This window comes from Hylobates moloch, unplaced genomic scaffold, assembly GCF_009828535.3.
Source record: "Hylobates moloch isolate HMO894 unplaced genomic scaffold, HMol_V3 SCAFFOLD_3, whole genome shotgun sequence".
NCBI classification, from domain to species: Eukaryota; Metazoa; Chordata; class Mammalia; order Primates; family Hylobatidae; genus Hylobates; species Hylobates moloch.
The window spans coordinates 99,831,228-99,969,557 of NW_026652278.1; the positions used below are offsets into that span (position 1 = coordinate 99,831,228).

Below are 138,330 nucleotides of genomic sequence, written 5' to 3' on the forward strand. Positions count from 1 at the left end.
GCTGGGATTACAGGCGTGAGCCACCACGCCCGGCCTGAGGAGAATATTTAAGGCTTTTAATCTAAAGCCTTAAAAAGGATGAAGTTTTTGCTTTTCTTGTCTGATTATCTTGTTCCCTCATCAGACACCAGTTGGAGACAATTTAGCCTCATCGTCCCTTGCCAAAGGATGCAATGATTCTTAAGGTCAGTTCTTCTACTTTGATGTATCAAGTTGGATTTTTTTAAAAGCAGTCTTTGATGTATTAAGTTGGATTTTTTTTCCCCTCCCTTCTATTTTCTCTCTCTCATGTTCTCTCTCGCTCTCACCCCACACTAATTTCTCTTTTGGAACTCAGTAAATAAAAATCCTTTTACACAAGACAAGTATATCCAGGTCCATTTTAAAACCATGCTTGCCATAGTAGTCGGTCCTTATGGCCCCCTAGCATCACTCAGACTCACTAAAACACATCCAGCCTCCTTGTCTCTGGGTGTTTTTATCTACTCCGAAAGACAATCTATATGGTGATTTGAGAATCCCTAATGGGTAAGGAAATTAAATGCATATTTGCTTACAAGCATATAACATGACTTATCTCCTTTCACAGCTGATGTTTAGAAGATGAACCTATGTCAATAAGCATTTCTTTCCTCCACACTTAAACTCAGAATTATCATCTACCAGAAAGAATCAGAGGTGATATAAATGCAGTAGACAATGAAGTCTGTGTCTAAACAGCACTAACATCAATGCTCTTTAAGTGGTTGAAAATAGAGTCAATATTCCATCAACCTCATTCATACTAGGGGGGCAGGAAGGTGGAGGCATTATTTTGGCTAATATGACACTAAATAGTTTACAATGGATTATGTATGTGAGTGACAGCTACACATTCTCATGGTCATGATAATTGACAAGACTCAGGTTTCTGGAGATACTGCTTTCTTTATCTCTGTAACTCAAGTTGATTTTTGATTCTCAGTGTCTAATTCTACTCTTGGTGTAAAATGTAACTTAGTCACTTCTGAGATTTTTCTTCTATCTAGTCCAACAATTTCTCGGTCAATCTATCTCTACATCCTATTTTGTTCTCTATTTTACATTCCAGTCAAGGTCTAATTCCACAATTCTCAAATTCAGTCAAGTGAAGACTGTCCCTTCTTGACTTTTTGGAAAGCATCCCCTAGGGTTCAGGGGGAATTTATCTGTTAGTGCCCAGGAACTATCCACAGTCACGTGTCTTTCACAAGAGATGGTAATTTCTTTGGCTAAGATTCTGCCCTAACTTTACCTCTGAGACTTTGGGAAACCCAAGGCTGTCAGCCTCGCAGCAGACACGCACACACACACACACACGCACATGCACATGCACACACACTGCCCTATCACCCCTCACCAACATTTCTGTGAAATGGCAACTACCAGAGAACATATCAAACAAGCACTAATCCTCATTAGTTTTCTCAACTTGTTGAGCAGTTTCCTTCCTGTCTTCTGTCTCCACCACAATTTGAGAATGATGGGTGGAATAAATACATTTTTTTCTTCCAAAATATCTCCCTCCTTTGTTTCAGGTTTTATTGACTCATGCCCAAGATATCTCCTTACAACCAAAGAGTATGGACCAGTCGTTACAATCATGGGTGTTCCTTGGTTTAGCTGCCAGTGGGAAGATGTCATGTACCAGGCAGGCAGGAAAGAGCACATGGACGTCAGAATATGTGGGATTGGTTGTTAATACATGCTGTTAAGGATTAAAAGTGAAGTGGCGTCACTGTCTGGGGTAATACTGGAGGTCTGTCATCTCACAACAAGGAAATCAAGTTAGTGAACACAAGAAGTGGGTTTAGGAGCAGAGGTGTAATAGGCAAAAGAAAGAGAAAGGAGAGTAGCTCTTTGTCTTGCAAGAGAGAGGGGTGCTCAAATGGGACTTCTGGCTTGTGGTGGAGTGCACCGGATTTTATAGACATGCTTGAGGAGGCGGTGTCTGATTTGCACAGAGCCCAAAGATTGGTTGGACCAGGTGCGATGTTTACATAACACTCAGGGAAGCTGGCCACTCCACCCTAATCTTATTATGCAAATAGGGTATTGCCTGGTGGGGGCCATGTTGCCTGCCCCTTAACTGTACATGTGACTGGCAAAGAGAAGAGAAGATGGAGCCACCATTTTGAACATGCCTAGTCCAAGGTAGCCTTTTCCTATTGGCATAGCTGCCGGCATTCACCTATGCAGGCTTCTAGCCTGCCTTTCTGTCTTCAGCTCAATTTTACTGGCTGCTCTTTGTTAGAAAAGAACATGATTTGGGGCTGCTTTTCTTTAAAAGGAAAACCTTACTGAGGCCTTCTTTACCCTCACTATCTGCCTAAATAATTTCTTCTTCTATTTCAAAAGCATGAGGACACACATTACCATAAAATCCATTAATATGTATTCTAGGTAATAAGATATACTTCATAATCTAAATTCAAAAAACAGAATTAAAAATATAAGGACAATGATAAAATCAGGCAGCTCTGTTTAGAAATGCAATTTAAAGGTAATATAAACATTTAAATTTGTGTAGAGTTATAATGTAAAGGAAGCATAGGAGTCAGGGCATATCTTTGAACAGAGTGCATGTATGGTTTTTGGAAGACAGTCAGCCTGTTGAGGATTACTATCAGATATGGTACATGCAGAAACCCACCATGTTACAGCCACAGGAAAGGAGAGGTACAGAAAGTGCAGGCCTGATGCAGTCTTGTGTAGAGGGCACTGTTAGACAAATACCCTGCAGCAGAGGGGACCCTGGAAAGGGCCAGGTAGGGATGTAAATGAAGGTTTCTCTGGTCCTGAGTAAACATTTAAGTCCAAGCTCGATGTTTGAGAACTTTAGGGATTGTCACTTTCGGGCTAACTCCGGTTGGGCTGGTGATGGCAATAAAGCCTGTTGCTAAAGAATCTCCCCTGGAAAAAGGCACAGGCTCCTTTTCCTGGACATTGATAACCCAGCTGGGATTGGATCCATCAGATCAGACTGAGGTGCAGATCATTCTCCTTGCTCTTTCTGACACAGGAATAATACAGGGTGGTCACAGGAGAATAAAAAAATCGAGGCAGCAGTTTCACATGACTAGAGGCTATGGGCTGATAAGACTCTGAAACACCAGAGTGTGGACCAAGCTGGCTAAGACTGACTGGACCCAACATGGCATTGGATTTGACCTAGGTTTCACCTAGGACCTCATTATATGCTCATTAACATACTAATCACACATCCACCAGCGCTATGACGGTCCTGAGACCACCTATATTTAGTGTAAAAATGGGTGGCACCACAATTCTGAGAAATTGCCATCTTTTTTGGGGGGGAATTTTCATGAATATTCCACCCTTGGTTTAAAAAACCCATAAAGGTAGCAGCCCCAAACACCACTGCGTGACTCTCTCTTGAGTCCACCCACACTCGCACTTGAGTGTGCACTATTTTCTTGAGTGTGCACTATTTTCCGACTCATCCTTGAATTCCTTCTCTCAACAGTATCAAGAGCCTGGTCACCAGCTGGGGTCAAGGTCCCACCAGCATTTGGGGACCTCCCCTAGCCCACCAGTATCATTTTCACAGCCCCGGAGTTGGAATTGGGAAGGAGAACAGGGGATTGATATTTGCGTGATGTTCTGTAGAACAAATATCTTAGTGTCAATTCTTTCCCTTTTGATGTCCCTTGAGATCCTTTTCTAAAATTCCAAATTCGTAGGAACACAGAAAAGGATTCTCAATAAATACCCATTGTCCTAGTCAACCCTGGCTGGTTATAACAAATTATCAAGGAGTGGGAGGCTTAAACAACAGACATCTATTTCACACAGTGCTGGAGGCTGGAAGTCACGATCAAGGTGCTGGCAAATTTGGCTCTGTGGAGGGCCTGCTTCCTGGTTTGCTGTTGTCCTCACGTGGAAGAGACAGAACAAGCTTTCTGGGTTCTTTTTATAAGGGCACTAATCCCATGATGAGGGCTTCAGTCCCCTGGCCTAGCCATTTCCCAAAGGTCCCACCTATTTTCATCATGTCAGAGGTGTATGAACCACAGCAACTCCATCTTGAATAGGGGCTGGGTAAAATGAAGCTGAGACCTACTGGGTTGCATTCCCAGAGAGTTAAGGCATTCTAAGTCACAGGATGAGATAGGAAGTCCACCTAAGTCCGCGTAAGACCCAGGTCATAAAGACCTTGTTGATAAAACAGGTTGCAGTAAAGAGGCCAGCCAAAATCCACCAAAACCAAGACGGTGATGAGAGTGACCTCCAGTTGTCCTCACTGTTACACTCCCACCAGCGCCATGACAGTTTACAAATGCCGTGGTAACGTCAGGAAGTTACTCTATATGGTCTAAAAAGGGGAGGCATGAATAATCCACCCCTTGTTCAGCATATCATCAAGAAATAACCATAAAAATGGGCAACCAGTAGCCCTTGGGGCTGCTCTGTCTATGAAGTAGCCATTCTTTTCTCCATTACTTTCCTAATAAACTTGCTTTCACTTTACTGTGTGGACCCACACTGAATTCTTTCTTGCACAAGATCGAAGAACCCTCTCTTGGAGTCTGTATAGGGACCCCTTTCCTGTAACAATTACGTTGGGAGTTAGGACTTCAGCATAGGAATTTGGAGGCTGCATAAACACACATTGGCTGACTGGCTGAGCAAACATGTAAATAAATTTGCTGCTCAAACTTTGCGTCTCTACCCTCAAGTCTTTCTCACTATCCCTTTTGCTGTTCTTCTCTTTGCCTCTTGAATTTCAACATTGTAGCCTGGTCTGATTAGCTAAAGCTGCAGATTCAAACCCTTGAGGCATCTGTTGGTTTTTACAGTCAAGCCTCCATCTGTAATTTCAGCTAGCACTTTCTCGATTGTTTTCACACAAAGGGTATCAGCGATACCTGTATGTCAAAACAATAATAATTATCAGGTGAGTGTAGTTAGTTGCCTCCTTTCTCTTATAGCTTCATTAATTTCATAAGTTAAATCTGTTCCCATTTAAAAACTGCAGCTTGCTGTCAGCATTCATTTAATTTTACATAAACGCGCTCTTTGAAGCTGAAGCAAATATGACTGATTTTCAATGTGAAAATAAAATATAAAAACTGTTCTTGGAGTTATTTCTAAACAGAACTAACATCAGAATCATCTGAATCATTAGAATCGTCTATTTTGGAAAAATCAGATTCATCAAATGAATCTTCAGCCAACTGTTAGAGAATGGTGTTAACATCATGTGTAGGAACGCTACATTTTCTAGGATTTGACATTTTCAGTGGTTGAGAATTACTATGTTTTGTAAATGGAAATACTACTACTAAAAACAGAATGCTATAAATACAATGATGTCTTTTGTTTCTCAAGCCGATATGCCAGAGTGATGCAAAAATAATAATAAAAGTGAGATATTTTGTGGCAAAGTTATCTCGGGGTAAACACTGCAGCTGAAAGCCCGCCGGCAAGTATTCCCAGAGCAAACAGGAAAAGGGTTAATTTAGTTTAATAACTGATTTTCCCTCTATGTTCCTACCAAGTTCAAAATCTGTCTTACAGTCAGGCCTATTGCTGATTGCACTTGCTAACCCTACATGCCGAACCTAGCCGTCTCTCATATAGCTAAGCAATGACAAGAGTGTCGGGCAGCAGAAGTGAGGACAGATCACTGCTGAGTCTTCATGTTGAGAGCAGTGGGGCAGTTGTTAGCTGGAGCTGGCTTGCACTGATGAGTGAGAGCAGATTTTGTATACTTCTTCCCTATGCTGAGTTCAGTATGAGCTGATACATTGGTAGGAAGAAATTTACCATGGTGAAAGTATTTACACCATGGAAATTAGCAAATGCTATTTATCAGGCCTTTTTTTCCTCTCCTAGATCTATTATTAAATATTTTCCAGCATACCACTAGATGTGCAGAAGCACAAACTACCCAACAGGCTTTTTGTGATTCGGCCTTAAATGTTAAATCCCCAGAATATAAATAGGGAGATCTTGTTGGTTGGAAGTAGGTGGAAAAGTATGAAAGGTAATGCAAGGTCGAATTCAGATGCACTCATATGTGAATGCCCATTATTAGCCTGTCCTCAATCAATTCCCAAGGCCAAGCCTTGGGAAATTGAGCATTAGTGAAAGGAAAATGTCTGCTTTGGTCAACTGAGAATAATCTCAAAGACTAAACAATTTAAAAGTTAGCTGCCTTATGAAAGCTTTCATAATGGTGAGATTTATATCTGGACAGATGACAGCAGGAGAGATATTAAAGCCAATAAATAAATGTTTATTAAAGATTTCTACTAGAGACTTCGAAAATACAAGGACATACAAGCTATAATGCCTTATCTCAACAATCTCACATGCAGGGGTATATTAGTCTGTTCTCATGCTGCTAATAAAGACATACCTGAGACTGGGTAATTTATAAAGGAATGAGTTTTAATTGACTCAGAGTTCCACATGGCTGGGGAGGCCTCACAATCATGGCGGAAAGCAAAGGAGGAGCAAAGGCACATCTTTACACGGCGGCAGGCAAGAGAATGTGTGTAGAGGAACTCCCCTTTATAAAAACATCAGATCTTGTGAGACTTATTCACTATCAGGAGACTCGCCCCCATTATTCAATTATCTCCCACTGGGTCCCTCCCTCAGCATGGGAATTATGGGATCTACAATTCAAGATGAGATTTGGGTAGAGAGACAGCCAAACCATATAGAAGGGTAATAATATTATGTGGTGGAAACACATCAGTTGGGAGTCAACGGGTTCCTTTATTGGCTTTGCGCTAACTGGCTCGTTGGTCATGTCCTTTACTGCCTATGGACTTCACTTTCCTCATCTGTAAAGTAGAGATTTATGTTCTTTGAGATTATACTCTGAGATGTTATTTTGTTTAGCTATGAAAAGAATGAGATTCCAGGCCCAAAAGAAACCAGTGTGATTGCAATTATTTGCAGATGTGTGCATGTCTGTATGTTCATTTCTCCTAGACTGAACTTTTTAAAAACATAGGCAATGTGTTATTCATCCTTATATTCCCAGTACTGGACACATATTGGATATTCAGTGCATGTTGAATGAACAAATAAAGAATAAATACCTCTATTATTAATCAGGGAATAGGTATAACAGAAATTAGGTTGTGGACCTGTGAAGAAACTGGTATATCCTATTGTACTTTTCCATTTGGTTTTCATAGGAACCCTATTGGTACAAAAATATATGCAATTTCTTCAGATTCTGGTGAGAGGCAGAGACAGGGCCAAGTTGCTAAAAAAAAAAAAAGTGTCTTCTATGAGTTTTTTTGTACCATTAAAAAAATTATTTTGGAAATACCTAAGTCTATTTTGTTTTATCAGATAATTGGCACACTAGTTTTATTATAACTGGTAAGAATCTTGCAGTACCTAGAGGCAAAGATTCTGAACATTGATAGATTATCTAAGCATATATTTGTAGTGATGTAATTGTAGCTATAGGAGACTGGATAACATCTGTGCAGGACATAGGACGTTTTAAAAAGTTGCTTAACCAAATGAACCTCTGCTATCAACTTGCTGTGCTACTACGTTTACCTTTCTTCTCTTTAGTGCTGTAGGGCAAAAAATCTGGCTAATGGAAAATTTTAATTCACTGTTTTGTTGAACTCACTTAATTGATTGCAATTACTGAGGTAGTATTTAAACAACCAGAGCAGTAACTATGCTTTTTCACATCATAAATGCATGCTAAATTTATCTTCCTTTATAACGTAGCTTGTAGGTTTGCTCCATTTTGCTGTGTGAGTAAATGGTTAAACGTCTTACAGTTTGTATTGCCCCCCAGGGTCAGAGAGAAAACAAGTCATTTATCCTCAAGAGCTCGCCTGAGACCTGCAGAAGAGTGTGCTGCTTTTAAATAGATTTCTGTAGCAAAGTGTACAGTCATTTTAAAGCTACTGACGTATTTGGAGACTTATTCATTTCCTATCTGTCAGCCCTTACCTTTGGATTTCATATTTCCTTGTAGTTCACAACAGGGGAAGTGCAGACTGACTCAATGCTGCCCCCAAGTGTTATCTCGAAACATAGGCTCAGGAGGACAAAAGCAAGACAAAGAGCCACTAATCACAAGAAAAGAAATTCATTATCAAAATCTACAGTTTATTTTGAATTGTGCTTCTGGTTGCTATTTAAAGAGAACACATTATGAAATGAAATCAACTCAACAAACATTTTTGGAAAACCTGTGCTATGTGTAAGAGGATACAAAGGAACAAAACACGATCCAAGCTTTAAAGGCTTTTAAACAAGTCAGAGAGACAAGAGTGGTTGAAAGGCTAAATAAAAAACAACTAATAGATGTCACAAGAATGAATTAGACGAACTGTTAAAATAATGGTAAAGTAATCTAATTTGTATAGCTGACATTTTAAAAATATGACCTAATACACATTTTTAAGGCATGTGCTAAATCCTTTGTATTCATTATCTCAATGTGCACAATAACCCTATGAAGAAAGAAAGAGTGTAATGTCTCCTTTTTTCTTGAATGAAACAGAGGCTTTCAGTTTGGTGCAAAAGTAATTGCAGTTCTCGCCATTAAAAGTAATGGCACCAACCTAATAGCTAAGAGCTAGGTCACCTACCTATGACATGACAGAGCTGGGACTCACCTCAAGTCTTCCTGGCCAGAAAGCCTGTGCTCTTACCTGAAATGCTTTGTAACCACAAGATGCTCGAGAAGACAACCATCATGAGAGTAGAGGTGATCCCATGGGGTTTTCCAAGGATGTGTGGTTTCAGGATGTTCACACTGACAAAAAAGTTAGAAAGTTTTTTTGTTTGTTTGTTTTGTTTTTGAGAAGGAGTCTTGCTGTGTCACCGGGCTGGAGTGCAGTGGCTCTGTCTCGGCTCACTGCAACCTCTGCCTCTCAGGCTCAAGCAGTTCTCCTGCCTTAGCCTCCCGAGTAACTGGGATTACAGATGCCTGTCACCACGCCTGGATAATTTTGTATTTTTAGTAGAGACGGGGTTTTACCATGTTGGCCAGGCTAGTCTCGAACTCCTTACCTGAAGTGATCAGCCCGCCTTGGACCCCCAAAGTACTGTGATTATAGGTGTGAGCCACTGCACCCAGCCGAAAAGCTTTCAAAGTGAAGCAATCAGCATTGCTTGGTTTGGTAAGAGGAGCAAGATTTTTTCTTTTCTTCTCTGTTTTTTTTTTTGAGACAGAGTGTCACTCAGTCACTCAGGCTGGCGTGCAGTGGCACCATCTCGGCTCACTGCAACCTCTGCCTCGTGCCTCAGCCTCCCTAGTAGCTGGGACTACAGGTGCCCACCACCATGCCCGGCTAATTTTTTTTTGTATTTTTGGTGGAAAGGGGATTTCTCCATGTTGCCCAGAATGGTCTGAAACTCCTGAGCTCAGGCAATCCACCCACCTCAGCCTCCCAAAGTGCTGGGATTACAGGCATGAGTCATGGTGCCTGGCTGCAAGAGATTTTTTTAGTCAGTCAGATTTATACGCCTGAGCTTGAATCCCAACTCAGGCACTTGGTTGATCAGTGACTTGGGCAAACATCTTACACCCAGTTTCCTGTCCTGTCAAATGAAGATAGAATAACACATACCTCTGCTGTGTTTCAGACATATATGAGAAGTATCTTGTCCATGGTGGGGTGACTCATGTCACAGCTCCCTTCTTCTTCATGGAAGGGAGGAGTAGAAAGGTTGGGAGTCTTGGACCCAGTGTTCATGGCCTTGAGGGACAGATGAAAGTGTGATTTCAGAACACAGAACCTTTCTAAGGAGAGAATTTTTAAGACTCATACAGGCTACTGGGGATGGCACAATTTTATAGCTTATGCAATTTATACTTTTTTTTTTCTTGAGACGGAGTTTTGCTGTTGTTGTCCAAGCTGGAGTGCAATGGTGCAATCTCAGCTCACTGCAACCTCTGCCTCCCGGGTTCAAGCGGTAGCTCATGCCTGTAATCCCAGCACTTTGGGAGGCCGAGGCAGGTGGATCACCTGAAGTCAGGAGTTCAAGACCAGCCTGACTAACATGGTGAAACCCAATCTCTACTAAAAATACAAAATTAGGCCAGGCGTGGTGGCTCACGCCTGTAATCCCAGCACTTTGGGAGGCTGAGGCGGGTGGATCACGAGGTCAGGAGTTCAAGACCAGCCTGGCCAATACGGTGAAACCCCATCTCTACTAAAAAAAATACAAAAATTAGTTGGGCGTGGTGGCATACGCCTGTAGTCCCAGCTACTAGGGAGGCTGAGGCAGGAGAATCGCTTGAACCTGGAAGGGGGAGGTTGCAGTGAGCTGAGATCGTGCCACTGCACTCCAGCCTGGGCGACAGAGTGAGACTTCATCTCAAAAAAAAAAAAAAAAAAAAAATTAGCTAGGTGTGGTGGCGCATGCTTGCAATCCCAGCTACTTGGGAGGCTGAAGCAGGAGAATTACAATTTAAACTTTCAAATACCAGCCTAGAATATATAAGTTTCCTTCCATAAATGTCTCTCATCGAATCCTTGTACTCCAGGGAATGTAGCTCAGAGAAGCATAAATAAAAGAGATTTAAAAAAATTACCAAGGTCTTTCTAGATCAGATTTGTAGCTTATAGTTATGATCTCTAAGCCCCTCCTCACCATGTATAAAATTAGGTCATCTTGGGGGAACTCAAATGATCACTTTGTTCTGCTTGGTTCAAATATTTTCTAAGATGCTGTTGACTTCATGGGGTGCCCTGAGCCACTGAGCCCTCTTTTGCATCATAGCAGATTCCTTCTGGCTTGGAAAGCCTATTGTCAATGCAAGCCGATTTTAGCACTTTTAAAATCATTGCTGCTATGTGTGCAATGGTACCCTGCTGACCTGAAATGGTTAATTTGCCTTTCTAAGTATTTAACTCAGAACTGAGCTGCAACTCAGGCTGTGCCCGCATGGGGAGATGGAAATGAACTTAAGCAATGTGGTCATCTGCTCTTGACTTCATGGGGCTCTTTCTGTCTGAGCAAAACTTTCCCTGTGCTGAAAATTGCAGCAACCAATAGGATTGCATCATTGCATCATTCCAGTGTGATTTTCTTGAATTTACATGATTTGTAATTTCCTCTTTTAGTATAATTTTTTTGAAAGATAACCCAATTAACAGGTCTTCATATTCTAGATGAAAGAGTAGGTGTTTAGGTCCCTTTACTAGAGGCAGTCAATTCACAGGATTTACCCCTTTTCATCAGTGAATAGTCGATTTTACTTTTTGGCATATGTGAAATTGCTAAAAGAAAAGAAGGAGGTGGAAAAAGAGGAAGAAGAGTAGGAGAAAAAGAAATTTTTCCGATGTCATGCTCTCATCTCCCCAAAATAAGCAATTTTGATGCTTTCTATTGCATTAAGAATTCCTTGAGTAATTTGTGAAATTCCAATAGAAGATTTCTTTTTCTTTTTTCTTTCTTTTTTTTTTTTTTTTTGAGATGGAGTCTCACTCTTTTGTCCAGGCTGGAGTGCGGTGGCACGATCTCGGCTCACCGCAACCTCCACCTCCCAGATTCAAATGATTCTTGCACCTCAGCCTCCTGAGTAGCTGGGACTACAGGCGCGTGACACCATGACCAGGTAATTCTTGAATTTTTAGTAGAGACGTGGTTTCACCATGTCGGCCAGGCTGGTCTCAAAGTCCTGACCTCAAGTGATCTGCCACCTCAGCCTCCCAAAGTGCTGGGATTACAGGCTTGAGCCACCAGGCCCGGCCCAGATAGATTTCCAACCCACTCATGCTACCCTTCCAATGTTTTCAATCTCCCTTCAGTGCTCATTTCTCTTCTTCCTCAGATTAGAGCCCATGGCCCATCATTACGATTCCCTTGCATTATGACAAAATCTCTTGTCCTTCTCTCCCTCTGCCCTGGCACATGTGACAAAACCTCTGTGGATTCAACCCACTTCTCTGCCCAGTCCACTTTTGTATCCAAAGAACTAAAACAGTTGGAGAAAAACATGATCCTCCTTCTGTATGGTTGTGAATTTATGAACTCAAACTGCAAGGGGACCTCAGCATTGTCTGCTGACCTTGATCACATCACTCCCAGAAGACTATTCTCTCCTCTCTCCCAAGACTCTTCTTTCCCCCTTGTTTTAGTCCATTTTCACTTCTTTTCCCAAATTATAAAACATATCCAAGGCTGGGTAATTTATAAAGGAAGGAGGTTTAATTGACTCACAGTTCCACATGGCTAGGGAGGCCTCACAATCATGGCAGAAGAGGAAGGAGGAGCAAAGCAATGTCTTACATGGTGGCAGACAAGAGAGAATGAGAGCTAAGCAAAAGAGGAAACCCCTTATAAAAACATATATCTCTTGAGACTTATTCATTACCATGAGAACAGTATGGGGGAAACTGCCCCCATGATTCAATTATCTCCCACCAGGTCCCTCCCACAACACATAGGAATTATGGCAGCTACAATTCAAGATGAGATGTGGGTGGGAAACAGCCAAACCATATCACCCCTCCTTACTCCCGGCTGGTTCCTGTTTATCAGTTTTCTAAGATGATGGAAGTGATTAGAAAAGAACTTTCAATTCTTGCTACCTTTAAATTGGCAAGTACATCTGCCTCTTGGGCCATAACCTGCCTTCCTTCCTATGACAATGGATAAATTGTCCATAGCTTTATTTAAGGTCAATCTCTCCACCATGCACTGAATCCCAGGTCTTCTCACCTCCTCAACGATGACGTTCCTGCCAAGAAGTTAAACAAAGTCTTCCTTCTTCTCATCTCCTTTTAAAGTGACTGTTTCGTTTCTTTATTTCCTCATATAGTGAAATTTTCTAAAAGATTTGTCTTTGCCTGCCCTTAACACTTTTTCACTTCCAATGCTCTCTTGAATACATGCCAATGGTCTTCATCCACATCTCGCCAAGTAATCACTTTTATCAAGGATACAGGGACTTCTGCAGTACAAAGCCAGTACTTAATTCCCTGCCCTCTCCTTCTTTTGGTGTCTCGGGTCCATTTGGCAGAAGGATCTGCCTTTCCTTCTGAAGCAGAGCACTGTCTTCTTTACTACTACCTCCATGGTTGTTTCTTCTCTCTTTTTTTTTTTTTTTGCTAGATTCTCCTTCTTTTCCCAAATTATAAAATATTGGAGTGCTCCAGGGCTCAGGCCTCAGGCCTCACATTTCTTCTCATCCCTATCTACATTCATTCCATAGACATTCTCTTCCCGTTACTGTAAATCGCATCTATATGTTGGTGATTCCCAAATTTAAATCCCAGCTCAGATCCTCTCCTAACCCCAGTGTCAGGGATCCTCCCATCTGATCACTCTCTTCTCTGAGGCATCTAATAGGCATCTCCAACCAAACCTGTTCAAAACCAGACTCATGATTCTTCCCCACTCCAATCTGCTCCATTCCTTTGAGTGCCACTTTCTATTTCACCACCAACCACCCAGTGAATCAGATTCATTTTGGAGTCAGCTTTTGAATTCTCTTTATTTCCTCCAACTCCCACATTCACACTATCAATAAATGCTGTTGATGCCACCTTCAAGATATATGGAAAAAGTAGCACTTCTCAGTGTTGCTCATGCTACTATCCTAGTCTGTGTCATTAACATCTCTCATGGGGACTATTCCCAGCAGCCTCCAAATTGGCCTCTCTTCTTCCGAACTTGCCACCCTGTAGTGGCAAGTCTCAATATTGCCCATACAGTGATTCTGCAAACACCAGTCAGATCATGTCACACCTTTGCTCTCAAATTCCCAGGGCTTCCATGCTGTCTGTCTCCTTCAGAGTGAAAGCCCAAGCCCTTACCATTGTCTAGAGGTGCTACATCTTCATATCACTGCCTGGTTTTTTTCACTCTGGCTGTGCCACATTAGCTCTCTTGGTTGTCTTCTTTAATTGTACACCAGTCATTGTTCCTGGGGCACGTGCACCTGCTATTCCTTATTCCAGGCACACACTCCCTCTTAAACATTCGCATGGCTTGTACCGTCACTTTATTCAGATGTCAGTCAAAATGACTCCTCCTTTAGGAGGTCTGCCCTGACCACCCTACCTGAGGTAGCACCTCTGTCACTCTCTGTCTCCTTACCCCGCTTAATTTTCTTTATTATACTTCTCACCATCTGACATCACCACTCACTGCAACCTCTTTTATAAGTATATAAATGAGTTATATACTTATTAACTCATTTATTGTTGTATTAGTCCATTTTCACACTGCTGATAAAGACATACCTGAGACTGGGTAATTTATAGAGAAAAAGAGATTTAATGGACTCACAGTTCCATGTGGCTGGGGAGGCCTCACAATCATGGCAAAAGGTGAAAGGCATGGCTTACATGGCAGCCAACAAGAGAGAATGAGAGCCAAGTGAAAGGGGAAGCCCCTTATGAAACCATCAGATCTTGTGAGACTTATTCATTTATTCCCCCACAAAAACAGTATGGGGGAAACTGCCCCCATGTTTCAATTATCTCCCAGTAGGTCCCTCCCACAACCTGTGGGAATTATGGGAGCTACAATTCAAGATGAGATTTGGGTGGGGACATAGCCAAACCATATCAATTGTTTTCCATATTATAGGCTTTGTGAGGGCAGGAACTTTGTCCTAGGTGCCTAAAATGTGCTAAGCACATGGTAACTGTTCAATAAGTATTTAACGGTTGCCAAGTGAATAAATGAATGGAAATCTTGATGGGTATAAATGAAAATCTTCAGGTTACAGTCTTTGCACTGGCTTTCTCTATCCTTGGAAAGTTCTTCCCAAGATATTTTCAAGGCATTTTCCCACACCTCCTTCAAGTCTTTCTTAATCCCATTAACCTTCTCAAGTAAGCCTGCCTCACCCTTATTCAAAACTTCAACCTTTTTGCTAACACTCTTGACCTCTCTTTACCTACTTCACTGTTTCTTCTTTATATAGACTGTCCCCCTTGTAACATATTATATCATGTCCTTATTTTTTTAAATAGATTTTTGTTTACTGTCAGTATGTTCCCCTCTTTCTACTCCTCTCAAATGTGAATTCCATCTTTGCTCAGTTTGTTCACTGATATATCTCAAAATAGTTCCTTGGCTGGGCATTGGTGGCTCACACCTGTAATCCCAGCACTTTGGGAGGCCAAGGCGGGTGGATAACCTGAGGTCAGGAGTTTGAGACAAGCGTGGCAAACATGATGAAACCCCATCTCTACTAAAAATACAAAACATTAGCCAGGCATGGTGGCACACGCCTGTAGTCCCAGCTACTACTTGGGAGGTTGAGGCAGGAGAATCTCTTGAACCCGGGAGGCAGAGGTTGCAGTGAGCCGAGATCATGCCATTGCACTACAGCCTGGTCAACAAGAGCACAACTCCATCTCAAAAAAAAAAAAGTTCCAAGAGCTGTTTGTTGAATGATGTTGAATGAGAGGTACTATGGTGGGAATGACGTTTTACCTGATAGTCTTTTGAATTCAGCTCAAAGGGTCTCTGTTGCTGGAGAGGACAGTAGATGATATAGAAGACATGCTACAATTATTGTGTTTGTACCCACAAGCAGTTTTTCAGGTGCATGGTCACAGCCCAGAGGTTGACCACCTGGAATACTGCAGGTGCAGTGTGCTCAGTGGTGCCCCCTTGACACCTGGAGTTAATGTGCCTTCCTTAAGGACCTAAATTAACAAATCATGGGTTCATGACTTCTAGACACCATTCTGGTTAAAATAAAAAAGTTTCTCTTACTGGTCCATTTTCAACTGATTCAAACTTTTCATAATTCTGCATGTACAAATGTTTTTTTATTTAAACAGTAACAGAAAGACTCCTTTCAATGTAGCTAACCAAAAATGTTAAATCACAGGAAGTGGTCTGGTGAGCTTTGGTGACCAGGAGTAGGAACAAGCAGGCTTTGAAGTATTGAGAATCAGAACTCAGAGGCAGACTTACCACAGATATTGAAGGGATTCTATTTTGACAAGTAGAACATGGCCAATGTATAGTGACTGTGGTGGTTAATTTTTTGTGTCAAACTGACTGGGCCAGCTATTTGGTGAAACATTATTCTGGGTATGTCTGTGAGTGTGTTTCTGGATGGGACTAACCATCCAGTCCTATCTACACTGGAGAGGGCAATTTGAATTGAGTAAGCTGAGTAAGGAAGAATTTGCTCTCTCTGTCTGACTGTCACTGAGCTGGGAAATCAGTCCTCTTCTTCCTTTGGATTTGAACTCAGGCTGGAACTTAACACCACCAGCTCTCCTTGTTCTCAGGACTTTGAGCTTGGACCGGAACTAGACCATCATCTCTCTAGGGTCTTCACATTGCTGCATTACTGACTGCAGATCTTGGGACTTCTCAGCCTCCGTAATTTCATGAGCCAATTCCTTAAACTTAATAAATAAATATTCTGATGACTATTAATGTGAGCAGAATGTGCAAACATAGGGACACACCAAATCTCTACTGATAAATGAACTGGCTACTGTTGAGGGTATATTCTCTCACCCTATCAATGCAAAGGTTCTTCTACTCATATGTATTCAATACACACTTAATTAGTAGTAATTATTTTATCTATGACATCCTTTGATGGTTTCGAAGATAGTTTTCATCTATTGATCCACATATTCAGCTGCTTGCCTGTCTATTTCAAGGTCACTTTAAACTTACAGGTTGAGGAATTGGGTTTAAGAGTATTCTAGGCCGGGCGGTGGTTCACTCCTGTAATCCCAGTGCTTTGGGAGGCTGAGGTGAGTGGATCACTTGAGGTCAAGAGTTTGAGACCAGCCTGGCAAATGTGGTGAAACCCCGTCTCTACTAAAAATACAAAAATTAGCTGGACATGGTGATACATGCCTGTAATCCCAGCTACTCAGGAGGCTGAGGCAGGAGAGTTGCTTGAACCTGGGAGGTGGAGGTTGCAGTGAGCTGCCAGCCTGGGTGACAGAGCAAGGCTCTGTCTCAAAAAAAAAAAAAAAAAAAAGAGTATTCTAGTCAATAAGCATTATTTTCTAACAGAATTAATGGTCTTATGTTATGCAAGTGATCATCTTGTTTGAGGGGACAAACTCACTTTTTCTTATTTTAGGAGACAAATATGGGAATCATTCTAGAGAATCTATTATTCTAAAATATTTCTTTATTTTTAACCTTATGAAATTATCAACTGTTTTATGGATTATTCTCCTTATTACCATTAACTTTGACTTTATTTAATTAACTAAAAATAATTTTAAAGAAGAAAATTTAAATGAAGTCTCGGTACATTTGAGAGAAAACAATCAAATATCAAGATCTCTAATGTGATCTGAAACTGACAACTGAAGCAAAAATTCCGTAAGAATAGACCATTTGTGAGCCGTTCTCAGTTACAGAAACATCCAATTTTGGGCCTGGGAAAGAAGCAATCTCCCCCGGGGTTTGCTAATATTTCCCTTAGCTTTTGCCTCTGAAACCTGAACAGGGCATCTTCTTCCCTTGGCCTCCTCTTTCTCCTTTCCCAGAAACGGGGTCAGTGAATGACAGAAATGGGCTCTTGTTATTTGAGTCAGCTGGTCATCTGTAATCACAAAATGCCAGCTCAGACAGTGGCAATCATGCAGAATAACTAACTTTCTTTGGCATCATTAGTCACTGAGAACAAAATAAACATAAAAACAGGAGAAACAATTGTTTGGTTAAGGAGTTTCCTGTGAAAGATGGGTGGGCAACCCAGCCCTCACATTACTCATGAAATGTGGGCTTAAGCTTACATACAAAGTGGTTGCTTGGAACTCAAACACAGTTTTTCCACCAGGTTTGCTGTTTATGGTCTCAGGTAAGGGAACAACCATTTATTTCCTCTATAGAGTATTGGTTGAGTTGATATCAAAGAATATTGCAAAGAATATTTCATCATTTTTTCTTGAATACAGGACAAGCCTAAATTAAAATATTTGGTATTTGGTATTGGTCTTTCTCACCTTGTTTTCTGAACCCTTCTCCATGCTGTCCTTGATCCTTTTTCCAAAGGGACCCAGACTCCAAAATCATTTCCCACAGTGCTCCTTATCAAAGTGCTCATTCCTTTGGCACATTTTGATCTCCATTAGGCATTAGAAGCCGTGCACATTAATTCTCAACTAATTACTTTCACAGTAATAGCTCTTCAACATCCCAGAAATAGGTCAATTTTTTTAAGAGGATGAATTTTTTTTTCTGAATGCATTTCTAAAGTAGTAGAATATCAGAGTTTCTTAAAGTAAAATGAAAAGGGAAATTTTAGAGGGTCTGTTTTGCCTATACTATTTCTGCCCGTTGTAGTTTCATTCTTTCCTTCACTTCTGAAACCTATAAAATTTTTAGTCATCTTTCCAATTCAGCAGCGGGGGGTGAAGGTGGGCAGGGGGTGGGAGGAGCCTTCATGTACTGACCAAGTATTCCAACCGGAAATGCTGATTGTTTAGGTTTCTCTTCACATCCTTCCCACAGCTTCATTAGATAGCTACTGTCAGCATGCGTGAAGGAAACACAGGGGAAAACTAGCTTACTTAGTGATTAATTGGGACTGGCTGGTCCATACTTAATCACAGCTCTCAACTCAGACTTCACAATTTAAACTTCACTAATAGTCTTCTTCATTTGCCAGCCACTTCTACAGGCTGTCTTTGAACTAAGAGCCTAGCTTATCTTTGGAATGAAGCATGCACATTACTTTTAGGTCTCCAATTTGGTGTGAGTCATTCAATCCCTAAATCAAACAATGTGTCAGGAAGCAAATTGGTTTCCCTGGACCTCAGTCACTGATAATAATAACCCAGAAAATTCTGACTTCTTTGGGATAATTCCCTAGTACCTGTGACAAGCTAATTTCCACAAATATCTCTAGGGCATATAAGTACCCAAAGTGATTTGGGTACTTAGCATATTACTATAGAAGGATATGATTGACATTTTATACTCTTTGTAGAAATCAATATGTAACTAAAAAGATAATCATAATTCAGGTAGGCTCCCCCAAATCATGTATCTTTGGTGACTCTGCTACCAACTGTTCATTAGAGAACATATATTTATCCATGATCTTCAGCAGAGTTGGAATGGCAATTTTATATTAAAATTCAATTATAATTTGTGCCAATTACAGTTTTACTTTGAAGATATATCTTAAATTTCTAGGCTCTGAATAAAGGTCTCTCAGTTAAAAAGAAGTTGTATTTGCTTAAACATTAATAGGAAGGCAAGTCACCAAATTTCTGATTTTGATAGATTGCTTACAGACACCTAACTAGCATTTAGCTATTCAGACTAATGAAATATAGATGGAAAGAATGTACTCACAGTTCTGAAATAGGCTTATAGTACCACCACATCTTTTTGAAAAATCCTAATGCAAATGTTCATGGAATATAGATCCAATAAGATCTGAAGTGCCAGGAGTGATTTGAAATTATATCACTGCTTATAATTCAATATCATGCTCATCCGTATCAATAACAACATGTTTGAGTTTTCGTTGCTTCTTTGTCAAGCTGACTTTAACACCATTGTCTCAATTCTGCATCAGAATTAATTGAGACACAGAAAAAGTCTAAGCTGAAGGCTACCTATAAAATAAGAAAATATCAACCCATTGTATATGCATGGGTGGAGGGGAGTGAAGAAATTAGACATTCATGCTTAATATGGTGCCTTGCATAATAGACAAACTTTGAATAATTATTAATCATGATGGTGAAAAAATAATTAAATCTGTTATCACTCCATTTTTTAACAGTGCTAAAGTTATTAGCATTTAAATAGAAAAGAGGAAGAATTTAAGTTATTCCTAAGGAGAAATATGTCATCTGGATTTAGCTTGAGGATTAAAGGCTGGAAAATAACCTGTGAAAATAGTGAAATTCACAGAGACACAAACTACACAAACCAGTGGCTTTTTATGCTTTTTATACATACATATTGAAAATCTCTCATCTTTGAAAAATTTTCTCCTGCCTTTGATCTTTTCTCCTGGCAGAGCAATGAAATTTCTACTGCATGTGCTTACAACTATACTGAACAGCAAAGTTTCAACTCTAGAAATGGATGTACATTACTGTCAGGGAGGTAAAGGGAGCATCACATATGACTGCATTTTTACAGATTTGTTATTCCTCAAAATGAGGTTCATGATTTGTGAAAAATGTCCACATATTTTTGTATTTTTCTTTTTTCCCTCCCTCCCTGCCTTCCTCCCTCCCTCCCTCCCCCCCTTCCTTCCTTCCTTCCTTCCTTCCTTCCTCTCTCTCTTTCTTTTTCTTTCTTTCTTTCTCAAGGTTTTGCTGTCTTATCCAGGCTAGAGTTCAATGGCACAATCATGGTTCACTGCAGTCTCCACCTCCTGGGCTCAAACAGTCCTCCCACCTCAGCCTCTTTGAGTAGCTAGGACTACAGGTGCACGCCAACGAGACTGGCTATTATTATTATTATTATTATTATTATTATTATTATTTTGTAGAGACAGGGTCTTCCTATGTTGCCCAGGCTCCCAGGCTTGTCTTGAACTCCTGGGCTTAAAGTGATCCTCCCACCTCAGCCTCCTATAGTGCTGGAATTACAGGCATGATCTGCCATGTCCAGTCTTGTCCAAGCATTTTTCTAGAGTGAAAGGTTTGAGATGATGCTCTCTTATAAACTCTCCATCTTACCAACTCCATACATGATGTCATAGTCATTTTCATCTCTTGGTAACAAGTGCGTCTCAATTGTGAAGAGTTAGCTCCACGTTCTAAATTCATCTTTTATGATCTCCAGCTGAGCCATGGAATCTTGAGTAGAGCTTCCCCGCAATTTCACATTTCAATCAAGTCAGTTATGTAGAAAATCAGTTAATCTGCAACATTACTAAAGGATATGGTTGCAATGTTCCATATGCTTTTAAAAAGAAAAAAACTTTTCATTTTAGAAAGACTTTAGATTTACAGAAAAATTATGAAGATACTACGCAGTTCCCATGTACCCCATACCTTATAAATAACATCTTATATTACTATGGAACATTTGCCACAAGTAAAGAACCAATATTGATACATTATTATTATCTCAAGTCTGTACCTTATTCAGATTTCCAGTGTGTGTGGTTTTTTTTTTGTTTTGTTTTGTTTTTTGTTTTTTTTTTTTGAGACAGAGTCTCACTCTGTCGCCCAGGCTGGAGTGCAGTGGCACAATTTCGGCTCACTGCAAGCTCCACCTCCCAGGTTCACGCCATTCTCCTGCCTCAGCCTCCCGAGCAGCTGGGACTACAGGCGCTCGCCACAACGCCCGGCTAATTTTTTGTGTGTTTAGTGAAGACGAGGTTTCACCGTGTTAGCCAGGATGGTCTCGATCTCCTGACCTCATGATCCACCCGCCTCGGCCTCCCAAAGTGCTGGGATTACAGGCGTGAGCCACTGCACCTGGCCTCAGATTTCCAGTTTTTACCTAATGTCCTTTTTCTGTTCCAAGGTCCCATCCAGGATACCAGGTTATATTTAGTCATCATATTTCCTTCGACTTCTCTGGACTGTGACCGTTTCCTGGACTTTCTTTGTTTTCAATGACCTGGACAGTTTTGAGGAGCACTTAATGGCCAGATATTTTGCTTACTGTTCTGCTATTTGAGTATATCTGATGTCACTCTCATAATTAAGCAGGTGGTATCTTTGGATAATACTGGTCTTGTAGAATGAGTTGGGAAAATGTTCCCTGTCTCCTATATGTGCTTATATGTATACATTTTTTCGAAAAGTTTGTAAAAGATTCATGTTAATTCATCTTTAAATATTTGGTGGAATTCATCAATGATGCTATCTGGGACTGGACTTTCTTGGTAAGAAGTTTTGTTATTAACAATCTAATCTCTTTGCTTTTTATACATCTGTTCAGAGGTTGTAATTCTTCCTGAGTCAGTTCGGGTGGTTTTTATCTTTGTAGAAATCTGTCTGTTTCACCCATATTAATATGTTGAAGTACAATTGTTCATAGTAATCTCCTATAATTCTTTTTGTTTCAGTAATGTCAGTCGTAACGTCCTCTTTTCATTCCTGGTTTAGTAATTTGAGTTTTCTCTCTTTTTTTCTTATTCAGTCTAGTGAAACTTTTGAGAATGTTATCAATGCTTTCAAGTAAAAAAATTTTGGCTTTGTTGATTTTCTCTATTTTTCTATTCTCAGTCTTATTTATTTACACTCTGATCTTAATAATTTCCTTTTTTTCCTACTGTTTTGCCTTAAAAGAACCATAGTCTTTGCTCATCCATGAGAAGCAACCCCTTACTCATTCAAGCTTTATCCTGAGATTGCAGCAATTCAGTATCATCTTCAGACTCCACTTCTAATTCTAGTTCTCTTCCTATTTCTACCACATCTACAGTTTCTACACTGAAGTCCTAAGCCCTTTGAAGTCTTCCATAAAGTTGGAGCCGGCTTCTTCCAAACTCCTGTGAATGTTGATATTTTGACTTTCCACAATGAATCATGAATGTTCTTAATGGCATCTAGAATGGTGAATCCTTTTCAGAAGCTTTTCAATTTATTTTGCCCAGATCAATCAGAGGAATCATTTTCTATGGCAGCTATAGCTTTAGGAAATGTATTTCTTAAATAAGACTGAAAGTTGAAATTACCTTGGTCCATGGGCTGCAGAATGGATGCTGTGTTAGCAGGCATGAAAACAACATTAATCTCCTTGTACATCTCCATCAGAGCTGTTGGATGACCAAGTGCACTGTCAATGAGCACTAATATTTTGAAGGAAACCTTTCCATCTGAGAAGTAGGACTCAACAGTGAGCCTAATATATTCAGTAAACCATGCCATAAAGAGATGTGCTGTCATCCAGGCTTTGTTCTTTCATTTATAAAGCACAGGCAGTTGATTTAGCATAGTTCTTGAGGGCCCTGGGATTTTCAGAATGGTAAGTGAGCACTGGCTTCAACTTAAAGTTACAAGCTGCATTAGCCCCTAACATGAGAGTCAGCCTGTCCTTTGAAGTTTGAAGCCAGGCATTGGCTTTTCTTCTCTAGCTATGAAAATCCGGTATGGCATCTTCTTCCAATGGAAGGCTGTTTCATCAACACTGAAAATCTTTTATTTAGTGTGGCCACTTTCATTAATTACCTTAGCTAGATCTTCTGGATAATTTGCTGTAGCTTCTACATCAGCACTTGCTGCTTCACCTTGCACTTTTATGTTATAGACATGGCGTCTTTTTTTAAACTTCATGAACCAACTTCTGCTAGCTTCCAACTCTTCTTCTGCAGCTTCCTCAACTCTCTCAGGCTTTGTAGAATTGAAGAGAATTAGGGTCTTGCTCTGGGTTGGGCTTTGGCTTAAGTGAATGTTGTGGCTGGTTGATCTTCTATCCAGACCACTCAAGCTTTCTCCATGTCAGTAATAAGGCTGTTTTGCTTTCTTATCATTTACATGTTCACTGGAGTAGCACTTTTAATTTCCTTCAGTAAGTTTCCCTTTGCATTCACAACTTGACTGTTTGGCACAGGGGCCTAGCTTTGGGCCTGTCTCAACTTTTGATATGTCTTCCTCACTAAGGTTAATCATTTCTAGCTTTTGATTTTAAGTGAAAGACATGTGATTCTTCCTTTCACTTGAACATCTGGAGGCCATTGTAGGATTATTAATTGGCCTCATTACAATATTATGGTATACCAGGGAATAGGGAGGCCCATGGAGAGGGAAAGAGATGGAGTAATGGCTTATTGGTGCAGCAGTCAGAACACACACAACATTTATTGATTAAGCTTGCCATCTAATATGGGTGCAGTTCATCGCACCCCAGAACAATTAAAATACTAACATCAAAGATCACCGATCACAGATCACCATAACAGATATAATAATGAAAAAGTTAGAAATATCATGATAATTACCAAATGTTACATAGAGACACTGATTGAGCACATACTGTTGGAAAGTAATGTCCATAGACTTGTTCATTGCAGGGTTACCACACATCTTACATTTGTAAAAAATGCAGTATCGAGGAAATGCAATAGAGTTAAGTGCAATAAAAAGTGGTATGCCTGTAATAATAATCTCTAAAGAAGGGATTTTTGGGAGCTCCAAATCTCTTCTGTCCCTTCCAGTGGCTACTAGGCTGTCATTCACAACCACTGTAGTTGTGAGGCTGTTGTTTTCCATGGCTACTGTGAAGCCGGACAGAGTAGGATGGGATTAGGGCATGTCATATGGCCCCAAAGTTCATTCTTCTTTCCAAGATTCAGTTGGTTTTCTTGAGTAAAAGCTCCTAGAGTTTTTGCAAGTCTTATTCAATTTCTAGAGTTCTGAAAATGTTGATTTGGACAACTTTTGGGGTCAGGGTACTAATTATTTTTGTGGAAGAGCAGATTTCTGGAGGTTCTCAGCCATTCTGGATGTTGTCCCATTTTTAATTGGGTCATTTGTTTTCTTCTATTGGGTTTTAAGCATTCTTTGTTTATTTTAAAAACAAGTCATTTATCATTTATCATAGATCTGTTTTGCAATTTTTGGTCTGCACCTGTGTCTTGTATTTTCATTCTCAACAGTTTTTTTTTCACAAAGCGAGCGACTTTATTTTGTTGAGGTGAAATTTATATAACATGCAATTAACCATTTTAAAGTGTACAATTCATAGATATTTAGTGCATTCAGAATGTTGTGCAGCCACCATCTCGCTCTAGTTTTGAAACTTTCTTCTCATGTAAGAAGAAACCCCAAACCTCTTAAGTAATTACTTACTCTATTCTCTATCACCTGGCAACCATTAATCTACTTTCTGTCTCTATGTATTTGCCTATTGTGGATATTTCATATAAAAAATTATACAATTTATGACCTTTTGTATACAGCTTCTTACTTAGCATACTGTTTTTGAGATTCATCCTAGTTGTAGCATATGTTGATATTTATTTCCTTTTCATGTCTGAGTAATATGCCATTGCATGTATATACCACAATTCGTTTATCCCTTCATTCATTGATGGATATTTGGGTTGTCTCCATCTTTTGGTTACTATGCTTAATGCTGCTATAAACATTCATGTACAAGTTCCTGTGATGATTTATATTTTCGTTTCTCTTGGGTATAAATTTGAGTAAAATTGTGGTGTCATATGGTAATTTTATGTTTCACTTTTTGAGGATCTATCAAACTGTTTTTCAAAGTAGCTGCACCATCTTAGATTCCCAATGTATGAGGGTTTCTATTTCTCCATATCCTTACCAACACTTGTTATGTTCAGTTTTTTTTTTTCTTAAACATTGTTGTCCTCATGCATGTAAGGTGGGATCTTGTGATCTTGATTTACATTACCTTAATGACCAGTGATGTTGAACATATTTTTATGTGGTCGTTGGCTATTTTCATATCTTCTTTTGAGAAATGTTTATTCGAGTCCTTTACCCACTTTTTTTTTTTTTTTGGCAGTCTGCAGCTGTTATAAAAATAGTTCTCCCATAATTCTTTATTTTTTTCTTTTTTCTTTTATTATTATACTTTAGGTTTTAGGGTACATGTGCACAATGTGCAGGTTTGTTACATATGTATCCATGTGCCGTGTTGGTGTGCTGCACCCATTAACTCGTCATTTAGCATTAGGTATATCTCCTAATGCTGTCCCTCCCCCTCCTCCCAACCCCCAACAGTCCCGAGTGTGATGTTCCCCTTCCTGTGTCCATGAGTTCTCATTGTTCAATTCCCATCTATGAGTGAGAACATGTGGTGTTTGGTTTTTTGTCCTTGCAATAGTTTACTGAGAATGATGTTTTCCAGTTTCATCCATGTCCCTACAAAGGACACGAACTCGTCATTTTTTATGGCTGCATAGTATTCCATGGTGTATATGTGCCACATTTTCTTAATCCAGTCTATCATTGTTGGACATTTGGGTTGGTTCCAAGTCTTTGCTATAGTGAATAGTGCCACAATAAACATACGTGTGCATGTGTCTTTATAGCAGCATGATTTATAGTCCTTTGGGTATATACCCAGTAATGGGATGGCTGGGTCAAATGGTATTTCTAGTTCTAGATCCCTGAGGAATCGCCACACTGACTTCCACAATGGTTGAACTAGTTTACAGTCCCACCAACAGTGTAAAAGTGTTCCTATTTCTTCACATCCTCTCCAGCACCTGTTGTTTCCTGACTTTTTAATGATGGCCATTCTAACTGGAGTGTGATAGTATCTCATTGTGGTTTTGGTTTGCATTTCTCTGATGGCCAGTGATGATGAGCATTTTTTCATGTGTTTTTTGGCTGCATAAATGTCTTCTTTTGAGAAGTGTCTGTTCATGTCCTTTGCCCACTTTTTGATGGGGTTGTTTGTTTTTTTCTTGTAAATTTGTTTGAGTTCATTGTAGATTCTGGATATTAGCCCTTTGTCAGATGAGTAGGTTGCAAAAATTTTCTCCCATTCTGTAGGTTGCCTGTTCACTCTGATAGTAGTTTCTTTTGCTGTGCAGAAGCTCTTAAGTTTAATTAGATCCCATTTGTCAATTTTGGCTTTTGTTGCCATTGCTTTTGGTGTTTTAGACATGAAGTACTTGCCCACACCTATGTCCTGAATGGTATTGCCTACGCTTTCTTCTAGGGTTTTTATGGTTTTAGGTCTAATATTTAAGTCTTTAATCCATCTTGAATTAATTTTTGTATAAGGTGTAAAGAAGGGATCCAGTTTCAGCGTTCTACATATGGCTAGCCAGTTTTCCCAGCACCATTTATTAAATAGGGAATCCTTTCCCCATTGCTTGTTTTTGCCAGGCTTGTCAAAATCAGATAGTTGTAGATATGTGGCATTATTTCTGAGGGCTCTGTTCTGTTCCATTGATCTATGTCTCTGTTGTGGTACCAGTACCATGCTGTTTTGGTTACTGTAGCCTTGTAGTATAGTTTGAAGTCAGGTAGCGTGATGCCTCCAGCTTTGTTCTTTTGGCTTAGGATTGACTTGGTGATGCGGGCTTTTTTTTGGTTCCATATGAACTTTAAAGTAGTTTTTTCCAATTCTGTGAAGAAAGTCATTGGTAGCTTGATGGGGATGGCATTGAATCTATAAATTACCTTGGGCAGTACGGCCATTTTCACGATATTGATTCTTCCAACCCATGAGCATGGAATGTTCTTCCATTTGTTTGTATCCTCTTTTATTTCATTGAGCAGTGGTTTGTAGTTCTCCTTGAAGAGGTCCTTTACATCCCTTGTAAGTTGGATTCCTAGGTATTTTGTTCTCTTTGAAGCAATTGTGAATGGAAATTCACTCATGATTTGGCTCTCTGGTTGTCTGTGATTGGTGTACAAGAATGCTTGTGATTTTTGTACATTGATTTTGTATCCTGAGACTTTGCTGAAGTTGCTAATCAGCTTAAGGAGATTTTGGGCTGAGACAATGGGGTTTTCTAGATATACAATCATGTCATCTGCAAACAGGGACAATTTGACTTCCTCTTTTCCTAATTGAATACCCTTTATTTCCTTCTCCTGCCTGATTGCTCTGGCCAGAACTTCCAGCACTATGTTGAATAGGAGTGGTGAGAGAGGGCATCCCTGTCTTGTGCCAGTTTTCAGAGGGAATGCTTCCAGTTTTTGCCCATTCAGTATGATATTGGCTGTGGGTTTGTCATAGATAGCTCTTAATATTTTGAGATACGTCCCATCACTACCTAATTTATTGAGAGTTTTGAGCATGAAATGTTGTTGAATTTTGTCAAAGGCCTTTTCTGCATCTATTGAGATAATCATGTGGTTTTTGTCTTTGGTTCTGTTTATATGCTGGATTACATTTATTGATTTGCGTATGTTGAACCAGCCTTGCATCCCAGGGATGAAGCCCACTTGATTATGGTGGATAAGCTTTTTGATGTGCTGCTGGATTCGGTTTGCCAGTATTTTATTGAGGATTTTTGCATCAATGTTCATCAAGGATATTAGTCTGAAATTCTCTTTTTTGGTTGTGTCTCTGCCAGGCTTTGGTATCAGGACAATGCTGGCCTCATAAAATGTGTCAGGGAGGATTCCTTCTTTTTCCATCGATTAGAATAGTTTCAGAAGGAATGGTACCAGTTCCTCCTTGTACCTCTGGTAGAATTCGGCTGTGAATCCATCAGGTCCTGGACTCTTTTTGGTTGGTAAGCTATTGATTATTGCCACAATTTCAGAACTTGTTATTGGTCTATTCAGAGATTCAACTTCTTCCTGGCTTAGTCTTGGGAGGGTGTATTTGTCGAGGAATTTATCCATTTCCTCTAGATTTTCTAGTTTATGTGCGTAGAGGTGTTTGTAGTATTCTCTGATGGTAGATTGTATTTCTGTGGGATCGGTGGTGATATCCCCTTTTTCATTTTTTATTGCATCTATTTGATTCTTCTCTCTTTTCTTCTTTATTAGTCTTGCTAGCAGTCTATCAATTTTGTTGATCTTTTCAAAAAACCAGCTCCTGGATTCATTAATTTTTTGAAGGGTTTTTTGTGTCTCTATTTCCTTCAGTTCTGCTCTGATTTTGGTTATTTCTAGCCTTCTGCTAGCTTTTGAATGTGTTTGCTCTTGCTTTTCTAGTTCTTTTAATTGTGATGTTAGGGTATCAATTTTGGATCTTTCCTGCTTTCTCTTGTGGGCATTTAGTGCTATAAATTTCCCTCTACACACTGCTTTGAATGTGTCCCAGAGATTCTGGTATGTTGTGTCTTTGTTCTCGTTGGTTTCAAAGAACGTCTTTATTTCTGCCTTCATTTCATTATGTACCCAGTAGTCATTCAAGAGCAGGTTGTTCAGTTTCCATGTAGTTGAGTGGTTTTGAGTGAGTTTCTTAATCCTGAGTTCTAGTTTGATTGCACTGTGGTCTGAGAGACAGTTTGTTATAATTTCTGTTCTTTTACATTTGCTGAGGAGAGCTTTACTTCCAACTATGTGGTCAATTTTGGAATAGGTGTGGTGTGGTGCTGAAAAAAATGTATATTCTATTGATTTGGGGTGGAGAGTTCTGTAGATGTCTATTAGGTCCACTTTGTGCAGAGCTGAGTTCAATTCCTGGATATCCTTGTTAACTCTCTGTCTTGTTGATCCGTCTAATGTTGACAGTGGGGTGTTAAAATCTCCCATTATTATTGTGTGGGAGTTTAAGTCCCTTTGTAGGTCACTCAGGACTTGCTTTATGAATCTGGGTGCTCCTGTGTTGGGTGCATATATATTTAGGATAGTTAGCTCTTCTTGTTGAATTGATCCCTTTACCATTATGTAATGGCCTTCTTTGTCTCTTTTGATCTTTGTTGGCTTAAAGTCTATTTTATCAGAGACTAGGATTGCAACCCCTGCCTTTTTTTGTTCTCCATTTGCTTGATAGCTCTTCCTCCATCCCTTTATTTTGAGTCTATGTGTGTCTCTGCACGTGAGATGGGTTTCCTGAATACAGCACACTGATGGGTCTTGACTCCTTATCCAGTTTGCCAGTCTGTGTCTTTTAATTGGAGGATTTAGCCCATTTACATTTAAAGTTAATATTGTTATGTGTGAATTTGATCCTGTCATTAGGATGTTAGTTGGTTATTTTGCTCGTTAGTTGATGCAGTTTCTTCCTAGCCTCAATGGTCTTTACAATTTGGCATGTTTTTGCAGTGGCTGGTACCAGTTTTTCCTTTCCATGTTTAGTGCTTCCTTCAGGAGCTCTTTTAGGGCAGGCCTGGTGGTGACAAAATCACTCAGCATTTGCTTGTCTGTAAAGTATTTTATTTCTCCTTCACTTATGAAGCTTAGTTTGGCTGGATATGAAATTCTGGGTTGAAAATTCTTTTCTTTAAGAATGTTGAATATCGGCCCCCACTCTCTTCTGGCTTGTAGAATTTCTGCTGAGAGATCAGCTGTTAGTCTGATGGGCTTCCCTTTGTGGGTAACCCGACCTTTCTTTCTGGCTGCCCTTAACATTTTTTCCTTCATTTCAACATTGGTGACTCTGACAATTATGTGTCTTGGAGTTGCTCTTCTTGAGGAGTATCTTTGTGGCCTTCTCTGTATTTCCTGAATCTGAATGTTGGCCTGCCTTGCTAGATTGGGGAAGTTCTCCTGGATAATATCTTGCAGAGTGTTTTCCAACTTGGTTCCATTCTCCCCATTGGTTTCAGGTACACCAATCAGATGTAGGTTTGGTCTTTTCACATAGTCCCAAATTTCTTGGAGGCTTTGTTCGTTTCTTTTTATTCTTTTTTCTCTAAACTTCCTTTCTCGCTTCATTTCATTCATTTCATCTTCCATCACTGATACCCTTTCTTCCAGTTGATCACATTGGCTCCTGAGGCTTCTGCAGTCTTTGCGTAGTTCTCGAAACTTGGCTTTCAGCTCCATCAGCTCCTTTAAGCCCTTCTCTCCATTGGTTATTCTGGTTATCCATTCATCTAATTTTTTTCCAAGTTTTTAACTTCTTTGCTATTGTTTTGAATTTCCTCCCATAGCTCGGAGTAGTTTGATCATCTGAAGCCTTCTTCTCTCAACTCGTCAAAGTCATTCTCTGTCCAGCTTTGTTCCGTTGCTGGTGAAGAACTGCATTCCTTTGGAGGAGGAGAGGTGCTCTGCTTTTTAGAGTTTCCAGTTTTTCTGCTCTGATTTTTCCCCATCTTTGTGGTTTTATCTACTTTTGGTCTTTGATGATGGTGATGCACAGATGGGTTTTTGGTGTGGATGTCCTTTCTGTTTGTTAGTTTTCCTTCTACCAGACAGGACCGTCAGCTGCAGGTCTCTTGGAGTTTGCTAGAGGTCCACTCCAGACCCTGTTTGGCTGAGTGTCAGCAGTGGTGGCTGCAGAACAGTGGATTTTCGTGAGACCACAAATTCAGCTGTCTGATAGTTCCTCTGGAAGTTTTGTCTCAGAGGAGTACCTGGCTGAGTGAGGTGTCAGTCTGTCCCTACTGGGGAGTGCCTCCCAGTTAGGCTGCTCGGGGGTCAGGGACCCACTTTAGGAGGCAGTCTGTCCGTTCTCAGATCTCTAGCTGCGTGCTGGGAGAACCACTACTCTCTTCAAAGCTGTCAGACAGGGACATTTAAGTCTGCAGAGGTTACTGCTGACTTTTTGTTTGTCTGTGGCCTGCCCCCAGAGGTGGAGCCTACAGAGGCAGGCAGGCCTCCTTGAGCTGTGGTGGGCTCCACCCAGTTTGAGCTTCCTGGCTGTTTTGTTTACCTAAGCAAGCCTGGGCAATGGCGGGCGCCCCTCCCCCAGCCTTGCTGCCACCTTGCAGTTTGATCTCAGTCTGCTGTGCTAGCAATCAGTGAGATTCCGTGGGCATTGGATCCTCTGAGCCAGGTGTGGGACACAATCTCCTGGTGTGCCGTTTTCCAAGCCTGTTGGAAAAGTGCAGTATTAGGGTGGGACTGACCCAATTTTCCAGGTGCCGTCTGTTACCCCTTTCTTTGACTAGGAAAGGGAACTCCCTGACCCCTTGAGCTTCCTGAGTGAGGCAATGCCTCGCCCTGCTTTGGCTCGTGCACAGTGCGCTTCACCAACTGTCCTGCACCCACTGTTTGGCACTCCCTAGTGAGATGAACCCGGTACCTCAAACGGAAATGCAGAAATCACCCGTCTTCTGTGCCGCTCAGGCTGGGAGCTGTGGACCGGAGCTGTTTCTATTCGGTCATCTTGGCTCCACCCTCCCCCTTTACCCACTTTTAAATTGGATTGTTTGTCTTTCTGTTGCTAAGTTGTGAGAGTTCTTTATATAGTCCACGTATGACACCATTATCAGATACAAGATTTGCAGATATGTTCTCTCATTCAGTAGGCAGTGTTTTTACTCTTTTGATAGTGTCATTTAATGCACGATAGTTTTTAATTTTGATAAAGTCTAATTTATCAATTTTTTTATTACCTTGTTTTTGATGTCAGATATAGAAATCTACTGTTTTCTTCTAAGAGTTTTATTGTTTTAGTGGTTATATTTATGTAATTAATCTATTCTGTGTTAATTTTTGTATATGAAGTAAAGTAGGAGTCCAAATTTATTCTTTAGTGTGTGGATGTCCAGTTGTCCCAACATCATTTGTTGAAAATACTTTTCTTTCCCCATTAAATGATCTTGGCACACTTGTTGAAAGTCAGTTGTCCATAGATATTTGGGTTTATTTCTAGACTCTCAATTTTATTCCATTGTTTTCTGTGTAGAATTTTATATTACCATAGAGTTGAAGTAAGTGTTAAAATTCAGAAGTTTTAGTCCTTCAACTTTGTTTTGCTTTTCTCGATATTGTTGTAGCTATTTGAGATCCTCTTCAATTCCATAGAAGTTTGAGGACTGTCTGTCCCATTTCTGAATAAAAGGTTGTTGGAATTTTTATAGGAATTACATTTGATCTGTAGATCACTAATGCTGCTAAAATTGTTATCTTAATATTAAGTCTTTTAATCTATGGATGAATAATGTCTTTCTATTTAGGTCTTCTTTTTTTTTCAATGTTTTGTAGTTTTAGGTGTACAAGTCTTTCACCTCCTTGGTTACATTTACTCCTAGGTATTCTATTCTTTTGGATGCTACTGTAAATAGAATTATGATCTTAATTTTGAAAAGTTCAACTTACCTATTTTTCTTTCTTTTTTTTTTTTTTTTTTGAGATGGAGTCTTACTCTGTTGGAAAGGCTGGAGTGCAGTGGTACAATCTCGGCTCACTGCAACCTCTGTCTCCCAAGTTCAAGTGATTCTCCTGCCTCAGCCTCCTGAGTAGCTGGGATTACAGGTGTGCACCATCACATCCAGCTAATTTTTGTATTTTTAGTAGAGACAGGGTTTCATCATGTTGGCTCAGCTGGTCTTGAACTCCTGACCTCAGGTGATCCACCCAACTCAGCCTCCCAAAGTGTTGGGATTACAGGCGTGAGCCCCCGCGCCCGGCCCCTTACCAATTTTTCTTTCATGGATTTCCCTTTTGATATTATCTCTAAAACCTCTCTATTAGTCCATTCTCATGTTGCTAATAAAGACATACCCAAGACTGGGTAATTTATAAAGGAAAGAGTTTATTTATTTGTTTGTTTATTTATTTTTTTTGCTAGAAACTGGGTCTCACCATGTTGGCCAGGCTGGTCTTGAACTCCTGGCCTCAAGTGATCTGCCCAGCCTCGGCCTCCCAAAGTGCTGGGATTACAAGCATGAGCCACCATGCCTGGCCAGGAAAGAGTTTTAATTGACTCGCAGTTCCTCAGGGCTGGGGAAGCCTCAGGAAACTTAACAATCATGGCAGAAGAAAAAGCAAACACATCCTTCTTCACATGATGGCATAAAGGAGAGGTGCCAAGAAGAAGGGAGAAATGCCCCTTATAAAACCATCAGATCTCAAGAGAACTTACTATCATGAGAACAGCAGCATAGGGTAACACTAAGATTTTCCTACAGAATTGCATATGGATGTGCAACTGTTCCAGGACTTGATCTTGAAAAGACTACCCTTTCTGCATTGAATTTCTTCAGTATCTTTATTAAAAATCAGTTGACTTTCTTCATAATTGGTGCTGGGAAAAACACATATTCACATGCAAAACAATGAACTTGGATCTTTATCTTATATTGCATATAATAATTGACACAAAATGGATCAGAAACCTAAGTAGAAACATTGAAATTATAAAACACCTAGAAGAAAACACAGAGCAAAAGCTTCGTAACATTAGATCTGGCAATGATTTATTGAAAATGACAAGAAAATCACAGGCAACAAAGGAAAAAATAGATACACTGGACTTCATCAAAATTAAAAGATTTTACACATTAAAAGACACTGTTGAGAATGCAAAAAAAAAAAAAAACCCATAGAATAGGAGAGAGATTTTGAAAATCAATATATGATAAGGAACTTTTATGCAGAATATATAAAGAACTCCTGCAACTCAACAATAACAGAAAAATAAAACCGAGCCCAATTAAAAAATGGACAAAGGACTTGATTAGACATATCTCAAAAGAAGATATACAAATAGTCAATAAGCACATGAAAAGATGCTCAACATCAGTTATCATTAGGGAAATGCAAATCAAATGCACAATGAAATATTACTTTATACCATTAGTATGGCTATTATATATTTTTAAAAAGAAAAATAAATGTTGGCAAAGATTTTGAGAAATTGAAGCTCTTATGCATTGTGATGGGAATGTAAAATGATGCACCTCCTGTGAAAGACAGCTCCACAGTTCCTCAAAAAGTTAAACATAGGATTGACATATGATCCAGTAATTCCGCTCCTAAGTGTATACCCCAAACAATTCAAAGCAGTGCTCAAATAGACATTATACACCAATGTTCATAACACCATCATTTACAATAGCCAAAATATAGAAACAACCCCCAAATATCCATCAGCTGATGAATGGATAAACAATGTGGTATAGACATACCGTGGACTATTATTCATGCTTGAAAAGAAATAAAATTCTGATCCATGTTATAACATGGATGAACCTTGAAAACATTACAGTGAGTGAAATAAACTAGGCACAAAGGACCCATATTGTATTATTCCACTCATATTACGCACTGAGAAGCAGCAAATTCATAGAAACAGAAAGTTCAATAGTGGTTGCCAGAGACTGCGGGCAACGGGGGAATGAAAATTTATTGTTGATAATAGGTACAGAGCTTCTGTTTGGGGTAATGAAAAATTCTGGAACTGGATAGTGGTGATGATTATACAACATTGTTGATTCTTAATGCTTCTGAACTGTGCACTTAAAAATGGTTAAAATGGTAAATGTTATATACATTTTAGCACACAAAAAACCTCTTGACTATATTTATGTGAATTTATTTCTGGAAGACGTATTCTGTTTCATTCATTGATGTGTCTATTCTTACATCAATACCACATGTCTTGATTGCTGTAGCTTTACTTGAAATCAGGAAGTGTGAGTCCTTTCACTTAGTTCTTCTTCAGTCTTGTGCTCCATATGCTTTTTTAGTCATTCATGTCATTTTGCTTGGATAAAATGATAGAAATAGAGTATTTGTTACCTGCAGGTTATTACTGAAAAAGTACACACTACACGTTTCTATTTCCATGACATTCTACAATAGCCCAAACCAATCTGTGGTAGGAACATATCAGAACAGTGATTGCCCGGACAGTAGGGGCAGGGCTGGACTGGCGATTGCATGGTGTAAATAAAGAGCTGATAACGGAATCTTCCACTGGAAACAATGGTTCATATAGGAAACTGAGAAACGGTGATGCAGGAGATAGAAAAAAATTATTTAGGCAGATAGTGAGGATAAAAGAGTCCTCGGCAAGGCTTCCCTGCTAACAAAAAGCAGCCCAAGACATTATTTTTTTCTAACAAAGAGCAGCCTGAAAAATCAAGGTGCAAACATAGATAAGCAAGCTGGAAGCTTGCACGGGAGAATGCCGGCAGCTGTGCCAATAGAAAAGGGCTACCTGGCGGCCAGGCATATCCGACATGGAGGTTCCATCTTCCCTTTTTTGTTACCACATGTGCAATAAAGAGAGGGGCAACATGGCGCTGGCCAGGCAGAGAACCCATCTGCATAGTAAAAGATTAGGGTGAGGGCAGACAGCTTTTCATGCCCTCTGCTAATGACACACCCAGCCCTAACCAGTTTTTCTCACCCTATGCAAATGGCATACCTGGTCCAACCAATCTTTTGTGCCCTATGTAAATCAGACATCGCTCTACAGGCTCATCTATAAAACCCTTTTCATCTTGAAACTGGCAACCCATTTTCTTGGGACCCCTCTCTGCAGCAGAGAGCTCTTCCCTTTTTTTCGCCTATTAAATTTCTACTCTGAAGCTCACTCTTTGTGTGTTCACGTGCTAGTTTTCCGTGGCCTTGAGACAACGAATGTCAGGTATCACCCCAGACAAGGAAGCAGCTTCAGCAGTACCTTAAAAGAAGTTGTAAGAAAACTGGAAGAATGTGGTCTCAAAAAAGTCAAAACAAGCTTTCTTTTTTGTTGCTTAGTTTTGTTGTTGTTGTTGTTGTTTGTTTTGTTTTTTCTTCTTTTCTTTTTAAAAAAAGAGGTGACTCGTAGTGTCAAAATCTTTGGACACGTTGTGTACATTCAGGAGCGTGCACTCTCCAGGAGATTTAACAAGAAGAAACAGAAAACCAGCATCACGTGTTCTCACTCATAAATCGGAGCTGAAAAATGAGAACACATGGACAGAGGGAGGGGAACAACACACACCAGGGCCTGGTGTGTTGTTGCTAATTGTTTGAAATGTCCCCCATGAATGATACTCAAGGTGATGGGTACCCCAAATACCATGACCTCATCATTTCACATTATATGCGTGAAACAAATATCACATGTACCCCGTACATAAGTAAAAATATTATGTATCAATTGTTGCCCTGCCTTTACCTGGTCAAAACACAGACTGAAAGCCATTTCAGTGAAATTTGCATAGGGTGAGAAAAACTGGTTAGGGCTGGGTGTGTCATTAGCAGAGGGCATGAAAAGCTGTCTGCCCTCACCCTAATCCTTGTTGCTAACCTGGGAGAGCCATTAATGAAGTCCTCGGGCTTTAGGAGCACAGCGGGACATCTTAGAGAAACTTAAGTCTGTGATTTCTGAAAGTCTGACAAGAAAACCTTAAGCAAGGAAAGTAATTTTCAGAAATAATATAGTGTGGCTGCCTGGAATATTAGTTTTGATTTCTGAACCGGTTTCTTACATGATAAAAACAACCCAAGCTGTCTCCCTTTCTGTGCCCGTACTCCTACATCTTACAAAAAAATCTCTCATAATAATTGGGAATGCTACTTAAGTTCTGTGTATAACCACAGCTGATGACAAAGTAAGGTGTCACATGGTTAAAATATTTTAAGTTTACCTTTCTTCTTAATCTGGAAGGTAACAAGGCCATGACTTCCTTTTTAAAAACATTTTATTTTATTTTAAGTTCCAGGACACATGTGCAGGATGTCCAGGTTTGTTTCATAGGTAAATGTGTGTCATGGTGGTTTGCTGCACCTATCAATCCATCACCTAAGTATTAAGCCAAGCATGCATTAGCTGTTTATCCTGATGCTCTCCATCCTCCCACCTCACCACCAGGCCCTGGTGTGTGTTGTTCTCCTCCCTCTGTTCATGTGTTCTCATTTTTCAGCTCCGATTTATGAGTGAGAACACGTGATGCTGGTTTTCTGTTCCTGTGTTAGTTTGCTGAGGATAATGGCTTCCCATTTCATCCATGTCCCTGCAAAGGACATGATCTCATTCCTTTTAATGGCTGCATAGTATTCCATGGTGTATATGTACCACATGATTTCTTTATTTGCTGTAACTCCTCCTTCCAGAAAGAAGAGCCATTTCCTCCCACCTGAGTAGGATATCTTTCCATGATGAAAAATTCTTCTTATTTTCAAACAATTACGTGTTATCTGGGAGCAAGACAGCAGGATCTTTACTGTTTTAGATTGTGACATTCTGAAATAAAAGAGGGTAGACTATTCTGCTGGTCTCTAAACACCCTCTATGGCGCGTCCCTGTTCCTCCATGGCACGGGTTTAATTTTTGGATGCCTCAGTCTGTTATTTTTATGAGATTAAAGCCTTAAACTCTAAATGCATCTCTCTCTAGGTAACAATCCTGAATTTATTTACTTGTATCTAAGAATCCTGCAAATATTTATTGTTATGTATCTTTCTGGGTCCTCTCTCCTCATCCACAGCCCAAAGAAGATTGCTAGGGGTCATTAAGAATGCCTGGATGCTGCTTTCAGTCTGTGTTTTGACCAGGTAAAGGCAGGGCAACAATTGATACATAATATTTTTACTTATGTACGGGGTACATGTGATATTTGTTTCACGCATATAATGTGAAATGATGAGGTCATGGTATTTGGGGTACCCATCACCTTGAGTATTTATCATTCATGGGGGACATTTCAAATTCTCTCTCCTAGCTACTTTGAAACATACAATATACCATTGCTAACTATAGCCATCCTACTCTGCTACCAAACATTTGAACTTTCAACCGTGGAAAAGCCCTACTTCTCAGTCCAAAGAGATTTTTAAGGTAAAGCTTCAAAATAAAAAAACAACTAGCCAGGTGTGGTGGCTCATGCGTGTGATTCCAGCACTTTGTGGGGCCAAGATGGGTGGATCCCTTGAGCTTAGGAGTTAGAGACTAGCCTGGGAAACAAAGTGAAGCCCCGTCTCTACAAACAATACAAAAATTAACAGGCATAGCAGCATGCGCCTGTAGTCCCAGCTACTCAGGAGGCTGAGGTGGGAGGATTACTTTAGCCCAGAAGGTTGAGGCTGCAGTGAGCTATGATTGTGCCACTGCACTCCAGCCTGGGCAACAGAGCAAAATCTTGTCTGAAAAACAAAACAAAACAACCGCCACAACAATAAGCGACTATCAGTCATTTCATCTGCTCCTTGCTAATCTGAACTCTCTTTTAACTTTATGTTTGCTGTGTTTATAATAGTAATAATCATCAGGGTTATTAGCACTAACATTCATTGACCACATAACATGTCTCAGGTATTGTTTTAAGTACTTTATCCATTTTATATTTAAAAAATGAGGTAGGTAAAATTATTATCCTCTTTTATAAAGAAACAGACCTAGAGTTTGTTAGTTAATGTACTTGTTGGGTGATAGAGTACCACCCAGAGGGTGGGGGCACTTAGTCCTGGATTCCCTTTGTCTTAACTATAGTCGGCCCCTGATTTTGCTCTCTTCCCGTGTGCAAGTGACTGGGGGAACCATCCTTTCACCCTTGGACAACATCAAGGAGCAAGAGGTCAGGGACCAAGGAAGAAGCAGCCTCCTGTTCTGTAGGCTATGCAAAACTAAGCCAGGTGAAGGTCGGGCGCCGTGGCTCATGCCTGTAATCCCAGCACTTTGGGAGGCGGAGGTGTGTGGATCACCTGAGGACAGGAGTTCGAGACCAGCCTGGCCAACATGGTGAAACCCCATCTCTATTAAGAATTAGCAGATATGGTGGCATGTGCCTGTAATCCCAGCCACTTGGGAAGCTGAGGCATGGGAATTGCTTGAATCCGGGAGGCGGAGGTTGCAGTGAGCCGAGATCACGCCACTGCACTCCAGCCTGGGTGACAGAAGGAGACTTCATCTCAAACAAAACAAAACAAAAACTTAGCCAGGTGAATATTACTAGAGGTGCCAGGTCAGAAACTGCATGACAGCGTCATTTCCTCCCAGAGTGCCAGCCTCTGGTTTCATGTATTTGTGTATACTGTTGGGGCTCAGAAAATATGCTAGAAATGGAACCAAAGAAGCAGTGTCAAGATCTCTCCAACCTCCCCTCCAATCCGTTCAATCTTCTCTCTCTCTCAAACACAAGATGAGGCTGTTCTCTGAAGTCCCCATGTTAACCTAGAAACTAGGCTTCAAAAGAGAACACAATTGGATCCCTTGCATCTGTCCCCTGAAATTTCATTAACCAGAGAAGATTAAAACTCATCACAGGGGAAGAGATTGGAAGTTAAACACCATACCTGGAATGCAAATGAACTTTGTCTCAAACTGTTATCTGTTCTCTGTTACCTCTCAGTTCCAAAAAGCATCATTTACAAGATAAATATCTGCCTCCTAGGTCCCTTCAGACCTCCCTAAAAATCATTTTCTCCTACAGACTGTCACCTCCTCTTCTCCTCTGAAGAAGAGTATATAAGAATCTGGACCTCACTGGGTTATTGGGAATTCATTCTCCTGGGATTCCCCAGTGCTATGCATGTTAAAATAAATTTGTATGCTGTTTTCTCCTATTAATTGGCCTCTTGTCAGTTCATTTTCAGTGGACCTTCAGAGGGAGAAGGGGGAAGCTTTCCTTCTTCACCTCTACAACACTCCAGAGGCTGAAACCAGCACCGAAGATGCCAGAGAAGTGAGGAAACAAAAGATAAACAAAGTGAAGGAAGGAAGGGAGGGAGGGTGAGAGGGAAGAAAGAGAAAGAGAGAGAGTAAAGGAGGAAGAGAGAAAGGGAGGGAGAGAAAAGAAAGAGAGTGGGAGGAGGTGTGTATTAGTCCACTTTCATGGTGCTAATAAAGACATACCTGAGACTGAGTAATTTATAACAGAAAGAGCTTTAATGGACTCACAGATCCACATGGCTAAGGAGGCCTCATAATCATGGCAAAATGTGAAGGAGGAGCAAAGGCACGTCTTACATGGCAGCAGGCAAGAGGGCATGTGCAGAGAAACTGCCGTTTATAAAACCATCAGATTTCATAAGACTTATTCACTATCACAGGAACAGCATGGGAAGACCCACCCCCATCATTCAATTACCTTCCACTGGGTTCCTCCCACAACATGTGAGAATTATGGGAGCTACAATTCAAGGTGAGATTTGGATGGGGACACAGCCAAACCATATTAAGGAAGTGGGGAGAGAGGAAAGAAGGAAGGAAGAGAAAGAGAGAGAGAGAGGAAAGAAAGAAGAAAGAAAGAAAAAGAAAAAGAAAGAAAGAATGAAAGAAAGAAAGCAAGAAAAAAGAGAGGGGAGGGAGTGGGAAAACAAAGGGAGGGAGAGAAGAAAGAAAAAAGAAAGAGGGAGGAAGGAAGAGGGGAAGAAAGAAAGAGAGAAAGAAAGAGAGTTAAACGGAGAGAGACAGAGGGAGGGATGTTGTACCTTTTACTGAACTCATGGCTGGGACCCTTTCTCTGTCTAACTCCAGTGAATTCCTGTCGTGACAAGATGTTCCCTTCGTTGAAAACAGCGAAAACATTTTGTTCAGGTATTAGGTACTCAGGATAACTACTTTTGTTCTTAGCAAACTCATGAAAACTTGGGTTTGCTAGGTTTTGGAGGGAAAGAACAGGTCAAATGCGAACATAATTCCTTAGCCTTGTGGAAAGAAAAAGGAACCAAGCCATGTTTTTGAGCAGACTGCCATCTAGTGGCCACGAATGGATATATTTACATGTCAAAAGCTATCACACCGGAGTGAAAGATAAAAAACAGTGGGACAAGAAGTATCTAACAGAGAGGCCTTGGCAATTTCCATCTCAGTATCTCTTGGTTCATTTTCTTGGATATATTTTTGTAACTGTAGTTGGAAATTTATCATTCAAAATGCAAAATGTTGTTTTCGTAAATGCCATGTTTAGAAATTATGATTAATGACACATTATTTTCTATCACAGATCACATATATGTTAGAAGGAAAGTAATAATTTAAATATATATATAGAGGTCGGGCACAGTGGCTCACTCCTGTAATCCCAGCACTTTGGGAGGCCAAGGCAGGCAGATCACTTGAGGTCAGGAGTTCAAGACCTGCCTGGCCAACATGGTGAAACCCTGTCTGTACTAAAAATACAAAAATTAACTGGGTGTGGTGGTACGTGCCTGCAATCCCAGCTACTTGGGAGGCTGAGGCACGAGAATTGCTTGAACTGGGAGGCGGAAGTTGTAGTGAGCCGAGATCGTGCCACTGTACTCCAGCCTGAGCGACAGAGCAAGATTCTCTCTCAAAATAAATAAATAAATAAATAAAAGTAAATAAATAAAAATTAAAATATATACAGAGAGTATTGTCAATGAAGTTAGGGACTTTTTGTCCCTAACTTCAGTGGGCCAGAGATTCCAACAGATTTCTGTAAGTTGGAGCACAAATAGACAGATGGTCATTCAGATATAGAGCATTGATGCCATCATGCTCTTCATTCTATGGCATATTATCATCACAGGGCCACGGGAAACTTCCCCTTCACTCTCTGATGGTTCACGGAAAGTCAAGTGACAAAAGGCAGATTAATGAGAGAAAAGGTATACAAATTTATTAGATCATAGTTTTATATGACATGGGAGCCTTCAGAATGAAGATCCAAAGATATAGAAGAAATTGTTCATTTTTATGCTTAGGTCCAACACAATATGGACAGCCCTGTAGAAACAGGATTGGGCCATAGGGTCTGGTCTAATGCCGACAGACTGAGTGAGGAAACCCAGCAAGGCCAGTCTGCCTAGATTCCTCTTGGCCTCTCTGTGCCACGTTTCTTCCGTCTGAGTGTGGGGCAGGACCGTCTCTGGAATGGGGCTATTATGACCTACAATCAAACAAGGTAGGTCAGACAATTTATTTATGGCCAGTTTTTACATAGAAAGTCATTGAGCCTGGGGAGTGGTGGCTCACGCCTGTAATCCTACCACTTTGGGAGGCTGAGGCAAGAGAATCCCTTGAGCCCAGGAATTCAAGGCCAGCCTGGGTAACATAGTGAGACCTTGTCTCTTTTTTTTTTTTTTTTTAAAAAAAAAAAAAAAAAAGATGTCGGGGGAGGCAGAGTAATAATTTTCGGTTTTATTGTTGGTGTCAGGGAAAAGAGGTTCTGGTTTCTGTGACCCATCCTGGGAAAGAGATAATCTTTCTTTCTTTTCCTTTCTTTCTTTTCTTTCTTTCTTTCTTTTTTCTTTCTCTTTCTTTCTCTTTCTTCTTTCTCTTTGCTTCCTTTCTCTTTCTTTTTCTTTCTTGCCTTCCTTCCCTCCCTCCTTCCTTCCTTCCCTCCTTTCTCTTTCTTTTCTTCCTTCCTTCTTTCCTTCCTTCCCTCCTTTCTCTTTCTTTCCTTCCCTCATTTCTCTCTTTCTTTCCTTCCTTCCTTTCTCTTTCTCTCTTTCCTTCCTTCCTTCCCTTCTCTCCCTCTTTCTTTCTTTCTGTCTTTCTCTCTCTCTCTCTCTCTCTCTCCCCCTCCCTCCCTCTCTCTACCATGCTGGACTAACTTTTGCATTCTTAGTAGATAGGGGGTTTCGCTATGTTAGCCAGGCTGGTCTCAAACATCTGACCTCAGGAGATCTGCCCGCCCTGGCCTCCCATAGTGTTGGGATTGCAGGCGTGAGCCACCGCGCCTGGGCAGAGATAGTCTAGTTCCTATTAGTAGCCTCAGGGAGAATGAGAGGTCAGAGTCAGGAGGCAGCAGAAAGTCAGAGAGAAACTTTTGTTTCTGGGGCCTAGATTCTGGAGTATCCTTTCCTGAGCTCCTTCATGATCACACCCACATAAAGCTCCTTGCTCCTTTGTTTCCTTTTATCCCCATTCCCCATGCCCTCTCCTGTCTTTCTCACATAGGCTTAAGGACCTCACTCTTGAAAATGAATGAATAACCAAACATCATGAGGTCATCCTTATGGAGCTAGACTGTGGGATGCATTACAAGAGTCCCAGCTTTTCTTGTCTCCCTCCTGTATTATATTTAAAATGAGTTTTTGTACATTTTGCCTATAATAGTGTTGCTTCTAAGATGTAGTATAATCTATATCATCTCTACTTTTCCATTTGCTTGTGCTAGACCTCTGAGCTAGATCACAATCTTCTTTTGCCCTTTATCTCTTCCTTTGCCTGAAGAATGTTGTCAGGTACTTTAATATGTTAGAAAAACATGAATCTGCTTATATTTGTATTTTTCATATATATATATATCACCAAACCAAGAGTAGTCAGTGCATTTATTCATCAAAAATTAATAGAATGCATATGTGTGGGTCTATTTCTGGACTCTGAGTCACTGATCTGTCTCTCTTTTTCTATGAAAATACCACCTCATCTTGATTACTTTGGCTTTAAGTCTTGAAATTTGGTGCAGAGTCTTTTCAATTTGTTCTTTTTTTAAGGGTTGCTTTAATGATTTTAGGTCCTTTGAATTGCTATATAGATTTTAGAAACAGCTGTTAATTTCTATGTAAGGAAAAGTCTTCTATGAATGTCTTCTTGAGACTGCATTGAAGACACAGATTAATTAGGGAAGAATTTCAAATTTTAGGAATATTTAGTTTTCTAATTCATGCACATGGCTCTCCATTTATTGATGTCTGCTTTGATTTCTCTGGGGAATCTTTGTAATTGTCTAGTATAAAGATATTTCAAGACTTTAAACATTTTTCTAAGTATTTTATATACTTCTCTCTATGGTAAATAGCATAATCTTAGATTTTATTTTTTGAGTTGTCTAATGCTAGCCTATAGAAAAACAATTTATCGTTGTATTTTGACCATGTACTTTGTGATCTTGCTAAATTCACTGAATTCTGGTAAGTGATTTGTAGATTCCTTAGGATTCTTTTCATGTGCGTCCACGTGAAGAGACCACCAAACAGGCTACGAGTGAGCAACAAGGCTGTTTATTTCACCTGGGTGCAGGTGGGCTGAGTCCGAAAAGAGAGTCAGTGAAGGGAGATAGGGATGGGGCCGTTTTATAGGATTTGGGTAGGTAAAGGAAAATTACAGTCAAAAGGGGGTTGTTCTCTGGCAGGCAGGAGTGGGGGTCACAAGGTGCTCAGTAGGGGAGCTTTTGAGCCAGGATGAGCCAGGAGAAGGAATTTCACAAGACAAAGTCATCAGTTAAGGCAGGAACAGGCCATTTTCACTTCTTTTGTGGTAGAATGTCATCAGTTAAGGCAGGAACCGGCCATCTGGATGTGTATGTGCAGGTCACAGGGGATATGATGGCTTAGCTTGGGCTCAGGGGCCTGACATTCCTGTCTTCTTATATTAATAAGAAAAATAAAATGAAATAGTGGTAAAGTGTTGGGATGGCAAAAATTTTGGGAGATGGTATGGAGAGATAATGGGCGATGTTTCTCAGGGCTGCTTCGAGCTGGATTGGGGTGGTGTGGGAACCTAGAGTGGGAGAGATTAAGCTGAAGGAAGATTTTGTGGTAAGGGGTGATATTGTGGGATTGTTAGAAGAAACATTTGTCATTTAGAATTATTGGTGATGGCATGGATACGGTTTTGTATGAATTAAAAAACTAAATGGAATAAGAGAAGGAGAAAAACAGGTATTAAAGATCTAAGAATTGGGAGGACCCAGGACATCTGATTAGAGAGTGCCTAAGGAGATTCAGCATAGTCCTGTCAGCAAAGATTATTTATTTACTTCAAGAGTTAAGAGTGGCAGTTTGGGGATAGCACCAGGAGATATCAGCTGTGATGGTTTGGAGAAACAGTGTAAGCCGGCAGTGTAAACAAGAGCAGGGCATGTATGAGTAGTTGAGAACGGAGAATAGGAGTATGACTAGACAGAAGATAGTAAGGATGACAAGTTTTTTGGGGCACAGTCCAAGTTCGTCTGGTGTCTGGAATGAGACTGGGGCTTAATAAAAAGGAGCATCTATATAGGAGCTTAAATGGGCTGTACCTTGTAGCATTCCGAGGACAGGCCTGAATTCTGAGAAGGGAAAATGGTAAAAGTATTGTCCAGTTCTTTTTAAGTTGGTGGCTGAGCTTGGTGAGGTGTGTTTTTAAAAGACTATTAGTCCGTTCTATCTTTCCTGAAGACTGAGGACTGTAAGGGATATAAAGGTTTCACTGAATACCAAGAGCCTGAAAAAATGCTTGGCTGATTTGACTAATAAAGGCTGGTCTGTTATCAGACTGTATAGAAGTGGGAAGGCCAAACTGAGGAGTTATGTCTGACAGAAGGGAAGAAATGACTGTGGTGGCCTTCGCAGACCTTGTGGGAAAGGCCTCTACCTATCTAGTGAAAGTGTCTACCTAGACTAAGATATTTTAGTTTTCTGACTTGGGGCATGTTGAGTAAAGCTAATTTGCCAGTCTCGGGCAGGGACAAATCCTCGCGCTTGATGCGTATGAAGGGAGGGGGCCTGAGCAATCCTGAGGGGTAGTAGAATAGCAGATGGAACACAGAGAAGTGATCGTCTTGAGGATACATTTCCATGATGGAAAGGAAATGAGAGGTTCTAAGAGACAGGCTAGCGGCTTGTAACTTACATGGAAGAGGTTATGAAATGACGACAGAATAGAATGGGCCTGTGAGGCTGGAAGGAGATATTTTCCTTGGTCTAAGAACTATTTGCCTTGTGTGAGAAGAGATTGATAGGTGGAAGTTTCAGTGGGGGAGTAGGTAGGAGTGACCGATGTGAAGGAGAAAAACTGGCCGTGAGAGATAGAAGTTGGAGAGCTAGCTGCTTGTCTTATCAGCATAACCTTATCAGCATAAGCGTTGCCTTGAGCAATGGGATCTGATGCCTTTTGTTGGCCTTTGCAGTGAGTGACTCCAGCTTCCTTTGGAAGTAAAGCGGCCTTGAGCAGAGTTTTTATTAAAGAGGCATTAATGATGGAGGACCTTTGCGTAGTGAGGAAACCTCTTTCAGCCCATATGACCGCATGGTGGTGCAGAATATGAAAGGCATATTTAGAGTCAGTATAAATATTGACGCGTAGTCTTCTTGCAAGAGTGAGTGCTTGAGTTAAGGCAACTAATTCGGCTTGCTGAGAGGTAGTGGAGAGGGGCAGAGTGGTAGCCTCAATGACAGATGTGGAAGATACTATAGAATAGCCTGCGTTTGCTGGTGAGTGGCAATTAGGCCTGGTGGAACTGCCATCAATAAACTAAATGTGATCAGGGTGAGGAACAGGAAAGAAGGAAATATGGGGAAATGGGGTGAATGTCAGGTGGATCAGAGAGATACAGTCATGAGGTTCAGGTGTGGTATCGAGAATAATGTGGGAGGCCAGACTGAAGTCCGTGCCAGGAACAATGGTAATTGTGGGAGACTTAACAAAGAGTGAGTACAGCTGAAGGAGCCGGGGAGCAGAAAGTATATGCGTCAGGTGTGAGGAAGAAAACAGATTTTGGAAGTTATGAGAACTTAGAGAGTGAGTTGAGCATAGTCTGTGATTTTTAGGGCCTTTAAAAGTATTAGGGTGGCAGCGGCTGCCGCACGCAGACTTGAGGGCTAGGCAAAACAGTAAGGTCAAGTTGTTTGGATAAAAAGGCTACAGGGCGCGGTCTTGGTCCTTGTGTAAGAATTCTGACTGCACAGCCCTGCACTTCAGCTGTGGGTAATGAAAAGGGTTGGGATGAGTCAGGGAGAGCTAGGGTGTGGGCAGTCTCTAAAGCTGTCTTCAAGGAATGGAAAGAGGAGTGGGGAAAGGATTTAGGATCTATGGGGTCAGCTAGGTTTCCTTTTGTGAGTTTATATAATGGTTTTGTTAGGATGGCAAAACCAGGTATCTAAAGTCAAAAGTATCTAACCATGCCTACGAAGGAAAGGAGCTGTTGTTTTATGGAACTCTCAAACTGGGGTTTGAGAGATCAGTGGAACATGATCAGCAGGGAGAGCACGTGTGATTTTATGAGAATTATGCTGAGATAGGTAACAGGTGAGGAAGAAATTTGGGCTTGACTGAAGTAATGGGGGCTGTCTGTGAAGCCTTGTGGCAGTACAGCCCAGGTAATTTGCTGAGCCTAATGGGTGTCAGGGTCAGTCCAAGGGAAAGCGAAGAGAGGCTGGGATGAAGGGTGCAAAGGAATAGTAAAAAAAGCATGTTTGAGATCCAGAACAGAATAATGGGTTGTACAGGGAGGTATTGAGGATAGGAGAGTATATGGGTTTGGCACCATGGGGTGGATAGGCAAAACAATTTAGTTGATAAGGCACAGATCCTGAACTAATCTGTAAGTCTTGTCTGGTTTTAGGACAGGTAAAATGGAATTGTACGGAGAGTTTATAGGCTTTAAAAGGCCATGCTGTAACAGGCGAGTGATAACAGGCTTTAATCCTTTTAAAGCATGCTGTGGGATGGGATATTGGCATTGAGTGGGGTACGAGTGATTAGGTTTTAATAGGATGGTAAGGGGTGCATGATCGGTCACTAAGGAGGGAGTAGGGGTGTCTTATACTTCTGGGTTAAGGTGGGGAGATACAAGGGGAGGATGTGAAGGAGGCTTTAAACTGGGGGAAAAGGTGGCAATGAGGTGTGGCTGTAGCCTAGGAATAGTCAGGGAAGCAGATAATTTAAAGTGTCTCGGCCTAATAAGGGAAGTGGGCAGGCGGGGGATAACTAAAAAGGAGTGCTTAAAAGAGTATTGTCTAAGTTGGCACCAGAGTTGGGGAGTTTTAAGAGGTTTAGAAGCCTGGCCGTCAATACCCACAACAGTTATGGAGGCAAGGGAAACAGGCCGTTGAAAAGAAGGTAATGTGGAGTGGGTAGCCTCCGTATTGATTAAGAAGGGGAGGGACTTACTTTCCACTGTGAGAGTTACTTAAAGCTCGGCATCTGTGATGGTCTAGGGGCTTCCGAGGCAATGGGCAGTGTCACTCTTCAGCCGCTAAGCCGAGAAGATCTGGGAAGGAGTCAGTCAGAGAGCCTTGGGCCAGAGTTCCAGGGGCTCTGGGAGTAGCTGCCCAGGTGAGTTGAACAGTCAGATTTTTCAGTGGGGTCCCACACAGATGGGATATGGCTTAGGAGGAATCCTGGGCTGTGGGCATTCCTTGGCCCAGTGGCCAGATTTCCGGCACTTGTAGCCCCTTTCCTGGGGGAGGAGGTTCTGGAGGAACCCCTGGCAGCTGCGGTTCAGGGGTTTGGAGTTCTTGTGTGCTGGAGATGTGGCTGGGGTTTTTCTTACAGTGGAGGCAAGGAACTGTAACTCAGAAATACACTGCTACTTGGCTGCCTCTACTCTAACTCTATTATTGTACACCTTGAAGGCGAGGTTAATTAAGTCCTGTTGTGGGGTTTGAGGGCTGGAATTTAATTTTTGGAGCTTTATTTAATGTCAGGAGTGGATTGGGTAATAAAATGTATATTGAGAATAGGACGGCCTTTTGACTTTTTAGGTTCTAGGGCTGTAAAGCGTCTCAGGGTTGCTGCCGAACGAGCCATGAACTGGGCTGGGTTTTTCATATTTTATGAAAGAGCCTAAATGCTCACTGATTTGGGAGAGGTTGGATAAAGAAAAAGGAGCATTAACTTTGACTATGCCTTTAGCTTCAGCCACCTTTTTAAGAGGAAATTGCTGGGCAGGCGGGGGAGGGCTACTCACAGAATGAAACTGTAAACTGGACGGGGTGTGAGGAGGGGAGGTGATAAAAAGATTATAGGGTGGAGGAGCAGAGGCTGAGGAAGAATTGGGACTTAGCTCGGCATGGCAAGGAGCAGCCTGGGGAGGAGGGGAGAGATCAGATGGGTCTGTAGAAAAGGAAGATTAGAAAGACTCAGCGATGCTTGGGGTTGGGACTGAGGGGACAGGTGGGAGGGAAAGAAGGAAGATTAGGGATGAGTTGTATTGGGAACAGAGACTAGAGAGGGACTGCTGTGTAAAAGAATGCCTGGACGTCAGGCGCCTCAGACCATTTGCCCATTTTATGACAAGAATTATTTAGATCTTGCAGGATGGAAAAATTGAAAGTGCCATTTTCTGGTTATTTGGAACTACTATCGAGTTTGTATTGGGGTCAAGAGGCATTGCAGAAGAAAATAAGGCATTTATGTCAAGTGTGAGTTGAAGAGGTTTTAAGTTCTTGAGAGCACAGGCTAAGGGAGATGAAGGAATGGAGGGTGGAAGGTTGCCTATAGTGAAGGAAGCAAGCCTAGAGAAAAGAGAGAGTAGAGACATGGAGGGAAGGGGTTCGGGGGTTCTTATCCTCCAGAAAAGCGGGAAAAGGGTCGGGGCACGGAAATAAGGAGTTGGGGCACAGAGATAAGAGGTCGGGGTGTGGAAATAAGGGATCAGAGCACAGAGATAAAAGGTTGGGGTGTGGAAATAAGGGATCAGGGGGTTCTTGACCCCAGAAAAGCAGAGAAGGGGTAGAGACACAGAGAGAAGGGGTTGGGGGGTTCTTGCCCTCTAGAAAAGCGGGAAAGTGGTAGAGACATGGAGAGAAGGGGTTGGGAGTTCTTGCCCCCTAGAAAAGTGGTACTTGCCGCTAAGGGTGAAGGACCAAGGCAGGCGTTCTTGCGTGGTCAGACACCTCAGAAACATGGGTGAATAATCAGAGAGGCGTCCCTGCAATGATTAAACACCAAGGGAAGGCTGCCTTCCTGAGTCTGTGACTGGCCCCAGAGTTTTGGGTCCACGGATAAAATGTGTCTCCTTTGTCTCTACCAGAAAATGAAAGGAATTGAAATTAAGAGAAGGGAGAGATTCAAGGGTGGTGCCAAGATTGAAAGGAGAAAGCAGTTGAGGGATAGTGAGAGAGGTTGGAGAAGAGAGTAAAAAGAGGCCGCTTACCTGATTTAAAATTGGTGAGATGTTCCTTGGGCTGGTGGGTCTGAGGACTCGAGGTCGTAGGTGGATCTTTTTCATGGAACAAAGAGCAGGAGGACAGGGGATTGATCTCCCAAGGGAGGTCTCCGGATCCAAGTCACGGCATCAAATTTCATGCGCGTCCACGTGAAGAGACCACCAAACAGGCTTTGTGTGAGCAACATTGGCTGTTTATTTCACCTGGGTGCAGGCGGGCTGAGTCTGAAAAGAGAGTCAGTGAAGGGAGATAGGGGTGGGGCCGTTTTATAGGATTTAGGTAGGTAAAGGAAAATTACAGTCGAAAGGGGGTTGTTCTCTGGCGGGCAGGAGTGAGGGGTCACAAGGCGCTCAGTAGGGGAGCTTTTGAGCCAGGATGAGCCAGGAGAAGGAATTTCACAAGACAATGTCATCAGTTAAGGCAGGAACAGGCCATTTTCATTTCTTTTGTGGTGGAATGTCACAGTTAAGGCAGGAACCGGCCGTCTGGATGTGTATGTGCAGGTCACAAAGGATATGATGGCCTAGCTTAGGCTCAGAGGCCTGACAGTTCTCTACATAAATATCACATCATCTGCAAACAAACACAGTTTTACTTCCTTCTTTCCAAACTTTCTTCCTCCCTCCCTCTCTTCCTTCTGTCTCTTTTAAAATTGTTTATTTGTTTAAGTTTACCTTATTTTAATAGCTCTAACCTCTTGTATAATGTTGAATTGAAGTGAGAGCAGATATCCGTGATTTTTTTCTCCAAATTAAGAAGGAAATAGTTCAATATTTCATCATGTATGTTAACAGTAGTGGTTTTTGTAGTGACCATTATGAGGTTGAGGAAGTTCACTTCTATTCCTAGTTTGCTGTGAGTTTTTGTCATGAATGACGTTAATTTAGTCAAATGTTTTTGTTCCTATATTAAGATAATCGTGTTGTTTTTCCTCCCTCATCTTTCAATGTAGTGAATTATCTGAGTGGTTTTCTGTTGTTAAATCAGCTTTGCATTCCGTGGATAAACTCTCCGTGGTGGTGATGTAATATTATTTTTATATGCTGCTGGATTTGATTTTCTAATATTGTTAAGAACTTTTGCGTCTATGTTCATGAGAGACATTTTCTGAAATTTTCTGATTTGTCAGATTTTGGTATCAGAGTGATGCTGGCCTCATAAAATGAGTTGGGAAGTGTTCCTTTTTCTATTTTGTGAGGGTTTTGGTAAGATTGATCCTTTTCTCATTTCAGTGTTTGATAGAATTCACCATCTGAAACCGCCTAGGACTGTATCCTTTATGGAAATGTTAGTTATTGTAACTTAAATTTCTTTAGTAGATACAGAGTATTCTGATTCAATATTACTTCCTGGATCAATTTTGAAATATGTCATTTAATTTAAATTGACATATTTATTAGCATATAATTGTCCATAATATTTTTTATTATCCTTTTAATGCTTGTAGGACAAGCAGTTATATTTCCTCTTTCATTCCTAATTCTAGACATTTTGTATGTGTGTGATTGGTTTTTTAGGAGTTTATTAATTCAATTACTCTTCAAAGGAATAATTTTTGGCTTTATTTTTTCTTTATTTCTTATTTCATTGCTTTCTGCTTTTATCTTTATTATTTTCTTTCTACTACTTAATTTGGTTCAATTTGAATTTTTCAGTGTCCTAAGAAGTAATATAACTGATATAATTTTTTTCTTTTCTAAATATTTAAAGTGATAGGCTTCCCTCTAAGCATTGCGCCTCATTTTGCTATGTTGTATTTTCTATTCTCATTTCAGTTTAAAATATTTTCTAATTTCACCTGTAATTTTATTAATATCAATTAGCTTTTTAAAAAATGAGATGTGGACATTTTCTAGATGTTCTTTTCTTATTGGTTTCTAATTTAAGGCTATTATTGGAGAATATAGTCTGTAAAATTGTAATCTTTTAAAATGTATTGAGACTTTTAAAGTCTGATACATGGTCAATAGTGGTTCCATGTACAGCTAAAAGTATTTATATTCTGAACTTGCGTATTAGCTCAGGCTGCCATAAAAATACAATAGACTAGGTGGCGTAAATAAAAGAAATTGGCCAGGTACAGTGGCTCATGCCTGTAATCCCAGCACTTTCAGAGGCCAAGGTGAGCAGATCACCTGAGGTCAGGGGTTTGAGACTAGCCTGGACAACATGGTGAAACACCGTCTCTATTAAAAACTTAGCCAGGTGTGGTGGTGCATGCCTGTAATCCCAGCTACTTGTGAGGCTGAGGCAGGAGAATTACTTGAATCCGGGGAGTGAAGGTTGCAGTGAGCCAAGATCGCGCCATTGCACCCCAGCCTGGCCAACAGAGTGAGACTCCATCAAAAAAAAAAAAAAAAAAGAATACATGGATTAGATGGACCTGGAGCCAAAGGAGCTGACCAGCAGTCCCACGTTAACACACGGACAGTGTGCGCTGGTTAGTCTCTTAAGTAAAACTGAGGCACGGGTGCTAAGGAATGCAGGCTGTATGGAAAACAGGTGAAAGCCATAGCTGTTCATGACATCTGCACTTTTAACTGTTTTTTTTTTTTTTTTTTTTTGAAACAAGATCTGGATTTCTTCTGTATAAGTAAATAAAATGAGGTTTGGCCATATTAAATAGCTCAGTCTCTTTCTATTCTGATAGCTTCCTCAAAAAACAGCTTGTGTTTTATCTTTATTCTCCTTGCATATAGTACAATTACTAACCTACTGTAAGCATTCCCTATATTTGTTCAGTCAAAAGACAGTCATCCTTTGGTGTCTGTGGTGGGGGTTCTAGGACCTCCCACGAATACCCAAATGCACAGATGCTCAAGTCCCTTAAATGCAAATTCTACACCATTGTAAAATGATGTCTTTTTAAGTGTTTATTTGTGGGTGTGTAGACAAAAGGGAAAATAGTAATGTTTGCAAATATGTAGTGTTGCACATAACCTACACATATCCTCCCATATCCTCTAAGTCATCTCTAGATTACTTATAATACCTAACACAATATAAATGGTATGTAAATAATGGTTATACTTATTGTTTAGGGAATAATGACAAGAAAAAGTCTATATGTAAATAGTACAGACGAATTTTTTTTTCAAATATTTTTGACCCATGGTTGGTTGAATCCACAGAGGCAGGATGCACCCACATGGAGGAGGATCAACTGTTATCTCATTAAAAAGAATCTTGGCTGGACACAGTGACTCACGCCTATAATCACAGCACTTTGAGAGGCCGAGGTGGGTGGATTACTGGAGGTTAGGAGTTCAAGACCAGCCTGGACAACATGGTGAAATCCCATCTCTACTAAAAATACCAAATCAGCCGGGCATGGTGGCATGTGACTGTAATCCCAGCTACTCGGGAGGCTGAGGCAGAAGAATCACTTGAACCTGGGAGGTGGAGGTTGCAGTGAGCTCAGATTGTGCCACTGCACTCCAGCCTGGGCAACAAGACTTAGACTCCATCTCAATAATAAATAAATAAAATAATAAAAAAAAAACTTCAATAAACTTGGCCACAAGATATCCCCACAGCTTTAAAAGATACTTTTTCCATCTAGACAGGCCTTTTCATATTTCAATTGATTTTATGCCTATAAGAAATCAGTTATTAAATGTTCAGAGTAGTAGACATCTTCAAACCAGGCTTCAAGTAATAGTCCCAAATGCTAAATGTACATTTATCCTTTAAAAGTTCATATTAAACTATGGTTTTCCTAAATTGCGGGGATTCTTTGAGGCCACCTTGAATTCTTTTTTTTTTTTTTTGAGACAGAATCTTGCTCTTGTTGCACTGGCTGGAGTGCAATGCAATGGCGTGATCTTGACTCACTGCAACCTCTGCAGTGATTCAAGAGATTCTCCTGCCTTAGCCCCCTCAGTAGCTGGATTTCAGGCACATGCCACCATGCCCAGCTAATTTTTGTATTTTTAGTAGAGGCGGGGTTTTACCATGTTGTCCAGGCTGGTCTAGAACTCCTGACCTCAGGTGATCCACTCGCCTCGGCCTCCCAAAGTGCTGGGATTACAGGCGTGAGCCACCATGCCTGGCCTTGAATTCTTAAGTGAGCGGAAAATGCTACTGTTGTCACATGGTGTTTACAGCTCTATTATGGCCGGTAAAAGCTAATTAAAAGTGAAGAAGGGTGAAAGAAAAGTATGTCCTGTCAATGCTTACTGCAAGATAAAAGAGGAATAAAAATATTATATATGTTTTGTTATGAACATGTGCTCTGGAGACTGCTGAGTGAGTCTAGACTGCAATTTTGGAGACTTTCATCACATTTACCAAACATATTGAAATTGGGGTTACTCTGAGCTACCGACAAGGACTGGTTCTCTTCCCTGCGGGTACATTGCAGACACCCAAATCATTACAGGCAGTCTAACTTGTTGCTTCAAGGATCCCCTAAGTGGAAAACATTCTGGAAATAACCTCTAAACATTACACATACTTGAGTTGGAGGGGCAAAAATAGATAGGCTAGAAGGACTGGAAAGGTTCTAAAGGCAAACGTTTTATGATGACATATAGAAGAAGACATACAGGAGAATAAGAGTTTTTCTTTAGTTGACTTACAAAGTTTTCTTTTTCAAAAAATGCTTTTGATTTAATTACTGATTAAGAGTAACATTACAGAAAATATAGCAATCCCCTCTTATCTGATGGGGATATGTGCCAAGCCCACTAGTGGATGCCTGAAACCACAAATAGTGCTGAACGCCGTATACATGACTATAGTATACTATGTATACTACTGTATGTTTTTCTGTTATACATGCATACTTATGATAAAGTTTAATTTATAAATTAGGCACAATAAGAAATTAACAACCATAGCTAGTAATAAAATAGAATGATAAAAATATACTGTAATAACATGTGTATGAATATGTTGTCTCTCTCAAAATATCATATTATACTGTACTTATCTATTTTTGGACCACAGTTGACTGTGGGTAACAGAAACCACGAACAGTGAAACTGCGGACAGAGGAGGAGGCTACTGTGTAGGTACATGTTGACTGAGTCTCCATTTTAAAATGGACAGGATGAGTGATATGGTTTGGATCTGTGTCCCCACCAAACCTCATGTCAAATTGTAATCCCCAGTGTCGGAGGTGGGGCCTCGTGGGAGGTGATTGGATCATGGGGGTGAATTTCTCATGAATGCTTTAGTACCATCCCCTTGGTGCTATTCTCATGATGGTGAGTTCTCACGATACCTTGTTGTGGAAATGTGTGCGGCACCTTCCCCCCCACTGTCTCTCACCCTGCTCCTGACATGTAAGACGTGACTGCTTCCCTTTCATCTTCTGCTGTGATCATAAGTTTCCTGAGGCCTCCTCAGAAGCTAAGTAGATGCCAGCAGCATGCTTCCTGTACAGCCTGTGAAACTGGGAGCCAATGAAATCTCTTTTGTTTATAAATTAGCCAGTTTCAGGTATTTCTTTAGAACAATGTGAGAACAGACTGATACAGTGAGAGAGTTAAATGTTCTCTTTTTTTTTTAATCCACTGACAGACAGTGTTATGGGTTTATATGTGTCCCCCGCTAAATTCATATGTTGAGGTCCTAACTTCCAGTACCTCAAATGATGACCTTATTTGGAAATAGGGTCATTGTAGATGTAATTAGTTATATGAGGTCATACTGGAGTAGGGTGAGCTCTTAATTCAATATGACTGGTGTTCTTATAAAAAGGGGAAATTTGGACACAGAAATGCACCCAGGGAGAATGACATGTTATTCAGCCGCAAGCCAGGGAACTACCAGAAGCTAGGAGAGAGGTCGAAAACAGATTCTTTCCTAACATCTTCAGAAGGAACCAACCCTGCCAGTGCCTTGATTTCCAGGACTATGAGACAATGCATTTCTGCTGTTAAGCATACAGTTTGCAGTGCTTTGTTATGGCAGCCCTAGCAAAGTAATGCAGGCAGTAATTGACTTAAGGAACTGGCTCATGTTCATAATAAAACATAAACGGTATATCGATTGATTATGTTGCTAATTGCCTTTCTTTTTATTGATAGATATCCTCATTTGGTATTTAGTCATTATGCAGCCATGATTTTAATTTAATATTTCCCTGGGAAGCATATGTTAAATAATTTTCTCTAGAGTCATAAGTAGATTTGAGTTTCCAATCCTACTAATATAATTTTAGAATCATCCAGGATATCCACTCTTTTTATAGATGAGGAAATTAAGGTGGAGAGGTTTTAGGACAATGCTTATCTACGTCAGAGTTTTCTGTCCCCAAGGAAGTAAAGTGGGGAAACTTTGTGTATCTCCTTCATTTTGACTGTTTGCCTCACAACGGAAGGTTAGAGTTTTTAGTCATGGAGGGAAACAGACATAGTCTGGGTACTACTGAAATGTGAGTGATGATATGGTTTTGCTCTGCATCCCCACTCAAATCTCACCTTGAATTGTAGTAATCCCCACATGTTGTGGGAGAGACTTGGTGGGAGATAATTGAATCACCGGGACAGGTTTTTCCCATGCTTTTCTTGTGATAGTGAATAAATCTCATGAGATCTGATGATTTTATAAAGGGGAGTTCCCCTGCACAAGCTTTCTCTTTCCTGCTGCCACACAAGACGTCCCTTGCTCTTCCACCATGATTGTGAGGCCTCCCCAGCCATGTGGAACTGTGAGTCAATTAAACTTCTTTTCTTTGTAAATTACCCAGTCTTGGGTATGTCTTTATTAGCAGTGTGAGACCAGACTAATACAGTGAGTGCACTATGAGTGCTATGACAAGCAGAGTGTAGTTGAAAGAAGACCTAGAAACCCTGAAACCAAGCTTTTATCAGTGACTTATCTAGAGGCATCACAGAGCCTCCTTATTGTCATTCAGTCTGTCTGTGTTTAGTGTCTTTCCCTTACCTAAGAGTAGATTGAACTATATTTGGGCCGGGCACGGTGGCTCACACCTGTAATCTCAGTACTTCAGGAGGCCGATGTTAGTGGATCACAAGGTCAAGAGATCGAGACCATCCTGGTCAACGTGGTGAAACCCCGTGTCTACTAAAAATAGAAAAATTAGCCGGGAGTGGTGGCTGGCACCTGTAGTCCCAGCTATTCGGGCGACTGAGGCAGGAGAATTGCTTGAACCCGGGAGGGAGAGATTGCAGTGAGCCGAGATTGTACCATGGCACTCCAGCCTGGGTAACAGAGCAAGACTCCATCTCAAAAAAAAAAAAAAAAAAAAAACCACACACACACACAAAACCAAAAACAAAATCTCTTTGCCTAAATTCCAGCCCCTCTCAAGCCTTCTCTGCCATATGTATGTGCATTCCACTCTACTCCACCTCTGCTATCTCCTCCTCTTTGCCTTGCTCAGCCCTACATTTCTGTTACCAATTGAATTGTGCCCTCCAAAATTCATATGTTGAAATCCTAACCCCAGTCCCTCAGAATGTGACTGTATTTGGATAAGTTATTCAAAGAGGTAATCAAGGTAAAAGGAGACCACTAGGATGGGCCCTGATCCCATATGACTGGTGTCTTTATAATAAGAGGTTGGGACACAGACACTCAGAGGGAGGCCCACGTGATGACACAGGGAGAAGACGGCTGTCTGTAAGCCCCTGTGAGACACCTCAGAAGGAATTTCCCCTCCCACACCTTGATCTTAGGCTTCTACTCTCCAGGATTGCGAGAACATTAATTTCTGTTGTTTTATGCCACTCAATTTCTGGCACTTTGTTATGACCCCCCAAATGCACTAATACAACTTCCTTGAAGACCCAGTCAGCTTTTAATAGCCACATTATTTCCCACTCACTCAGGACATAGCATATATTAGACGATTTTTATTTTTACCCTTATGGACTTTATCCCCAGTTCCAAGCCTTGGACCTTCGAAGTGCACTGTTATTGGTAGAGGTAAATCATAAGAAAAACACAAGATTTTACACACACACACACACACACACACACTTCAGTATAGCCTAGTTTGTTATTAGATTCTGTCTCAAGCTAACATGTTTCACGGAAGAAGTAACCATTGTAAGTTCAATGCTTTTCATCTTTTCTGGAGTCTGGAGATGGGCCTCCTGTCCCAAGTTCAAAGCATCATCACCTGGTCCCTTCCCAACAGGTAATTAATTATGGCACCTCTTAATCACAGGAAATGTGATAAACCCACCTATCATTCCCTGATGATACATGATAAGCATTGTTGGAAGCATGCTATTTATCCACCCTGGTTATATATTTCCATGATGGCAGAAGTCTTCTGGAAGCTGGGTTTTAATGCAGACAGACTACTTTAATTTTAAGAGCTGTGGCAGAACCAGCAGTATATGGTTTTATCCCGTGAGGCCTTTCAGTGTCTCCAAGCACAGAGGTGTCTTGAAGGGACCAGGCAGGCCATCTTGGCTTCTGAAAACCTGGTGATGGCCTTGGATTGTTGAAAGAAGTGAAATAACGGTCCTCCAAAGATGTCCACATCCTGATCTGGAACCTGTGGATATATTACTTTACATGGCAAAAGGAACTTTGCAGGGGGGTTAAGCTAAGGTTCTAGAGATGAGAGATGATTTTGAATTATCTGGATGGACCCAGTGTGAACCCAAGCATCCCTATAAGCGAAGGAGGGAGGCAGGAGGCAGGGAGCGAGAGATGTGACTGATGGCAGAGCAAAGATCAGAGTGATGAGCCGAAGAATGCAGGTGGCCTCTGGAAGCTGAAAAAGGGAAGGAATGGGTTTTCCCCTGGAATCTCTAGAAGGAATGCAGTTCTGTCCACACCTTGATTTAAGCCTGTAAAACCCATTTTTGACTTCTGACCTCTGGAACCATGAGATAATAAATTTGTGTTGTTTTAAACCACTAAGGTTATGGTAGTTTGTTACTGAAGCCACAGGAAACTAACAGAGATGTCCGGTAACTGGGTTGCTCAGCCGTGCCTCTGCAACGTGGGACTTCTAAAACCTGAGCAAAGTGGGAGCCTAGAACCCCAAGCAGCTCCTCTCCGGAGCCCAGTCCCCCAGCGCACTCGGTTTAGCTCATGATGCCCTGGGAAGACATTTTCTGTTCTGTAGATGCTTGTAAAAAGCATTTGATTAATCTGATCTAATCGTCTGATCTTTCTAGTCATCTAATAAATCAAACCAGAGCAAACTGGTCTGCTGCCTGCTTTATCTGATTATTGGACTAAATTGATTGATTAATTTGGTAAATGAATTCACAGTGATGTATGAATGGCTGTCAGTGCCTAAATGAATTACCTCATTTAGAAATTATCAGGTTTTTTCTTTTTCTTTTCAAAACTTTAGGATAAAATGTTAGATACAAAACCAGCTGGGGAGCTTTGTGGTCGTTTCGTTTTTGCTGTTGAGGAGGGGTGGGGACATGGAGGCGGCATCAAGAGGAGAGGGGAGGATTAAGCGACCACTGGCCCCCAAGCACTTGTAAGACTACAATAGAAGAAACAGGTGGTGGAAGAAGACATAATGCTGAGACTCAGGGTGACCAGCCCTAAGGTCCTGGATTTCATTCACTTCAGTGCATTTCTAAGACTCTTGTTTGAATTCTATTCCTGGGCAGAGATGCATCATAACACCATGTATATGATAAATATACTGTGATATTTCTACCTAGTGAATCAAGTGAGATTTCTACCTAGGCCCACCCAACACATCTGAGTCTATACATTCCAATGCCAATGGGGCCTGGCTGGTACCTACATGAGGGACGTGACGTTGGTGGGAACTACTGTGAGGTAGTCACTGCCTACCCTGGGATGCTTACTCCACCCTCGGGCCACCAGTGTTTGACCTCTGGGCATGTGATTAGAGATGATGCATGCAAAATGGTAGTGATGAAGGTGATGGTGATGATATTAATCTCATTGGTGCTAGTGAGAGCCACATCCCTGAACAGATGTTAAGTGGTTCCCCTCCCATTTTTTAATTCTTTTCTTCCCCCTCTTTTTTTTATTTTCAATTTAGAGACAGGGTCTTTCTCTGTCGCCCAGGCTAGAGTGCAGAGGCACCACCCTAACTCACTGTAACTTAAACTCTTGGGCTCAAAGGATTTTCCGGCCTCAGCCTCCCAAGTAGCTAGGTCTACAGGAGAGCGTCACCACGTCTGGTTAATATTTTAATTTTTTTTTGTTAGAGATGGGGTCTAATTTTTTTTTTTTTTTGGTTAGAGGTGGGGTCTTGCTGTGTTGTCTAGACTGGTCTGAAACTCCTAGGCTTAAGAGACAGTCCTTCTTTGGCCTCCCGAAGTGCTGGAATTCAGGCATGAGCCACCACACCTAACGTCTGCTCCCTCTTCTTTGGCTCATTCTTTCTTCATTTTCTTGTCTGTTTTCAAGCAAACCATTGCCTTCCCAAGCCTTTCAGGTTTAACTATCTCCAGAGTACCCACTAACTTCAGGCTAAAATCCAAACTGACAAATCTTACAGCAAAAACATCTTTGAACCACACACAAGCCTGTATTTGTCTCACATAAAACCTTAGGGAGGGGCTTCTTGGTGCAGCCCTGTTTGTTGTATAGGTGTGTAAATGGGAATCCAGGAAAAGACAGGGCCTCTCAGCATATCTGGGTTGCAGGGGTGTGGGCAGCAGCAATAAAAACACATAGGGCTATGATCCTGGCTGCTAGATGAGTGCCCCCTTGATCCCATCCAACCTCTTCCATCAGGTCAAGTGAGGATGGTGAGAGAAGGTCTTGGAAGTCCTGTTCCCTGAGGTCCTCTTCCCATGGAGAGCCGAGGATGCAGAGCTAGACTAAACGTGAGTAGATCTGTGCATAGGTGGAGTTAGGAGGAGATGGTCTTGCAGAGTCTCCCAAACACCAGCCCTTGGGGTTGACTGGTGTTTCTCAAGTACCTGAAAGATTTTGGGTGAAGTCAGGCAGGAGTGCCATCTGTAGGAACAATGTGGCAACAACTTCCATGGTTTGATGGCTGAGGACCAGATTCCTCATCCGGATCCCAAAGCACTGTTTATATTCCCAACTAACTCAGACATGACCCTAGGAAACATGGGTCACGCTGGACACCATGGCTTTTGACTAAGATTAAGTTTCTGCAATCTAGTGGAGTACGGGCTTGCAATTCAATGAGATGGCATTTTAGAAAAACATCCCAGAGAACCTGTCTTCTCCAGTGAATAAGAATGCAGATTCTGTTCACAGACTACCAAATTTAGTATCTCAGCTCTGCCTCTTTACCTGTGTGTTGTTGAGCAAGTGACTTGAAATCCTTGTGCCTTCATTGTTTTAATTCAGAAAGTGAGTCTAATAGTACCTACCTTATAGGGTTTTTCAGTTACTACACTTCAAACCTTCAATAAATATTTGCAACAAGCCACTGCCAATAGCAGCAAAAACCTGAATTTGAGACTTGCCAGTGACACATAATATGTCAGAATTTATTAGCTTGGGAGGGAAGTATGTTAGGCCATTCTTGCATTGCTATAAAGAAATACCTGAGGCCGGGCACAGTGGCTCCTGCCTGTAATCCCAGCATTTTGGGAGGCTGAGGCGGGTGGATCACGAGGTCAAGAGATTCAGACCATCCTGGCCAACATGGTGAAACCCTGTCTTTACTAAAAATACAAAAATTAGCTTGGTGTGGTGGCATGTGCCTACGGTCCCAGCTATTCAGGAGGCTGAGGCAGGAGAATCGCTTGAACCAGGAGGTAGATGTTGCAGTAAGCCAAGGTTGCACCACTGTACTTCAGCCTGCTGGTGACAGAGCGAGACTCCATCTCAAAAAAAAAAAAAAAATACCTGAGACTGAGTAATTTATAAGAAAGGGGGTTTAATTTTTAATTGGCTCACACTTCTACTGTGTGTACAGGAAGCATAGCACCAACATCCATTTCTGAAGAGGCCTCAGGAAGTTTACAATCAAGGAGGAAGGCATAGGAGTAGTAGGAACGTCACATGGTGAAAGCAGGAACAAGAAAGAAGGGGGAGGTCCCAGACTTTTAAACAACCAGATCTCCCAAGAACACACTATCTTGAGGGCAGCAACAAGCCATGAGGGATCTGGCCCCGTGATCCAATCACCTCCTGCCAGGCCCCACCTCCAACACTGGGGATTACAATTCAACATGAGATTTGGAGAGCACAGTCAAACTGTATCAGGAGGGAACGCACTTCATTAAGTCCACGAATTTTCTCTATCATGGAGGCACATTGTGATGACACCAAGAGAGAACAGATACAGATGTCGCGTTTATTTTTAAAAGTCAATCTTGACAGTGGAAGACTGGCATCTGGGAAGGGGCCCCATGCATCTCCTCTAACGCTGTGAATTCTGCCTTAAACTTTCAGTTAGGTTTGAGCCCCACAGCCTGTGTCCAGAGGAGAGCAAACCTTGATGGCAAGGAGGATGTATAAGTATCAGGTAGATGTTTCATGGACAGCGCATATTTTTTAAGAGTAGACAAGGCAAATATGTATGGAATGGATATGGAGTGAAAGCAAGTGGGAGCCACAGGCTGTAAGGATTAACCAACTAGCACGTCTTTAGAATGTGGGGATTGCAGTACCTCTGCAAGCCACTTAGGTTACATTTGCACAGTTTTAATTCAGACGACATCTCCCATTTCATTACTAGTTTTTGTTGATCTGGAGGGAGACATCAGTCACTAAAGGCAAATTATAGATATAGAGAAAATAGTTGTATAGAAATGTGAATTATTTGCATTCAATAATAGAATAGCTAATTTACTAAGCATTTTTCTAGGAGCGAGGTTGTTCTAAGACCTTTACAAGTATCTACTCATCTAATCTTTTTTTGTTTTGTTTTGTTTTTTGAGACAGGGTCTCACACTGTTGCCCAAACTGGAGTGCAGTGGCATAAGCTCAGCTCACTGCAGCCTTCGCCTCTCGGGTTCAAGCAATTCTCCCACCTCAGCCTCCCAAGTAGCTGGGACCACCAGGCCTGGCTAATTTTTGTATTTTTTGGTAGAGATGGGATTTCACCACGTTGTCCTGGCTCATCTCGAACTCCTGACCTCAAGTGATCCGCTCACCTCAGCCTCCCTAAGTGTTGGGATTACAGGTGTGAGCCACTACATGGGCCTCATCTAATCCTTAAAAAATACACATTTTTGGGAGGCTGAGGTGGGTGGATCACGAGGTCAGTAGATCGAGACCATCCTGGCTAACATGGTGAAACCCTGTCTCTACTAAAAATAAAAAAACAAAATTAGCCGGGCGTAGTGGCGGGCGCCTGCAGTCCCAGCTACTTGGGAGGCTGAGGCAGGAGAACAGCATGAACCTGGGAGGTGGAGCTCGCAGTGAGCCGAGATGGTGCCACTGCATTCCAGCCTGGGGACAGAGCAAGACTCTGCCTCAAAAAAATAAAACAACAAAAAAAATTTTTTCTACCGATGAGAAAACTGAGGCTCAAAGAGGCCAAGTAACTTACCTTACATCACTTACAGCTATAAATGATGAAGCCTGGAACCAAATATAACCCAATGGTTATGACACATTCATAACAACAGCTTGAACTATGGAAGCAAGAGAAAAAACAAATGGCTCTATGCATTAACTACTGCTGTGTAATAAAATTCCCCAAAACACGGTGGCTTGAAAAAACAAACACTTGTTTTCTGACAGCTTCTGTGGAACAGAACTCTAGGCCAAGCCCAACTGTGTCCTCTGGCTCTGGGTCCCTGGTGAGGTTACAGTGAGGCTGCCGGCTGAGGCTGTGGTCATCTCCAGGCTCCAGTGGGTCTGGAATGGCCACTTCCTGACCCTCTGTCCTGGCTGCTGGCAGGTCTCAGTTCCTCACCACGTGGGCCTCTCCCAAGGCTGTCTGCCTGTCCTGACATGGCAGTTTGAGATTGCAGTGACAAAAAGTTAGACAGTACCCAAGACAGAACCCCTTTGTGACATGGGATGATACGGCATCATTTCCTGTGTATTCCAATCATTAGAAGCAAATCGTTAAGTCCAGGCCATACTGAAGGGGAAGGATAACAAGGGCAGGGATCCTCGGAGGTGGTGTCCCTGGGGGGTCTTTTAGAGACTACCTGCTACAGTAGCCTTTGGAAATTGGAAAACTTAATATGAACAGGACAGCTAAATGTTAGCTGTAGATTGTCAGAAATGCTTCCCCCATGTTTTCTAATAAGAAGGCATTTTTTTGGTTTTGTTTTCCTTTTTTTTTACAGAATTACAATAATCTTACATTTATATCTTTATTAAAACATAAACTCAAGAGGCTGAGACGGGATGGTTGAGGCTGGGAATTCGAGACCAGCCTGGACAACATAGTGAGACCCTGTCTCTTAAAAAAAAAAAACCACACAGAATTATTCTCTATTTCTGCATTTTTTTTTGACATTTCCCTGAGTAAGCTGTGTTGAGTAGAAAGGGGTGCATAAAGCAAGGCCTTTGCACTCTATGGAGCCCATAGTTTCCCACGTTGGAGAACTGCCCCACTAATTTGAGGGTTGAGCTCTTTCTTTCTTTCTTTCTTTTTCTTTTCTTCTTCTTTTTTTTTTTTTTGACAGAGTCTCACTCTGTCTGGCGCAATCTTGGCTCTCTGCAGCCTCCCGCTCCTGGATTCAAGCAATTCTCATGCCTCAGCCTCCTGAGTAGCTGGGATTATAGGTGCCCGCCACCACACCTGGCTAATTTTTTTATTTTTAGTAGAGACAGAGTTTCATCATGTTGGCGAGGCTGGGGATTGAACTCTTCTTGCTGGAAGATGAGGAAATAGCAAAGGTCGAGGCCCTCCCTCGCTCTACCTCTCTTCAGCCTGGGAGACCTTCCCATTTCCTGGCAGCAGCTATCCCTTTCTATTCAGTCACACCTCAAGTCCCTGCCATTTCATGGTGCTGCATTAAAACTAGGTCAAGCTGCTCTTTCATTAAAATGTCCCCCCAAATACACCTCCGTCCATTCCAGAATGGTTTTTCCAAGCCTGGTCAGTCAGTGAGAATGCCTGAGGAGCCTTGGGGGTTGCCATGGTAACCGCCGATCAGCCGGGAGATGAGGCTGCACGGGTTAAACAAGCTGTCTTCCTCGCAGGCCACGTGGGGCTGCTCGGGCAGGAGGCCCCGGTTGGGTTCTGGAGCCTGGAGCCAGCCTGGGATGCCCCAAGCAAACAGGGCAGCAGGGAGGCCCAGCCAAGGAGCTGAGGCAGGAAGCGGGTCAGAGCCGGGCATCTGGAGGGGCAGATCGTGCCGCTCAGCAGCCCGGCCCTCCCTGGGGACTGCGAGGCAGGGCCAGCCTTCTGCACTCCAGGTCACCCCAGCTTCACTCTCCCTGTCTCAGAATTCCCCAATCTGAGTGTGCCATTAATTTAACATCTCATGCACACAATTTCTCTTGAATAAGTAAGCAGGGTTGGGTAGAAAGAGGTGCATGAAGCAAGGACTTGCTATGTATGGATCCCATAAAAAATGTGCACTGGGCCGGGCGCCGTGGCTCATGCCTGTAGTCCAAGCACTTTGGGAGGCCGGGGCGGGTGGATCACCTGAGGTCAGGAGTTCGAGACCAGCCTGGCCAACATTGGTGAAACCCTGTCTCTACTAAAAATACAAAAAATTAGCCTGGCGTGGTGGCGCGCGCCTGTAATCCCAGCTACTCGGGTGGCTGAGGCACGAGACTCGCTTGAACCCAGAAGTCAGAGGCTGCAGTGAGCCAAGATCCTCTACTGCACTCCAGCCTGGGCGATAGTGAGACGTGGCAAAGAAAGAAAAAGAAAAAAGTGTGCATTGCCCTTTCCTGCAAGAAAGGCAGTGTTTTGTAGCACGTCTGCTTCTTCACAGGTCCTGTGTTTTCTGTCTCTGGCTCTTTATTTTTAACGCAACCTAAATAATTATTTTTCTTTCTGAAAAGATGTTCACTGCCATCTGCTGACCAAACTCAGTTACTGCACATACAACTGCAAACCTGAGAGCGAGAATACTGTGTATTGCCTGTCCTAATGCCTCTGAATTAATTGAAACTTAGATGTCTCTATTTAAATACGATCATTGTGGTATTAAGATCAGAAGAAAAATGATGTTACAGTATAGCTTGATAGAATATTGGAAAAATAGAAAAGCAGAACACAAATGAGAAATCATTGAGTTAATACCAAAAAGACATCCATCATTTTTCCTTCTCAGACATGTAAACAAAAGGCACATGTCACAAATACCAATGTTTATTCTGAAACATTTAAATGAAAATATTACCATTTGGTGCTTTAAGGAGGAAATGACAAATTTAGACACCATTAAATAAAATCAAGGGAAAATGAATCATTAAGATCGACCCTAACAGTGTCTTGGTTTTGGAGTCAGTGGCTGAGGAGAGAAGCCTGGATGGAGAGCATGCTGCCCTCAACATTGCGCAAATGGGCCGGGCACGGTGGCTCAGGCCTGTAACCCCAGCACTTTGGGAGGCCGAGGCAGGCGGATCACCTGAGATCAGGAGTTTGAGACCAGCCTGGCCAACATGGTGAAACCCTGTCTCGACTAAAAATGCAAAAATTAGCTTGGCATGATGGCACACACCTGTAATCCCAGCTACTCGGGAGGCTGAGGCAGGAGAATCACTTGAACCCGCGAGGTGGAGATTGTGGTGAGCCGAGATCACGCCACTGCACTCCAGCCTGGGCAACAAGAGCAAGACTTCATCTAAAAAAAAAAAAAAAAAATGCACAAATAAATGGAAGCCCCATACCATATGTCCAACATATAAAGTTATAAATTGAGCTCCATACTGTTACATAGAATATGTTTTGTCCGCCTACCTTGGCAAACAGTGCTTCCTAAGGACATGGAATATAAAGTTTGAACTCAGAACTTGGGTTCCTCCGTGTGAAGTACCAGAATATCACTTCACAAGGAGAACCAGCCTCCACTTCCCCAGCCTGTGCCCCTGCCCCTTCTCTTCTCACTCCTGGCTCCCTCCTGCTTGGAGAGGTGACTCAGGATGGGTGGACATCCTAGCTTCACATTCAAGTTCTACTGCAGCCCTCCAGCCCCTCAGCTTGGGGAGCACACCCCAGAAGCCTGATTGGCCCTCCAGAAGGTGGACCCTGGAAAGAGGCAGGCAGGTATGCTGGAAGTGGACTTGGGACTATAGGAGTAGATCATTCCAGGGTCCCAGGTACTGGAGGGTGTGGTCTAGAAGGAGGTGCATGGATTCTGGGGGACATGGCCCTTTGGCCCCTTGGAATCATCACCTAGTGGTGACCAGCCTGGCTGGAGAAGGGCCGAGAGCATCTTCTAGAACGTGGCACTAGGGCCAGGGGCTCCTCTGCCAGCATTTACAGGAAGGACTGATGTGACAGGAGGTAGGAGGCAGGAAGGCATGACAGTAAGCTGAGATTGGGAATGTTCTTTTCCCCCACCTCCTTCCCAACCTTTCTTGATCCTCCTCAAATAACACCCGCTCTTCAGTTATTCATGCTGAGACACCTGGACTGTCTCGTGTATCACATCATCAAAACTCCTCTGCCTAGCATTTCAGGTTTGTGTCATTTGCCTTTTGTTCAACTTTCTGCAGGGGCAAGAGGATGGATGTTGTTAAAATGAACTCAATTAGTTTTTGTATTCATGTTTCCTGTTTTTCCAGTGGCCTTATCACGCCAAGACACTGTAACTTTTAAAAACGTTTCAACAGAGATATCCTTAAAATGATCTACATGAACTGATCCTTGAGTTTAATCTTCCCGACTTCATCTCCTACTTCTGTCCCCTTTGGTTTTGAGAGTGTGACCGGATTTGCAGTCTCAGCTTGTGCACACATTCCTCCCTCCAGGACACACAAGCACATTCATAACAGACACAGCCAGGCAGACATGGCTACTAGCAGAACCTCCACATCCTTCCTACATTGGTTTGCTAGGACTCCGATTACAAGACAGCACAGACTGGGTGGTTTAAACAACAGAAATGTATTTTCTCACAGCTCTGGAGGCTAGAAGTTCAAGATCAAGGTTTTGGCAGGTTTGATTTCTCCTGAGGCCTCTCTCCTTGGCTTGCAGATGGCTGCCTTCTCCCTGTGTCCTCACACGGCCTTTCCTCTGCACACGCACAAGCCTGGTGTCTCTTTCTCTTAAGAGGACACCAGTCGTCCTGGATTAGGGCCCACTTTAAAGGCCTTGTTTGAGCATAATGACCTTTTTAAACACCCTCTCTCCAAATACAGTCACATTCTGAGGCTCTAGAGATTAGGACTTCCAGATAAGCATTTTAAAGGGAGAAGAATCCAACCCATAATACCTTCCTACTTGTGTTAGGCCATTCTCATATTGCTATAAAGAAATTCCTGAGACTGGGTAATCTATAAAGAAAAGAGTTTTAATGGTCTCGTGGTTCTGCAGGCTGTACAGGAAGCATCAGCTTCTGGAGAAGTCTCAGGGAACTTATAATCATGGCGGAAGGTAAAGGAGGAGAGAAGTGTCAAAAACAGCAGGAGCAGGAGAAAGACAGAGGGGCCAGGGGGAGATGCTACACACTTTTAAACAACCAGATCTCACGAGAACACATTCACTATTGCCACGACAGTACCAAGGATGATGGTGTTAAACTATTCAGGAGAAACCGCCCCCATCATCCAATCACCTCCCATCAGGCCCCACCTCCAACATTAGGGATTATAATTCGACATGAGATTCGGTGGGGACACAGATCCAGACTATATCACTACTTAAAGAAGATGTTTAAAATAACATCAACAAGTAAGGGAAGGAACGCTCATGAAAAATGTCCCGGAATGAAGAAAGGAAAGACTGGACACATAAAGAGAAGTCATCTGCTTAACCCCTTCATTCCTGGGCCTTTGAACTGCATGCTTTCATGGAGTCACACAAAGAAGGGGGGCACAGAGGCCAATGGCTGAGTGACCAGAGTGGGGGGATCCTGTGGCTCCTCAGCACCTCCAAATCCAATAAATATGTATTCATATTTCTTTCTGACTTTTGTTATAAGTTTTATGCCCTAATGTACTTGCTTTCCTGGGCCTCTGTACTTCCATTCTTTTATGGCACGAGCACTATTTCTTACCACCCACCTCACAAGCTCATTTTCTGGCAATCTTCAGTCCATTCATAGCACAAGGCTCCATCCTTTACTATCTGTTCTTGTCACTCTGTGTACTTTCCCTGGGTCCCCCATGTTACATGGCTTCAACTGCAACTTTGATGCAAATGGTTCCTATTTCTGTCCCTAGCATCAATGTACCCATGACACATCACCCACTTGAATGAAACATGGGACCTTCACACTCAGCACTTCCAAAGTCACGTTCATCACCTTCCTCCCCTAACCCGCTCCCTGTTCTGTATTCCATGTTCTCAACATCAGTACCAGCCAGAAAGCCCAGAGCCAAAGTGCACATCTCCTTCTCACTGAGTCCCACCCTCAGACATTCACCAACACATATTAATTCTTTTTGTTATCAGTTATATTTCAGCCCTCCCTCTCCATATTCGTGCTTTTGTTTCTGATTTTGTTGTCCAGACAACTGCACTTTCTTTTTGCCTCCTTTCTGCTCACCTTCTCTCTGTTCATTTGTTCTTAATATTTAAAACACATTGGCCAGGCACAGTGGCTCACCTCTGTAATCCCAGCACTTTGGGAGGCCCAGGAAAGTCTCTTGGGTCCAGGAGTTTGAGACCAGCCTCATCAACATAGCAGGATACCATGTCTATAAAAAAATAGAAACGAAAAAGAAAAACATTAAGTATACAAGAATTCACAATTTTGTTGGTCACATTTGATTTAATTCTTATTAAATAAAACATAAACTTTTTGAAGTGAACAACTAATTTGTCTCATCAAAGTTATTCCATTATCTTTTGAAGCAACTACTATATTGTAAACTTTAATTTTTGTAACAGTTTCATGTCTGTAATTTTTGTATCCAGAACAAGCAACACATACTATTGTTTTCAATGTATATAAATGGTATTATGTATATATTAAATGTCATTTTAAATTTTATCATTTTAATTTAAGATTTATCCTTGTCCATGTATATGTGTATTAAAAAGTATATATGATGTGTCTGTGTGTATATATGTCACATATTTATATGTCTGTCCTTCTATCTAGAATACTGGTTCACTCTACTTCTAAATTGTAGCCCAACACATACGTATATCACAATTAATTATTGATTTCTCTGCTGAATATTTACATTTTTTCCAATGAACATCATCATACTTGTTTCCTTGTACACATATGTGAAATTTTTCTTTGGTTATATACTTGGAAGTATATTTTCTGGGTTGTTTTATGACTTAGAAAAATGTGTGTGAGTGTGTGTGTTTGTGTGAGAGAGAGAGAGAGAGAGGGATGTCACTTGGGGACTGAAGCTGGCATTAAAAGGTGTAGTGACCACACCAGGTCCTCCTCCCTTCCATGTCTCCCCTGGGCCCAGGACCTCCCTGGTGGCATCCCTGATTCCCTCTGTATGGCCTCTCCATTCCCTTTTCTCTTCCTACTGGCTCCGTCCACCGTTGCATTTCTGTTTCATCACCACGGTAGCTCTTCAGAGTCATGGCTCACTACTGCCCAGCCTCTATCTCATAGCACTTCCGAGCTTCTGACCCCTCCATTGACTAAATTTCTCTCTGTTGATTTATTTAAACTCTTTGGAACCACCATACAGTAGTCTTGTTCATTTTCTGAACCAGGCTTTTGTGATGGGTGCTCAATCTCTCTCTGTTGATTTATTTAAACTCTTTGGAACCACCATGCAGTCGGCTTGTCTGTTTTCAGAACCAGGCTTTAGTGATGGGTGCTGCCCTCCTGTGGCTGCTATGAATTGGGGATGGGCTGGGGGCTTGGGTGCTGCAATGCAATCTTCATGTCAGCAGGGCCATGGGTGAGAGGAAGCTTGTCTTAGAGGCCAGCATTCTGAGTCTGGTCTGTCCACTACACTCCTATTTTCCCCCAGAACTCAACCAGAGCATCTCTTCAGGACACGTTCCTAACCTCCCCATCTGATTTAGATGATCACGTTTATTTCACGACCCCACATATAACTCTGTGATCATGTAAATTACCATGATCTGTTCTTTCTGATAGATGTTAGTCAGCTTGATAGCAGGAACCACTTCTCGCCTGGCTTTGCCAGACCCCAGCACAGCATCTGAAACACATTAGATGATTAATAAATGAAAGAGGTTGAGTGGATAAAAAATGCCCCAGATACTAGAATAGGGAATGCTTTATTGTTGAATTGGATCTTGCACAGGTCCCTACATTTAATCTGATTACACTGGACTTTTTCAAGCTTATCAGATTGTTTTCTTTTAATTTCAGCAGGCTGACCTCAGTCTCATGGCAAGCTGAGCACATGTTTCTCTGACCCTTTCTGTGAGCTCTTTTCTCCATCTTCACTCTCTCCAATCACACCCACTTTCCCACCGACCTTTCCACATACACAATATTAAAACTTTCCCCAGGTATCTAGATCTGTCCAAATTCTACCCAAGGGTGCAGGGCCCTTGAAGCCAAGTGGAAAACAAGTCAAGAGTGTCAAAGAAATCTTGAATTTGGGATAGTCAACTAAGAGTGTTGGAACAAAGGAAGAGATGGTGAGAGGGTAGAGAGTTTGCAATCGGGATCATGGAGGGGCGGTGGCCCTGGACACAGTGCAGAGCATGGTGGAAGGAGAGGCTGCAGGAGGTGAAGAACTGGTTACTGGAGGAGACGAAGGTAGGGAAGGGAGGCCAAGGGATTGGAGGGGGCATTTATGGTTACTGACTCACCAAGGAGTCTTATGAGGATGGCATTAAACAGACTGTGTCAAGGAAGAGGTGCTAAACTTATTGAGAGATGAGAGGAGCTCAACTCAGTGATGCATAAAGGGACGTAGCAAGGAGGGGTGGTGGGTGGTATTCTGAGAATGTGAGGACTGTACAGGGGAGAGGAAACATGGTCTTTAGTCACTATTAGGGGCACATCCAAAACCAATGCGGGATGTGGAGAGGAAACAGCTGCCCCTTTGAGGGGCCATAAGAGGCAGTGGCCTCAGAGCAGCAAAACAGTAAAGGGACCAATCAGAGAGGTGGCTGAGGATACAGGGATTTCACCTAAAACTGACCGTGATCCCAAAGGGTGTGTTGGCAGCGTTTCAAAAGTCGAGGGTGATGGGAGGGGGGGTCGGGGTGGCAGAGGGGCCTCACATGTTGGGGTGACATGGAGTCTAGGCCTTCCTGTGGATACGGAGTCACATGGGAGAAAGGGCACAAGGCGATGCCTCCGATGGCCTCAACACGGTCAGTGCTTGCGAAGCTTCAGGGCTGGGGGTAGGGAACGGGGTTCTTTTCAGAGACATGCAGAGCTTTCGGGTGCCCTGTTCGTGCCTAACAGTGGCTGGGTGGAAGCCGAGAGCGTGGGATTCTGGGTCAACGTCAGCTAGGCTGAGACCGGCTGCCTGCGAGAACCAGAATCTGGCTGGAGGCACCTGCATCATTACGATGGCTGGGCTCGCCTTTCCCCCTTCCTCTTTCCTCTCGTAACCCACCCCAGGTGTGGCTGGCCCTGCCCTCTGCTCCAACCTGAAAGTTTTCACAGGCCTCCCGGTATTGCCTGGGGACCTGGGGATGGAAAATTCCCGAGACTTCCAGGTCAGGTCGGCAAGAGGGTTGCTCCCTGTCCTCCAGCACAAGAGAATTCGCTGCATACCACTCCACTCTCCTCATGTCCTCGGGCCCTTCTGTCTTCCCCCAGGACTCCTGCATCTAGCACATCCCATCACTAGATTTTACTTTTGGTCAGCGTCAATACAGTGTCCATTTATTTCACAATTTCACTGAGAATTGCCCACCAATGTTGCCTCTTTTTAGAAAAAAAAAAAAAAAAGTCTATTTTTACAAAGACATGGAATCAACCCAAGTGCCCATCAGCAGTGGACTGGATAAAGAAAGTGTGATTCAAATACACCATGGAATACTACACAGCCACAAAAAATAACAAAATCATGTCCTTTGCCACAATGTGGATGCAGTGGCGGCCATTATCCTAAGTGAATTAATGCAGTAACAGAAACCCAAATACTGCATGTTCTCATTTTTAGGTGGGAGCTAACTATTGGATACACATGAACATAAAGATGGCAACAATAGACACTGGGGACTCCAAAATGGGGGAAGGAAGGACGGAGGCAAGCATTGAAAAACTATTGGCCAGGTGTGGTGTCTCATGCCTGTAATCCCAGAAATTTGGGAGGCCAAGGCGAGTGGATCACCTGAAGTCAGGACTTTGAGACCAGCCTGGCCAACATGATGAAACCCTGTCTCTACTAAAAAATTAAAAATTAGCTGGGCATGGTGGCGGGCTTCTGTAATCCAAGCTATTCGGGAGGCTGAGGCAGGAGAATAGCTTGAACCCAGGAGGCAGAGGTTGCAGTGAGCTGAGATTGTGCCACTGCACTCCAGCCTGGGCGACTAGAGCAAGACTCCATCAAAAAACAAAACAAAAACAACAAACAAAGAAAGAAAAACTATCGAGTATTATGCTCACTTCCTAGGTGACAGGATCACCCACACCCCAAACCTCAGCAACATGCAATATACCGAGATAACAAACCGGCACATGTATCCCCAGAATGGAAAATAGCAGTTTTTTAAGGCTAATTTTGTAACCATTTAAAAATTGAAAACAAAATATAATGGATAAGTTAATGTTGCTATGCTTATTTTACAACCTAATTATCACAATTAGAATTTAAATTTCCTACAAGTGACTCCAATTCAACTGTTACCCAGGGAAAATGCCATTTTACAAGGCAGTAAACTCTAGCAGAAAAAAAAAAAAGCCAGCGTTGAAACAGTTTTTCCTTTTTACACAGGTCCTGGGTCAGATTTTTAGCTGCATAAAACCTTAATAGTTTTCATCTATATGTGGTCATTCACCTAATGGTTACGGCTTTGCCTTGTTCAGGGACAGGACCATGTCCCTTCCCGAAAGCTGAGCTGTGCTGGTGAGCAAAGTGCTGAGGGGATCTGACCTTACTCACTCCACAACCCCCTCAGCCCCCAGAACTCTCTGGAAGTAGGCTGTGATCGAATACGGAGCCACATCGTCCTGGGAATATTCCCAGGATCTACTCTAGGGTTGTAGTGGAAAGGGTCCAAGGATATTAAGGCTGAGATGAGACAAGGATGCTCTGGGAAGCCAGATTCTGCACGTTAGCATGGCAAGCTACAAATCTTGTAGCTTTCTCCCCTGAAAACCACAGTTCTCTCTTTTGAAGATAGATCCACACCTATCAGGCACAATGTGGCTCTTTTGAAGGTGAATGCTGAGAGCCTTAACCCCATGGTCCTTCAGAGATAAAGCAGAAGCTGCCTCTGATCATCTGAGCTGGCAGGTGCTTCCTCAATGAGCCCTGTGGAAAGTCACCATTCCTACACCTGGTCCCATTGTGTCCTGTGGTTCTCAGCAGTAAATGACTTTGTCTAAGATTACATTCAAAAAAGAGTTAAATTCCTGAGTGAGGAAAATTCAAAGCCACCTAAAGTATTGCTCTTGTCAAGAATTTGTATCATGGGCTGAAAGGCCACATTCTGCAACAAGAGATTAAGGGACTCACAGGGACAGGCAGTGCTGGAGGCCTTGCGAGAGGCTGGAGGCCTGAGGGAGTTGGTGCCACTTCACTGCAGGATATTAGAGCCAATTGTTTGAGAGGAGAGCTCACAGCCTGCCAGGACTCCACGCGGCAGGAGGGGCTGGTACAGATGTGTGGAGAACTCAGAGACCATATGGGCAGTGCAGATGGGTTTAATTCTTCCTTGATCTTCTGCCATTTGTGAGACAACCTGTTGTTCCAAGGTTCTTTGTGATGTCCTCTGTACTTGCCCAGTTGGCCATCCTTGCTACTTTGATAGAGGCGTTGGATCTTCTCTCTGCCACCCTCTTAGGATCTTGTTTTTTTCCAAAGTGGTCACAGAAATTTGAACTTCAGTAGCTAACTGTGGCTGAACTGTTAATATAAGTGAACTTAAAAATGTGACTTTCTCATCACTCTGGGGGATCTTCAAGCTCAACCCTGGAGAAGTCTAAGAAAGGCTACAGAACCATCAGGAGAGAAGGCCAAAATGTCACATCCATGAGGTTCCAGGTACTATCCATGATAGCATTAACAAAAAGCTTATGCATAACAATCAGAGGTCATTTTAAAAGGTAAGCCAGTCAGAGAGGGAATTGTCTTTGGTGCCAATGCACACAGCCTTGGAGGCAATGGTGCCCCCAATCTACTGCTTCCTTTTGAAGAGACGTCTGTAGGCTGAATTTCACAGTTATTGTCTTTTGTGTCCCCACAAAATCCATGTTGGTTTTCTAGTAACCTCCCTGGATGACCTGTACAGTTATCATGGTGTGAGCAGATGTGAGGCAGTCTCCATCATCTACCAAGCCGGACCTGAGCTCCTAGGTTGTTCCTCTGCATTCATCAAAGGCTTGGTTTTCACCAGCATCTTTACACAGTTTTATTTATTTATTTGCTGCATTTAAAAACTACACCCAAACCCAATGGCATGAATCATTAGTGATATATCTCTTCTTACGATTTTGTAGGTCCACCACATAGCTCTTCTGTTTCATGTGATGTTGGCTGGAGCATTGAGATGTCTGGAAGTTTCCAAGTGTCCTCACTAGCCTGGCTAAATGCTGGTTGGGAGCTCAACTGGGGCTTGGCTGATAAGGCCTATGATTCTCTTCTAGTGGATCTTGCCACGTGGCTGATAGGGCTTCCTCTCATCATGGCAGCAAGGAGTGAGAAGCTTAAAGGGCAGGAGGAGTTGGCTGTTGCTCAATGTTGTATATGTCTTGACTCCTTTCCATTCCCATTGGTCCTAAACTTCGGAAACTCAAAAGCTAAAAACTAAAACTAGATTAGCTTACACTTTTTTTTTTTTTTTTTTGGTGGTGGTGGTTGGGGAGATGATGAGGCCCAGAGAAAAAGGAATTATCTGTTTAAAGAAATTAGTTGACATTTCACAAAAGGACATCCCATTATGCTTATTTTAACACTACATAAGTTTTGCTTAATATCTTGTTTCATTGCTATGCAGATTTTTCACCCTTTGTCTAAGCCTCTTAGCTTTCTGTAATTACATCTTCCATTTAACACACACAGCAGGACTGAAGGATGTCTCTGCAATAATTCTGAAATCTGTTGATTTAGGTAAAACTGAACACTTTTTTAAAATAACAAGAATAGTATATTGCATTTTTATGAACGCATTTGGTCTATCTATCTGGTAGGCAGAATAATGACCTCCCCCAAGATGTCCATATGCTAATCCCCAGAACCTGTGCATATGTTATTTTACGTGGCAAATGGGACTTTGTGGAGGTGATTAAAGTTAAGGACCTTGGGATGGGAAGATGATCATGGATGACCTGTGTGTGCCCAATGTAATCAAAGGTGTTCTCTTAAGGGGGGAACCTTTCCTTGGGTATGCTCAGAGAAACAGATAGATCTGTGGAAGTAGGTCAGAGAGATGCTCCATTCCTGGCTTTGAGAAGAGGCTACAACCCAAGGAATAAAGGAGGCTTCTAGAAGCTAGAAAATGCAAGGAAACCTATTTACCCCTAGAGTCTCCAGAAAGGAAGATAGCCCTGCAGACACCTAGATTTTACCAAACCCAATGAGACCCACATCAGACTTGTGGCCTACAGAACCACAAGGTAATGCATTTGTTTTGTTTTCAGCCGCAAACTTTTTACAATCTCCTATCAGTTTGCTCAGTGCTATTGATGATTGTTTTTACGAGGTAGCTTTCTAAAAAAAAAAAAAAAAAAAAAAAAAAAACTCTTTTTTTGTACTTTTGCATTGCTTAGATTCCTCAAAAAAGTGTGCACTTTTTTTTTTTTTTTTTCAAAACAATGATTTTCTGAGGAGGAGGAAGAGAAAGAGAGGCATAAGGAGAGGAAAAAGAAGAAAGCAAGGCAAAGACAGAAGACAGAGGAGAAGGAAATACAGAAGATTCTGGGACACATTTCTGCTCAGGTTTTATGTCCCATTGCACACTTCTTGGCCAAAACAAAGCTAGCCTCATGCAGAAGAAGCTGAATGTCAGGCAGAGCCAGCTGGTGGCTACTCTGTCCATTCATGTGCTCATGTGTGGCTGCCACATGAATCCTGAGGAATCTGCCTCACTCAAAGGGAATGTTGGCATGGGGGAGTGTTGATATATGTTTTTTGGATTAAAAAAACTATGCTGAATTTTAAAAATTGCTTTTGATGTCATTAATCAATAGTTCAATAGCCTCTGATGTGTGTTTCCGAAGCTCATTTCGTGGGGATTGCATTTTCTCTCCTTGACTTATTTCTGATGAGACCAGGATGCCTTGCAGCTTTTGCTTGGCTTTTCCTGAGCACTGGGGCCTTGCCATCAGCTTCTTGGCATTCGCCTGTGCTGTCCTCACAGCAGCCTGAGTGATCCTTTCCAACATGTCTTGTCACAGTTTTCCTTGCTCAGGGCCGTCTGTGGCTTCCCGCCTTGCTCTGAGTAATGCCAAAGTCCTTTCTGTCATCTGCAAGGCTTGTCATGAGCTGGTCCTTGTCCCCTCTCTGACTCACCTCCATTCCTTTCCCTCTTGCTTCTGTGACCACAACCAGGCTGGCCTCCTTGATTTCCATCATCACTTGAAGAAAGTGCCCCCTCAGGGCATGACACCTGCTTTACCACTGCCTGCAGGGCTCTGTTCGCAACAGCTGTGGCGTCTGTCCACTCATTCTTTTAGATCTCTGCTCAAACGCCTCTTTTCAGAAGGGTCTCCTTGTCACTCTACTTAAATGATCACTCTATCTCCTATGACTTGCTTTTTTTCCTTTAAAGAAATTATCATCAACTGTCATACTTCATATATGGAATATATAATGTCATACTATATTTATATAATGCCTATATATGGATTTATAAATGTATATAGACACAAATACAGACATTATGTAAAGTCTAATATAATGTATTAATACAAGAAAAATAACTATATATAGTATAAACAACATATGCTATACATATATACATATTATATATGCTGTATATATACACTCTATATAATATGTACTATGTTATATATGTTGTATATATAATATGCATACAACATATATACTGTATATACTATATATAGTAGTATATATAATATATATAGTATAGTATATATAGCATACTACATTATAATATATAGTATTATAGTATTCTATATAGTATATATAGTATTCTATATAGTATTATAGTATTCTATACCATATTATATATAATATACTATATTAACATAATATACTATATATCATATAATAATGTACTATACTAGTACATATAATATACTATATATAATATATAAATATAATACTATATAGCAGTATTATATTTGTTGTGTTATAGTATTAATATAGTATATACACTACATGTGATATGGAGTATATAATATAGTATATACACTACATGTAACATGTAATATAGCATATACTATATAGACTATACATACTATATATAGTAAATATAATATATAGTATATGTATATATTGTCTATATAGTATATACTATATAGAATGCCATACTACACATATATAACCTTTAGTGTATATGATGTCATATTACATATATAATAAACAAACCTGCATGCACATGTATAAGTGGATGTGCATTTATTTGTTGATGAATTGTTTCTAACCAGTTAAGGATTTAAGCTCCATGATGGGAGGGACTTTTTTACTCTGAATCTTTATTGCACATCCTAAGTTTTGGTAATATTTGTTGAATGAAATATGTTGTAATGAATGTATAAATGACAGTAAAACTTAATATTTTTCCAGTTAAACTGCATGCGTGCATCTGTGTATTCCTATGTGTCCATAAAAAGCAATGTTTTGAAATACGAGGACCAGAAGATGCCTGCCTTAGAAAAACCTAAGGATCTTGTTTAAAATGCCTATTTCGGGGCAAAGACACTGAGTCTGAATGCCTGCGGATGGGTTCTAAAATTTGCTTTGATAGCAAAGTCCTCATGAGATGCTCTCACCAAAGCATGAGATCCAGTGGTCCGTGAAGTCCTATGAAAAAATGGATACAAGAGAAATGCAGATTACTATATTCCCTCCAAGATTTCACTTCCTTGTTTTGATGGAGAGATAGCATGTCACCTAGAATAATGCAGGAAAAAATCACCAGAACCAAACGATATCATGCAAACAAAACACATCAGTGGTGATGTATTGTGATTATGATCAGCCCTTCTTTATGCAAATTTTAAGAGACTCCAAGTCTCCCGGGTTTACACAACCAGTGTTATAATTGGGCAGCGGGGCTCTTGGTCATTTCTCAGGCTCTCAAAATTAGATAATTTTAAAAACATCCACAGCAGCAGAAACCACAGCGATAAAACTAATGGCAATTTTCTTTCCTTCTGAGAAGAGTTCCCTGTCTTTGGGTCTTCTGTTTAACCCTATGTGGGGTTTTATCTAATAAGCATGCAAGACCTGGAGATCTTGCATGAACCTAACAAGAGAGACACCCAGACTCTAGCTGAGCCCAGTGATGACAAAGCAATCTTCAGGGCAGTCTGGAACTTGGGCCTGGGTGTTCAAGTCACCCATGCTTCAGGGTAATTGATAATTATTTTTACCTATTCTTTCATTCCAAAATATTTACCAAGGGTATATGGGGTTATTATAACAATATACATCATCATCATCGCTAACATTTTTGGACATTTACTATGTATCTGGTTCTGTTGCCTTTTATGTTGTTAACTCATTTAAACATCACTGCAACTCCCTAAGGCAGGTCCTGTTGTTATCATCCCCCATTTATAGAAGAAGAACACACAGCATAGAAAGCTACTATATAGATGCTGAAGTAATAAATCACCTTGAGTCAAGGCACTTACATAATGGGAAAAAACCCACAATTTCCACAGAAGAAAATAGAAGAAAATCATTTCAAGTTATTTTGGGACCAAGGACAAAAAGGGTTCAGACAAGGGAATTATGGAGAGATGAACATTTAAGCTGGATATTAAAATTTTATAGGAATTATAGACTCAGAAATGATGTGTGGAGAAAAAAATGGGCTGTGAGGAGGAGGGGGAAGGCATTCCAGGCAGAAAAAGCCTCAACAGTGTATCCATGTAAAAATGAGCATCTGGATCCTTGAGTGGGAAGCATGAGTGCCCACCAGGATTTGGGATTTCAAGGGTGTTACACTTTGCTGGACATGAGGCCTTGCCTTGAGCTCTTGAGTTTCTCTGTTCACCAGTGGGATCAATTGGTTGGTCCCGATTCCCAAATTAGCCCGGACATTGACCACAAACCATAGGAACGAGATTTTAGTAAAAGTTTTTAAATACCATATGTTATACAGCAAATTAACTCAGGAGTGGGTTCCCTACCTCTGCTCCTAGGCCCTAGAACAGGATTTGAAGCTCTACCTTCTGGGCAATGTCTTCAAGTCTCCTGTTACCCGGAGAAAGAGAGCAGCAGAGCTCTGAAACCCAGTGCAGCAGGGCTGCAGATCGAAATGCCTCCTCTTCCAACAGTATTTTCACACACCCTCAAGATTAAGAATCCCTGGTTTGTTTTTTTTTTTGTTTTTTTTTTGCTAACTTGCTAACTGCACTGTTTCTTTTCTCTCTTGGTTTCATTTTTGATCTGAAACAAACAAACATTGGATCTTGTGAGAACCAGCTAAGTTGCTGCTCTGTCCTTTGGGTTGAGAAAGCTGGGGAGAAATTCACTGAAGACTAATTTAAATCATTTCCCACTTTAGACCCTCACTGAAGAGTATTAGAAACATCTAGGTTGTGAAAGATTTGTATCCTTTCATCATAAAGAACAGCTTCTTCACTTTATACTTGTTAGGAAAAAAATTTCTCTGGAATGCAAATAACAGAATCCTGCATACAAATAGGATTAAAGAGTGAGACAGGGTAGGGTGGGGTGGACTACAGGGTGGAAATGTGTATGTTAGGAGAGAGAAAGGAGGGGGATAAAATATTATCCATAAAGTTGCACTCTCCATCTGGGGCTGATGGAAGAAGAAATTTGCCTACCTTCATTGTGTAGGATTTGAAGTCCTGGTACCCAAAGGCAAAGCATCTTTGTGGGGTGTGTTCCATATCATTAACCCTGGTCATGCATGGCATTTTTCCTGGAGATAATTTCCTCTCTCAAAAATGAAATATTTAGAGTCTGTAGCTGTTCTACAAGAAAGCTACATGAAACATCGTAGCTTCTTAATTTAAATGACTGATCACCCTCAATCACGTAATTCAGGCCCCACATGGGGAGGGGGTGGCTAACTACACAGCCTTTGTTAACTATGTAATTCCTGATTTCCTTTCTTCCTACTTTCTTCTTTCTTTATGCAATGTAAGCTATAAGTACCTGGGGTAATATTAAGGTTTTACTGGGAGTACAAAGTAGGGTATGTGGACATGCAAAAGCCAAGCTCAACCATATGTAAACAAAGTCATCCTAAGTTATAGTTGATAAAAGGGTGGATATAGACTATGAATGCCCAAGTTCAGAGACCAGGACAAAGCTAAGGAAGGGAATGGCCTTTAGGGGGTGCTCAAGATGGGAGGCTGGTTGAGACAAGGCTTGTGACAGGGCATCAACAACAGTCTCGGGGAGGATGCAGGGGCCTTCCAGCAGGGAGGCAGCCAACCACCTCAAGGTGCATCCCCTCAGGTCAGTGCGCATCCCGCGGATTCATGCCATTGTGTGCACTTGGTTTTCCAGTATGCTTTCACTTCCAACAGCCAGCACCTGCACCTCTTTGAGTCCTGCGCCTGGGCCAGTGCTGACTTCTGTGAAGGTTGCCAGAGTCTGCTTTCTGCACACATGGGCGACTCTTATCCGGTGACTCTGGGTGCTGGAGTATAAGTACTCCAGTTCTCTTACCCCTAATGGGACAGTTTGACGTGGGAACTGCTCTACCTCCAAAACTCCCCTGTGAGGTTGAGCCAAACTCACCTTCCTGGGGACTTCACCTGGTAATTCAGCCTTGCTTACCTCACTTCCCATTCCTGTTCCACTTCCCCACTCACCTACCAGTTTTTCCTGATAACACATTCTGAAAAATCACTTTCACATGAATCCTTGTCTCAGAGTCCATGTGCTTCTAGGGAACCCAACCAGAATGCTTGGCAGGCATGTCCCAGTCAAGACAGGTGAGCCAGATTACTATAGCTCAGTGATATTAGCCTTTCAGATCATTTTTTCTCCTCCACACCCATGCTTTCATTCCATGATCATCAAACAGCTTCCAACTATAAATCCTCTTTTCATGAAGCTTTTCTACAAAGAGAGAAGGCAGAAAGAATATTTCTAGCTCACTTTGGCAGTTTTATTTCACAGTGTACATTTGGAGCTCTGGATTATATATTAGTCTCTCAAGTGCCATCAATGCAACTCTGGCCCCAAGAGTCAGACCATGCCTGGGAAATTGACAAGTCATATTTTAAAACCTGCAAAAGCTGAGATGTTTTAGAACCACATCAGGTGTCACCTTGAGACAAGGTGTTTGGAAACCATTTAGCTTTCCTTGGTAGTTTCTCCATTAGATTGTTCTTTAGTCATCAGAAGCTGCAGTGTTTGAATCTCCTGGCCAGGTAGAGTTGAAAACATGAATAGTAAATGTTTCCCTCATCTCCTTGAGAGGGATCCTCTCCCTTATTGCTGTCATTTTAATGTTTGTCCCTTCCACAACTCATGTTGAAATTTAATTCTTATTGTAGGAGTATAAAGAGGTAAGACCCTTAAGAGATGGTTATGCCATAGGGCTCTACCTTCATGGGTGGAACTGGTGCCTTATAAAAGGGCAAGTTCCACCCCATCTTGCCTTCTTCCCTTCCGCCATGGGAGGATGCAGCACAGATGCTTGCACTTGCACCAGATGCTGGCACTTTGGTCTTGAACTTCCCAGCCTCCAGAACTGTGAGCCAATACATTTCTCTTTGCAATAAATTACCCAGTCTCAGCATTCTGTTAGAGCAGCACAAAATGAGCTTGGGCACCTATTCTGAAAATTGGGCAACTTATTCAGTCAAAATTTTTAGAGATAGACCCAAACACTGGGGTCAATTTTCTTGGCCTGTGTGTTTTGTTTGTTTGTTTCTTTGCACCCTTTGCCTTCTCAGTTCAAGTGATCCTGGTGGCTCAGCCTCCCGAGTAACTGGGATTACAGGCATGCACCACTCTACATCTGGCTAATTTTTTCTATTTTCAGTAGAGACAGGGTTTCACCATGTTGGCCAGGCTGGCCTCGAACTTCTGGTCTCAAGTGATCCTCCCGCATCAGCCTCCCAAAGTGCTGGGATTACAGGCATGAGCCGCTGCACCTGGCTCTTTGTTTGCTTTTTGAGACGAGGTCCTGCTCTGTCACTCAGGCTAGAGTGACAGTGATGTGTTCTCTGCTCACTGCAATCTGCACCCACTGGAGTCAAGCAATCCTCCCACCTCAGCCTCCCAGTAGCTGGGAAGGTTCCTTGGCTTATTGTGCAATTCATAGAATCCCTTACTTACATTCTGTGAGCTCTAACCATTGTGTATTAAGAAGAGAAACACAAGTCCTATTCTTGCAGACGCATTGAAAGTACGAAGTAAAAACACAAACACAGAAATCTGGAGCACTCTTGTCTTTGTCTCTCCACAACAGGCAGAATCCAAATCTAATCTTTTGCTTCTGTGCAAGATTAGTATATGGGAAGTTTTTTTTTTTAAAGAAGGCTGAAATTTTGATTAATAAGTTCCCTCTAAGATCTTTAAAGTGATCGATTATAATGATTAAAAAGTGTTTATAAGTAGAGTCACATACTATGAACACAAAATTACCATATTACTATATTTTCCCAGATATACTTTGCTTCACAAGAATCTTAGTTGAGTGGAAGGTACTATAAGTTTCATTTAGTTTTTCTATTTCTGTACAGAAGTGCTAAATTCCTGTGAAGCATTTAATTCCCTTACTTTCCTCTTAAATATCCGTTACAAACTGGTGCTCAGGTGAGGTCATTCGCATGACTGAGAATGGGATCATCAGCTGTCAACTGTCAGTATAGAGAGACTAGCACTGAAGGAGGAAGCTGTTCTCAGCTATCGTGCTGAGCAAGGTCTCCCCCTTTCTGACAAAGGTTTGAAATTTTGCTTTCTCGGCCTCTGCTTTTTGAGCTACAGAATTCATAAACAGGCAACCAGCTTCCCCCTGCACTTCTGGGCTGGAACCACTGAGGGATGCTGCTGTATTGAGTTCCACCATGGAGATACAAAACTGAAAGTTGGGAAAAATCAGTGGCGATGAGATCACTCTCCTCTGTGTGTCTTTCCATTTCAGGGGACTGTTTTTCAGTGAAAACTCCAGACGCTGACAGCCATCATTCACAGTCTGCCTCTTTCAGAGCCAGGTCAGAGGCCAGGGCAGGTGGGAGAAATGCTTTTTATTCTGCAGAGCTGCCTGTGCTGTGGAAAGAGATGCCAGAAATAGACCTGGGAAAAATAGGAGAACGGGGACTTAGCAGATGCTTGGAGCTGTTTCTCTTGATAAATATATCTGTCCACTTCCCACTCTTGTCCGTGTCGCTGAAGGCCATTAGCACTTTATTTCTGTCTCTGCGGAGGCTCCGGGCCTGGCCCACCCTACCTTCCCTCCTGGAAGATGATCTCAAGAGGGCAGCACTCCTGGGATGAGGGTCTGACATCATGAATTATTTTTATCCCAGTGGATTGCAATATCATAACAGCACATATCTTGTGCCAGAAAGTGGCCCCACTGCTGACAAAGAAGAGACATTATCTCAAAGGTAAACTCCTTGATCTCAAAATGCCTCCCAAGGTATGCTATTTAAAGCCGTTGCAAAACGAGTAATAAAAATAGACACATCTTGAGTGTGGCCTGCAGAACAATGTAATGTCTTCTCCAGTTTCCTAATCACCACAAGAAGGCCTTATGAAAAGACAGTTGTATGTCTAGATAAGGTATGCAGCCATTTGGCTAGATTAGAATTGAGGGCCAAGAAAGGCATCCTATCACTCCAGATCTATGCAAAGCTATCCTCTCTGCTTTGCTTACTCTAAAAAATTCTCTTACTGTGGATTCCTTTGGGTTCCATTGTGCTCTAAGAGCGGAAGCTGAATAACGCATGAAGCTGCAGCAACACCTAAGCATGATCCCTAACTGGAGAGCTGTGGATTTTAACGCAGTAAAACGAAGAGAGTTCAAGGACAATGCGAACTAGAGGATCCAGCAAGAGGCCACTCAACAACTGGCAATATTTGGAGAAGGTTGGTGCAAGACCAGAAAATACCTGGAGCACCAAGCGGGCACAAAAGACAAACTTCAGGCAGCAGAGCTTCATTAAGCTGAACCTTGTGAAATTCCCAGTTTGGTTGGCCAGATTGGTCAAAAACCAGCTCTGGAGTCAAGCAATCCTGAAGATAAGTTGGACCTGCCAGTAGTGGTGAGTGGCCCTCCTGCAATCCAGGACTGCCAGCTCTGGAACTCTTAGAATATAGTGCCTCTGTTTATCACGCCTCTCAGGCATCTGGGTGTCATCTCACATCCTTTAAACTCAGTGGGTTTTGGTGTCAATTATTCTTAGCCTCTTTTCTCTTTAACACACCTAACAGATGACACTTCCATGCAAGGCACCTTCATCAGTAATGTGGCCACAGTGTTGGCAGTTACACAACTAAAAGAGGTGAGAGTCTAGGCACATTTCCTGAGCTGCTCTAATTCCATCTTTCTTGTCAGGTTACCCTGTGGTGTGGAGGGAGAAACCATTTAAGAACAGCTGGTGTAGAAGATCAGGAATATGAAAGAGGCTTTAGGAACAAGGTTTTATTGGGAAAATTTATCAGCCTCTCTACTACAGATCAATAAAAACTGACATTAAAATCTAATTGGCTTGGGCTTAATCTGAAGGTCTCTGTGAGACAGAATCATGGGTCTTGTCGTTTGCATGGAGATTCACTCAAATAGATGATGGTACAAAAGAAACACCCCATGCCAAGTGCGGTGGTTCGTGCCTGTAATCCCAGCACTTTGGAAGGCCGAGGCAGGCAGATGGTTTGGGCCCAGAAGTTCAAGACCGGCTCAGACAACATGAGACCTCATCTCTACTAAAAATTAAAAAAAAAAAAAAATTAGCTGGGCATGGTAGCATGTGTGTGTGGTCCCAGCCACTTGGGAATGCCAGCTACCTGGGAACTTGAGCCCAAGGGGTTGAGGCTGCAGTGAGCCCTGATTGCACCACTGCACTCCAGCATGGGTGACAGGGTGAGACTCTCTCTCTCAAACAAAAACAAAAGAAACACTCCAAAAAAACAGCCAACTCCAGTTTATGACTCTGTACCCTTAGGTTGAATGCCAAGTTCATGGGAATCATCTGAGAAGCCGGGACAAGAGCTGCTGTTGATGGGAGGCTGTGAATTGTGCTTTTAGTGACTCGCTAAGCATAGAACACTGACACTCAGGGCACACTGGGTGCTGCAATTTCCAGAAGGGAAAGGAAATAAAAAGGTTCACCTTCTATGTCTCAATTTTATCTCTTATTAACAGGAACAGCTGGGTAGGGTACACAGATACGCTGCTGTGTGAGTCCCTGTGGAAGGGTACCTCCTGGGGATTGCAGGCAGGAAAAGTCCCTCAAACACAGAAAGCTTGGAGGGGACTGATCCGACAGAGTCAAAGGCACTTATACTGTTTCATGTTCAAATATTAGAGAATTTTTATAAAATCATATAGCAGAATTTAAGAATTTTTTAGAAAATAGATGGGATAGACGCCAAACACCAAAATCTGATCACATTTATTATGACTTTTTCATGCTTATTTCTCTCCTCTTTTCACTTACCAGTGAATAGCCACATAATTATCCTACTAAACCAATCCATAAGCCTTCCTGGGATTCAGCCCAGGGCTTTTAGTTCTAGGAAGCCTTCCTTTCAATTCTGACAAGGTGGTCATTCCTCTTGGTGTTTTCATCGCTATTCAGATATACAGTATTGAAAACACACGTTGATATCCTGCCAGCCTCTCATTTGATCACCCCAAGGTGAACAGATTTAAGAGCTGTGACTATAAGATAATGAGGACACTTTTTATAAACTCTCTCTTAGAGTGATGCCAACAGGGGCACCAACTATATTTTGAATAATAACCTCATCTTGAGAATAAAGGTACAGGTTCCCACAGAGTCTATCTTGAAGGAAAAATTCATTTGTTTGGTTAAGTTGTGGTCTGTATACTCATATGACAATTTTATTTCTCTAAATTTACAAATTTCTGGACCTTGATGAGCATAGATATCTTTGGGGAAATGAATACTACATATTGCATTTGAAAGACTTTATAAGTTAGAGTTCAACTTCTCTTTGCAGAAAGTTTCTCATGTAGTTAAATGCAGCACATGAGGATTTTAGCCCTCTATACTAACTACAGTAGCTAAAACTAGAGTATTAGAGATAATATTTTAATGAGGCTGTTAAATGCAGGTACAACATTCAGAGTTTAGGAGCTGTCTTTGGAGCCGGGCACCCCTAGATTGGAGTGGAGCCATTCACCAGCACTGGCAGGACCAACCAGAGTTTAGGATTGCTTGTCTCCAGAGTTGATGATTTTTACCATTTCTGGCTTCTAAAAAATGGCATTTCATATGATTCAACTTAATTTTAAGCTTCACTGCCTTAGGCTTGTGCCTGTAATTATAACCACAAAGCAATATTTAATTTTTGTAGGCAGGTTACTGTAGTTAGTGTAGTACTACAGAACAGAAGACATATCCATGATTTAAAAGTTCGGGAGTACGCTGCATGTTTTTAAGTCATTAGTAAATGTCATAAAGTACAAATATCAAAGCTCAGGTCCAAAGTAAACTACATGTTCTGTAAAGGTCCGAGCAATGTGGATACATGATAATTTCCCTACCATAGAAAAACCCAAGAGTTATTTTCTCTGACCCCTCCTCCGCACAGTGTTAAACTGGAGGCGGATGTTCCTTTGACAATGAGCATGAAAGCGAAATGATGACTCCCAGATATAATTACAGAGAGTTACACAGAACACGGTAAATGCCTTTCCAAACCATTTGGTCTGCAGACATTCTATTCGCCTTACAGTGAGACATCAATCCCATCAATTTTTATATGTTGTTTATTTAAGTCTTCTTTACCCCACGAATTTTCTTTTGTTGAGTCATCTCCCAAGGCTGCGTGGAAATCAACTACCGCCCAGGGAAAATATACTCAGCTATCTCATGAATTTGTTTGTTATACAAGCATCTTAAGGACAAACAGAAAGGAGAAGTCGATTGCAACTAGGCTCAGATTGAGTAATTGGTTTTAATTTTATTTTATGCTCTAAGGAAACAACTTCATTTAAAAAACATGAGATCTTTTAGATTGTGTAGTACACTTTACTTCTAGTGAGACGATCATTTTTTCCCAAATTAAAAAGACAACTTTTTACTTTTGTTATTGATCTCTGTACATGTGAATTGACTGGTTAACAAAGAGAATTTTGAATCTCAAAATTGACTCTAAGCTTTCCAAACTTTTATTTATTTATTTGAGACAGGCTCTTGTGCAGTGACATGATGTTAGCTCTCTGTAGCCTTGAACTCCTGGGCTCAAGCTATCCTCCCAAGTAGCTAAGACCACAGGCAAGCACCACCATGCCTGGCTAGGTTTTTATTTTTATTTTTATTTTTAATAGAGATGGGGTCTCTCTATGTTGCCCAGGCTGGTCTTGAACTCGTGGGCTCAAGCAATTCTCCTGTCTCAGCCTCCCAAAGTGCTGGATTATAGGTGTGAACCACTGTGCCAGCCACTCACCAAACTTTCTTAATGCACTGGAGAAATTCTTTAATAGATCACAGCATAATGTATACTTGGGATGAAATAATTATCAATGAGACCATTAACATTTCAAACAGTATTCTTGACTTTTGGGGGCCTCTTTTTTTGGTCAGATGGATTATATGAAGATTGCTTTTATTGAAGATGTGGTTGGCAGAGGGATTGTGCGAAAACCAAGACAAATGGTGATGTCATTTTCTTCTTCACTTTTGCTGAAATTGTTAGCATTGTCATGGATGCATACATTTTTAGCAAAAATCTTTTCAAGTCAATTGTTTCTTTTGTAATGATCTATAATTAGATAAATATAATCTATAAATTCATTTCATTCAGCATGAATGCAAATTGCAATGCATCACCGTGCACTGAAAGATCACTGGGGCAGGGACCACCATCAGCTCCTATCTTGTGAGATTCCCTTTCCTACTTTATAAGAAATTCCTGGAAACCTCTAGAAGATATCTAAATCATAGACTAATGAAGGCCCCAGCATCAGCTACTATTTTAAATACTATTAAAATAAATTTTCTATTTTCTGATAAAGAAAGCTAATAGAAGCAGAATGCCAACATTTCTTCCTAAACTCAAATGAATGGTCCTATTAGATTACCAGCTCTCAAATGATGATACCACGAGCCACAGGTATGAGAACTATTAGCAATAATTATTTTAAATGTAGATTTCCAGGATCTACTCTGGATGCATTTTTTTCAAGTCTTTTAATGAGCAATCCAACGAGTAATCATCATTTAATAATAATACATACCGATCATATATTGTTTGACAGACACTTTTCTAAAGCTTTACGTGTATTAACTAATTTTTTTCTGTTTTGGGGATAGGGTTGCCCAGGCTGGAGTGTAGTGGCGCCATCAGGGCTCACTGTAGCCTCAACCTCCAGGGCTCAGGTAATTCTCCGGCCCCAGCCTTCTGAGTAGCTGGAACTAAAGGCGCATGCCACCATACCTGGCTAATTTTTGTATTTTTGTTGTTGTTGTAGAGATGGGGTTTCGCCATGTTGCCCAGGCTTATCTTGAAGTGCTGAGCTCAAGTGATTTTCTCCCCTTGGCCTCCCAAAGTGTTGAGATTACTGGTGTAAGCCACCATGCCCAGCCTTGTATTAACTAATTTAATGTTTAGATCAACATTATGAGATATATACTGTTATTATGCCAGTTTCACAAATGGAGAAATTGAGGCACAGAGAGGTTAAGTAACTTGTCCAAGGCTACATGCTATAAACCGGCTGTGAAGTTAATTTTATTATTAACCAGGTCATGCAGTGCCCAGATTAAGCCTTATTTCTGGGTGTGTCTGTGGGGGTGCTCCAGATGAGATTAGCAGCAGCATCAGTGGACTCAGTAAAGCAGACAGCTCTGCCCAATGCCAGTGGGCACCATCCAGTCCACTGAGGGACCAAAGAGTGCAAAAGGCAGAGGAAGGAATAACTTGCCCCCTTTTATTTCTGCCTCACTATTTGAGCTGAGGCGTCTCATTCCACCTTTCCTGCCCTTAGACTGGGCTTAGCACCAGTGGCTCCCCTGGCGCTTTGAACTGGGACTTAATTACACCACTGACTCTCCTGGATCTCCAGCTTGCAGACGGCAGATCATGGGATTCTAGGGCTCCATAATCACTCAGGCTGATTCCTCCTCATAAATCTCTCTCTATATTAAACCTAATCACAGTGTTTGCCATTAAAAGTAAAGGCAAAAATTGCAATTACTTTTGTACCAACCTAATAATATACACACACACATGCACACATAGATAAATAGATGTGTGAGTAAGGCCTGTTGGTTCTGTTCTTTTGGAAAACACCGACTAATATGCTAGCAGAATGGGTTCAAAACACTCTTAGATAAATGAGTGCTCTAGATGATTCTTATGTGCACATTAGGTTTAAAATCACTGATTTACACTGTATTCTGAATGCCTTAAAACTGATATATAGGCCAGGTGCAGTGACTCACACCTGTAATCCTAGAACTTTGGGAGGCCAAGGTGGGTGGATCGCTTGAGTTCAAGAGTTTGAGACCAGCCTGGGCAACATGGAGAGACCCCATTACTACACAAATATAAAAATTAGCCCAGCATGTGGTGTGCATCTGTAATCCTAGCTACTCAGGAGGCTAAGGCGGGAGAATAGCTGGAACCCAGGAAGTGGAGGTTGCGGTGAGACAAGGTTGCACCACTGCACTCCAGCCTGGGTGACAGAGCGAGACTGTCTCTCAAAAATAAATAAAATAAAATAAAATAAAAATAAATAAAAATTGAAAATAAAATAAAATAAAATTGAATATATATAAAGAACATTCTTGATTTCTTGTTTCTGGGTCAAATTATTTGTAAGACCACAATAATATATAATTATTAAACTGAATACAGATTAGTCCCTATGTTCCATGAAAGAGAAAACCAAATATGTCAAAAGTACATGCAGTGTCTGATATATTCATTTAGTTAATATATACATAATGTCAATAGGTATGATCATAATTGCAGTTTTGGGGTTTTTTTCCCATATAAGTTCTTTAGCATAAAAGAGGTCACACTGCTGTCTGAACCCACGTGTCATTTATTAGCAAGACTAATTGAGAACAAATGCTTCTCGAGCAGTGTCCCTGGATCGCAGAAAAAGAAGGAAGGAAGCAACCCCGTTTTGGGATGTTCTGTGCAGGTGGGGTCTATTTTTAGTCTCTCCAGCTATATGTGTCAGGTGGGAGTGTACAAGGCAGTAGAATCGCTTAGCAGTGCATAAAGGCAAAGTGCCCCATTAAAACCAGGGCAGCAATTAAAGCACAAAGCTTTTGTCCCAAGGCTTCCAACTCAGCCAGGCTCTCTGTTTGGGTCTCACCTGAAGGTATGTCAGGGCTGGGTGCATGGGTGAGATACAGTCACTGATGTAGCTGCTCCCGTGTAACCAAAAATCTCAGTCAGTAGCTCTAAAGTGCCACAGCATTAGTAAAGAAGCATGTTAAGAATACAAACCCTTAGGACCCACTTTCAGAAATTCTGTTCAATGGAATCAGCATTTTAGCAAGGATTCCAGGTGATCCCAATGCAGGTGGAATGATCACTACACGTTGAGAAACACTGGTAGAGAAAAGGGTTGTTTATCACTAGAATGGATACAATTTGAACAGAAGATAGAATTTTTATTTTTATTTTTTTACTTTTATTTTTGAGACAGAGTCTCACTCTGTCACCCAGGCTGGAGTGCAGTGGTGTGATTTCAACTCACTGCAACCTCTGCTTCTGGGTTCAAGTGATTCTCCTGTGTCAGCCTTCCAAGTAGCTGGGATTACAGGTGCACACCACCATGCCCAGTTACTTTTTGTATTTTTAGTAGAGCTGGGGTTTCACCATGTTGGCCAGGCTGGTCTCGAACTCCTGACCTCAAGTGATCCTCCTGCTTTGGCCTTCCAATGTGCTGGGATTACAGGTGCACACCACTACGCTCGGCTAATTTTTGTATTTTTAGTAGAGATGTGGTTTCACCATGTCGGCCAGGCTGGTCTTGAACTCCTGATCTCAAGTGATCCACCCGCCTCAGCCTCCCAAAGTGCTGGGGTTACAGATGTGAGCCACTGCACCTGGCCAGATATAATTTTTAATCATGGAAAATATCAGTTACCTAGAACAGCACAGAGATGGAGTACAAAAATTGGAGGAAATAAATAACAGGGCGTGGTGACAGTATTGTCCTAGGTATTTGGGAGGCTGAGGTGGGAGGATCCCTTGAGATCAGGAATTTGAGGCTACAGTGAGCTATGACTGTACCACTGCACAGAGCAACACTCTGGGCAACAGAGCAAGACTCTGTCTCTGAAAAAAAAATAGAGGGAAAGAGAAGAAAACAAAGACTGAGGAAAACAGTAACTGCAGGCAGAGGAATAAGGTTCTTATTTTCTGCCTCTTCAGTTGGAATCACAGAAGTGAATGAGGACAGACATTTGATATTACCCCTGGTAGTGTGGATGCCTTTTGATGGCTAAAGAAAGTGGCAGGGCTGTTTCAGTCACTTTAGGGCCATGTCTTGATCACCACGCAGGGCCACATGGAGGTTGCACTTGGAAACAGCCGGAACAACCAGGGGTCTTGGGAGGCTGACTTTGTAGTAGTAAGAGGGTGGGATGCCCTTGGTTCTTACATGAGGATGTGGTCAGCCTGCGAATAATTCCATTAACTGGCAGAGAAGGGAAACCTGCTACTCAGGGATAAGCAAGAACTTATCCCTGGTCCTGGTCCTCTCTATAAGGAGTGTTGTTTGGAGGGAGGACCTTATTTATGGGGGCAGAGTAGGGAGAGGAACTTGCAGTTAGGCCATTAGAGGCCTTCTCACTTTCAAATGTCAGCGGAGCACTTGAAATTTGTTTCAGGCCTTTCACCAGAGGCCAGCTGCCTATTTGTTCATGTTCTATGAGCAAGGCTTGGGAGAGAGATAGGATGCTGGTCCTTTCTGTTGAAAGTCCTAGTTAGGTGCCTCCGTTTTTACAAAATGTCCTATTATCAGATGTCATCACCTTTAAAGGCTATACTTTCACACATTTCTCACCCACACCTACATTCCCAAAGAAAGTAATCTTGGCCTGTCAGCAGCTCAGATTTTCATCAAAAGTCTCCAAAGAAAGATCTGACATTTATGTAAAATTGAAAAATATGATTCAGCCAGAAATACTAGAATTTAACCCTGGATAAAACTGGAGCTAAGAGACCTGCAGAGTGAAACGACATTGTTTTAACATCCTACACACTTGTAGTTTTGCAACAGGTCTCAGCTGACTTTCAGGGATACTAGAAGAAAAAGCTCTACACACTTTGTTGCTGTGCTTATGGAAATAAATGGTTAAGAATGTCTTCTACTGTGTCACTCAGTGCTCTCTCTATTTTAAGTTTCATGTAAGAAATTTATTTCAAGCTTAAGTGTAAGGAAAAGTTGTTCCTTTTGTTGATAAACTGGCATAACTTTTCTACAGATGTGCTAAGACATCTGGAGATCTGTCCCATCTTTCTTTATATTTATTGATTATTGATTATTTATTTATTTATTTTTAGAGACAGGGTCTTGCCCTGCCACCCAGACTGGACTACAGTGTTGTGAACATAGCTCACAGCAGCCTTGAACTCCTGGGCTCAAGCTATCCTCCTACCTCAGCCTCCCTAGTAGCTGGGACTACAGGCATGTGGCACCACACTTGACTAATTTTTTAAATTTTTTTTGTAGAGACAAGTCTTGCTTTGTTACCCAGGATGTCTTGAACCTCTGGGCTAAAGCTATCCTCCCACTTCAGACTCCCAAGGTGTTGGAATTATTGGCATGAGGCTGTCCTTGTCCCAATCATTAACCTGACCCTATCTTTCTCTTTGTTGATAGTTTCTCTAACTCTGATTTGTTTTGTTATGTATATAACTATGAATATTGTGTAATATTGCCTCAAATCTTTTGTGAAATAAGGTAGATAGGTAGATAGATGGAGACAGTAATTTTTTTTAATTAAGGAAGATGGATTACTTCCCCTCAGCATTTGTTCTGTTTATTTTTTTCCTGCAAGCTGTGCATATTTAGACATCTATAATGCTACACTGTTCTTCACTGCAGTATTTCTCTGCCTGTTAACTTTATTTACATGCGTATGTTTTTACTGTTCAGCATTAAATGACTGCTCCATTGTTTTAATCTTGGGTTTAGTGATGACCATGAGCAAGAGCTCCCATTCTTAGGTAAAAGATGTGAAAATATTTCACAAATGAGAAGGCACTGTGAACATTTTTTCACCATGGGAATTTGCAGCAGTGCTCAACCATGGTTGAACTCAAATTTCAAGCCTGGTGTTACGAGCAGTAGCAGAGCTGTTCCCTGTCTGTGCGTAATGTTTCATGACCTTGGTGTACATCTTCCTGAGACTCAACTTTGAACTGAAGTTTCTCTGGAGAGGACGCCCTCCAAATGATGGCTTTCATAGTGCAATAACTGCCCCTTTCCCTTAGAGTTTATCTATTGGTAATGTCACAAAGGATACATACCAAGTTTGGGGGCATGTAAAGAGACAGAGAGAGAGACATATTAATTTTAAGATTTTTTAAATCCTCTCCACTAACTCCTGCATGACAGCTCTCAAACAGAACATATTCGCTTGGGTATTCATCCCAACACACGCCCCATCTGTTGTCATGTCTCTAGGGCTGGATTAGATATATTGCATGATTAAATAAACAAATGAATTGCTTTAGAGCTGGAGCCCCATGTTAAACCCTCTTTATTTTACTTTATTCTTTTTTGGATTTTGACTGGATGATAACTTCAGTTTGTTGCCTTTTTTATGTTGTTTTCCTTTAGGCTGCTACTATGAGATTTAAACTAATTGAGGATTATACCAGTACAGTTTACAACACTCTAATAAATCAAATGTTTACAAGCCAAATGAAGTTTTAAACCTTGGTAGCTTAGAAATAGGTATTTAAACACAGCAAGTAGATCCATAATGGAGATGAAGGAGGGAAAATACCCCAAAGATCAGACAATGTTCACTATGTATAGTTTTTATAAGGATTAAATAAGATAAATAGTACAAAGCACATAGAACACTTTCTGGTACATAATAATATGAAGATGAAATAATTGATAGCATAGTAGGCTGTCTTAGCTGAGCACAAACTGATATTCAGTTTGTTATTTGTGAAACAAGTGGATTTTGAGTGTAGGTACCACTGTTGAGTTCTACTGGAAATTTCTATGGTGAAATATTTACTAAATTAATTGCACATTAAAGTAAAGCTGAAGGCTGCAACTTGGAAGTCATTGACAATGCCAGATAGTCAATGGACAGCAAGGATGTCTGAAGTGGCCCATAGTGTAGAATGCTTAAAAACACAAGCCCGCAAGGAAAATCAGCAGCTCTGGGCTTGGAGAAAATTTTTTAAAGCATAGACCTTTCTCCAAGGAGGAAGTAGTCTAATAAGAGAAGACAGATGATGGACAACAAAAACTTGGATGCAATAAAGAATAAATGTAAGAGGTTCCACACTAGAAGGTGGGGAGGTAATTAATGGGTGAGTTTGATTAGGAGAATTTCAAAATCATGGACCTTTCATGGAATTCTTTCTTGCTTTCAACTGTGTTGACGCATGAGTATAAGAAAAAGAGAATAGCCTTCTGAGTATGTTGTTCCAGACCTTGTATATCTTAACATACTAATGGGCACAGCTGAGCTCCAAATGTATTTGCCTTAGTCAAAAAATATAGCTTTCACTGTGGTGTTTTCTGGGCAAGTGTGTTCTGTTTTGATCTTTCCTTGACCCAAATTTATAGTCATTGAATTTTAGAGCTTTATTCAACCTGAAGTCTGATATCCCCATTTGATTAAGAGCAAAACTTTTGGATAAAGTAGATTTGGATGAAAACCACTGGTTCATTGCTCGGAAACCTTAGACAAGTTAATTAAGTTCTTTTAGCCTTGACTCTACAACTAAATAAAAAAATAAAATTACATTACTAGGTACAGTCATTCTCATAAATGGACATTATTACTATTCTTTTTAGGGCCCAGGCAAACTAAGTGATTTTTTTCAAGCCACGCAGCTAGTTGTGGAATTGAGAGTCATATGAAGATTCTCAGACAGGAGCTATTACCACTACATAATATTAGTTTTTGGATCCCAAAAAGGTTCTTTCATTTCTCAATAACAAAAAAAAAAAAAAAAGGAAAAAGTAATTTCTCTTCTGACTTTCATGCTATCTGAAATTTTTTTCTAAGCTCAATTGATGATTATTATTCTTGGACATGTACTTTGAGAAAATCTACTTCAGAAGAAAAGCTACACTTTTGTGGCAGAACAGAATAAAAGGTGTACTAGTACCTTGTAGGTGTACATTGTGAACTACTCAATATTCCAAAGAAAGAACAGTGAGAGAACGAGAGAGCAAGATGAGTGTGTGTGAGTGTGTGTGTGTGTGCGTGTGTGTGTGTGTGTGTGTATTTCCCCAATTTCTTGGGCTCCAACTCTGTGCTCAGACACTCTACTAAGTATTTACGAATGTTATCTCATTTAATCTTTACCATACTCTGAAAGATAGATATTGTGTAGTTACAAAACCCTGAGGCTCAGAGAAGTTAAGTAATTCACCAAAGCCACAAAGCTTGAAAATGACAAAACTAAGACTTAAATCTGGTCTGTCTCTGTCCCAAACTTATAGTAATAATGAATGAATTACATTGCATTCCTCTATTGCCTATCTGAAATGAGTACTAAATGGAAATTGGACTGGGGAAAGTCTCATTAATAGACTTGTTGAACATGCAACTTTACATAAAGGAATAATGAAAACCACCAAGCAAGAATCAGATTTACTGACTATTTGTACACATAATAACTTATTTAAACAAAGACAAATAACAATAAACTTATTTATTTTTATTTAAATAATGTATCTATTTGGACAAAAAGTTTATTAATGGATCCTCCCCCTTTGAGCATCCCCTCTTACTTGTCTGATTAGCAGAGCTGACTGCTGTGCTAGATCTGAACACAAAGTTGAGTTCTGAGAAAGGAGAATTAAATGAGGAGAATGCTAGCTGTCCACCAAAATTCATCTCCCCTTCTTATATATGTTAATGTAGCAATATCATGGCTATCCAATGAGATTATATGTTCTAGCCTACCTTGTAGTAGGTATGGCCACGTGACTACATTCTCACTAACAAAGGGTGAGCTTGAGACTTAATCCATGTAGATGTTCTCTTCTCCAATTTATTTTACCCCTTACAACTGGCTGTTCTGGAAGAGAAAGAAAAAGTGGCAGAACAACAAACATATGAAAAAAGGCTCAACTTCACTCATTAGAGAAATGCAAATCAAAATCACAATGAGATACCATCTCACACAAGTCAGAATGGCAATTATTAAAAAGTCAAGAAACAACAGATGCTGACAAGGTTGCAGAGAAATAGGAATGTTTTTATACTGCTGGTGGGAGTATAAATTAGTTCAATCATTGTGGAAGACAGTGTGGCCATTCCCCAAAGATTTAGGGCCAGAAATACCATTTGACCCGGCAACCCCATTACTGGGTATATACACAAAGGAATATAAATCATTCTATTACAAAGATACATGCACAGGTGTGTTCATTGCAGCGCTATTCACAATAGCAAAGACGTGGAATCAACCAAAATGCCCATCAATGATAGTCTGGATAAAGAAAATGTGGTACCTATATACCATGGAATTCTATGTAGTCATAAAAAAGGAATGAAATCATGTCCTTTGCAGGGACATGGATGGAGCTGGAAGCCATTATCCTCAACAAACTAACACAAGAAGAGAAAACCAAACACTGCATGTTCTCACTTCTATGTGGGAAGTGAACCATGAGAACACATGGATGCAGGGAGGGGAACAACACACAGTGGGGCCTGTCAGGGATGAGGGGGAAGGAGAGCATTAGGAAAAATTGCAAATGCATGCTGGGCTTAATACCTAGGTGATAGGTTGATAGGTGCAGCAAACCACCATGGCACACGTTTACCTATGTAACAAACCTGCACATCCTGCATTTGTACCATGGAACTTAATAAAAAAAGAGAAAAAGAAACTACATAACTACTACTAAAAAAAAGTGGCAGCAATCCAACTCTGACCATGTAGGGGTTGTATCTAAGGGGTTATGACATGATGGCTTGAGAGGAGCCTTGGAAAGAGCTGCCCTGTTTACCATGCACTGCTAACCTTCAAACTGATAGTTGAGAGAGAAATTTCCATATACTTCAAGGTGCTGTGTTTTATGGTCTCTCTCTCTCTCTCTTTTTTTTTTTTTTTTGGCAACTGTTTAGCTTTATCATAACTAAAACAGGGATAAAATAATTGGTTAAGACTCCCTGGAGAAAGAGACTTGAGTTGGACCTTGAAATATTCATTGAAGATTAATCCAATGGAAAAAAAGGCAAAGACAGAGAAGAAAAACTCTTCTTTACATGTCGAGTAGGAATTAGACATTCCCCTGTCCATTATAAAGTAGAACAATAAAATCTGTCCTTGGTGGGAGTATCACTTTATGACAAAATAAAATTGCTTAACAAAGTAAAAAACGATACCCTAAATGCAAATATACAATAGAAGTACATATCTTTAACTCTTATTAAAAAGTGTCGGCCGGGCGCGGTGGCTCACGCTTGTAATCCCAGCACTTTGGGAGGCCGAGGCGGGCGGATCACGAGGTCGGGAGATCGAGACCACGGTGAAACCCCGTCTCTACTAAAAATACAAAAAATTAGCCGGGCGTGGTGGCGGGCGCCTGTAGTCCCAGCTACTCGGAGAGGCTGAGGCAGGAGAATGGCGTGAACCCGGGAGGCAGAGCTTGCAGTGAGCCGAGATTGCGCCACTGCACTCCAGCCTGGGCGATAGAGCGAGACTCCGTCTCAAAAAAAAAAAAAAAAAAACAAACAAAAAGTGTCTAGACCTGGTTCCCTGTACATTATGGGGAATTTTTAGTGGAAGTAATGGAGTTCTATTGGGGATTATATAAAATCGTAGGATAAAACCTACTTTAGTTCTATTGTACAGTTGAAAAAAGCACAAGCAATTACTATTTGACTATACTTGCCATATCCTTAATTATGTTACTCTTTATATTTTATCTTTTTGAAAACAAGTGTTTCACTCAAGCCATGAAGGAGTAACTGGTACCAGATTTAATATTCTACCATAAACAACTAGAAAGCTGTTTTCAGACATTGGACCAAAAGCAGTATAACATGGATATCCTTGAAAGCAGAGAAACAAGAAAATGAACCTGACTGTCACCCTGGCTTTCTGCCTGGAGGCTTTTTCTGGGCAGCCATCCAGGCAGGAGAAACTTAAGGAGAACACGGTCTTTTCGAGTTGAGAAAATAGGGATCAGAGTCTGCAAGGGTTGAGGTGACTGGAATTCGCAGTGTGAAGAACCAGACAGGAAAAGGGTATGCAGAGAAGAGTTCCATATATATGTACGGAGGTCACCTTAGTATTGTGGAGTACTAAATGACACAGACAAAGGGTAACATTCCATGAGACTGAGAAAAGAATGGGATGAGACGTGTATGCTAAATAATTACCAGAGTTCATACAGGGTGGGAGGAGATGTTCAACTTTCAACTAGTCGGAGTGAAGTGAACAACTGGAACATTCAGTAGAATCCCTTGAGAGGTCATGGTTTAGTAGTAGAGTGAAATGCATTTGAGAAAAAGTCTAACACTCTTTAAAGACAAGAAAATCTAGCACTCAACATCATACTAATCACTAAGCTTAGCTTCCAATAAAAGTTTACTAGGCACATGAAGGTGCAATAAAATGTATTCATAATTTGCAGAAAATATGTCAATGATCCAGAAAAGACAATGATGATATTAACAGACAAGGACTTTAAAATATTTACTGTAAATACATTAAAAGACTTACAGGAAAATATAAACATCATGAGGTAATATATGGGAAATATAGTTTTAAAGAAACAAAATTTATAGAGCTGAAAAATACAATATTTCAAATGAAATTTTTACTGGATGCAATAAACAGCAGATTGAGCACTAAAAAAAAGCAGGCCGGGCACAGTGGCTCACGCCTGTAATCTCAGCACTTTGGGAGGCAAGGCGGGCAGATCACGAGGTCAGGAGATCAAGACCATCCTGGCCAATATGGTGAAATTCCGTCTCTACTAAAATACAAAAAAAAAAAAAAATTAGCTGGGTGTGGTGGTGTGCACCTGTAGTCCCAGCTACTTGGGAGACTGAGGCAGGGGAATCACTTGAACCCAGGAGGCGGAGGTTGTAGTGAGCCAAGATTGTGCCATTGCACTCCGGCCTGGCAACGGAGTGAGACTCCATCTCAAAATAATAATAATAATAATATAAATAATAAAAAAGCAGTGAAGTTGAACACATAGCTTTAGAAACTATTCAAATGGAAATAAGAGAGGATAAAAAGAAACAAAACAACTATCTCAGTTACTTGTGGGATAGTATCAAGCAGTGAAACACGTGCAACTTCAGCCCCATAAAATCGAGGTGTACAGAAAACATCTTTTTAAGTTACAGCCAAAAAAGTATAAATTTGATTAAAACTACAAAGCCACAGATCTAGGAAGCTCAACAAATTCCGAACAGAATAAACACCCATAGAAAACTAAACCATGGCATGCCACAAATTGTTTAAAAACACTGAGTAAGAGAAACCTGAAGAGCAGCCAGTTGCTGGGGTACAGGCATTGTGTACAGGGGAACAAAGATAAAAAGGCTGTGGATATTTCCAAGCAAGCTAGAAGACAGTGGAACATATCTTTAAATGTTAAAACAAACAAAAACCGTCAACCAAGAATTTCACATGTAGCAAAAATATCCTTCAAAAATGAAGACAAAAGATTTAAGATGCTCAGATAGTTCATTAGCAGAATATCTGCCCTCTAACAGTTTCTTCAGGCAGAGGAAAATGATATCTGATGAAAATATTGAAAAGTGAAGAGTGTAAGAAATAATAAATAGGTAGTACATTTTTATTTCTTTTTATATTTTTAAAAATATCAAATATTTAAGGCAAAAATATTAACACTGTATTTATTATTAGGTTTATAACATATGTAGAAATAATACGTATAACAACACAATGGCCAGGGAGAATTGAATTATCATTAAAAGTAGACTCTAATAAGTTAAAGATGCATATGAGAAACCCTAAGGCAGCCGTTTAAAAAATATCAAAAGAGAAAAACCTAATAAACTAATACATGGATAAAATGGAATACTAAAGAAATATAATTAATCCAAAAGAAGGTAGCACATGAGAAAAGAAGGAAGGAAATGCAGATGCTACAAATAGAAAACAAATGGTAAGATGATACATTCACCATATTGAGATCCTCACTAAATATACATGGTCTAAATATTTCTGTTAAAAGCACAGATTGTCACTCTGGATAAAAAGGCAAGACCCAACTATGAACTATCTACAAAAAACATACTTTAAATTAAAAAGACACAGACAGGCTAAAAGTAAAAGGATGGAAAATATTTACCATGCAAATATGAGTGATAAGAAAGTGGGGGTGGCTATATTAATATTAGTCAAAGTAGACTTTGGGTCAATAAATACTGCCAGACATAAAAGAGACATCTTATACTGATAAAGGAGTTCATGCTTGAATAAAATATCATATTTCTAAATATGTACGCACTTCACCTAAAAATAGAGCTTCAAAATACATGGAAATAATGAAACAGAACTAAAAGGAGAAATAAATATACATAGATAATTGTAAATTTCAACAAATCTCTTTATGTTATTCATTGAGCAGGTAGACAAAGAAAATCAATAAATGCTTAAAAGTCTAGAGCAAAATTGTCAATCAACTTAGCCTAACAAAAGTAGAATGTATATTTCTCAAAGTTAATATAGAATATTGGCTAGGATAAACTATCTGTTGAGCTGTAAAATAAATCTTAGCATACATACAAGGATTGAAGTCTCATAGAAAATATTCTTTGATCACAATGCAATTAACTATAAATTGGAAGCAGAAACATATCTTTCAGTTCTCCTAAATTTCGAAATTAAACAACACACATTTAAATAGTCCATGGGTCAAAGAAGAAATAACAAGGGAAAATCAGAAAATAAATTTTAAACTGAAAAATAATAGAAAACTTAATGCATCAAAATTTGTAGGTAAAGCAGTATGTAGAAGGAAATTGGTAACTTTTAAATGCTAAGTTAGAAAAAAAGAGTGGTCTCATGATTTAACCTCATATCTCAGGAATATAGAATAAAAGAGCAAAGCAAACCCAAAGTATATACGAGGAAAGAAAAAATAAAAATAAGAACAGAAAAATCAGTGAAACAAAGCACGAACAGAGAAAATACATGAAAGAAAAAGAAAAATCTGTAAAATATTAATAAATACATTTCTAGCCAGAAAATTAAACAGTGAAATTACATGAATTAGCAATATAATAAATGACAGAGAAGACATCACTAGAGATCTTCTTTACGTTACATGAATTATTAATGATTTTATGCCAGTAAGGTTGACATCTTCAATTAAATAAAAAATTGCTTTAAAAATTATCAAAATTTACATAAAAAGAAATAGAAAAACTTAATAGTCCTTACATATTAAAGAAATTAAATTTGAATTGAAAATGTTCCCACAAAGAAAATGTCAGACCTGGATGGGATCATTGGTAAATTCTATCAAATATTTAAGAAAATAATAATACCAATATTTTACAAGATGTTCTGTAAAACAGAAGAAAAGAATTATCCCAGCTTGATTCACAAGGTCGACATTTCCAAAAATAGGCAAACATTGTGCAAGAAAACGAAATTACAGACCAATATCCCCTTTCTTAACAAAATATTTAGCAAATTGAATCCAGTAGTATATAGAAAAATAACATGTTATAACCAAGTGGGTTTTATTCCAGGAATGAGAGGTCAATTTAGTGCTTGGAAACCAATGTAATTACCATATTAACAAAATAAAGGAGAAAAAAAATTACACATGATTATCTTAATATATGCAGAAAATTATCTGACAAAATTTAACACTAATTCTCCAAGAACTTTCAGAAAACTGAGAAGGTGACCTTCACAATATGATAAAGGATAATGATAAAATCTCAGTCATTATCATACTTAATAGTGAAAAACCAAGATGAGGAAGAAAAACAAAGATACCACTGTCACCATTTCAACACTTTACAAAAATCATAGTCAATGCAATAGGATCAAACTAAATAAAATGTGAGAGGAAGCAGAGCAAGATGGCTAAATAGAAACCTTCACTGATTGTCCTCCCGGGAGAAACACCAAATTTAACAACAATCTACACAAAAAAACACCCTCATAAGAATCAAAAATCAGGCAAGCAATTACAGTACCTGATTTTTAACTTCATATTACTGAAAGAGGCACTAAACAGGGTAGGAAAGACAGTCTTGTATTGCCAACACCAACCCTCCCTCATCTGCCGGCAGCAGCCACATGGCATGGAGGCAAAACTCTGTGTGCTTTGGGAAGGAGAGTGTAGTGACTGTGGGAGTTGGCATTGGAACTTAGTGCTGCCAACACCAGGCAGAACTCAGCCAATTAACATGGAAGGAACATTTAGACCAGCCCTAGCCAGAGGGGAATTGCCCATTCCAGCAGTTGTAACTTGAGATACCACAAGCCTTGCCAGTCTGGGTTTAAGCGCTCTGAGGTTCTGAATGAACTTGAAAGGCAGGCTAGGCCACAAGGACTGCAACTCCTAGGCAAGTCTTAGTGCTGAGCTGGGCTTGTAGCCAGTGGATGTGGGGGGCATGTGATTTAGCAAGACACAAGCCAGGGTGGCCAGGGAGGGCTTACACCGCCCATCCCCCAACCCCAGGCAGCGCAGCTGACAGCTCCGAAAGAGATCCCTTCCTTCCACTTGAAGAGGGGACAAGGAAGAGTAAAGAAGACTTTGTCTTGCATCTTAGATAACAGCTCAGCCACAGTAGTTTAGGCCACTGGACAGAGTCGTAAAGCCTCCCACCCAGGTCCTACCTCCTGGACAATATTTCTAGACACACACTCAGCCAGAAGGTAAACTGCTGCCTTGAAGGGAAGGACCCTGTTCTGGAAGGATTCATCCTCTGCTGACTAAAGAGCCCTTGGGCCCTGAAAAATCAGCAGTGGTAACCAGGTAGTACATGCCATGGGCCTTGAGTGAGACTCTGAGATGTGCTGGTTTCAGATGTGACTCAGCATATTCACAGTTGTGGTGGCTGTGAAGAGAGACTCCTTCTGCTTGAGAAAAAGCAGAGGGAAGAATAAAGGGACTTTGCCTTGCAGCTTAGGTACCAGCTTGGACACAGTGAAAAAGAGCAACAAGTTGACTGTTGGGGTTCCCAATTCCAGGCCTTGGCTCTTGGATGGCATTTCTGGACCTACTCTGGGCCAGAGGGGAGCCCACTTCCCTGAAAGGTGAGTCTCAGGCCTGGCAGCATTCACCACAAGCTGACTGAAGAGCCCTCGGACCTTAAGTGAACATTAGTGGTACCCTGGCAGAAATCCCCATGAATCTGTGGTGGTAGACGTGGGGAGAGATGCCTCTGTCTGGGGAAAGGGGAGGGAAGAATGGGAAGGACTTTATCCTGTGATTTTGGTGCCAGCCTAGTCACAGCAAAATAGAGCACCAAGTAGATTTCTGAAGTTTCAGTGGCTCCTGGATGGCATCTCTGGACCTGCCTGAGGCCTGGGGGTAACTTGGCACCCTGAAGGGAAGGACACAAGACTGCCTGGCTTCACCACCAAGTAGTGGTTACAGCAGGCTTTGGGAAAGACCCAGTGCTCTGCTAGTTTCAGGTCTGACCCAGCACAGTCTCAGTGGTGGTAGCCACAAGGGTGCTTGTGTTACCCCGCCCCCAGCTCACCAGAGAGCAGCTCATCAGAAAGAGAGAGAGAGAGAGAGAAAGAGAGAGTTTGTTTGGGAGAAAGTAAGAGAAGAATACAAGAGACTTTGCCTGGCAATCCAGATAATTTTTCTGGATCTTATCCAAAATTACCAAGTCCGTACCTCTAGGAGTCTGTAAGAATCACAGCATTACTGAGCTGGGAGTGCTCCCTAATGCATATACAGCTTCAGTGACCAAAAACTTGGATCACAACACCCAAGTCCCTTCAAATACCTGGAAAGCCTTCCCAAGAAGGACAGGCACAAACAAGCCCAGACTGTGAAGACTACAATAAATACTTAACTTTTCAATGCCCAGACATAGAGAAACATCCACAAACATTGAGACTATCCAGGGAAACATGACCTCACCAAATGAACTAAATAAGGCATCAGGGACCAATGCCAGAGAGACAGAGATATGTGACCTTTCAGACAGAGAATTCAAAATAGCAGTTTTGAAGAAACTCAAGGAAATTCAAGATAACAGAGAAGGAATTCAGAATTCTATTAGAAAAAGTTAACACAGACATTGAAATAATTAAAAAAAAGAAGCAGAAATTCTGGAGTTTAAAATGCAATTCACATACTGAAGAATGCATCAGTCTTAACAGCAGAACTGATCAGGCAGAAGAAATAATTAGTAAACTTGAAGACAGGCTATTTAAAAATACGCAGAGGAGACAAAAAATATGAAAGAATGAAGCATGCCTACGAGATCTAGAAAATAGCCTAAAAGGGGCAAACCTAAGAATTATTGGCCTTAAAGAGGAAATTAATACATATCAGCAGAGAAAAACAGCCATATTTAAAGGAATACAGGAAGAAAGAAAAGAAAGAAAGGCCACAAAACAACAGAAAACAAATAATAAAATGGCAGGAGTAAATCCTTACTTGTCAATAATAAAACTGAATGTAAATAGGCAAATCTCTCCAATCAAAAGACATAAAGTGGCTGAATGGATTTAAAATATAAGACAATGATGTGTTGCTTACAGGAAAAATATATTTCATGCCACTGGAAATCAAAAAAGAGCAAGAGTAGATATAAATGTATCAGATAAAATAGACAAAATGGGTTTAAAGACTAATATGATAAGAAGAGAAAAAAAAGGTCATTATATAATGATAAAAATGTCAATTCAGCAAGGGAATATAACATTTTAAAATATATATTCACCCAATACTGTAGCACTCAGATATATAAAGCAATTATTATTAAAGAAATAGACCCAGTACGATAATAGCTAGTAAAGTCAGAATCCCACTTTTGCATTAGACAGATCATCCAGACAGAAAATCAAAAATGAAACATCAGACTTAATCTGCACTATAAACCAAATGGACCTAGAAGATTATTTACAGAACACTTAATCCAACAACTGCAGAATACATACTTTTCAGCACATGGATCATTTTCAAGGATAGACCATATGTTAGGTCACAAAACAAGTCTTAACACATAAAAAAAATTGAAATAATATCAAGCATCTTCTCTGATCACAATGGAATAAAACTATAAATTAATAAGAGGAATTTTGGAATCTATACAAGCACAGGGCAATTAAACAATATGTTCCTGAATGATCACTGGGTCAATGAAGAGATTAAGAAATAAACTGAAAAATTTCTTGAAACAAAGGATAATGGAAACACAACATACTAAAACCTATGGTATGCAGTGAAAGCAGTACTAAGAAGGAAGTTTGTAGCTATCAGTGCTTATGTGAAAAATTAAGAAAAACTTCAAATGAACAACCTAATAATGCATCTTAAAGAACTAGAAAAGCAACAGTAAACCAAAGTCAAAATTAGTAGAAGAGCAGAAATAATAAAGATTAGAACAGAAACAAATGAAATTGATATGAAAAATACAGGCTGGGCGCGGTGGCTCACGCTTGTAATCCCAGCACTTTGGGAGGCCGAGGCGGGCGGATCACGAGGTCAGGAGATCGAGACCACAGTGAAACCCTGTCTCTACTAAAAATACAAAAAATTAGCCAGGTGTGGTGGCGGGCGCCTGTAGTCCCAGCTACTGGGAGAGGCTGAGGCAGGAGAATGGCGTGAACCCGGGAGGCGGAGCTTGCAGTGAGCCGAGATTGTGCCACTGCACTCCAGCCTGGGCGACACAGCGAGACTCCGTCTCAAAAAAAAAAAAAAAAAAAAAAAAGAAAAATACAATAAAAAGATCAATGAAACAAAAAGTTTGTTTTTTTGAAAAGATAAACAAAATTGAAAAAGCTTTAGCCAAACTAAGAAAAAAAGAGCGAAGACCCAAATAAATAAAATCAAAAATGAAAAAGAAGACATTACAACCAGAGACATTAAACCAATACCACAGAAATTCAAAGGATCTTTCTTTCCTTGTTTGCAGAGGATATGATCTTACATTTGGAAAAACCTAAAGACTCCACCAAAAAAATATTAGAACTGATAAACAAATTCAGTATTATAGGATATAAAGTCAACATCCAAAAAACAGTAGCATTTCTATATACCAACAGCAAATAATCTGAAAAAAATCAAGAAAGTAGTCCCATTTACAATAGCTACAAATAAAATACCTGGAATTAGCTAACAAAAGAAGTGAAAGATCTCTACAATGAAAACTACAAAACATTGATGCAAAAAATTGAAGAGGACACACACACACAAAATGGAAAGATATTCCATGTTCATGGATTGGAAGAATCAAAATTATTAAAATATCCATACTACCCAAAGCAAACTACAGATTCATTGCAATCCATATCAAAATATCAATGACATTCTCACAGAAATGGAAAAATCAATCTTAAAATTTATATAAAACCACAAAAGACCCAGAATAGCCAAAGCTGTCTGAGCAAAAAGAACAAAACTGAGGAATTACATTACCTGATTCAAATGATACTGTGGAGCTATAGTATCCAAAACAGCATGGCACTCGCAAAAAAACAGACATAGAGGCCAGTGGAACAGAATGGAGGACTCAGAAACAAATCCAGACTTCTACAGTGAACTTATTGACAATAAAAGTGCCAAAAATATACATAGGGGAAAAACAGTCTCTTCAATCAATGGAGCTGGAAAAATTGAATATCCATATGCAGAAGAATGAAACTAGATCCCTTTCTATCCCTATAAAAATGAAATCAAAATGGATTTAAGACTTAAATCTAAGACCTAAAACTATGAAACAACTACAAGACAACATTGGGAAAATTCTACGTGACACTGGGGTGGGCAAAGATTTCTTGAGTAATACCCCACAAGCACAGGCAACTAAAGCAAAAATGGACAAATGGGATCACATCAATTTAAAAAGCTTCTGCACAGCGGGGAAACAACAGACAAAATGAAGAGATAACACACAGAATGGGAGAAAATATTTGCAAACTACCCACCTGACAAGGGATTAATAAGCAGAACATATAAGGAGCTCAGACGATTCTATAGGAAAAAAAATCTAATAATCCAATTAAAAATGGGCAAAAGATTTGAACAGACATTTCTCAAAAGAAGATATACAAATGGCAAACAAGTATATGAATAGGTGCTCAATATCATTAAGAATCAGAGAAACGCAAATCAAAACTGCAATAAGGCCAGGCGCAGTGGCTCACACCTGTAATCCCAGCACTTAGGGAGGCTGAGGCGTGTGGATCACGAGGTCAGGAGATCAAGACCATCCTGGCTAACATGATGAAACCCTGTCTCTACTAAAAATACAAAAAATTAGCCGGGTGTGGTGGCCGGCGCCTGTAGTCCCAGCGACATGGGAGGCTGAGACAGGAGAATGGCATGAACCCGGGAGGCGGAGCTTGCAGTGAGCTGAGATCACACCCAGGCACTCCAGCCTGGGTGACAGAGTGAGACTCAGTCTCAAAACAAACAAACAAACAAACAAAAAACTGCAATAAGATACAATAAGATATCATTTCACTCCAGTTAAAATGACTTTTATCCAAATGATGGACAATAACAAATGCTGATAAAATTGTGGAGAAAAGGAAACCCCAGTACAGTGTTGGTAGTAGTGTAAATTAGAACAACCACTATGGAGAACTGTTTGGTGGTTCCTCACAAAACTATAAATAGAGCTACCAGCATATGATCCAGCAATCTCAGTGCTAGATATATATCCAAAAGAAAGAAAATCAGTATATCGAAGAGATATCTGCACTTCCATGGTTATTGCAGCACTATCCACAATAGCCAAGATTTGGAAGCAACCTAAATGTTCATCAACAGAAAGATGGATAAAGAAAATGTCGTACACATATACAATAGAGTACTGTTCAGCCATAGAAAAGAATGAGAGCCAGTCATTTGCAACAACATAGATAACTGGAGGTCATTACATTAAGCAAAATAAGCCAGGCACAGAAAGACAAACTTTGCATGTTCTCACTTCTTTGTAGGTGTTAAAAATTAAAACAATCAAACTCATGGAGACAGAGTAAAAGGATGGTTGCCTGAGGCTGGGAAGAGTAGTTGGAAGATTGGGAGAGGGATGTGGGAATGAATAATGGATACAAAGAAATAGTTAGAAACAATGAATAAGATCTTGTATTTGCAGCACAAAAGGGTGACTATAGTCAAAATAGTTCAATTGTACATTTTAAATATCTAAAAGAGTATAATTGGATTGTTTGTAACACAAAGGATAAATGCTTGAGGTGATGGTTACCCCATTTGCCTTGATGTGATTATCACACACTGTTTGCCTGTATCAACATATCCCATATAGTCCAGAAATATGTACATCTATGTATCCACAAAAATTAAATGTTTAAAATTTAAAAATTAATAAAATGCATACAGTTGTAGAAAGAAATAAAAATGTATATCTTTGTATGCATCATGATCATTTATATAGAAAATCATAAGAAAACTTCAAAAATCTACTAGAACAAATGACTTTGGCAAAGTCATAGGGTTCAATTTAATATAAGAACTACGTTGTGCTTCTATATACTGGTAATAATAATTGGAAAATAAAATTTGATCAACTACACTATTTAGCATATTATCTAAAAATATGAACTATTTAAGAATAAAATATTTTCAAGATCTGTACTTTAAAAATTTCAAAACATGTTGAAAGAAATTAAAGATAACATGAACAAGTGTAGATATATACTATGTTCATGGAACAAGAAACCCAATATGTTAAGATGTCAGTTCTACTCAAATTGGTCTATAGATTGAACAATATGCTAATCAAAATCCCAACAGTCTTCTGATGTAGAAATTGGCAAATTGACCCTAAAATTTATACAGAAATGCTAAGAACATAGAACATAGAATAGTCAAAATAATTTTGAGGTAAAAAAAGAATAAAAATTCAAGATATAACCATCTGATTTCAAGACATCCTGTATGGTAACAGTGATATGGTTTGGACATGTGTCCCCACCAAATCTCATGTTGAATTGTAATCCCCAGTGTTGGAGATGGGGCCTAGTGGGAAGTGACTGGATCTTGGGGAGAAGGTCTCATGAATGGTTTAGCACCATCCCCACTTGGTACTGTAAAGTGAGTGAGTTCTCACAAGATCTGGATGTTTAAAAGCGTGTGGCACCTCCCCTCCTTCCTTCTTGCTCCTGCTCTGGCCATGTAAGATGAGCCTGCTTCCCCTTGACCTTCCATGATGATTTTCAGTTTCTTGAGGCCTCTCCAGTAGCAGAAGCCGCTATGCTTCCTGTACAGCCTGAAGAGTCATGAGCCAATTAAAGCTCTTTTCTTTATAAATAGCCAGTCTAAAGTATTTCTTTTGGCAGCCAACTGACTAATTAGAACTGACTAATGCAAACAGTAATCAAGATAATGCAGTATTTGCATACAGATAGACCTGTAGACCACAGGTCAACTCACTGTTTATAAAGGCAGCAAGGTAATTCAGTTAGGATGGTCTTTCCAATAAACAGTGCCCAAATCACTGAATAGACTTTGATTAAATAAAAACAACCTCAATGAGTTCCTCATGTCACAGGCAAAAAATTTACTCAGAATGGAGTATAGGTCTAAGTTTAAAAGCTGAAACCATAAAACTTCTGAAATAAATTATAGACAATGATCTTCACAATTATAGGATAGGCAAAGCTTTTCAGGCCACACAAAGGACAAACTACAAAAAATGGAGAAACTGAACTTCATCAAAATTTTAAATTCAGTTACATGAAAGAGACCAAAGAATATATTGTCCAAGCACCATGGTTCATGCCTGTAACTCTAACACTTCAGGAGGCTGAGGTGGGAGAATCTCTTGAGCTCCGGAGTTTGAGGCTGCAGTGAGCCATGATTGCATCACTGTACTCTAGCCTGGGTGAGAGAGCGAGACCCTGACTCAAAAAAAAAAAAAAAAAAAAAAAAGAAATAATATATAATATATAAAGAACTCTCACAACTCAACAATAAGACAAATTGAAACTACCTTTGCAAAAATTGTAACAGTGAGAAAATTATGACGCTGAGAGAAATCTAACCTGATTCTATCTAGCTTCTAAACTCCAAGCCACCCTTGTTCATACTTGGTCATAGGCTGAACTAACTTTGGAAGGAACTTAGTTTATAGTTTAACTTTGAAACAAAGAAAACAGCCCTTTCCCAAAATCAACTCCCATCTTGCCTGGGGACCAGACTGCCTTTGTAGGAGTAATATAGTAGCCACAAGATTAGAAATTATGTTCTGGAATCATACAGCCAGAGGCCACAAGATGCTGAACCTCCCCAGTTGCTCCTAGGGATAACATCACTATTGTAAAACCTAAGACTGGTGCTCGAGATACTCTCCAGACCCTGCATTCTGATCCACCAGCTAGCACTCAGACCAGTAACCTGGCTCTACCAGTTCTGCAATCCCACCCAGGAACAGAAGACAACAAGAAAAACCCACTTCGATCCCCTGTGATTTCATCTCTGAACTAACCAGTCAACACTCTCCACTCCCTGGCCTCCTGTCTGCCAAATTATCCTTTAAAAACCCCGGTCTCAAAATTTTCAGGGAGACTGATTTGAGTAATAAAACTCCAGTCTCCCATTCAGGTGGCTCTGAGTGAATTAAGCCCTGTCTACTGCAATTCCTTTACCTGGGCATGCAAAGGACAAACTCCTTGATAAATCACCTTTACTTGGGCAGCAGACAAGGAGAACTCATTGGACAGTTACAAAATGGCCCTATTTTTAAAAATGGGCATAAGATTTTAGCAAACATTTCACAAAAGAACTTCACGAATGGCCAATAAACACATGAAAAAACACTTAACATTACTAGTCATTAGGAAAATGTGATTAAAACAATCAGATACCACTTTATACCCATTTCAGTGGCTCTGGTTTGGAGCAACTAGAAATCTCAGGCATTATTGATGGAAATGTAAAGTGGTACAGTCAGTTTGGAAAACAGCTGATGGTTTCTTATAAAGTTAAAAATACACTTACTATATGACACAGCAATCCCACCCCCAGGCATTTGCCCAAGAGAAATGAGAACATATGTCCACACAAATACATGGACACTAATACCCATAGCCGTCTGATTTTTAATGGGCTAAAAAACAGAAAGAACCCAAATGCCCATGGATACACATATTGGAGTACATTTATATAATAGAATACTACTCAGCCATGAAAAGCATGGACTAATGATGTACATATAGCACACAGATTGAATCTCAAAAAACGTTCAACTGACTTTTTAAAAAGCCATCATATAACTTCATTTATATGGAATTCTAGAAAAGGCAATGCTAATCTACAAAAGGAGACCAGTGGCTGTCTACGATCAGGGCTGGGGAGAGTGGTTACTGCAAAGCAGACCAGAATTCTCTGGGGTGATGTCAATTCTCCATGTCTTAATGTGGTTATGGTTACATAGGAAGATACATTTGTCAAATTTATTAAACTGTAAAGTTAATTTTTTTTAAAGGGAGACTGTTTCTCCTCTCTGTTTTGTTTTCCCCTTCACTTTTCAGAATTAAGCTGTACTTAGCAGACTTTCCTGGTTACTTTGAATCAGGAACTCCTCAAAAAGTCTGTTGATGAAGGGAGAATCACAATCAGGCAATTAGAGCAGCTTGATTTGACAACTAAATGTAGAAATTCCTAATGAAAAAAATAAAAACCACTTTAAATGTTGCCACATATGGAATGGGCTGGAGAAGATATCACTGAGGCATCATTGTTGTAGGGGGTCCTTTCTAGGGAAGGGAAGGGAGGCGAAGGACCATGAGCTCATCATTATCAAGGATTCTGAAACTTCAGTTCATTTTTATTAATAAATTACCTTCATGTGGCCAATGAATCGCTGGTCTGATTGGAAGCTTTTTCCTGCACCGAAGAAACTGCACCAATTAGCAATATTCATCTGCCAATTCAGCTCTGCAGGTTCAGGCTCATTTAACTTGACAAAAATAACTTCTTTTTCTTGAGTAGGGGAAGTTTTTCTCTGCCTCCGGCCCTAGTGATGGGCAGAGATGGTGGTGGAATCTTATTGCAGCCTCCCTGTCCCTGATGCTCTTTATCCGGCCGCAGCGCCACAGGCTGCCCGTTTATTTTTTATTTTTATTTTTTGGATACCCATTTCATGACCTTCTTTGGTTTCTTTATCACAAAAGTCACTCTATGTCTTTTAGCCCAAAGCCCTACTGCAGTATTCTCTGTTTGTCTTTTTAATATCTTTATTATCTTAATATCTTCTTTATTTGTTCCTTTACTCTTAATATCTTCTTTATTTGTTCCTTCCCTTTTCCCCTTCTTCCCTTACCCCCTTTCATTCTTCCCTCATTTTTTTCTTTAATTCTTCACCAGCCCCTAGCATATTCTAAACTATTTGCCCCTTTCATGATGTAATCGTGAACTGACCCCTGCCATAGTAATCAGGTGGGTTTTTTTTTCTCTCTGCAGTTTCCTTATACTGAAGTGGTACCACCCCGCCCCCATCACCATCACCTCCACTTCATTTTAAATGTTCTACTCTTGTCCGAGAGAGACTAGCCAGTTCATCCTACCATTTCAGCCCATCATAAATTCATAAATATGGATTCATTTGCCGAGCCTAAGTTTTCCGCATGAAAGTAAATCCCTTTTGTGATACCTACAAAAGTCACAGAATCATCAACCACAGTTCAAAAGAGCAAATGATAAATATTCATCGCATCACAATGAACTTGATTCTAAAAAGCAAATTATTTGCTATATAATAGAAACAGGCAGCTTAAAAACAATAATTAGAGTGTGAAAGAGGTAAGAGAAAGTTCTGAGAGTGATATAAAGTTTCATTACATTGACTGAAGATGGTTTCGTGGAAGTATATTATGTCAAAACTCATCAATAATACACTTTAAATATGGATGGTTTATTTACATCAATTATGCCTCAATAAAGCTGTAAAGCAAAGGAAATAAATAGTAAAAAACAAAGACAAACAAAAAAACCGATGACTTAGGAGTAATTAGCCAAGCTATTCTTAAATGTAGGCTAGTGTATATGCAATTTTAGCCTTGTTATTTATCAGCTGTATCCTTATTCTATGAAAATCTCATTTTACCTTAAAAAAATTAGGATGCAAGGACGTACCTCTGAATGTTCAGTGGTCCTGGGATGCTCTCATGCAAGCTCGTTTCACTGTGAGCTGATGAATCAGCATAAAAGCTGAATGGTATCTCATGATCACACTCAGTTCTGCCAATAAGACAGTTTATTTTAACTTGCTGTTCCCATATTTTGAAAGAGACTGACTGCTGCAGAAATACACAAATCAGAGATATTATCAATCCTGAACTCCCAGTAACTTTATTTTTATTCTACTTGGTCACACAGGCTACTGGAGTTAATGTCCTATAGGCACTTGAGGATGCTGGGCACTGGCAAGTATGCGTGTTGGTCAATTCATTTGACCACATTTGTTTGCAAGGAAAATTTTCCTTAATGCATCTTCAAATAGAAAAGTCTATGAGTAATCAAATGTGAGTGACAGAAGGGTAACCTTATTCCACTAATGTCCCCTTTAAAAATTTTCCCCCTGAGCAACCATTAAGAATAAAAATAGTGATAATTATCAGTTCTCCATCTTTGCTGTGGAAGCTGGGGAGCTATGAAACAAATATACAGCTCAGTTTCTCAGGACATTAAAAAACGCATTATGCATGTTATTCTTACCCTAGTGACAGCTTATTTTTTTAACCATTGATTTTTCTCTGAACTGATCCTCCCTCCCTTCCTCTTTCTTTCTTTCTTTCTTTCTTTCTTTCTTTCTTTCTTTCTTTCTTTCTTTCTTTCTTCTTTCTTTCTTTCTTCTTTCTTTCTTCTTTCTTTTTCTTTCTTCTTTTTCTTTCTTTCTTTCTTTTTCTTTTCTTTTTCTTTCTTCTTTTTCTTTCTTTCTTTCTTTTTCTTTTCTTCTCTCTCTCTTCCTTCCTTTCTTTTTCTTTCTTTCTCTCTCTCTCCCTCTTCCTTCCTTCCTTTCTTTCTTTCTTCCTTTCTTCTTTTGCATAACAGAAAACTTCCTCCAATCCTTTTTCTAATAAGGTAGGGTGCAAACAAAGAAATAACAAACTTCCTTTAGATATGAGAAATATGGATCTTTTTAAGTGTTATTTTTAAGAGTCTTAGGGTAACATTAGGATAATAACATAACATGAAAACTGTGGAGATAAATTGTGATCTCATGTGAGCCCCAGGGTGGCTTTTATTTACAAATCATGATTACTTCTCAGAGGGCTGGGCAGACATAAGCCAGTGTTTCAGAGAGAGTCTGAGGTGAAAGCTTTTCTCTCCCCAACAATGTCATATTTGTAGTAGAATTTTCTTATAAGAGTCTTGGTGAACAAAAATACATAAGGATAGAAGGTGGAATGGAAATGGAAGGAAGTCCATTTCAGAAGGAAATAATCCCAACATAATGTTCAAGATATAACAATAGGTTATTAACTGGTGGATTTGGCAGGGAAAATTCTGCTACGTCATTTTTTCTTTTTCTTCTTCTTCCTTTCTTTTTAAATTTATTTTATTTTATTTTTTATTTTTAGAGACAGAGTCTAGCTCTGTTGCCCAGGATGCAGTGTAGTAGCTCACTGCAGCCTCCAACTCCTGGGCTCTAGAGATCCTCCTGCTTCAGCCTCCCGAGAGCTGGGACTGTAGGTGTGTGCCACCACGCCCAGCTAATTTTTTATTTTTTGTACAGACAGGGATCAGCCTCTATTGCCCAGGCTGATCTTAAACACCTGGCTTCAAGTAATCCTCCCACCTCAGCCTCCCAAAGTGCTGGGATTATGGACACGAGCTACTGTGTCCAGCATGAAATCATTTATGATGTGTTGACCATTTTTCAACTGGATATGAAGAATGACATACAACTGTGAATTTATCAAGACTTGTGCTTTGTTTACTTAGTTTCTTTATATAGGAATTTTCAAACAAATGTAAAGTGGAGGCATGTACACTTTAGTAGGTAATGGCTGTATCAGTCAACGCTTAGCCTTCGTTGTCATCACAATGTTTTACCCCAGTACCATGCCTATCCTCGTGGGCCAAAAACACAGATAGAGTCTACAAGAATGCACAAAGCAGCTTTTCACCAAGGGTTAAGTTTCCATTCTACTTGCTAACCCACAGAGAATGGATAGAAGGTGGAGATTAGAGAGTGACTTCTACACTCCATTCAGCAGATTCAAAGTTTCTCAATGGCCATGAAGAGTCTTCGCTCTAGAGCCTCAAGGTTACTAAACTGCCACTTTTCAAGGTTCCTATTCTTGCTTTCTCCTCCATGCCTCAGTCTTTAACTCCTTTGGTCTTCCCAGTTTTTCCCAGATTCTGCCCATTTGGTCTCTGGAAGGGGTTGTCAGTCACTCAGCTCCATGGGTTTTATTGCTAGGTGGAGCCATAGTGAAGTTTCTGTAACGTAATCAGACTTATTATTCCAAGGCCAAGACTGATCTACTTTTATCAGTTAGAACTCTTTAGATTGCAAGTGACAGAAAGCCCAACCCAAGGGACTTGGGTCAAGTTTGTCCTCAAGCACTCACTTGTCCTTTCAGCTTCTAGTATGTCCTTGCCCTCATCTACTCAGCCTTTCCTACCAATTGCTGGCTGGCTATTCTATAGTGACTTCAGGTTCAACATCAGACACAGAGACAACAGCCTTGCACAGACTTCTCCACCAGCAACATAGTTTCATAAAAATCTAACCCCTATAACAAATCCTTTAATCTATATTACTTCTAGTGGTTCTACTTCGCTGACTGATAATATGCCTTTACATAAAACATTCCAAGGTCTTGGAAAAGTCTATGCACATTGCATTCGTCTGTTCTTGCACTGCTATAAAGAAATACCTGAGACTGAGTAATTTATAAAGAAAAGATGTTTAATTGGCTCACAGTTCTGTAGATTATACAGGAAGTATGGCAGCATCTGCTTCTTGGGAGGCCTTAAGAAACTTAAAATTATGGCAGAAAGCGAAGGGGAAGCAGGCATGTCTTACATGGCCAGAGTAGGAGCAAGAAGAGGTGGAGGGGCAGGCTAGGCAGGTGATACAGACTTTTAAACAACCAGATCTCGTGAGAACTCTATCATGAGAACAGCACTCAAGGGATGGTGCTAAACCATTAATGAAGGATCCACCCCCATGATCCAATAACCTTCCACCAGGCCCCACCTCCAACACTGGGGATTATAGGGACATGAGATTTGGTGGGGACACAGATACAAACCATATCACACATATACTCTGTCTGTCACTCTCTTGATTAAAAATTGCAATCTAGTTTAGACAGTCGGTCTTAGTAATAGTGAGCATTCTCTTTTTATATTTTATTGAAGTCATTAGTACAAATAATTATAAAGCTTGAGTCACTATTTATTATGTCATGAGCATTATTCATGCCCTTGCACAGTCTTTATAACCATAATTTTAAAAAGGCTTGACAATATTTGAGTGGATGCTCTGTAATTTCATTTTTCCCTTTTCTATTGTTGGCACTGTAGTTTTTTCCAATACTTTACTGTTATGAATAATGATCTGAGGTGCTGCTTCATACATATAATTTTTCCATATTTTTGGAATATTCAGTTAGTCTATAATTTCACAAATTGAGGATAAAGGTATGTAAAAGGTATGAATCTTTGTATTGCTTTTGATTCACATTGTTTAATTGCTTTCAAAAGGACTAGGACAATTACAATCCCGTTAGTAATTGGTAATATCCTTGCTAGCTTTGATTGTCCAGCCTGGACTGAGTTGTACATTCACCTGACTGTGATGAAGCAGCTGGTCCTGCAGCTCAAGCAGTGGGGTTTCTGAGTCTATGGAGTTTTTCTTGTTGATTCTCAGTTCATGGTGGAGTCATTCAAGTGTATTTCTGGCATCTTGGCAGTCCTGAGTGCCATGATCTCTCTAGAAATTCCATAAGTTAACATCGTGATCAAAATGTAGCTGCAGAGTAAAAAAGCTAAAAAGGAAACTGAAAGTTTCTAGATCCAGACATGGATTCCTTATTTGATGATTCTACAAGTGGCTTAAGAAGCAAAAAATTCAAAAAAGTAACTAGAGCTGTATGTGGACTGATGACTGTGGCATAGTTCTCTTCTTACGTCATGATCAGTCAGATGAAGAATGTATGAACATTGTATTATAGCATATTGATTTTGCCATTCAATGTGGAGAAGAAATTTAAATAACCAAAGGAACATGAAAATGAGCCTTCTTCTATGTTTGATGAATATTTTCAAGAACACCAAGATGAATGAAAAGTTTACTAAGGAGTAACTGTCTACATGTGAAGAGCTTGTGGCCAAACCGGCAGAATATCCTTCTCTTTGAAGGATGCAGTAGTAGAAAGCTACATATTCTAATGAAAAAAAAGTACATGTTTTTTTTTATCAGCAGCATGCCTGAATCAAGTTTTGAATTATTCTGAAACTGCTGCTGCTTAACGTGGAAACTTGTAGTATTATTTTGATAGTATCAATTTAAATTTAAAAGTCAAAATTGAAATGAATGCACATAGATTTGTATATAAATTAGCACCTGTGCAACAGGTAATAAGGCTAGTACAATCTCATTTTTACTGTTTGTATTGTTTTTGAGGTGCAGGAATTATTGTAACAAAATATACATGTTTATCCAGAGGGAAATATCTGGAAGGATATAGGTAAGACCACTGCCCATCTGTATCTTACCATTTCCCTACATTGAAAATGCATTATTTATATAATTAAAAAATTTAAAAGGGAATGTAATTTTAAGGTCTTTCCTGGTTTAACAGAAAAAAGTACCTATTCAATTTGAAAGGCATTCTACATTGCCCGTTTTATGCTAGTTTCTATTTTCTGCTTTACAATATCTAGAAAGTATCAATATCTTTACCGATCCAGAGTACACCTGAAATATTGGAAAGACACTTTCCCTGGGCATTAATTTCTGAGTTGTGAATGCAATCTGCCAAAAATATAAGGATTTGACCACATATTTTCTAATTAAATTAGGATACTTATTTGGATCATGTCTGTAATTGGAAAGGTTAAGAGAATCATCAGTGGAGACAATGTGGAGGCTATAAAAAGACTGCAATTAATATCCTATCTTTTTAAATTTTAGGTAATAGCACTTTTGCTCTTCATAATAGCGTCTTCAGGGAAAGCATATTGAATTCAATCTGTTGTGTGAAATATTTTCAGTTAGAGAAGGTACAGTATGTATATATAAATGAATGTACAGACTGCTGATGATTTATTTTGGATCTATAGCAGTCTTGGAAATAGAACTGAGTTTTATATAGATCTTTCAGAGTCAGGGTAGCCCTAAGCTCTTTATAGAGCAGTAATTTTGGCTGTGTCTAAATAAGACCCATCCTTACAGCTGAAAGATAAAAAAAAATTCAGATAATGAACCATTTAATTTTTTTCTGTATAATGTCACATAAATGGTTTGATTTGGGGCTTCCAAAACTGCATGGCTATTTTGGTTTTATGGATGCATCTTTTGCAAGTCTCAATGCCCTGTAAAAGTGGGAAGGAAGGCTGTCAGAAATATCTTTAAGTAGGCCGGGTGTGGTGGCTCATGCTTGTAATCCCAGTACTTTGAGAGGCCAGGGTGGGAGGTCACTGGAGTCCAGGAGTTTGAGACCAGCCCAGGCAACATAGTGAGACCTCACCTCTAAAAATAAAACCGAAAAAATTAACCGTGTGTGGTGGTGCACACCTATAGTCCCAACTACTCAGGAGACTGAGGTAGGAGGATTACTTGAGCCAAGGACTTCAAGGCTGCAGTGAGCTATCCAGCCTCGGTAACAGAGCAAGTTCTTATCTCAAAAAACAAAAAACAAAAAGAATGTCCCAGGTAGCCTACTGGGTAGGGGATGGGAATGCTTTTCCTGGCAACTAGTCATGGAATCAGCATGGCACTAGTGAGTTCAAGATGCTGCCCAGGAATACAAGGACAGCTCTGTCTCAAAAGGAGAAACTCTAGCCTGGCCATGGTGGACAAGCTACAGTGAGAAGTAATTGTAGTAGTCAGTACTGCTGATGATTTCCTTGCTTGCCCTCAGACAGGACCCATCAGAGCCCCTCAGTTGCCTGGTAAGTAAATGTATATATGTGAGGCTTCCTACCTTATGTTCAGGAGTAAGTTTAGCACATGTGTCTACAAAGTGTAGCCTTTTATATCCTGAACCACGCATTTTGCTATATTAATAGCAATGCCTCACATTTGTAGAGATTTTCTGAGTTTCTCAAACCCATTTATATTTCCTTGGATTATCCATACAATAACATCTCAGCCATTAGCTGCAAGTCTTCTCAGCTCCACCTCTATGTACCTCAATCTTCATTTTCTCCTTTCTATCCTTCTAGCTGAAATCTTTATTCTTGCTTGTACAGCTTCAATTGCCACTGAACTTGGTGTCCTACTTATTATACTGCCTGATGCTATGACAACCTCTTCTCAATATAACAGCTTGAGAAAGCTTTAAAAATTATATCTCATGACATATTTCTGCTTGCTTAAATCCTTTGTTGCTTTCTAAATGGCTTGGGAAAAATCCAACCTCCTTACTGTGGCACGAAGGCCCTGCCTGATCTGGCTCCTTCTGACTTATCCAGCCCATCCTTCTCTTTGTCTCACCCATGGCCACATCAGCCTTTTCTAAGTTCCTTGAGTGTAACCCAAAACTGTCTTCCTTGAGGATCCTTGCACCTGCTGATGTGTCTGCCTGAAAACCTCTTTGTATAGCTAAATCCTTCTCATCCTTCAGGCTTTAGCTCAAGTATCTCAGCCTTCAAGAATCCTTCCTCTACAAATGGGACTTCATGAAGAATGTGGGACTCAGATAAGGATGCACAACTATGAAAGCCTGGAGCCTGGACAGAACCTAGTTCTTCCCAGTCCTCATCCATGACGCCTGCCATGATGTATGCCAACCTGTGATTTAGATGCATTTCTTCTGTCATGAACTAGGGAGATGATAAATTATAGGGACAATGTCTTTTATGTTTGTTTGCTTGCATTATTTTGCAGGGAAAATGGGGAGAGTATTGCAGATGTTAAATAATTTCTGAGTGGTTGCGACCGATGCTGGCAGGAAGGATCTTGACCATCTGAGAACCCACACAGATGTGTGCTTACCAGCTTCCACAGAGACATGCACACGAGTCCCTTTTTAAAGTCTGTAGAGAGATAGCTCTCCTTGCTCTCTATTTGTCTGAAAGGACATGGAGATTTCCATTTAAAAAAATACCAGAAAACATCTTATTATGAGTTCTTTAAAATAAAATGGAAGTATATTTTAGGCCCAGTTTCTGCCCTTAAAAGTCATATTTACTCTAAACTATCAGAATAAACAGGTCATTTTTCCTCTGGACTATTTTCTTAAGCCAAGCATTGTCATGCAAATACAATTTTGGCATCTATTTGTGACTCATTCTCACCTTTTTAACCTAGAGACTCGCCCCAATGTCAGCTTGTCTCCTCTGAGTTATTCATCCAGGTTTTGAGCATATTGAACACATATGGCATGTGTCACCTCGGATAGGAAAAACCAAGGAAGGATGATAAACAAAGAAACAAACATTACTTTTCTTAACCATTAATCAGTGATATGCATTTGCATTTCAGATTTTCATGGTCTTAGATTTTAGAATAATTGAATCACATAATAGAAAAAAAATTAAAAGATTGTTTCGCCCCATAATCTCATAGATACATTAAGTCTCCTTGGCTGTGTCTCTGCCAAGCCTCATTCAGCCTCTCTTTTAAGATGTCCAGCAATGGGAACTGACTCTCTCCTGGGACTGCACCATCTTTGCAGAGCATTAACTGTTACAAATTTAAGTCAAGCCTAAATTTGGGGGTGTTAGTTTGATCAGCAAATAGCATATGTTTTCATTTAGGTCATCAGTTGAACACTAAAAAGCCAAGAACAGTGCACTGTGGTCAACTTCTAGAGAACTCTAGAGCCTTTAATCAAGACATTCTGTATCCTAAAAATCTGGCCACACTGCTCAATGAGGAGACCATGGAAGCCTTTGACAATGTCTTGCAGAGGTCAAGATATACTATGTATTCCATGAACATTCCTTGGTCTAGGAAGCTTTGGTAGCCTCATGTTGCCCTCTGGTATCCTGATAATAGGTAATGTTATTAAGTAAGCTCAACTCCAGGTAAAGATTTGACAAAGATATATATATTAATAGATTAAAACTCCTTCTCCCATTGCATAATTTTCAAAATCTCCTTAAAGTTCATCCACCTCTCACTTCCGTGATATATATATACCATGATAATATATACCACTTCCATGATAATATATACCATGATAATTTGATTTTATTGCCAATTAAGAGCTGTTCATCTCTGCACATACCGCCTGATAATGGTATCTTCCTTTTTCCCTTGGAATCTTGGTATTTGTGGATGCACAGTACCTCTCCAATAGCACTAGAAAAATCACCAGGTGAATCTAAAACTCTCATTGTCTTCCCACTAAGGATACTATGTCTATGTGTCTTCTCAAAATCTAGTATTCACAATCAAAACAAATTCTATAATTACGTAAATTCTATATCTTCAGTTCGGAAAAACCTAAAGGATCCCAGATGTACACAGGTTATAAAAGAAGGAATGTGGTTTCTCAGTGGATGGCCCCAGACCTTGGTAGGGAAGTAGAGGATTGTAGAGTTCTGAAAAGAACACAGGCCAGGGAAACAAAGAGAAGAAAAATATGGACCAGGAAAGATTGGCGATGACCTTAAGCTGCGTAAATATAGCTCACCTCAATTCTGTTGGACTATCCCTCATTTTAGCATACTATAATGATGTGTACATTTGTTTGTAACTGCATCAAAAAGGAAATGAGATTAGTCTGGCATGACTTACTTGTTCTAACTGAACCCATGCTGGCTGCTAATGATTGCTTTCTTTTTAAATGCTCCCAAGCCATCTGTTTAATAATCTATTCTAGAATTTTGCCTGAGAAGAATCTCAACGCTAGTGAAGTGAAAGATCCCCAGGCAAAGACCAGGAGACCCAGGTTCTAGCTGTGCTCTGTCATTAACCAGCTGCTAGGCAAACACCTTAGTCTAGCTCATCCTGTTTCACCTCAAAAATGAGTGGGTCAGAATAGATGATCTTCATCGCTCCTTCCAGATGTGAATCTACGATTCCTTCATTTCATTTGTCTGTAGTTTTTGGAGTCTACTCTTTCCCCTGATTAGAAAATCAGGACCTTAACCATTTAGTCTTTGAATGTTTCTGCTCTGTGTCTTCTAGATCCTGCTCTGCCACTAACTTGTTAATTAACTCTGGAGCAGGTTGTTTAAATTCCATGGGTCTCAGTTACTTCACTTTAAAAATGAAGGAGTTTAAATCAGATGATATCTAAATTTCTGAATATGAGTCTCTAATGTCTAGCTATATTGGATATTGTTTCTGTGATCACATTCTATACATTCTTGGAAGAACCAAGTGTTGTGTGTTTGATTCTTGAGCATAGAAACATAGACTTATAGTCTAAGTTGGGCAGAAAGCTTAGCCATTGTCAGTCAAACAATTTATTGAATAATGTTTAGAATGGCCAGTGACTTTCCTTCTTGACTTAAATTTAAATTATCTTCTTATATTTTTTCTTTATTTTTTTTTGTAGAGATGAGGTCTCACTATGTTGTCCAGGCTGGTCTCTAATTCCCAGCCTCAAATGATCCTCAAGACTCAGCCTCCCACAGTTCTGGGATTATAGACATGAGCCACTGCCCCCGAACTAAATAACATTTTATTTCTGATTCACGCCAAATTTTTAAAGGCTCCTGCCTCTTTAACAGCTAAGTCTGCTGGTTGGCCCATTTGCATTGAGGAAGGGCACTATGCTCATCTCACAGAATGCCACCAAAGCTCCAAGGTTGCAGAAAGAGGAATCTTGCAAATTGCTCTGTTTCTTATTTCACAGGTGATGAATGCTTTGGGTTGTGGAGCTATTTTATTCTGGCCTGATGGTGTTGCATGACTCAGAATAGATGATTCCCGCAGGAAGGTCTGATTTTTATCCTTTGACTAAAATCTAAAAATAGAGCCTTCAACTCATCCTGGACTCTCAGCTGTCATATGCCGAATAAACCTGGACACTTGGCATGATTGCTTGTAGCTTTAAAAGAATCACCACGTTCTGTAGTTTAAAATAAAGAACAAACACATATAAGGTATGAACCTGGAGCGTTGTTTATGTTGTTTCATTTGCTGTTGCCTTTATGCTGGGGGAATTATGCAGCTGAAGGCATTTTGCCTTTCAAATTCATTTGAGTACAATTCATTTGAAGGTGACCATAATCAGGTTTGGCCAGGAAAAGAGATATTCTGTCTAATGACATAGTCTTGTTAAGTCTACCTTCCTAATAATAATAAAGGCTGATGGAACTTTATGCTTTATGTAGTCTCATTTTGTATGAACAAACCATCCGTTATCATTCTCACTTCAGGAATAACCCAGTTGGGGTTTAGTGAGTGCTTTGCTTAAAGTCTCAGGACTATGGAGTAGATGAGCTAGAACTGGAATCCAGGATTTATATTATCCAGAGTTTATATTATACTTCATGTCTTTCCACTGCCAGTATGTTCCTGGACCAAATTGAGGATGGGGCTTCTTCTTCTCATGGCCCAATAACAAGATGCAGATGATCTGGGAAAGAAGGGAGTTTATTTCCATAACTGTGTACAAGGAGAAGGCCTGGAAAATATCACCAGACCAATTCAAAATTACGAAGTTTTCTGGAGTTTATATACCTTCTAAGCTATATGTCTACGTGTAAGTGTGCATTCATCTAAAGATATAAGTGATTAACTTCTTCTAATCTATAACTAATATCCGAGTTCTGAAGACCTTCCTCTGGAGCCTCAGTACATTTACTTAATCTAAATGGGTCCAGGTGCTGGGGTGATTACCCTTGTCTTGTCTCCTGCTAAATCACAGAAGTCTGGGGAGTTCCTTCAGACCCCCAATAAACTTGTTTGTGGAGGTCTGAGGAGTTTCTTTAGACCCCCAATAAAACTTGTTTAATTCTAAACGAGTCCTGTTAAGAATTCCCTTATTATCATTTCATACTTCAAGGCCCTGGAAAGGCCTAGGCAAAACTCTTGGTGGGTTTTTATTACATTCTAGCCTTTGTATAAGGGCACTGGCTCTATCTGCTTTTAATATTTAACTTAAACACTCAGTCAGTGCTGAAACAGCTGTTATGGAGGCCTGGGTTAGTGAGACCTGGCCTGCCACAAGTACACAATGCACCATTCCCCTCAACACAAACACAGACAAACCCCACAAAATATTAGGCAAAGTCAGTGCTACCTTCTCCATGAGCCCTGCCCAGGTGTTCAAGTGCACATAGACCACGGATGGTCCCTGTCTCTGAGTATCTCTTGTAGCTAATGTTTGTGCCACATAATTGAGGCCCCTTCCTTAGCTCTTTGTAGTGTTCTCATCATATGTCCTGGCCAGAATGTCTATTTATTTTATAAAAACCTTTCTCTGCTGGCTGCGGTGACTCGCACCTATAATCCCAGCGCTTTGGGAGGCTGAGGCGGGTGGATCGCGAGGTCAAGAGATCGAGACTATCTTGGCCAACGTGGTGAAACCCTGTCTCTACTAAAAATACGAAAATTAGCTGGGTGTGGTGGCGGGCGCCTGCAGTCCAAGCTGCTCGGGTGCCTGAGGCAGGAGAACAACTTGAACTGGGGAGGCGGAAGTTGTAGTGAGCTGGGATCGTGCCACTGCACTCTAGCCCGGCAACAGAGTGAGACTCCGTCTCAAAAAAAGAAGAAAAAAACCAAAACCAAAAACCTTTCTCCTCACCGTGCATAGAGCTGGGTCCACAGTAGATTCACTAGTTTAGTTCAGGAAAATAAGCTTTCAGGATAGAGAGGAGGAATAGCCCCATTCCTGAAGTTAAATGGGACACCTCTAGCACTTAACCTACTTCAGAGGCCTCTTCTGGTCATGTGGATAGGTCACTGTGTGCAACTTCAATTAGTCACACATAGACTCACCATATTTCAGCAGTAGAAAGAGAAAAAAAGTTATTATACCTAAATTAAGTCCTTTGAGACCCTGGTTGATAAAATTCTTAAATATTATACTGGAAAATATTTCACAGTGTCTCTCAACTAATTCATTATATGACTGCATGATTAGGAAGTAAAATTGCAATAGCAACCAGTTTGATTATTTTGACTGAATCAATTGGTGAATTCAGTCATGCAATCCATAATAATGGTTAATTAAATTTTAAAATATTCAAATTGGGTTTATATGCTCCTGTGGCCAATGTTTACTTTAAGTCTCCCTTTGTTCAGTTCCAACTTCTGCTCTGGGAAGTTTCTAGTAATAGGCACAGAGCTGTAACAGAGCATGCTGCAGACATCTCATTAGGTCTTAGATGGACCTGCTGAGCCAAATAGGAACCCAGGTTATTACACGTCTTTTAAAAACTAGGGACAGGTGTGGTGGCTCACGCTTGTAATCCCAACACTTTGGGAGGCTGAAGCAGGTGGATCACTTGAGGTTATTAGTTGGAGACCAGCCTGACCAATATGGTGAAACCCTTTCTCTCCTAAAAATACACAGATTAGCTGGGCCTAGTGTTGGGTGCCTGTAGTCCCAGCTGCTCGGGAGGCTGAGGCAGGAGAATGGCGTGAACCCGGGAGGCGGAGCTTGCAGTGAGCCGAGATCGAGCACTCTAGCTGGGGCAAAAGAGGGAGACTCCGTCTCAAAAAAAAAAAAAAAAAAAAAAAGAAAAAGAAAAAAAGAAAGAAATAGGCTGGATAGGGGGAGCATAGAGAACCTGCAGTTTTGTTCATAGAAGCAGATTAATTGTGAGAGCCATTATGCCCACAATATGCCACTGGTTAGTCCTAATATTCGCTTGTCGGAGGTTCTGAGCATGACGTTGAAAATCGTCTTGGTGGACGCCTGCCATTTCTCCAAACCTGCACCTCCATTTTACCTACTTTGAATCTATGCCAGTTGTCAGTGCCTCATCTCCAAATCCACCTTCTTTGTCCTGCTTTGTGCTACTGGAGATGGACCCTGGAATATGTCTCCTCGGCCAGTGCAACTGGTCCTTGACAGAGGTGAGAGAGTGGGAGAGATATTAGTGGGAGAGATATTAAAAGAGGACAGGGCTTGTCTTTCCCTTTCTGGTACTTTATTTTTCTTGCTCTTTCGGCATAGCCATGGCTGCCAGCAGGTGGCTTCCTTGTTTAGGAATTTCACTGATTAGAATAAGAGACAGCTGAACCCTCATGGGGCCATTCATACAAGTCCCTATTTAGGGAACAAAGCGGGCAGCTTTCCTGCCAGTGGGGCTAGGGATACTGCAACCCACGGGGGTAAGCCCCAATAGCACCCACCATGGGCAGTTTCCTGCCAGCCCGTCCTGGCCTGTGGCATCTCAGCAAACTTCTCCATCCAGTGGGCCAGTGATCCATTGTCTCCAACAAAGTAAGTCTCAGCCATGGAGTGGAGCTTTTTCCAAGTTTGTTCCTTCCTTGAGCACTCTCCGCCCCTTTGTGGAGTGGTTGTACTCTAGAGCTGCTATTTCTGTTTTTGTTTTTCATTTTTTTGTCTTTAGATGGAGTCTTATTCACTCTATTGCTAAGGCTGGAGTGAAGTGGTGTGATCTCAGCTCACTGCAACCTCCACCTCCCCAGTTCAAACGATTCTCCTGCTTCAGCCTCCTGAGTAGCTGGGATTACAGGCATGCACTACTATGCCCAGCTAATGTTTGTATTTTTAGTAGAGATGGGGTTTCACTATGTTGGCCAGGCTGGTCTCGAACCCCTGACCTCAGATGATCCACCCACCTCAGCCTCCCAAAGTGCTGCAATTAGAGGAGTGAGCCACCATGCCCGGCCTATTTCTGTATCTTAAGAGTTATCTTTACCTCTCTTAGAAGGTAATCCCTCATTAGTAGTTCATAACTTTGATGTTAAATTGTCCCAGTAAAAATTACTCATGTGGTGTCTGTTTTATGGCAGGACCCCAGCTTTTGTAGCTGCTGCTTCATGAGTAGATCATCCTTGCCCTTTGGTCCAGGCTGGCTTCAACTATTCTGTTTGGACCTTGTTTTAATTTGTCTTTGGACTTTGCCCCTTGGCATTGATAAAGAATTACGCTATGCCTTAAAATTCCCCCAGGTGCCATGAATTGGTTTAAGCAGGTTTCATAGCTACGTGCAAGACCATCATCTTGGTAGCAGCATCTACCTTCCCCATCTCTATCCCTCACCCCTACTTGTCCAGGAAAAGTGATGAGTCAAATTCAAAAAGTGCAAACAAGATGATCTGTCTACAAAGCTGTATGAACGCAGAAGTATAAAGTACTTGTTGACTCATCACTGCTGTTTGAAAGGACGCAATTGAAATGGTTCTTGGAAGCATCCTGTTGCTGCTTTGGTGCATAGAGGCTTTGCAGCAAAAAGACCCTTAGAACATGTGTGTGAGATTTCAGAATGGTAATTACCATTGTTATCAGCATTTATTGAAGGCTTACTGTGAGCCAAGTGAAACTCAGAGATCGAGCAATATGCTCAAATGCATCCGATCAGTAAGAGGTGGAGACACCATTTTTTCCTAGGTTTGTCATTTCCAGAGCACCCCTGCTTTTTATTTTTTTTTAAGACAGGTCTTCTGTTACCCAGACTGGAGTGTACCACAGCCTCCCAAAGTGTTGGGACTGCAGGAATGCCCACCATGCCCGGCATAGAGCCCTAGATTTTAAGACCTTCACTTGAATCTCTTCCCTGCCTGACAGACAACACTGCCACTCCCCTAGGAACAGACCTTAGCTGTAGGAGAGGTTTGTTTTAGGAGCCACCATTAGAACTGAGTTGAGTCCCACCTGTTCTTTTCAAATGAGTGAGAATCCATAGCATAATAAACCTTAGACCACAAGCTATAAAACCAAAACAAGCATCTCATCATTATCAACTAGCCATTGAATCTGGTTAAGAGCTGTTTCAAAGCCACAGCCAGAATCTGGCCAAAAACCTTTGGTCTGAACATTTCCCTTGCTCCTTTGAGTATTTACTTTGATTGATTTATTAAAGGTCATTGGATTTCAGGTGCTGGGCATCTTTAGAGCTATATAACAAAATTTGGTTTTATGCTTAGCTTTCGCAAGTTACACATGAAGACAACATAGAAAAGGATCAAGGTAATAGAAAATATATAAAAACTATGGGTGTTAGGAATAAATAATTCAAATAAGGGCCTCTCCAGGGAGGAATAAGTGCAAACTGTCTTATGCAACAGATATGCTTCTATAGTTTTAGGTTTTACATATAAGTCTTTAATCCATCTTGAGTTAATTTGTGTATATGGTATGAGGAAGGGGTCCGGTTTTAAGTTTCTGCATATGGTTAGCTAGTTATCCCATTAATTGAACGGGGAGTCTTTTCCACATTGCTTGGTTTTGATGATTTTGTTGAATATCAGATGATTGTAGGTGTGCAGCTTTATTTCTGAGCTTAGAGAATCACGTTATTAATCACATTTTTCAAGAATATATTTTTAAAAAAATATGCATTAGGAGAGTGGTCCATTTTCAAGAATCACTGCCTGAATTCTTCTGCAAAGTGAATAATACCTGAATTATGTTAAGGAGATCTAGACTTTCCCGTATCAAGTTTGCTTAAAGCATGATCCCCTATAGCATTATATTTGTCCTATCTGGATCCTAAGGCCAAACTCCTCCCTCCAACCTCTCTATCAGAAACCACTATGACTTCTTGATAATATGGATGATCTAGAATTCTCTTTTTGATTTATGATTTGGCTGGCATTCATATAAAATGCCAAACTGCTAGTTCAGATGTGGGAAAGTTGCATTTTTTTTTCCAAACTGTCTTTCATATACAGGTTAATTCCTGCAGTGACCAGAAACTAAGAGTTGGGGTTGAAAGCAAAGGAGAGAAATGAAATATACTAAGAAATCACAGAATAAGCATTTAATTATGACCCACTTATTATTTTTAACAGCATGACCCCTCTGGACAACATTCTTAACAACTTTCAAGTTTAATTTTACCTGTCACCATTCTCTCGATGACTTCAAATTATCCCAGTAACTTTTACTTTTTCTTTGTCTCTTTGTTTTTTTGTTGTTGTTGTTTGTTTCTGGAATAAACAGTGAAAGGCCCTTTGGGCAAGTCCATGTACTGCCCTGCACAAAGTGAAGCTTGTAATAAGCAAATAAACTCCAGATAAATGAGATTCATTTCTCTTAACTGTTCATGACTTCAAGTTGGCTTGCATTTCTACTTCAATAATATTTGATATACATCAGGTGTGAACATTTTTACTCCTTTTGTTCTTGCAGCAGGTGAATAAAGTGGGATTTGAAATCAGCATGGCAGTGTCCAGTGGAAGAAGAAGAGCTGAAGTTTTTTGAGGGTGAGTCATGTGCTACACTCCTTATCTTCATTAGTCCATTGGATCTCACGTTGGCTCCATAATACAAAGAAAGTTTATGAGCAAAGAAATCTCTGAGTGCATTTTTTCTTGTACTAACTGGTTTGTTACTCACTTAGCTGTAGAGTTTGAATCTAAATAGAGTTAAAGTTATGGTTAGGATTCACTTTAAGGCCAGGGACTCAGGGTCAGAACGAACTCTATTTTCTAATGAGAAAATAGAATTGCAGAGAGATTAAGGAATGTTTCCCGTGTCGCCCAGTATATTCGTCTTCTATGCCTGCTGTAACAGATTATCACGCACTGAATGGCTTCAAACAATCCAAACATATTACCCTGCAGTTCCCTAGGTCAGAGTCCAACATTGGTCTCACTAGCCTGGAACCAAAGTGTTGGCAGGGCTGTGCTCCTGTCTGGGACTCTGGCGTGGAATTGTTTTCTTGCCTTCTCCAGCTTCTAGAGGAACCCTGCATTCCTTAGCTCCTGGTCATCTTCGGAGTCAGCAACGGCAGGTGGAGTCCTTCTTACTTTGAGTCACTCCAACCTCCTCTTTAGCCTTCCTCTTACACTTTTAAGTGTATTTGGGATTATGTTGGCTCCACTTGGATAATCTAGGATAATCTCTCACTATTACAGTCAACTGATTGGAAAATAATTCTCCTTTGCCATGGAATCTAACTTATTCACAGACTTGGAGGATGATCACGTGGACATCTGTGGGGGAAGGGGCTCATTACTCTGCCTACTCCACCCAACTTCTTTCTGAAGGGGTAAGGAACATAGGAGTTTAAGCATTCACATTTTCAGATAAATAAATGAAAGCTGAGAGAGCTAAGAAAACTGACGGGGCGGGGGATTTGCAGACTGAGATTTCTGCAAATCTCAGAGGGGAGCACCGATGCTTAGAGAGGTCAGGACACTGTCTTTATACCATTCAGCTGTGTGTTTGGGGGTTTGGAGGTTGGGATTGGATATGTTATTGCTACTCTCCAGAAGAGTGAGAGGAGGAACAGAGATAGAACTTAGCTAAAGGCTGAGGATAATTGACTTAACCTCTCTGGGCTTCTGGTTCCTCCTCTGGGAAAGGGAGATATACATTTACCTATCTCAAGGGTTATTGAGAATTTAAGTGTGTTTAATGCACGTAAGGTGCTTAGTACAGTGCCTGACACACTAGTCAGTAACTATAAATGTTTGTAAGTTTTATTATGAGGTTAATGAAGAGGTAATGTGAGATGCACCATGTCAATTTTATAGTTCTGTGATTTTTTTCTCTTGGGTCTAGACTCTCATATCAAAGCTTGTATGCCCTCCATTGTACTCAGCAGATTTCTAGAAGCTATTAAGAAGGTGGGGAGGAGGTCAGGCACAGTGGCTTAAGCCTGTAACTCCAGCAGTTAGGGAGGCCAAGAGGGGTGGATTGCTTGAGCCAAGGAGTTCGGGACCAGTCTGGGCAACATGGCAAAACCCCATCTCTACACATAATACAAAAATTAACTGGGTGTGCTGGTGCATGCCTGTAGTCCCAACTACTTGGGAGGCTGAGGAGGGAGAATCCCTTGAGCTGGGGAGGTCAAGGCTGCAGTGAGCCATGATTGCACAACTGTACTCCAGCCTGAGCGACAGAGACACCCTGTCTCAAAAAGAAGGTGGGGAGGAAAAAGGATCCCTAGGGGGATTAAATCTGACCTTGACTAAACCACTGACATCTCTGCGAACAAAGCTCTTGGCCTAAAGGTTTATGATGCATTTTTTGTACTTTATTAGAAATGGCTACAATCTCAGGGGAACTAGGACAAAATGGCTAAATACCCAACCTAACTCAGAGAAGGAATTCTTTTAAGAAGCATTTTATGCACAAATCATCGTTGAACTACAAGGAATTAAAATGAAACATTCTTGGGAATTTAGGTGTGTGTGTGTGTGTGTGTGTGTGCATGTGCTAAGACACTGAAATGTCAGGCCATATGCTTCTGTGGACATAATTCACTTATGCCAAGATACAAGGAGAAATTACTAACATTTAGAAGAGGAAAAGCCAGGTAATGGAGCAGCAGTGAGGAGATGGCAATGTCTTCTCCAGAAAAAAAAAATATGTAGGGAAAAATTAGCAGAGTCTTAAATGTGTCAGAAAGAGTCATCCTCCAGATAAAGGTTACAGGGATTGTGTCAGGGAAAGGGAAGGAGGGCAGAGGCCCTGGGACAACACAGCAGTGGGAAGAGTTGGAAATCAAGGGAGCAGACAGGGTCTCCGGAGGATCTCAAGCACTTTGATGCAAGAATTATTTCCTTTTCAGTGATACCCAAACAAGCATTGCTAATTCCTAGCTCTAAATAGTGAAACTAAAACTCACTGAGTTCTTTTATAATTTTTATTTCTGTAACATACTTTCAATATTTAGGTCATGGAGTTTTGTTTTTTCCAAATGAATATTATTTCTTTTTTGTACTTTGAAAATTACCATCCTCCCAGCAAGTCTGATACAGCTATCTGCATAAAATGGGGGGTCTGGATAAGGACTGTGCAGCTGGGATCTAAAGAGAAAAAGCTAATGCTGAATTTCTGTCATACCAATTAAGATTATGCAACAACAACAACAAAAAATAAGTTGCGGCTGGGAGCAGTGGCTCACACCTATAATCCCAGCACTTTGGGAGGCCAAGGTGGGCAGATTACTTGAGGCCAGAAGTTTGAGATCAGCCTGGCCAATACGGCAAAACCTCGTCTCTACTAAAAATACAAAAATTAGCCAGGTGTGGTGGTGTGCGCCTGTAATACCAGCTCCTTGGGAGGCTGAGGCATGAGACTTGCTTGAACCCAGGAGGCAAACATTGCAGTGAGCCAAGATTGTACCACTGTATTCCAGCCTGGACGATAGAATGAGATTCTATCTAAAAAAAACTATATCTTTTATATAAAAGATAAAATTTGCATGCATGGCTTTATACTAATGAAGAGGAGTTTCTAAATGGCTTTAGGCCTTGCAAACTTGGATAAGAGTTTATTTTTTTGGAGGTGGAGAAGATATTCTTTTCATATAGAAGAGGGGGAAACTGCCCTTTCTACCCTGGTAGAATTGTGGGAAAGAGATGGAGAACAAGGAGGTCAGATACAGGGGCTTTCATCCCTCTATCCATTCCAGCTTCTGTGCTTGACCATCTGGTGTGGAGGAGTGGCTTTAGAAAACTCAGGCATGAGAGAGACCAAGCATATTTAGGTTCATGGCGTAATTCTCCTGGCACGGGGAGCAGAGGAGGCTGCCAGCCATTGGGAGAAACTCTACATAGAAACAGTTCCAACAAGCCCGGGGTGATGGCATGAAGGTGGGAGCAGACCACAGATGGTTGATCCCTATGGCCTATATTTGGTATGCAAGAGAACCAGATGACTCTGCATGCCCTGGCTATGAGATATGGAGGTGCTAAGAGCACCCCTGGACTGCAGAGCTCTGGGGTCAGGACCAAAAGGCTACAAAGCTAGGAATTTCTAAACAGGGGGCAAGTTCCTGGGAGTACCAGCTCTAGGGATGGCAGCAACACAGATCCCAAGAGAGGATCTCAGCAGCAGTCACCAGACCGGTGAGCAAACCAATCCCATCATTTGGAGCAGTGAATCCAAAGCCCCAGGATATACCAAATAGACCTAAGGACTCTGTTTCTTTCCACCACTATGAGAGCCCAAAACTCCTCCTACACCCCGAGCCAGAAGTGCAGGAGGGAAAGAAAAGGATAGAATATGACATCATTTACATAAATTTCATCATACCAAAGGTGATCCCAAAGAGAGTGAAAGGAGTGAATGTTTATAAACAGAAAGGAAACTGCTTAAATCAGAAGAAACAAAAATAGGCCAAATGCAGTGGCTCACCCCTGTAATCCTCACACTTCTGTTGGCCAAGGCAGGAGGATTGCTTGGGGCCTCACCATGTTTCCCAGAATTGTCTCAAATTCCTGGGCTCATCTCTATTTAAAAAATTTTAAAATGAGGCAGGAGGATTGCTTGAGCCTAGCAGGTTGAGGCTGCAATGAGCTGTGATTGCACCACTGCACTCCTGCCTGGGTGACAGAGGGAGACCCTGCCTCAAAACAAAAAAATGAATAACTGGCATATCAAAGTTTTCCCTCTCTCCCAGAGGGGTAGAAGTCTGGAAAGAAGATCAGGACTTCAGAGAATTGGAAACTAGATATTTTTCTGTGGGTTTAAGTATAGGGTAACTCTGCTTCGGTTTGTAAGGTTGTTAATTCTTAAAACCTGGGCTTCAAGCCCATTAAACAAACCAAACATTCTAAATGAAAAATATAAAGTTATTAGGGATTGGAACTAGGTTTTTTTAATCTTAGAAAGGACATTTTCTAGACAACTGCCTTAATTATTCCTTTAGAACTGTTAACAGTGGAGGGTGTCCAGGTTCTTGGCGTCTTGAACAAAGAATTGGACAAAATGCACAAAGCAAGCAAGGAAGGAATGAAGGGATTTATTGAAAATAGAAGTACACTCCCCACAGTGTGGGAGCAGGCTGAGCATAGGGGCTGAAAGGCCCCATTCCAAAATTTTGGGGCATTTAAATACCCTCTAGAAAATCCCATTGTTTACTTGGGGTATACCCTATGTAAATGAGGAGGATGAAGTAAAGTTACAAAGTCATGGAGAGGATATTTCCTGTCATAGCTTAAGTGTGAATTAGCCTTGGGTTCCCTGCCTCCAGACCCTATTTTCCTGCCTCAGAACCACTGGCTGTGGGATTTGACTTGGGAAAGTACTAAAGCACCTTGTATCCGTCTTTTTATGAACTACATCTCTGCTGGATTTGTTTCATGCTTGCTGGATTGTAAACTCCTCAAGGGAAGTGAATACATTTTCTTCTAGTGAGCATGACACTTTTTATAGTGATCATAATGTAAATTTTGTGGTTAGAGTCCCATTTTCTTCACCAGGGAGACAATGGGTGTATGTCTTTTTTTTTTATTATTATTATTATACTTTAGGTTTTAGGGTACATGTGCACAATGTGCAGGTTTGTTACATATGTATACATGTGCCATGTTGATTTCCTGCACCCATTAACTCGTCATTTAGCATTAGGTATATCTCCTAATGCTGTCCCTCCCCGCTCCCCCCAACCCCACAACAGTCCCCGGAGTGTGATGTTCCCCTTCCTGTGTCCATGAGTTCTCATTGTTCAATTCCCACCTATGAGTGAGAACATGTGGTGTTTGGTTTTTTGTCCTTGCAATAGTTTACTGAGAATGATGTTTTCCAGTTTCATCCATGTCCCTACAAAGGACATGAACTCATCATTTTTTATGGCTGCATAGTATTCCATGGTGTATATGTGCCACATTTTCTTAATCCAGTCTATCGTTGTTAGACATTTGGGTTGGTTCCAACTCTTTGCTATTGTGAATAGTGCCGCAATAAACATATGTGTGCATGTGTCTTTATAGCAGCACGATTTATAGTCCTTTGGGTATATACCCAGTAATGGGATGGCTGGGTCAAATGGTATTTCTAGTTCTAGATCCCTGAGGAATCGCCACACTGACTTCCACAATGGTTGAACTAGTTTACAGTCCCACCAACAGTGTAAAAGTGTTCCTATTTCTCAATAACTGTACATATAATCAGATACCCAGCACAGCAAACTGTGCTGGGTATCTGATTATATGTACAGTTATTGTGCCATTGCATCACGACTTTCACGAGTTTGTTGAGGTTTCTGATTTCCTTTTTGTCTCTATACTTTAGGACCCCAGAGTACCCCGTGTATTGAGGCCACTTGGTGCTGCAGTTAGTGGAATGCACTTTGCTGACCTTATTTCTTTTAATCTCAGCTATGATTTGTGCAAGCCATAGTTTAGTTGTTCCTATTAACTGTTTTATCTTCCTCACTGCCTCTTATTTTTTCCTTTCATTGCTTCTTTAATGATACTTCTCAGTTTGTTGCTACTGGAACTAGACTTATCAACATCATCTGGTCACCTCAGGCCTTTTCTTTTTCACTGGGCCTTCTGTGCTTTCAGTGTTTTTAGTGTTTCCCAGCTGTTTTGACTGCTGGTCATTGTCAAGTCCTAATCCATTTCCAGATCTGGGGCTGTTTCTGAACTCAGACTGTTAGGGCTCCCACATGTTAAAAATGCAGATATTATAATGCTAAAAAGAATCAAGAAAATGAAATAAAAACATCTGTCAGACGAAGCTTAAAGGAGAACTTAAAAAATCAAGAAAGTGTGAGTTGCTAAATGGTACTAGACACTGAATAAATGGTACTAGACACTGAATAATGTACTTCTATTTAATATCCTAAAAACACTTTTAAAATGCAGTAACCATCTTCGACCTAGGGGATAAAACATACAGAAGCACAGAAACCTAGGCTTCAGAATTACTTACTTGCTGTTACTTTCCAGTGCACCATCTTCTGCACTCTGTTTCAAGAGAGGGTGGCCACTAGGGTACATTGGTTAAAGGGAGTCAGAAAATTTAATTCTGTCCCTCAAAGTGCAACAATTAAGGTTCATAGTAACATAAACTTCACCATGAGCGGCAGCTTTCTTCAGTTTGTAATTCTGCTCTTTCTGAAGTGCCCTTATAAGATTAGAATGTTTTCTGTACCCGCAACCCATAATTAGGAGGTTTACACAGAAAGATCTATGGTATCACTGATCCTCATAGAGCCTGAAACAGCTGGTACATTCCAAGAGTTGGTGCAAAATTTAAATTTAAGATGGACCGTATTATGCAGCCATAAAACAAAACAAGATCATGTCCTTTGCAGCAACCCGGATGGAGGTGGAGGCCATCATCCTCGGTGAACTAACCACAGGAACAGAAAACCAAATACTGCATGTTCTCACTTATAAGTGGGAGCTAAATATTGGGAACACATGGACACAAAGAAGGGAACAACAGACACCAGGCTACTTGAGGGTGGAGGGAGAGGGGAGTAAGGATCAAAATACTACCTATTGAGTACTCTGCTTATTACCTGAGTGGCAAAGTAATCCATACACCAAACCTCCATGACACTCAATTTACCTATATAACAAAATAAAATGGGCCAGACATGGTGGCTCATGCCTGCAATCCCAGCACTTTAGGAGGCTGAGACAGATGGATCGTTTTGAGCCCAGGAATTTGAGACCAGCCTGAGCAACATGGCAGAACCTAATCTCCACAAAAAAATACAACTATTAGCCATGCATGGTAGAGGGTGCCTATAGTC

General features: G+C 40.7%; 1 long non-coding RNA gene and 1 pseudogene across 1 annotated transcript; one reads left to right on the top strand and one right to left on the bottom strand.

The window, feature by feature from the left end:
• Positions 1 to 33,601: 33,601 nt before the first annotated feature.
• Positions 33,602 to 114,826, bottom strand: LOC116479713 (uncharacterized). The gene is made up of 5 exons (XR_009212598.1): positions 114,739 to 114,826; positions 113,447 to 113,620; positions 70,927 to 71,012; positions 49,910 to 50,146; positions 33,602 to 34,911 (listed from the first exon to the last, which is right to left on the bottom strand). It is a non-coding gene; the product is annotated as an uncharacterized LOC116479713 (long non-coding RNA).
• Positions 114,827 to 118,273: 3,447 nt separating this feature from the next.
• LOC116480997 (GPN-loop GTPase 3-like) lies at positions 118,274 to 118,905 on the top strand (annotated as a pseudogene).
• The last annotated feature ends 19,425 nt before the right edge of the window (positions 118,906 to 138,330 follow it).